General features: G+C 51.6%; 1 protein-coding gene and 1 non-coding gene across 4 annotated transcripts; one reads left to right on the forward strand and one right to left on the reverse strand.

The window, feature by feature from the left end:
- Positions 1-45,081: 45,081 nt before the first annotated feature.
- On the reverse strand, positions 45,082-112,867 carry PDE2A (phosphodiesterase 2A). Of its 3 annotated transcripts, XM_033204490.1 has the most exons (32): positions 112,661-112,856; positions 111,990-112,347; positions 101,451-101,512; positions 79,089-79,178; positions 75,522-75,610; positions 66,325-66,434; positions 65,419-65,474; positions 60,150-60,209; positions 59,279-59,432; positions 59,044-59,096; positions 58,758-58,832; positions 58,606-58,647; positions 58,031-58,096; positions 57,639-57,769; positions 54,968-55,079; positions 54,452-54,491; positions 54,269-54,332; positions 53,781-53,853; positions 53,461-53,638; positions 53,106-53,218; positions 52,338-52,415; positions 51,345-51,467; positions 50,803-50,873; positions 50,285-50,407; positions 49,814-49,901; positions 49,504-49,551; positions 48,457-48,531; positions 48,204-48,303; positions 47,834-47,946; positions 47,412-47,450; positions 47,169-47,275; positions 45,082-46,530 (listed from the first exon to the last, which is right to left on the reverse strand). In XM_033204490.1, exons 1-32 carry the CDS (start codon positions 112,781-112,783, stop codon positions 46,320-46,322), a joined length of 3,225 nt encoding a protein of 1,074 aa, XP_033060381.1. In that variant the 5' UTR covers positions 112,784-112,856; the 3' UTR covers positions 45,082-46,319. The 3 variants fall into 3 exon arrangements, with proteins under 3 accessions (XP_033060381.1, XP_033060383.1, XP_033060382.1); XM_033204492.1 differs by lacking the exon at positions 111,990-112,347 and having other exon boundaries at positions 112,661-112,861; XM_033204491.1 differs by lacking the exons at positions 101,451-101,512; positions 111,990-112,347 and having other exon boundaries at positions 112,661-112,867.
- LOC117081840 lies at positions 92,135-92,197 on the forward strand. The gene has a single exon (XR_004436316.1). It is a non-coding gene; the product is annotated as a U7 small nuclear RNA (small nuclear RNA).
- Positions 112,868-142,947: the final 30,080 nt, after the last annotated feature.

The following is a 142,947-nucleotide window of genomic DNA, read 5'->3' on the forward strand; positions in this document are numbered from 1 at the left end:
CTATAGACTGAATCCAATCCAACCACTTCTTACCATTGCACTGTTACTACCTTGGTCTAAGACCCACTGTGTCTTAGACCCACCGTGTCTCACCTGTATCATTACAGTCCCCTCTGTGATAGATATTTAGATTGTTCTTTCTCAACTTCTCTTATTGCTTTCCTCACACCTGGGGAGATTGGAGAGTTAAAAACTACACTTCCTAGACTCCATTGCAATCTGGGTCTGTTAATTAGTTCCTAATAATAATCACACACAAAAAACCTATTTTGTATTACCATCCAAGGTGGTAAGTGAAGTGGGTGCCGAAGTGGCTGCTGGCAAATAAAGGTAGACAGACATGACTATTTGGGTGATCAGATTCTGGGCTGCTTGTTGCTTCCAGGGTGTCTCCACCAGTTTCATGGGTGTGAGGGCCAGTTATGGGTGTAGCAATAATTGCATGTGCAGTACTAGCTTACTGATAACTGAGTTTCAGCTACAGTGGTGTGACCTTGAAGGGCAATACTCACGGTGAAGCCTGACTACTTCTCCTCCAGCCCTTCCAATAATCTGTAAGCCTCTACTTTTGTTTGTTGAGTCTCTTTCTACTTGAAATGCCCAGAATGGTTTCTGTTTCCTTCATAGAACCCCACATGATACAACCTCCTAATTGGTCTCTTTGCTTCTACTATTGCCCACCTGAGAGACTGTAAACTTAGGTCAAAACATAAATTCTGTGCTTGAATCCTTAAATGGCTCAAAACCAAAGTCCTTACAATGCCTGAAAAAAGGCCACATCCAATTTGGCACCCCACAAACATTCCGATCTCATCTTCCACCGCTCTCCAAGTTGCTCACTCTACTGCAGCCACACTGACCTCCTTGTGATTCTCAAAGACGCAGGCACATTTTCATCTCAGGGCTTTTTATTTGTGTTCTTGCTGCCTGGAGCTAACCTCCTCCAGATACTTGCCCAGCTTACATAACTTAAACTTCAGGTCTTTCCTCAAATGCCCCCTTCTCAGTGAGACAACATTCCATGTCCATCTACAATCTTAACTGTCTCATCCCCTTCACACTCACTCTCCCCTTCCCTGTATTATGCTTCTCCTTAGTGCTTGTCACAATCTAAAATGTTATACATTTTTGACCATGTTCAGTGGTTCATGCCTGTAATCCCAGCACTTTGGGAGGCTGAGGCAGGTGGATCACCTGAGGTCAGGAGTTTGAGAGCAGTCTGGCCAACATGGCCAAACTCTACTAAAAATACAAAAATCAGCTGGTAGTTCCAGCTACCCGGGAGGCTGAGGCAGGAGAATTGCTTGAACCCGAGAGGCGGAGGTTGCACTGAACCAAGATCACACAACTGCACTCCCTCCTGGGTGACTGAGACTCTGTCTCAAAAAAATGAATAATAATAAATAAAACTTTATATATTTTTTACCCTATTTCACATGGCAACTTGCCCCCTCCACACTCTTGATCCTCCTTGTCTTCTCCAAGCTTTCTATTCGCTTATATTCCCATCAGAAGGGTACAAAGAGCCTATTGCTTCCTTTTGTCATCAATACTTGTCTTTTCGCCATAGCACACACTTACTTTTCCATGCTATATAATTTATTATATTAACTTGTATATTGCCTGTCTCTTCTCCATCTCTAGAATTTAGGCTCCACAGGGCAGGGCTCTCTGTAAGTTTGCTTTACTGGTGCATCCTAAGCACTTAAAACAATACCTGGCAGGTATTGGGAGCTTAGGAAATCTTTATTGGATAAATGAATTGCCTTCATTCTATGAATGAAAAAACTAAGCCTTAGAAAAGGCAGCTTCCTCAAGGTACCCAGCTAAAAAGAGGTGGATATGGAGTTATCCAGAGCAATGGGTAGGTAGAAAGGGAAGCTACTTCCTTACTTCATTTTTTTCCAACATAAATAAAGTATTTATTGTAGTATAAGTACTGGAGTCAGACAGAGTTGGCTGAATCAAAACCTCTGCTTCACTGCTTATTAGCTGTGGTGTCTTGGGCAAATTACTTCACTTTTCTTATTTCGTTTTATTTTAAGCTCCGGGGTACCTGTGCAGGATGTGTAGGTTTGTTACACAGGTAAACATGTGCCATGGTGCATTCTTGTTTTAAATGTTTTATTAAAGTACAGTGTGCATACAGAAAAGTCCACAAAGTCATATATATACAGCTTGATGGCTTTTCACAAAATAATTACAGCTGTGTAACCGTACCCTGACAAAGAAACAGAACATTTTCTGCCATCCAGGAGCTCCCATGCCCTCCCTCTCAGTTATTACATGCCCAAAGGGTAAGCATTACATTAACTTCTAACCTCAGAGATCAATGTTACCTGTTTTAGAACGTTGTATAAATAGAATTCTATGGCATATATTCTTTTGCATCTGACTTCATTCACCCAAAATTACATTTGTGAGACTCATTCATGTTGTTGCATATAACTGTGTTTTACTCATTTTTATTGCCCTGTTATGTTCCATTATATAAGAATATGACAATTTATTTGACCATTCTAAATGATAGGCATTTTGTTCTTTCCAAATTTTGATGTAGGAATAATGCTGCTATGAACATTGCTATATATACTGTACACATGTGCACACATTGTTGTACACATCACTCTTTTTTTTTTTTTTTTTAAGAGAAGGGTGTCTCACTTTGTTCAAGATTGGTCTTGAACTCCTGGGCTCAAGCAATCCTCCTCCATCAGCCTCCTTAGTAGTTGGGACTATAGACACCCAGTCACATTATTCATTTATGTTGGGTATATACCCAGAAGTAGAATTGCTGGGGACACATTATTTACATATATAATGTTCAACTTTAGTAGATACTGCCAATTTTCCAAAGTGGTTCTATCAGTCTAAATTCCCATCAGAAGTTACAAAGTTCCTATTGCTCCATTTTGTCATCAGGATTTGGCTATTGCTAATTGTTTTAATGTGGCCACCCAGTGGGTATATCATTGTGATTTTCATTTGCATTTCCCTGATTCCGCTGAAGTTGATCACTTTTTCATGTCTGTCAGCAATAATTTCTCCAATGTTATCTTCTAGAAGCTTTTTGTTTTGTCACATATAGATCACCAACCCACCTGGAATTGATTTGGGGGTATGGTTGAAGGAGAAATTGAATTGTATTGTTTTTCATATAGATATCAGCTATGGTTTCAATGTGTCCTCCAGGCTTCATGTGTGGAAATGTAATCCCCAAATTTATATGTTGATTGGAAGTGAGGACTTGGGGAGGTAATTAGGATTAGATAAGCCCTCATGATAGAACTAGTGACTTTATAAGAAGAGGAAGAGAGGCCTGAGCTGACACGTACACTCTTGCTCTCTCACCATGAGATGCCCTCCACCATGTTATGATGCGTCAGGAAAGTTCTCACCAGGTGCCAGTGCCATGCTTTTGGACTTCGTGGCCTCCAGAACCGTGAGCTAAATAAACCTCTATTCTTTATAGACTGCCCAGTCTGTGGTATTCAGTTTTAGCAGCAGAAAACAGACTAAGTGTCTACTGACCAGCAGATCAGGAATAGAGAACCAGCTCACTGCCCTATAACAGTTCCAGGAGTTTCCTGGAGGGTGTCATAGCCTTGCTGGATCTCAAGAGAGAAACAAGTCATTGATTTCTGTGTTTAAGAGAAAAACAAGAAGTTGTTAAGTGGATGAGTACATTTTCCTACAGTTAGAACATGAGATGTAATACTGAAAGCCTTGGCACCTGTGTCAACTTACCTGGCCTAAGGGATGCCCAAATGGCTGATAAACATTATTTCTGAGTGTGTCTGTGAGAGTGTTTCTAGAAGAGATTAGCATTCAAATCAATAGGTTGAGTAAAGAAGATCTGCCTTCATGGGTAGCCGATGGTAGACATCTCTCTTCTTGAGCTGGGGTGTCCATCTTCTCCTGTCATTGGACATCAGAACTCCTAGTTCCCAGGTCTTCAGACTCAGGGACTTAATCCCACCTCCTTTCTCAGGCTGATAGATTCGGATTGGGTCTTACACCATTAACTCTCCTGGTCCTCAGGCCTTTAGACTCAGGCTGAAGCCACCAGCTTGTCTGTGTCTCCAGGACCAGCTTTCCTGTTTCTGGGTCTCCAACTTGCAGGTGGTGTTTGGCATGTCATGTGTGTGAGTCAATTCCCATTATAAATCTATCTATCTATCTATCTATCTATCTATCTATCTTCTCCTATTGGTTTTACTTTTCTGGAGAATCCTAACTAATACAAAGTGTCAGCCATTTCAGTACTTGGCAGGGCTTGATATGGTCGCTTCCAATAAAGTTCCAGTGATGTCTTCATTTGATAAACCTTATGTAATTTCAGCCAACCGCTTTTACCCTTATTCTGTCTATGGAGGTCACCTGGTAGGTTGCATCTAGAATAGAATGCTTTGATGCACATCATTGTTGAGATGCTTTGAAATGATGGACATAAAATCAGAGAGCCTACAAATGCTCTTCCAGGGAGTTACCATGGGGGAGTAACTAGAAATAGCACAAGTATCCCACAGATTAGAATTCTTTGCCAACAGGGATTGTATCAACAATTGCACTTGAACATGCTTTAAAAGTGCATACACTTATTAAAATATATCCATGTGGCCAAAATTTCACTCATATAAAATCAACTTAAATAATATGCATAAAATCATCGTGGGGGTTTCCCACATTGCAGTCTTGAAAAGCATTTAGTTTTTACAATACTGTTGAAAAGTTCTGAAAACTCTACACATTCCAAACATGCTAATCTTTCCTGGAAGTCCCTTTGTGTTTGTGGCTGCTGAACCATGGGTTACATATACGAAATACATTAATTCCATCCCAACAGCCCTGAAAGACTTAACTCATTTCAACATCAAATTCAAAATCTAAAGTCTCGTCTAAATATTATCTAAATTAGATATGCAAATTGTTTTCCAGCTGTAAGTCTATGGAACACATGTTATGTGTTTCCAAAATACAATAATGGGATAAGCATAGAATAGACATTCCCATTCTAACAGTGAGAAATAGGAAAAAAGAAAAGGGTAGCAGGTCTGAAGTGAATTCAAATTGCAAGGCAAACTCCATGAATGCTTATGGCTGAATCCTCTTTTGCTTAATGTTCTCTCCTGCAGGTGCACGGGGTCTAGTGGCCTGCCTTCCAGATCACAAGGGCAGTGGTTCTGCCTCTACAGTTTCAGGTGACCTTGCCTCATGGCTGCTTCAGGGCTGTTGGGATGGAATTAATGTATTTTGTATATGTAACCCATAGTTCAGCACCCACAAACACAAAGGGACTTCCAGGAAAGATTGGCATGTTTGGAATGTGTAGAGTTTTCAGAACTTTTCAAAAATCTTAGGAGATTTTGTATTTCCGGGAATTTATCAACTTCCTCTAGATTTTCTAGTTTGTATGCCTACATGTGTTTATAATAGTCTCTGAGAATAATTTGTATTTCTGTGGGATTGGTTGTAATGTCACCTTTGTCATTTCTGATTGTACTTATTTGGATCTTCTCTCTTTTTTCCTTGTTATGTAGCTGGCAGTCTGCCAATCTTGTTTATCCTTTCAAAGAATCAACTTTTGGTTTGATTGATTCTTTGTATGGATTTGGGTCTCTATTTCATTCAGTTCTACTTTGATTTTAGTTATTTCTCTTCTTCTGCTAGCTTTGGGGTTAGTTTTTCTAGTTCCTCCAGGTGTGATGTTAGATTGTTAATTTGAGATCTTTCTAACTTTTTGAGGTGGACATTTAGCACAATGAACTTTCCTCATAACACCACTTCTGCTGAATCCCAGAGATTTTGGTATGTTGTGTCTCTGTTTTCATTTAGTTCAAAGAACTTTTTGATTTCTGCCTTAATTTCATTATTTAGCCAAAAGTCTTTCAGAAGCAAGTTGTTTAATTTCTGTGTAATTGTGTGGTTTTGATAGATCTTCTTTGTATTGATGTCTGTTGGTGGTATTTCTTTTTTTTCTAATTGAGACTTGCCTTATAGCCAAGCATGTGGTTGATCTTGGAGTATGTTCTGTGTACAGGTGAGAAGAATATATATTCTATGGTTGATGGGTAAATGATCATCTATGATCAGAATCATTTACACATTAAAAAATATACTATTAACACTGATAGGCCAGGCATGGTGGCTCCCGCCTGTAATCCCAACACTTTGGGATGCCAAGGAGGGTGGATCAAGAGGTCAGGAGATCGAGACCATCCTGGCTAACATGGTGAAACCCCGTCAATACTAAAAATTCAAAAAATTAGCTGGGCGTGGTGGCAGGTGCCTGTAGTCCCAGTTACTTGGGAGACTGAGGCAGGAGAATGGCGTGAACCCCAGAGGCGGAGCTTGCACTGAGCCAAGATTGCACCACTGTACTCCAGCCTGGGTGACAGAGTGAGACTCCATCTCAAAAAAAACCCAAAAAACTGATGATAAGAATTCATAAGAGAAATATGGTAACAAAGCATTATCCACTTTAACTGGATTAACTATAAATATACACAATTTTGCAATATTATCTGAGTTCCAGTAATACAATAACAATTTATAAAATACTTGTTCTTTTAAATAATTCAACTAGTTGAATACTCATGTTTACATTTACATACTCTTAAATATTAGTGCAAGTAACGATAATCAGGAAATTTGGAAATTTTACTGCATTTGGCTTTTGTAGGGATTAAAAAACTAAATTCAAAGTCTTTCAGGAACTGAAATCCAACATTTGCATTTTTATTTCTCACTGTAGTAAAATCAGGGAGAAGATCTATAGTCATCTTTTAACTAAAATTCACAATACAACGTATTTTATCAAAGGATTTGCCTTCACAGATAATATTAAGAGCATTAGCATTTAATTTCCTTGTATTTATTTACTTTTCTACTTTGTATATTATTTGAGAGCTTTGCCTGTAAAATCCCTAACTGATAAAGGCACATTGTTGCAAGATACCTGGAGGACAAATAAGGAGAACTCCTGATAAAGGATGGACACAGGCCAGATTAGATGGCTTTTATTTCCTTGCTTTCCCTTTCCTCCCAAAGCCCACATCACAGCAAACTCCAAAACATCAGCTAATTTCAAAGCTAATTTGCTCCCCTCAGCTGTACTCTTGCCGTGAGGGCTTCTGTTATGTGTTTTAAAAATCAATTCCTCAACTGCGAAGGATCACACAAGATACACATTCATACTCGGAACACGTTCATCCTCCTGAATACAAGGATTCTCAGGGACCCATGCAAATTTAGGATTCTGGCAAGATTCTTGGTCAAACAAAACCAACATCCAGAAGTAATCTCTGAGAGTGAGGGTGAGCGTTACCTGAGCAGAATCATTAGTCAGCGACAGTGGGTCCACACCAGAGACCTGGGCTGTGAAAGTCCTTCACTCCAGGAAGGCACGCCCTTGGCCTGAGCCGCAGGGAAAGCTAAGCTAGTCAAAATACCAGATACTGACTCAGCAGAAACCAACATTTTTTCTCTTAGGATTAAAACAACTAAATTGTGCCTGGTATTTCCCTCGAAAATGATCAAATGAGAACCATCTGGGGGATACACTGACTGAGGTGGTTGTGTGCAGGAGAGGGTAGCAGGGTTCCCATCCACAGAGCAGATTTGGGTACAGGTTAGAAAATGCTCTGGTGTTCTTTTGAATCAGCATAGTGAAGGATGGATCAGCAACTGGAGTTTGCTCCATTAGCATTTAGTAGTCTGCGCAGGCAAGTGCAGCCACCAGGGGCCAGGGTGCACATTTAACCCTGGCCTTTCTGAAACCCAGAGCACCCCAAGTCTTTCCAGGTGGATCTGAAACTGTTTTCACCAAGCCAGTATATTGTTTTCCTTGACTTGTGAAAGCAGTGGGTCATCAAGATAAAGTAAAGAAAAAACACCCTTGAAGAAACTAAAATTAAGAAGTTGAAAAACAATGTCAGTAGGCTAAGCACAGTGGCTCACACTTGTAATCTCTGCACTTTGGAAGGCCATGGTGGGAGGATTGCTTGAGGCCAGGAGTTCAAGACGAGCCTGGGCAACATAGTGAGACCCCTGCCTCTACTAAAAACTAGCTGAGTGTGATGGTGTGCACCTATAGTCCTACCTAATCAGGAGGCTGAGGCGGGAGGATTGCTTAAGCCCAGGAGTTTGAGGCTGCAGTGAAGTAATGATTGTGGCATTGAACTCCAGCCTATGTAAGAGAGTAAGGTCCTGTCTCTGAAAAAAAAGAAAGGAAAGAAGAGAGGAAAGGAGAGGGAGGGGGTAAGGGAGGGGAGGGAGGAAGAGAAGGAAGGAGGGAGGAATAATGCAATAAAGGAAAGAAGGAAGGAGAAAAAGAAAGAGAATGTCTGTTATATGTGCACACACTGTCATTTACCCATCAGTCTCCAGATTACTTTAGAAAAAAGAAACGCTAGAGAAAAAAATGAGGGTATATAGGGGTTCCCAACCAGAGAATTGAAATGAAGACTATGCTGGATCTCTGTCTTCAGTCATTTATAAGCGGATGGTGCTGTCATGTCCCTGGCAGTTGCACAATCCATAGATTGCGAGGAGGCACCGGGCCAACACTGCACGCAGGCCACTTGACGAGTGGCTTTAGGGCTCCCTTGTATTTATTTTATAGAGTAATAAGACTCTGTAAGTATTGATTAGAAGTCTTAGGACTGAAGGGTTTCTTAAAGTGTTTATGACTACCAATTTTTGGCCTGATGTGAATTTGCATATTAGTGGGCCTGATCTGCATATTTATTTTGTAACTCAGTAGGAAGCTTGAAGCCACTGAACCAAAGTTAGATTTTACTGTTTTCCTATCCAAAAACATTTTGAAGAAAGAGCTTAGATTTAAAAACAAGAATAGTGTTTAACTTTGTATTAACAACCTAGTGTATTTTCCAAGGTGATTTACACATATTTTGTTTTATTCTTATAAGAGTATAAAACTTACCTCTTACATAGAGTTTTTAATACTCAATTGAGTAGTTTACTTTTTTTTTCCACTCGGAAGTCATTTTTTCTAAGTAGAATGTTAAAAGACTCATCCTTTTGAAGACTAATTTCTTTAGTCTATTTAAATGTATTGGCATAAATTACAGAGTGCAAGTTACAGCTCAAGTCTCTTTGCAAACATGGTGTTCTGTTGTTTGCAAGGTTTTCTTTTATTTTTCTGTCAGCCTGGAGGGCTTTTCATAAAGGGCTGGCACATTTAAAGTATTGGAGGTGAGGCTTAATTTCTTAATTTTTCCCCCTGGGAGGTACTGAATCCCTTTATCTTAGATTTATATGAGCTCTCAGTGGCCTATTGAAGTCAGTATGAATAGGAAATCCACTAGAGAGACATTTTAGCTGTATTTTCTATAAACCTACAGAGGAAGCCTAATTATTTAGTAATTCAACGTATCTTTGATATCAAACTCATTTCTTTGTCATCTATGGTGTGTCCAGACCAATCCTCCAGAAACAAGCAAGCTGAAAAATCTGCTGGGCTTCAGAATTCCCTCACTGAAGGAACTGGGAAGCTAGGCCTGGAGAAGGAGGGAAAGACAGTTCAAGGCGGGGCTAATGAGTTGGTTTGACCCCATCGGACACCCGAAAATTGTCTGCCAGAAGGATGGAAGTGGGGAGCGTTTATCCACTGGTTCCCATCTCCTCTTAGCAAATGTTGTCCCTTGTTAATTCCTCCCACACTCAGGGCTCATATCCATGAGTGCCTGTGAGTTCCTACAGGCATTTCCCACTGAGGCTTCAGAGAAATACCGGGCAGAAGTGAGAGAAACACACTGCAGCTGAGGCATGAGCCTGTTGGGTTATGCCTACATAAATCTGGTGGCTGCAGCAATGGCTGGATTCAAAAGTGGACTGACAGGGTGTGAGGTGGTGCACAAGAAGTGCCAATACATGAAGGTGAGTTTTGCTTCCCTCTGGTTGCCTCATACTTGAGATCAGCATGAGATCACCAAGCTCTGCTCTTAACTTCTCATTAGTTTATTAATTTAAATGAAACAAAACTCTCAAATTCTTTGTTTAAACCAGAAATCCAGCAGAGTGGTTTTATTTCACCTTGCGTATATAGAAGAAGATGCATGCCAATGGTCCCTTCTTGGCTAAAAAGAGAAAATCATAGGTATTTGTACTCCCCCCCCCCGCCCCACTGCCAAAAAAAAAAAAAAAAAAATAGATGTCAATTTAAATGTCATCAGCAGTGCAAATTGTTATTAACTGAGACAACCAATCAAGATCACGACTTTTTAGAATTTAGGGCTTACTGTCATCAGACATAGCAACAACCTCTGAAGCCCAGGTGTGTTGCAAAGCTCCTTTTTGGAAATCACATTTGCAAGGATGATTTATATGTATTTTTTATTTCCATAGTTCTTTTAAACTTTTTCTTACGGAAAATTTTAGAAATAAAAGTAGACTAGTATAATGAATACTCCTGTACAATGAACATCTATCAACTTTCAGCCATTCATTTTCCATCTCCCTTAGTAAAGAAGACATGTAGCCCCAAGAAACAGAAAATGTAATTATATGATCTGAAACAAATAAAAGCGCTATTAGTCTCAGATAATATCCCATCTAGAAATCTGCAGTTCTGGGCTGGTGTAAAATTGAATAATGCCTTAAAAAATTCAGCTCCTTCTATTATTTTGTTCCTCCATCTTTATAATGTGGTTGCAATATAGCTGCTAAGCCTCCAGAAATCACATCCTTCTTCCAGGAAGAAAGAATACAGAAGGATGAAAAGGACCAAATGATGTGCCAACTGCCTCAAGTTCCCTTTGAAACTCTTTCCCTGAAGCTCCACCCAGCAACTTTGACTTACATATTTTTGGCTAGGACAGGATCACATGTTCTCTCCTTGGTCCAATGGAGTTTGGGAGGTGAGTGATTTTAGCGGGGGACATAGCTGCCCTTAATTAAATCGGGGTCCTGTTTGTCAGGAAGAATGGGCCTCTGCTCTTTTATCCCTGCTTTCCTCTCTGCTTTGAATGCCTTCCCTTCCCTTGCCCACTCAGGTTATTCCTTTATTTAACAAATGTTTCTTAACATTCACTCCCTGCCAGTCCCAAGGCCAGGTCCTGGGGCTCTGAAGAGAGTAGGGGCTCTAAAGAAGTAGTTTTTGCTCTTGAAGAGATCCTATTGAAACCAACCCAATAATTCCATAGGATTTTTTTTTTTTATAAACATAAAAATTGACCCTCCTGGTCTTAAAGTTTGAAACATATTTGCTTCATCTGAGTTCCCTCCTCAGGGAAAGACCTTAAGGACTCTCAAAAAAAAAAAAAAAAAAAAGTATCAAAGAACTGAAACTCACTAGATTAAGCATCGGAGGCAATAAGATGCTGGACCCCTCAGATTGCTTCCCTGCCCCTTTCTAATTCCTGTTTTCTTAAGCATTGTTACTTTTCTTCCCTGATACATAACCCCTAGTTTTAGCCAGTCAGGGAGATGGATTTGAGAATGAACTCCCATCTCCTCGGCTACAGCACCCAAGTAAAGCTTTCTTCTTGGCAATACTCATTGTCTCAGTCATTGGCTTTCTGTGCAGTGATTACAAGACCTAGACAAACCCCTGGTGTTTTAGTAGCAGGAAGCCAATACCAATATCTTACTGGATACATCCAGAGTCACACAAATGCATTATTTAAAGATATAAAAGTAACCCCTCTAAGATATAAAACCAGGAATGGGTTGAAGGGGTTGGTTGTCTCTGGAGACCAGATTGGGGACAGGGAAGTGGAGAACTGGGGATTGTTGAGACCATTATACATGATAAACTCTTCTATACTGATGGTGCTTTTTTTTTTTTTTTTTTTAACCATGTGCCCATGTAATTTTGATAAAATATTTAAAAAATTTTAAAAAATAATACAGCAGGAAACATCTTTGTGCATAAAGAATTGTTGCCATTTTTTGTTACGTTCTCATGCTGTATTCTTACAATTTCTGTGTTAAACATTGCTGATACAAATTTGTTTCCAGAAAGTGCAGGTTGTTCAACAGAGTGACATGTAAACTATCAAGCACATAGCAGGTACTCAGTACATATTAGCTAGAAACAAAGAAATCACTCAGTGCTATGTCCAGATTCTAACCCCTTCCCAGTAGTTGCCACAAGGAAGTGCAGCTCTCTGGATGATATCCCTCTGGGCTTTTGCTAATACAAATACTACTGCAGTGAGCAGCCTGTGCCAATATCAATTCCAGTTTTTGGCAGTGTGTACTTGGGATAGATTCCTAGAAATGGGTAAATGCACATGTAATTTGGCTAGATAATGTCATGTTCCCCTCCACAGGGACTGTAGCATTTTCCACTTCCTCAGTAATGTGTGAGCAGGCTTTTTCCCCATATCTTCACCAAGAGAAATTATTTTCCAACTATGAAATTTATACAGTGAGAAATAATCTCTCAGTGTAGTTTGAATTTACATTTCTGTAACTGCCACTGCCCATTCCAAGCTTCCTTTGCCCTTTGCCAGCACTTCAGCTGGTCTAGCTGCTTGTTAAGTGGTGATGCAGACCTTTGTCCCTGAAAGCTCTGAGCCCTTGGTCACCTTGCCCTTGTCAAGCCATGGGTCCCTCATTGCCCATTCAGTGTTATTACAGCTGATAGATGCACCAAGATGCATCTTAGGGAATCCCCTGAGCTCCAGACTTTCTCCTTTTTATCCATGTTAAGTGTCCACAACCAGATCTTTTTGTGAAAATCAGTGTTGATTATACTCTGCCAGCATAGTAAATCCATTTTTGCTTTCTGAACCACTGATCCCAAAGTGACCAGGTAGCGGTTATATCTTCAGGTCAAGTGGAACCTTCCTGTGTCTCTTGACAGAAGAGCTCACCTCTTCTTGCAAACTAGGACTTATATCCAGCAGAGCCTAAAGCTGTAGGAGCACAAGGCAAAATGTCTGCAAGTGGGTCACTGGAAATGACGGTAAGAGGAGCCACTCCTCCTCCTGCCCTTTGGTTCCTAACCTCTGTATTCCAACAAATGAAGACAGAGCACCACATAATAGCTATTGGTTCCATGTATATTTCATACCCTCTAGGTGCCCTGACCCTACGGGATGTCATCTCCAGGCTAGTGCCTTTGCTAAGCCTTTCAGACCAGGTAATTCCTGGTCTGAATTCTACAGTGGACCAATGGATCCTGTGGGAATGTGCCCACTGTCATACTTTCTTCATCACAAAATGAGGGCCTTTAGGCTCAGGCATGCGAGGCAGGGTTCTGTCTCAGGAAATCAGAAACACTGGCAGCTCTGCATTGGTGCTGGCAGAGCTGCTGTAGGCAGGGAAGGCAAACTCACATCCAGAGATAGTTTAAGTTTATTTTTTTCTTTTACACTGGACATAGAAGTTTTTAATTAAATCATCTCTTACAGAAACCTCAATACAACTCTTAAAAAATGGAATCAAACCCAAATGGCTGCAGTAAAACTTACTTTTATAACATTAACATATGAAGGCTAGTTAACAAAATACATCCCCCAGCAAAGAACAAACTAAGTCAAATTTGCTCCACGAGTTATTTTTGGCTATTTAACAGACTTCTACATCATAATACACACATCAGGTTGTCTAGATAACAGGACAGACTACAACATTTCCACAAACAAAAAAGGGAGGGTAGGACGGGCATGGTGGCTCGTGCCTGTAATCCCAGCACTTTGCGAGGCGGAGGCGGGTGGATCACCTAAGGTCAGGAGTTTGAGACCAGCCTGGCCAACATGATGAAACCCCTTCTGTACTAAAAATACAAAAAATTAGGTGGGTGTGGTGGTGCATGCCTATAATCCCAGCCACTCGGGAGGCTGAGGCAGGAAAATCACTTGAACCCAGGAGGCGGAGGTTGTAGTGAGCCGAGATCACACCATTGCACTACAGCCTGGGCGACAGAGCGAGACTCCGTCTCAAACAAACAAACAAAGGGAGGATCATTTAAGCCTATCGCAGCAATCGTGGCTGCAGCTCAAAATGGCACAACCGGCCCGAACCCAGAGATAGTTTAAGTTTCTATAAGGAAAAAATCACTTCCCCTTCCAGGTTAGAAGGGGTCTGATATAATCAACTTATTTGATCTTCTCCAGAGATGGAGCCTTCCTGGGGACTCCTTTGTTGGCCCATTAGATAACTGGCAGAGGCAGTGGCTAGAGCAGCCTTGGTGAACAGGAGCCATGCCACTGAGCCAGTGCTTAGCCTCCATCCCCACCACTGTCACTGCTCCATTCATGGCTCCATTGCTCAAGCACAGGAGTGGTTAAGGACAGAGGCTGGCTGATATCCACCAGAGAAGTCAGCCTGTCCAGCGACTTGCTGAGTACTTCTTCTGAGGTAGAGGCTTGCAAGCAAACATTGATGTGAGACACAGACATCTTGACTCTCAGTGTCCACTTCTGCAGGTCCATCCATGTGCCTCTTCCCAGTCTTCAGATGGTGCATCTTTCAGCAGCCAGCCAGTGATTGACCACTGCTCAGGAGTAAGTGTATGTCTCTACCTTAGGCCACTTCTCACTCCACAAAATGCTTACAACCAAATGCACTGCTCTTCGCCTACTAGGAGGATTTTCCTTTGACACAGCCTTTAGTGATCACCTGCCTAGGGCTATTGTGTGGCAGCAGTTCATTTTCAGCTCACACCAGCCTACAGGTGAACCTACCCATACAGGAACCAGGCCTGGATGTTTTCTTCCTCCATCATCTGGTCATAGGGAAGCCCCATGAGGCCCTAAGTGTGAGCTGCAGGAGAGACATCAGTGCAACAGGTTACGTGACAGTGGCTCTGAGCCACCTGCTGTGTGACTTGTGCCTTCTAGAGCTCCTCAGGCCTGGATGTACCATTTCTATCAGACAGTGGATTGCTGCAATGCCTGCCTAATCTTATCATGACTTGATGAATCTAACAATACCGAGTTTATGACAGGCAGCTCCTGTCTTGAAATCACTTGGTGTCTGTTCCATGGTCAGTGACCACTAGGGCCTAGAAGTACACCAGAAGCTTCTTTTTGAATGCATAGTTCTCTGCTGTGGAAGGGATGGCCTAGCTAGAAGTCTGTATCATCATTTCCTACTGCGACCTGCCAGAGACTCCACCCAGCAACTCTATCTCCATGGATATCTCTAACACTATAGCCAAGTAGCAAACCAGTTGGCACTGCAACCTGGTCCTAATGCAGAGCCCTCTCTTCCTTGGGGCCCCACTTGAAATTGTTAAACCTCTGATTACTTGGTAAATGGATTGGGATAGTATTCTCAAAGTGGCATATGCTGCCTCCAAAATCCAAAGCACCCGTCAAACATGTGTGTCTTGCTTAGTGATAAGGAGTATAAGGTGCAATAACTTGTTCTTTATCTCAGAAGGGATGTCTCAGCATGTCTCAGAGCAGGACCCTCTACAACCTTCACCTATGTAACAGGCTCCTGAATCTTTGTAGGGTTTATCTACCATCCTCTGACACATATGTGTCTCATTAGGACATTCAGAATAATGCCATATTCCTATCTTCCAGGTCCAATTTGCATGATGTCACCAATGTAGTGGATCAGAGTGATGTTTTGCAGAAAGTCAAGATGAGCAAAGTCTTAGCAGATTACACTGTGACAGAGAGGAGAATTAACATAGGCTTAGGGCATGGCTGTGAGTGAGTATTATTACTCTTTTCATATACATGCAAACTGCTTTTGGTTTCTAATTGATTACTAAGGGGGATTGAAAAAGAACACATTAACAGAGTTAAAGCCAAGATGCCAGAGGCTGTGCTGATCTAGTCCAATAAATATATTGTATTCATCATAAAAGCAGCATTTCTGACAACCACGTGAATCCTGTGGTTACCACATCATCTGTTGGATGATCCGCATAGATTTTGCAGATATTAATACAGGTGAATTAAATGGAGAATGTCATGGGGACCATCACCCCAGGATCCTTTATGGTTTTTTTTTATGTTTTTGTTTTTGTTTTTGTTTTGAGACAGAGTCTCACTCTATCGCCCAGGCTGGAGTGCAGTGGCGCGATCTCGGCTCACTACGAGCTCCACCTCCCAGGTTCACACCATTCTCCTGCCTCAGCCTCCCGAGCAGCTGGGACTACAGGAGCCTACCACCATGCCTGGCTAATTTTTTGTATTTTTTAGTAGAGACGGGGTTTCACCGTGTTAGCCAGGATGGTCTCGATCTCCTGACCTCGTGATCCACCCTCCTCGGCCTCCCAAAGTGCTGGGATTACAGGAATAAACAACCATACCCGGCCATCCTTTGTGTTTTTAAGGGTGACATTAATTTCTGAGCCCAAACAAATTTCCAACCTGCAGATTCAGGACTAAATAAATGGTTTTAGTTTTAAGCTACTATTTGGGACATGGTGCCATGCAGCAAAAACTGCATTGGATATGCATATTGGGAATACAGAAGCAAAATCTGGACAGGGAGTATAGATTTCAGAGCCACAAGATGAAGTCAAAGAAGTGGGCGAGACCACCCTGGAAACTCATGTAAAGTAAAAACAGCTTGAGATTCCAAAACTCCACATTCCCAACTGAATTCAGTATTCCCATCTCAGAAAATGTCACCAGCATATACCCCAGCAGCCAAGTGGGAGACAGAGACTTTCGCAGCACACATCATGTCTTTGGTGGTCTGGCCCTGCCAGCTTCATCTCCCTCCTTCAGGCACCCTACTCCAGCAAACGGGACTCTCCGATGCTCCCAAAATTTACTATGCTCGCCTCCCAGCACCATGCTATTGCCCATGCACCTTCTTCTATCTGGAATGCTCTTCCCAGCTCCTTCTTCATATATTTAACTGCCATTTCCATTTCCATCTCATATGTCGCTACCTCTGGGTAGATTTCCATGACCACCTTCCACCAAGAGTTAGCTTCTCCTCCTTCCACACCCTTTTTTTTTTTTTTTTTTTTTTTTTGAGACGGAGTCTCGCTCTGTCGCCCAGGCTGGAGTGCAGTGGCCGATCTCGGCTCACTGCAAGCTCCGCCTCCCGGGTTCACGCCATTCTCCTGCCTCAGCCTCCCGAGTAGCTGGGACTACAGGCGCCCGCCACCTCGCCCGGCTAGTTTTTTTGTATTTTTTAGTAGAGACGGGGTTTCACCAGGTTACCCAGGATGGTCTTGATCTCCTGACCTCGTGATCCGCCCGTCTCGGCCTCCCAAAGTGCTGGGATTACAGGCTTGAGCCACCGCGCCCGGCCTTTTTTTTTTTTTTTTTTTTTTTTAGACACAGTCTCACTCAGTGCAGTGGTGCAATCTCAGCTCACTGCAACCTCCACCTCCTGGGTTCAAGCAATTCTCCTGCCTCAGCCTCCCAAGTAGTTGGGACTACAGGTGCCCACCACCATGCCTGGCTAATTTTTGTATTTTTAGTAGAGACGGGGTTTCACTATGTTGGTCAGGCTGGTCTTGAACTCCTGATCTTGGGATATGCCCGCCTCAGCCTCCCAAAGTGCATGAGCCTCTTTGGGAGGCCTCCTCATTCCACATCTTTCTGTGCACAGACCACCATAGCACACAATATTGAGATGATTGCTTTATCTCTGCCAGCCCTTTCCATCCTCCCCACCAGACTGAGGTGGCCTGAAAGACAAGGACTGTGCCTTTTATATCTCCAGGCATCTGTGCTTACATATAATCAAGAACTTAGAGTGTCTCCCTGGAAACAAATAAATCTAAGCTGGGTCCTACTTGAGATGGGGAGATTTCAGAATGGCCAGTCTGAGTTAATATCAAGTCTGGTTTCTTTTTCCTCTCTTCCTTCTACACAGCGTATAGTGATCACTGTTGATGGACTGATGTAACACTCATTCTTTCATTGTCAAGCCACTTTTCCTTTGTCTCCTTAACTATAGAGGCAGAAAACCTACATAGTTGATTTCCCAGGCTCTCCTGCATTTAGGTGTGGCCACATAACAACATGTGGCCGACAAGGCGAAGCAGAGGCTCCTGGGAAAGTTTTTGCTTTTCTGATCAAAAGGACATTGGGGCTGACCTTTCCCTTTTTCCCGTCTTCCTGCCAGGAATAGAAATACAAAGCCTGGAACTTCACCAGCTGTCTTGCACCTTGAGGCAACAAGCAAACACACTAAGGGTGGTCTGAGTCCCTGAGGGCTTTCAGAAGCTTTGCCCCAGCCTCAGAGGCCTATCTCCAGGCCACTCCTGATGTGAGGTATCTAAGTGCCCTGATTATTGAAGCCATTCCTAACTGAGACAGAGCACCCAGAGTCACAGGAACAAGCTGCCTGAAGACTATTCAAGTCAAGGTCATGCTGGAACAGAGTTAAAGAGAAACCTATCAATTAACAAATACATAGGGGCTTGTTTCCCTTCAGCTCTTCGTACTGTGGGGGAGACCTGGAAACAAGAGAGGTAGCCTCTGTTCTGAAAGTGTTGACAGTGGAGTGGGAAGCGGTCTGATGAAAGAACACATTCAGCAGCACACAGTTAATTGCTGGATACCATAAAGCTCGTGGGCTTTGCAAAGCGAAAGCGCCTTGATATGGAAGGCTTCCTGGAGGACGAGAGGCTGGACCAGGCCTTCAGAAGTTGAGTAGGATGTGTTGAGCTGTCATTAGTCTGTCTGTGATCTCTGCCTGGAGAGGCGGGTGAGCTGAAGGAGGCAAGCTGCTTGGCGAGCCCCCAGGGCACAATAGAGGCTCGGTGGGTGTTAACATCCTGGTGATCCTCCGCACAAGGTGATTTAGAAAAATGTTTTTCTCCTTCTCAGATTCATTCACTCAACAAATATATTTATTAGGCCTTTACTACAGATGAGGAACTGCTGTAGATGCTATAAATATACCTGTGGACAGAACACACACGGTTCCTGACCTCAAAGAGCTTCTGTTCTAATGAGGGAGACAGGTGATAAATGTTAAAAAACAAAAAACAAAAAAACCTCAAAGCTGGAGGGGGCAGGATTAACCAACTCAGGACTGGGCAGCTGTCTTTCTTTCCTCAAGGTTTCTGTCTTCCCTGATGGGTTGCACATATGTGTTATGTTGCCCAAGAAACTCATCAGACAGCCCTGCTTCCTGGAGCACACGGGAAATAGTGGCCTGGCCCTCGCCAGCTGCGGGTACCTGCGCAGCCTCCACACTGCAGGCCAGTCCTGTGTCTCTTCATCCAGAAGGGCCCTTTCCTTCTTCCTCTACATGGGGAATCCTTCCTCCTTGGCCAGAACTGAGCTGTTTGCAGTAGATCATCCCAAACTGTGAGACTCTGCAGGGTGAAAGGGGGCACTATTATAATCACACCAAACAACGGGCAAACCAAGACATGTGATCTCCTATCGAGAGCTCAGTTCTGATGTTTCATCCTGCAGATATCATTCCCTATGTTAGATTGTCATTTTCTAAACTGTGTTCTGGGGAACATCTGGGAGACCTCAATAGAAGTTTCAGAAAAACAAAAACAAACTGAAAATCCCACACTGAAATGATTTTGAGAAAGTTTCAGTTAACCTGAGGCGAACAGATTTCCTTACTGCAGGGCTCCCAAAATGAAAATGTATTGGTAAGAGGATAGCATGTCATGTTTCCCAAACTCATTTGCCCATGAAGTCCTTTGTGCAGAGATCATTTCATGGAAGTAACACACTTTGAGAAATCCTGTCCTAGACAAATAGAATTGTTCCCAGAGTTTATGCTTACCCCTGTCCTGGTGTTTAGTATGAATCTATGAATATTAGGACGAAGATGGGCTCATGTCCAACTCTGCTTCTTTCCAGCTGGTTACCCTTTTGCATCAGGATGCTTTTGGCTGCAAGTAACAGATATCAGTAGGTATTATGGTTTATCACTCTTGTCAACTAATAAGAAATAAAACCAACACTGTGAAGCGGCAAACACAAGAGAAGACTTTTTAATCAGGGTCTTAAAGGATTGCAATTTGGGAGTCACAAATTTAGCAAGCAGCTAAATCATGTTCTGTCCAGGCGAGGTTGGGCAGGAGCTTATGAAAGTTTACTGTAAGTCTACACAGGGGAAGAATTTGGCAGAGTCCACGTCGGTGTGGCTGGCTGACAGTTTAGAATGCCTCTTCGGTGACGATTAGCTGAATTTGACGCCACTGTCTCCCCAGGAAATTTACGATCAGTCCTAGTAGAAAGAGTTCAAATCAAATGCAGCTGCTTCTTAAGAATGTTGGTGACTTGGCCCAGTTGAACAGGTGAAATTCCAGCTGAGTGTGTATGTGATTGAGGCCCAACTCCTCATGCCCTCCTGGCTCCTTTTTAGAGGCCTCTGACATAACCATCTCCATTTTGGATTTCATTTTACACTCTTCCAACAAGAACTCCTGAGCATTGCACAGAATTTTCCTCAAAGGCCCAGAGGTCCATTTCTTCTGTCATCTTCAGCCTGTTGTTTGTCTCCAATCATGGTCCAGGATGGCTACATCAGATCCAAAAATAACTCACAGAAGACATCCAAAGGGGGCATTTCCTGCCACATATGTCTTTACCATTTATTCTTACCAAGAAAAGCGTTTTCCAGATGCCACCTCACACACACACACACGCACGCACACGCACACAGCCTACCCACACACCCCTATAGAAGCCTTTTCCTCAGGTCTCAGTGACCAAGCATCCCAGTTTGCCCAGGGCTGAGGGGTTTCCAGGAGGCAGTACTACTAGTACTAAACCTGGGACATTCCTAGGCAAGCTTGGACAAGTTGGTAACCGGATTGGAATGGACCATGTGACTGTCTAAACCACAGTATCACCATGATTGGTTTAGACTAATCAGGAATACACCCTAAGGCTAGAAAGGAGGCCAGCTTTCCTGAATATGGAATGATAAATGGCCCAAAAAACCTACTTTCTTACAGTGAGGAAAAGGGGTAAAGGCTATTGGGTAAGTAATCAACAGGGTTGCCTTCTCTGTAAAAATTCTCTCCTCATGCTGTTGTTATGAAGATTAGATGAAATGATATGCAATAGTTCCTCACATAGAGAAACAATGATAGAGCATCTTTTTTTTTTGAGACAGGGTTTTGCTCTGTTGCCCATGCTGGAGCGCAGTGGCATGATCATAGCTCACAATAGCATATAGTATCTTTTTATTAGGTACTTATGTATATGCACTATGCTAAAACTATCACATGCAGTAAAGGCATTGCATGTGTTAGGTCACTACATCCATACAATATCCTAAGGAACAGGGATGTGAATCCTATTTTACAGATGTTCCTGAGACATAGAGAGGTTAAGTGATTTACCCAAGGTCAAGCAGCTAGTAAGCAGTCAAGCCAGGTCTCAAACCAAAGTCTGTCTGACGCCATGATGTCCCTCTTTTTAAAATAATTAATCTTACTGTATTACATTCTAACTCTTTTTTTGTTTGTTTTTTGTTTTTTTGAGACAGAGTCTCGCTCTGTCACCCAGGCTGGAGTGCAGTGGTGCAATCTCGGCTCACTGCAAGCTCCACCTCCTGAGTTCATGCCATTCTCCTCCCTCAGCCTCCTGAGTAGCTGGGACTACAGGTGCCCACCACCACACCCGGAGAACTTTTTGTATTTTTAGTAGAGACGGGGTTTCACCATGTTAGCCAGGATTGTCTCGATCTCCTGACCTCGTGATCCGCCCACCTTGGCCACCCAAAGTGCTGCGATTACATGAGTGAGCCACTGCGCCCAGCCTACATTCTAATTCTTTTAAATATGGTTTCTCCAGCATGATGTACAAGCTGATTTCCCATTATTCTGAATATATTTTATTTCTCAACAAGGCAAATTGCCTGAAAGCAAGGAATGCTTGTTTACTTTTTTTTTTTTTTTTTGAGACAGAGTCTTGCTCTGTTGCCCAGGCTGGAGTGCAGTGGGGCAATCTCGGCTCACTGCAAGCTCCGCCTCCCAGGTTCACACCATTCTCCTGCCTCAGCCTCCTGAGTAGCTGGGACTGTAGGTGCCAGCCACCACGCCCGGCTAATTTTTTGCATTTTTTTTTTTTTTTTTTTTTTTAGTAGAGATGGGGTTTCACCGTGTTAGCCAGGATGGTCTTGATCTCCTGACCTCATGATCCGCCTGCCTCAGCCTCCCAAAGTGCTCAGATTACAGGCGTGAGCCACCGTGCCAGGTCGCTTGTTTACTTTTATAAAGACTATTACATAAAAAGAACGTTATGTGAAAAAAGATACAGATACTAATAAATCAATCAGTGTATGTCTTTGAACATTGTCAATTGTAAAACTTCCCAAGATATGATGATTCTTTAATCATAGTACCTTGAATGTGAGGATGTGGCCTTGTGCCCTGAGCCTAAGCAGGTTCCTTAAGGAAAAATTCCCCAGTTGAGTTTTCTTCCTCCAAATTACAATTGTCTTTAGTCACATGACCAAGAGGATCATGAGATGTGTCCTTGTTAATGACCAGCTTTTCGCTCCCATGTAGGGATGGTGGGCCCACTTTCCATTCCAGGTCCTTCAATATCTGAACATTCTGTGTCAACAAGTGGGGTCAGATATTTCTCAGCTTTGGTTAATCTTTGCTTCAGTTTCTCCTGCATTGACTCATAGCCAGCCAGGATTCAGGCAAAACTTGTTTTCAGGAGGTCTGCTGACCCCTCCATTCAGATGGTCCCCTCTTCAAAATCTTTAGACTCACTTCTGGCATCTGCAGTATTTATATTCACATCCATATTTAATCAAGATTTGCTTCCCTTTCTCTTCCAGCAGAGCTTTGACATTTGGGTACTCAGAGCTTCCATGAGGTCATCTTCTGAGAGATGGAACAAGTCTGTAGCTGACACTTTAAATATTTGCCATTCTTTGATTACCAGTTCTGCTGCCTTTAATGTTAATGCTGACCTCTCTGGGCATGGTGGCTCAAACCTGTAATCCCAACGGTTTGAGAGCCCAGGGTGGACAGATCATGTGAGCCCAGGAGTTCCAGACCAGCCTGGGCAACGAGATGAAACCCCATCTCCACAAAAAATACAAAACAACTAGCTGGGCGTGGTGGCATGCATCTGTCGTCCCAGCTACTCAGGAGGCTGCGGTGAAGAATTGCTTGAGCCTGGAAGGTGGAGATTGCAGTGGCCCAAGATCATGCCACTGCACTCCAGTCTGGGCAATAGAGTGAGACCCTGTCTCAAAAAAAAAAAAAAAAAAAATTGCTTACCTCATCAAAGTAGCTGCCATCACTCAGTACCACAAACTGAGTGATTCCATCATCTCTTTAGCTGCCACCATGACGAGTTTGCCTCCTTTGATTGTGTACATCTCTCATCCAATGTCCCCTTTCTTACAAATGTAATCTCCAGACTGGGCGCAGTGGCTCCATGCCTGTAATCCCAGCATTTTGGGAGGCCGAGGCAGGCGGCTCACTTGAGGCCAGGAGTTCAAGACCAGCCTGGCCATCATAGTAAAACCTCGTCTCTACAAAAAATACAAAAACAAAACAAAACAAATGCCAGGCATGGTGTCGCATGCCTGTAGTCTCAGCTACTCAGAAGACTGAGGCAGGAGAATTACTTGAACTCAGGAAGCAAAAATTGCAGTGAGCTGAGATCACACCACGGCACTCCAGCCTGGGTGACGGAGCAAGACTCCCATCTCACCAAAAAAATAAATAAATAAATAAATAAATAAAAATAAAAAAATTAAAAAGAGCCAATATTCTGGGTAATTACACTGAAGTTCATCAAAACAGGCCTTGGCGGCCGAGTGTGGTGGCTCACGCCTATAATCCCAGCACTTCGGGAGGCCGAGGCTGGCAGATCACGAGGTCAGGAGATTGAGACCATCCTGGCTAACACAGTGACACCCCGTCTCTACTAAAAAATACAAAAAATTAGCCAGGCGTGGTGGTGGGCACCTGTAGTCCTAGCTACTCTGGAGGCTGAGGCAGGAGAATGGTGTGAACTCGGGGGGCAGAGGTTGCAGCGAGCTGAGATCACGCCACTGCACTCCAGCCTGGGCAACAGAGCGAGACCCTGTCTCAAAAAAAAAAAAAAAAAAGAAAAGAAAAAAAACAGGCCATCTCAGTAACCATAACCCAGGTCTACATTTAAGAGGTTTGGTAATGCAAAACAGCCAGTTGTAATATGTGTTTCCTGAGGGGTCAATAAATGTAACTTCTTTCTTCTCCAATTTATTATAAAGGATACAACTCAGGAATAGCCAAGTGGAAGAAATGTATCATATGTAGGAAGGGGGTGGAGTTTCCATGCCCTCTCCAGGTGTTTCACCCTCCCAGCACCTTGATGTGTTCACCAGCCCAGAGCATCAACCATGGTGCCCTCTTAATCTCTCTACACTCTTCCCACAGTTGTGCATCCAACGTTAACTTCTTTCCCATTAATCTCCAGCACCTGGTACAGATAGCAAGCATTCATTAAATATTTTAAAAATGAGTACATGGTAACAGCTGACATTTCTGCAACTATTATGGTTTATAAAGATCTTTCGTGTGAACTCAGGATTTTCTCCCCCAGATCTGGTCCTCTTTCATGGCTTCTTCTCCTAGCAAATGGCACCGACATCTATGCAGTCGCACAAACCAGAAAACGGAGTCACCAGACCCTCTCTTTCTGTTCCACACATCATATCCAGCCCATGACCAAGAGCATCTCTCAAATCTGTGCATTTCTCTCTCTCCTCCATGACTTCAGGCCAAGGGATGATTATGTTCTCACCTGGGCTGTTGCAGGAGCTTCCTGCCTGGTCCTCCCATTACAGTGAACCTATTTCCAGACTCTTCTCTGTGCTGCAGACACCAGGTTCTGACCAGGTCACCTGCCTACTTAAAACCCATAATGCTCACTCCTTTTGGGATAAAGCCCAAACTCCTTAACGCAGCCTGGCCTCTGCCTGTCTCCCTTGCCTCATCTTACCAACAATCCTCTCTGCTTCATACTCTACAGCCACCCCAACCATGGAAGCTCCATTCCCCTTCCTACATACCTTGCCCTGTGCATTTCTGCCACTCGGCTACTCCTGAGTTGTATCCTTTATAATAAATTAGTAAAGCTTCTTTAAATTCTTCCTTCTTGTTGGGCTTCATCCTGCCTCCAGATCTTTGCATAAACGATTTCTTCCCCTCTTTGCCTCTTATACCTCAGGTGTTAACTCAGACGTCTCTCCCTCTACTGTGACCCCTGACCACCATCATTAGGTCAAATGCCCTCACATAGACTCTTGTGGCATCACCTACTTTTCCTTAATGGCCCAGTTGCAGTTTTATTTTTGCTTTGGTTTTATTTGATTAGTGTCTGTTTCTTGGCTAGTCTGTGGGCTTGCTGTCTGGTTTTGTTTACCTCTGCAGCCCTTCCAATCCCTGGTCAGGGACAGCGCATAACGTGTTTTCAATAAACACATGTTGAATTAATCCATTCACATTTCACTCAGGTTATTGTGAGCTCCCTCAGGGCAAGACCCCTGCCTTAATTCTGTCTCCCCTATCGCCAGGCAGTGAGCGCAGGGCTGGGGCTGGGGAGGTGTGTAATTAGCATTCTGTGAGGGATAGATGACCACATGGCTGATGGATGGGAGTGCTTATAGAAACAACCTGTCAGGGAATGAGGCAAGCAGGCCAGGAAATGTGAAAGAGCTGCAGAAAGATGTGGTCTAAGGTGGCTGCAGCCATGGCCTGATTGGGGAGGGAGGGTCTGGAGCATAAATCATAGATGGCACCGAGCAGTTGCACCCCCTTGAGTCAAGGGGGCCAGGGTCTTGTGTGTACATCCCAGATGGTCTTCGGGGATTGGGCTATCCGGCCAGCTGGACCCAAGATGCCAAGCTGGAAAATTATGGTCATCAGCTAAGTCTCCTCCTCTCTCCCATCCATCTGTGTCCTGTGACCTGAGGGGTCTCTTCCTGATCCACTCACTGTGTTGGTTTCCTAGGACTGCTGGAACTATCACAAACTGGGTGACTTCAAGTAACAGAAATGTATGGTCTCACACCATACAGAAGATGGTCTCTGCCTCCATCTTCGCATGGCCTTCTTCCTGTGTGTATCTGTGTTATTTCCCTCTTCTCACAAGTCTTCTTACACCAGATGCTGGATTACAGCCCACAACAATCCAATATGATCCATCTTAACTTGATCACACCTTCAAAAAAACATCCTCTTTCACACTCATAGATAGTAGAGGTTAGGACTCGCATAGATCTAGAGACTGGAGGACATAGTTCAACCCACAACAGCTATTAACCTGGAGTGCTACAGTTGCCTGTTTTGAACCCAAGTCTCTTCTGCTCTTCTGTGTCTGAATATATTTTATTTTCCATTGGTGATATTTTAGAATTTATTTGATGGCAACGTAGTATAAATCTGGTTCTTTTTCTCTGACCTACTTTTATATGCCCCACTCATAGTGAATGTCATTTTGCATCCTGGAACCTGCCAGTGTCCTGGAAGCCAGTTTGTTTTGATCCATGTTCAGCCGATCATGCAAGCAGGATTCCGTCGTGAACATGATTTCCGTTGATGGGAGGCCTGGCTGTTTGTCATGCAGGCATGGTTTTGCTGGGCAGACTGTTTTCTTCTGTTGAATGAGGTGACTTGCGTGGCCATGATCACCACTGAGATAGTACTGAAGCACTGCAGGCCAGCCCAGGGTTCCTGAGTAGATGAAATCGCTCAGATTGGATTTTTAATAATAAATGAGTCACATGTCATTTAAGCTTTCAGTGAATTTTTGTTGAGTCCATACTCAGTCTCAGGTTCTGTGTTGGGTTCTAAGGACATAAAAATGAACTAGATTTAGCCTCTCCCCTCAAGGAACTCAGGCTGTATTAGAGAAGACAGGCAATTACAACCAATGGGATCAGTACTTCAAGAAAGCTGCACCAGTCAGCATTCTTAGCTGTGTACAGCATACAGGTTTAAGCAGAAGGAGAAGAGAACTAGGCTTAGTGCTGCACAGCCAAAGACAACAGGGCCAGAGACAATGCAGCTAGGCAAAACGCCCAACTATGTCACAGGAATTTTTAGTGGAAACAACACTACGTGTAACTTGGCACCTATGTGAGGTTCTGGATATTAGAAACTCCCCCATGGGCAGCCCTGAAATACCCAGACACCTCTGTCACAGCTCCTTTCCAGATGATTCTATCCACCTGCATGCAGTCATCAATGCCTATCCAACTGCATGCAGTCATCAATCCACCTCCACATCTGACTGGAGAACTTTCGTGATGGAACTCAGGTCACACATGAAACCCAAGCTATAGAGGATCCTAGGAAATGCCTTTATAGTTTTCCAGCTTCTATAACAGGAAGTCTGTCTAGAAGTGATTGGGCAAGTAGGTAATTGTATCTGCTATTTGGGAAAAATATATGCACCAGTGAGTTGGGCCAGATCACGGAGAGTTTGCTTGGATACAAAGATTGGTAAGAATGGTGATTCAGACCAGGGTTCAAGGCTGCTTTCACTTTGGTTCACTGCTGAGAGAGCAAATAAACTGGTAGAGGTAGAGATACAAGTATGAAGGTAGCTGCTTGATGTCACCCTGCCTCCTCATACAGGTGCACTTGGAGCCAAACGGTCAAAGCAGAGCAACAAATCCACCAGGGCAGGGGAGCCCATGCTGCCCACTGGCAACCCTTTATTCTGCTGGGCTGAGGGGAGGGTCCGCATCAGCACTGCTGGCATGAAGTGGATTTCTTGTTTTGCCAGTGTCAACTTCTGTGCCCCCCTCTCTCTGCATCATCAAGCCTATTGTAATGTGGCCTTGACCCACCACAGCCACAGAAATATTTGAGTGATCAATATCAATATTCAATTGTGATTGTATCCCAATATTACTGGCTAAAAGTGAAGTTGGAGGAAGGATAATGTCTATGTTAAAGCTTCTGGGATTTTTTCCTTTTATATCCTTTTTTCTTATATATATATGATATAGAAATAGAAACAGAATTTACCTTTGGTAACAAGTTGATCAATTATTTGGCACAAATATTTTAAGAGACATTTTGACTACTCAGTAGTAAATCCAAAATCTTATTCTGATATGAAGGAGGTCTAAAGGTAAATTCAAAATCTTATTCTGATATGAAGGAGGTCTAAGCAATGAGATGCTAATTTGTTCTGCATTAAAATGTAAGAGTTGACTGAGAGGCATATCCTAAACTATAGAGACAGAGGGAAACTAGTTTTCCACCTCACCAGGCATCAGATAAGAAGGTGGAATGCCCTGACTCCAGGTAGGGACACATTCTTGGTGATAGATTAGAAGCTAGAGAAAAAGGTTCTACCAGGGACCCTTCTCTTCCAAGGAAGTATGTTAACTTTAAATTCCAAGGACAAGAATATAGTGGCTAACTTAAAATATTTTCCCTATCTCTGCATTATGATTTCTTTCCTGTTATCCCAGGATTTTAGTAGAATTTTGTAGAATTTTCTTACCATGATTTGGGAATTATGGGAAACGCTCTTATCTATACTTGATGAAGTTAGATTGAGGAAAGGCAAAATCATCACAGATTCAAGAAATACTACTTGAAAACCACACACAAAAAAAGACATACTATGAATCTCAAACAGGACAAATACAAAGAAAACCACATCTAAGTACATTGTGATAAAACTTCTGCAAACCAAAAATAAAGATAAACTGTTTAAAGCAGCCCGAGAAAAACATGTATTGCTTTCAAAGGAGCAATAATAAGACTGATGGCTGACTTTTTATCAGAAACAATAGAAGTCCAGGGGCCGGTAATCCCAGCACTTTGGGAGGAAAGGCGGGCAGATCACAAGGTCAGGAGATCGAGACCATCCTGGCTAACATGGTGAAACTCTGTCTCTACTAAAAATACAAAAAAAGTAGCCAGGCATGGTGGTGGGCACCTGTAGTCCCAGCTACTTGGAAGACTGAGGCAGGAGAATGGCGTGAACCCGGGAGGCGGAGCTTGCAGTGAGCTGAGATCTCAACACTGCACTCCAGCCCGGGCAACAGAGCGAGACTCCATCTCAAAAAACAAACAAACAAACAAACAAAAAACAATAGAAATGAAGAAATAAATTATAATATATTCATACAATAGTATATTCAAAACATAAATACATATACAAGAGTTTCCTAGAAACATTGTTCCTAAGAGCCAGAAGTTTCATATCCAATGTCTATTCACATTCAAACATGGAGTACTCTACAGCAATACAAATTAATGAAATAGACATGCACTCCCATCCAAAATAGGCTAATAAATACTAAATTTACCCTCCTGTCTAAAATCATAAACAAAAAAGGGGCAAAATCTATGAAATGAAGGTTTTCAAGGCATTGCATATCAGGCAATGACTGTGACTCCTAAGAAGTAGGAAACGGATGTGGTGAGCCCCACAGTACTCCACTTACTGCCTGGAGAGAGTTTCCACACCACAGGCTAGGAGAGGGAGCTCAGGGGAACCCCAGAAGTCTCCCTGAGTTGAGGCGATGGAGTTAGGATCTGAGGAGGGCTTGTAAGCTGGAATCCACAGGGCAGGGTGCCACAGAGCCAAAGTTGCCTAGAGAGAGAACTAGAGAGAGAATTTGGAGATTTTCACAGGGCCTCCTTCAGTCTTCAGCTGAGTTTGGATGACTGGGTGCATTTGAATCCTGACTCGGCCACTTTCAGTCAATGAATACACCTGTTTGGACCACATACTCTGTCCCATACTCTGAGTAGGGATGTGGGAAACCGGAGCTGAGGCAGATCGGCTCCTGCCCTTAAGGGGCTCCCAGTCTACCTGGGAAGAGAATCTACGTGCCCCTAACAGGCACACACTGCCCAGGTGGTCTAAACTGAGAGCCAGATAAATGGTTCAGAGGCAGGTGGGAAGAAAAAAGATGACTGGCTACTCCAACCTGCACCAGGTGGGTACAGGGGCACAGTGATTCATGGGAGATAAACCAGGGGCTGGTCTGTAAGGTGATCCCAGCGTGGGGCCTGAGGCTGGACCAGAAACTGGCATTCCTGTGACAGGGCAGAGAACCTGGGCCAGGAAACGAGAGCTGGTACAGCATTCATTTTATAAGAACTTCCAACAGCAAAAGGTTAGACATTAAGTACATAACTTCTTTTTCTTTCTCTTTTTTTTTTTTTTTGAGATGGAGTCTTGCTCTGTCATCCAGGCTGGAGTGCAGTGGCGTGATCTCAGCTCACTGCAAGCCCCGCCTCCCAGGTTCACGCCATTCTCCTGTCTCAGCCTCCCAAGTAGCTGGGACTACAGGTGCCCACCACCATGCCCCGGCTAATTTTTTTTGTATTTTTAGTAGAAATGGGGTTTCACCATGTTAGCCAGGATGGTCTCGATCTCCTGACCTCGTGATTTGCCCGCCTTGGCCTCCCAAAGTGCTGGGATTATAGGCGTGAGTCACCACGCCTGGCTTAAGTACATAATTTTGTTTGAGGAGAAGAGAAGAGTGGCAGGGGAGGAGAGGGATGAAAAGGAATCCATCAGTTAGCAATAAGCAGGAGCTTGGATAGACCTATGATGGTGCCACGCTGTGAACTCAGGAGTAGGATTAGCTCAGCCCTCTGCACCAGCTCTCCCTCTGATCTTTGAGTGATCTTAGAAGTTCCTACTCCTTCTAGGTCTCAGTTTCCTCATCTGACCCTGAAGATGCTCTTTAAGCTCTGTTTGTTCTGAAAGAGGTTTCACTAGTTGAGCTTGTGGGCCCCAGTTTCCCTTGCCTACAAAGGGGACAATAATTCCTGCCCGTCTTTGGGAGAGCCTTCCATTTAAGAGATTGTTCTTTTCTTCAGCCACTACTGAGAGATGAGAAAGCCCCTGGCTGCAGATGCTGCAGGTACCTTCACCTCAACATGCCCTCCCAAACTGAGGGCTGCCCTCTCCACCTGGCCTCAGGAGTTGTTACAGGGTAGCAACTGGGTTTAGACTTCAGGCCAAAGATGGACTTTGGAGTTTGGGGATGCACAGGTGGTGGTTCCTAGGAGCTCTGCACTTTGGAGTTTCAATCCAGGCTCCACCACTTCCTAGCTGGGTGGCCCTAGGCTCTTTAAGCTTCCTTTTCCACATCTGTATGAGGAGATTGCCAGTAGTAAATGAAATAAACACAGGAAAGCACCAAAAATAGGCGTAGCTGATATCCAGACTCAGCCCAGGCTGAGGCCCCCTCCCTCCCTCCTGCCCACACTTGAGGCTTCACCATCCTGACCTCGGCTCAGGACACCTGCAATGATGCCTATGTCTGCTGTGGGAGGCCTGGAAGCACTCATGCTGGGAAACTCACCAGACCTATCCCCCTCTCTGCTCTTCCCCTCCCAACCACACAACATTCCATCCCATCCACCCTGCCTCACCCCAGCTTACAAGCCCAGTCCTGGCCAACATCAACTTGTCCAACACCCTGAACTGAGAGCTGAGCCAGGCCTTGTGGACAGGCAGAGGCTCCCGGGAGCTCTACATGAGGCACTTCCCCTTCGAGGCCCTGCATTTCTACCTGACCTGAGCCCTGCCACTGCTGCAGTGCAGAGACTGCTGTGGGGACCCTGGGAGGTGGTATTCCTGGGTATGGAGAGCCTCCACTTCAAGCTTGGGAGGATAGGGGCCTCTGTCCAACAGGGCCTGTTCACCTCCAGCGGCCTCCAGGGGGTAGTCCTCAGTTTTGGGAATGCTACATTTTTCTCCCTACAGGCCTGCTTCGGAGCTTCTCTCCATGCCCTGTCAGGCTTCCCAAGAGGTGCTACTTCCCTCCGAAAGGTTTTGTGGCTGCCAGCCTCAACTGTGCCTGCCTGTCAGGTGCGTTCTCTCCAAGGTCTGCACAAGCAGCCCGGCTCCCTCATTCATTCTCCATGCGCTCACCCATCTATTCACTCATCAATGCATTGACTCACCCAATCCAGTCACTCTTCAATGTCTTGATTCATTCACTCAGTCATTCTGGCACTTACTCATTCATTCAATGGCCCATCCATTCATTCACCAATTCACTTACTAATTCAATCATTAGCTCGTTTCTACTTTAACTGTTATTCATCTGCCCATTCATCCATTCACATACTCCTTCATTCACTAAGCAAGCATTTAGAAAGGCTTTCTATGGGCCAGGAATCAGACACTCTCTGAAAGGTTCTGCTTCCGGAGACAGATGCATTCTCAAACAAGAACAATTAAGGAACTCAGAGGAGGCTGACTGGGGGCAGGTGTGCTTCTTGTTCCTATGATAGTTGTTCCCCAGACCTCAGGTGCAGAGGGCTGAGATAATTCTACTCCTGAGTTCACAGCGTGGAACCATCATTGGTCCATCCAGGGTCCTGCTCAAGGTTTTTTTTATGAGTTCCTTTTCATCCTCCTTCTCCCCTGCCATTCTTCTCTTCTCCTCAAAAGAAATTATGTACTTAATGTGTAGTATTTTGCCGATGGGAGTTCTTATAAAATGATGCTGTAATTCTGAATCCCTGTATTTTAGTTTAGGTAAATTGTAGTGTATGATAGACCTCATTCTCTTTCTCCCTTTCTTCACTCAGCTGTATGTTTTTAGGATTCATGCTGCTATAGGTATGTCTATGCATTATTTCTACCTGCTAGTAATACCCTGTGGTGTGCATACACCCCCTTTTGCCCATCAACATGCTGTACATTCCGTCGGCATCCTCATTCCTGTGCCCTTTGAGCCTGTGGGAGGATTTCCCTGGGCTATATACCCAGGAGCGGCACTGCTGGTCTAGGGAATCTGGACACTTTGAGTACTGCCATGTTGCTGTCCAGAAGCGCAGCATCAGTCTACATTCCCATGGCCCTGTGTGAAAGTGTCCATTTCCCGGATCCCTCCCCAAAATCGACATCATCTGTCTCTTTGATTTCTGCCGCTCTAACAGGTGTAAAAGATCTTCTTGTTTTCATCTCTGCTTCTCTGATAATCAACGAGTTTGAGCATCTCTTCCATAAATAGCGTATTCTGGGCTTTTCCTATTGGGGTTGCTGTCCTCTTCTTGCTGACTTGTGGGGATTTCTCATCTATTCCAGATATTAGCCTCTTGTCAATTTTGAACATTGCAAATATCATCTCTCCTTCTAGCAGCTCTCTATTAACTTTACCCTTGACATATGTCACTGAACAGAAATCCACAATTTCAATGGAATTGAATTCACAAATGGTTTTTCTTATGATTTGTCCTCCATGCACACAAAGATGTTCTGTGTTTTCTTCTGTTGACCTGGCACTCCTACCTTTCATGTTTAGTCTATAATCTGCCTGACATCCACCTGTGTATGTGATGGTAAGCAGGGATCCAGTCTTCTATTTCTGCATATTACGAGTGAGTTTTCCCAACAATCCATCCTTTCTCCTAGTAGTGGGAGTCCCATTTTTATTGGGTAGTATTGTAAAATTCCTTGTTGTACATATGCTCCCCTCTGAGCTCTCTACTCTGTCCCATTAACCCTTTCGTCTGTCTGGCACCAAAATCACGTTTTTTTCCTACTCTTGTGATGGATTACAATATCACTTTTGGCTGGGTACAGTGGCTCACACCTGTAATCCCAATACTTTGGGAGGCTGAGGTGGGAAGACTACTTGAGCCCAGGTGTTTGAGATCAGCCTAGACAACATAGTGAGACCTTGTTTCTATTTTTTAAATTATAATATCACTCAAAACTCACATTCTTCCTTACTTTCACTTTTCACATTTATCTTGCTATTCACAGATTTTTATTTTTTCATATGTATTTAATAGGAGTTTATTGTGTTGCTCAAGAAACCAGTAGGAATTTGTATAGGGATTGTATTAAATATCTAAATTACTTTTAGGAGAATTAACCTGTAATAATATCAAGTCATTTCATCCAGAGCATAGAATCCTTCTCCATTATTCAAATAATCTCCTTTTTTCTTTTTCTTTTCTTTTTTTTTTTTGAGACGGAGTCTTGCTCTGTTGCCCAGCCTGGAGTGCAGTGGCCGGATCTCAGCTCACTGCAAGCTCCGCCTCCCGGGTTTATGCCATTCTCCTGCCTCAGCCTCCCGAGTAGCTGGGACTACAGGCGCCCGCCACCTCGCCTGGCTAGTTTTTTGTATTTTTTAGTAGAGACGGGGTTTCACCGTGTTAGCCAGGATGGTCTCGATCTCCTGACCTCGTGATCCGCCCGTCTCGGCCTCCCAAAGTGCTGGGATTACAGGCTTGAGCCACCGCACCTGGCCATAATCTCCTTTTTTCCTATCAGATGTCTAGATTTTGTCCCAAAGATAGCATTTTAATTCTTAGATAAATTTCTAAGATGCTTTATCATTTTTATTGCTTTTGTGAGTGGCATACTATTTTTGAGTTATATTTTCCAGTTGGTTCTGGTTGTTGTAGAGAAATGGCATTAATTTTCATCTTATTTCCAGAAATATTGATAAACTCTCCTATTAGTTCTAATGGTTTGTCTATTGATTCTATTTGCTTCTAGATAGACAATTGTATCATCTGTGAAAAATGACACTCTAATAGGTTCCCTTCCAAAATTTACACCTATTTATTTTCCTTTCATTAAAGCATTGGCCAGGACCTCTAGTACTAGGTGCAACAGGATTGGTGATAATGGGCATCCCTGTCTTATTTCTGTTCACAGAGGAAATACATCAAAATTCCGCCATTACTAAAATCTTAACTGGAGAGTTCTGGAATATTACCTCTTCCAAGTTAATTTCCCACATAATCCCAGTTCGTTGAATTATTTTAAATCACAAATAGGTATCAATTTTATCAAATACTCTTTTCTATATCAATTGAAATAATCCTTTGGTTTTCTCCATAAGTCTATTAATATTGCAAATTATATGAATAGGTTTTCTGAGGTGAAACCATCCTTGCATCCCTTGGAAAAAAAATTTCTATCTGATTATGATGCATTTTAAAATATTCATTTGTATCTGGTTAGCTAACATTTTACATATAGGATTTTTGCATCTAAACTTCTACATGAAACGGAACTAACCTTATATTATCTTCTTTTGCGTTATCTGGTTTGAAAATCAAGAACATGTTAATGTCATAAAATGAACTGGAGAGCTTTGTTTTCTGTAATAACTTATATAAACCAGACACCATACTTTTAAAGTTTAGTGACCTTATCTATAAAGCTATCTGGAAAATGAGTTTTTTTGAGAGGCGATATTTAACTGCCATTTCATTCCTTTAATATACATTGACCTATTCAAATTCTATATCCTGTGAATTTTATATTTTTCTAGAAATGTATTCATTTCATCCAAGTTTTTAAATTATAATTTTTAATGATACTCTTTTATTATGTTTTTAACCCCTCTGGCATCTGTAAATATTGTCTGTCTTTTGTTCTATACTTAGTATGTCTACATCTTTCTTTTTTTATGATCAGTCTTATCAGAGGTCAATCTTACTAATCTTTTAAAATAATCAGCTTTTGATTTGGGGAATCTCTAATTGTTGCTGTTGATGTTCTCTGGGTTATTTATTTCTGCCCCATTTTAATTTTCCTCTTTTTGCTCTTTTGCTGTCTTTTGTCCAGCCTCTTAAGTTGAATGCTTAGTTCATTTTTAGTGTTCTGTTTCCCAATAAATGAATTTAAAGATACGTATTTCACCAGGTACTGTTTTGGCTATTCCATAAATGTTGATACTATACGTAGCAGAGATTTGTTTTTATGATCTAGTTCTAAGTATTTCATCATTTTCTTTATAGTTTTCTTTTTAACCCAAGAGTAGTTTAATAACATACTACATCACTTCCAGACATATGGACATTTTAACCATTCTTTTATTATTAATGTCTATTAATATCTATGTTTATTATATTATGGTAAGAAAACACTATGTCATGTTGATCCTTTGGAGTCTTTAGGCTTCTGTGGGGTCTCATAGATCAGTGGTCCCCAACCATTTTGGCACCAGGAATTGGTTTTGTGGAAGACAATTTTTCCACGGACCAGGAGTTGGGGATGGTTTCAGGATGATTCAAGTGCATTACATTTATTGTGCACTTTATTTCTATTATTATTACATTTAATATATAGTAAAACAATTATACAACTCAGCAGAATGTAGAATCAGTGGGAGCCCTGAGCTTGTTTTCCTGCAACTGGACAGTTCCATCTAGGGGTGATAGGAGACAGTGACAGATCATCAGGCATTAGCTTCTCATAAGGAATGTGCAACTTAGATCCCTCGCATGCCCAGTTCACAATAGGGTTTGCTTTCCTATGAGAATCTAATGCCACTGCTGATCCAACAGGAGACAGAGCTCAGGCAATAATGTGAGCAATGGGGAGAGGCTGTAAATACAGAGGAAGCTTCACTTGCTCACCTGCCACTCACCTCCTGCTGTATGGCCTGGTTCCTAACGGTATTCACTGCTGTCCATGGCCTAGGGGTTGCAGATCCCTGTAACAGATGGTCAATTTTTCAAATACTCTGTATGTGCAGAAAATTGTATATTCTCTGTTGTACGTAGGGGATGTGTATATACAGTCTTTGACTGTCCCATCATTATCCATTCCAACCAGCAGTGAATCCTGTTAGGAACTCTGATGATAACCTGGTTCACTCTCCTTTTTAGGTGACCTGCATTTTCTCTCTGGAAGTTTTTGGCATTTTCTCTTTGCATTGGTAGTGTTAAATTTACGAAATAATGCATCTGGTTGGAAGTTTGTCCTTATCTCCCATGATTGACACTCTCAGATCCCTTTAAATTTTAGGTCTTTCAGTTTTTTAATATGGTACGTTTATGTCCACTCTTTCTACAAATATTTCCTCCAATTTGTTTATCCTTTCTTCTGGGATGTCTATTGCCTGGATGTTGGCATTTCTACTTCTATCCTCCACATCTCTTACATTTTTTCTCTTACACTTTCTATTTCTTGAATCATTTCCAGCCGCCTTTGTCAAGAGTTTGTCCAGCTGATCCTCAAAGTTCACTATTTCTCTCTTCAGCTGAATCCTCCCTGCTCTTCTCATCTGTTCCCTTCTTTGTTCCAACCACAATCTTTTCATCCCTGATACTTCTACTTGGTTCTTTTTTGTTTGGCTTTTTGTTTTTGTTTTGTTTTGTTTTGTTTTGTTTTGAGATAGGATCTTGTTCTGTTGCCCAGGCTGGCATGCAGTGGCACAATCATAGCTCACTGCAGCCTTGACCTCCTGGGTTCAAGCGATCCTCCCACCTCAACCTCCCGAGGAGCTGGGACTAAAGGTGTATACTACCACAACCAGCTAATTTGGGTATCTTTTGGAGAGACATGGTCTTGCTATGTTGCCCAGGCTGGTCTTAAATAGTTCTCTTTTAACGATTTCTTGTTCTTCCTTCATGTTGCTAATATCTTCCCTTATCTCTTTAGGGAAATTTAAAACATTTAATTTAAATTCTGGGCCCATCTGTTAAAGTCTGCCTGATTTGTGTGTGTTGTTTGGTTTTTTTTTTTTTTTTAGACGGAATCTCACTGTGTCACCTAGGCTGGAGTGCAGTGGCACAATCTCGGCTCACTGCAAGCTCCGCCTCCCGGGTTCATGCCATTCTCCCGCCTCAGCCTCCTGAGTAGCTGGGACTATAGGCACCCACCACCACACCCGGCTAATATATATATTTTTTTTGTATTTTTAGTAGAGACGGGGTTTTACCATGTTAGCCACGATGGTCTCGATCTCCTGACCTCATGATCCGACCACCTCTGCCTCCCAAAGTGCTGGGATTACAGGCGTGAGCCACCGTGCCTGGCCTATTTTCTTTCTTTTAGTTATATTCTTTTGAGCTGTGGGCCAATGTTTCCCTCAGGGCATTGTGACTCAAACTGATAATATGTGCCAGGGATGACCTGAAGGCAGCATCCTAATCTGTGCTGGGTCCTGACCAAACCAAGGACCAGATGCGAGGCCCAGGCACTCCACAGTCACAGCTGGACACTCCCTTCTGCTGGAGCCTCCTTTGACTAGAATGTCTAGAAGAGAAGCAGCCCTAGGCATCTCCCTGGATTGTGAGCCACCCGTCCTAGGGACTGGGGAGAGAACATGTTAAGGTGATGCCCACGGGGATCTGGCTGCCCCTCCTCACTGAATCAACTCACATCAGGAGTTTGTGCACAGGTGAAATGGGAGGCAGTGACTGTCCAAGGCAGCAGGGGGTAAGGCAAGCACTCCTTTCCAACCCAGTTCTTGCTTTTATCTCTTCCTGCTCCCAGCACACCCCAGGCTGCTGTGGAAAAATTAAGTGAGAAACTGAGAATGACAGTGAGAGAAATCTGTCACAGCTGACTGCATCTTCCTTCTAACCTCACAAGTACATCTGCTCATTCCTGGGCACTGGCAAAGCTAACTATGCGAGGAATTTAGTTTATAGTTTAATCTTAAAACAAAAATGAGGCCGGGCATGGTGGCTCACGCCTGTAATCCCAGCACTTTGGGAAGCCAAGGAGGATGGATCATGAGGTCAGGAGATCGAGACCATCCTGGCTAACACATGGTGAAACCCCGTCTCTACTAAAAACACAAAAAATTAGCCGGCTGTGGTGCCAGGTGCCTGTAGTCCCAGCTACTCGGGAGGCTGAGGGGAGACTGGCATGAATCCAGGAGGTAGAGCTTGCAGTGAGCCAAGATCACGCCACTGCACGCCAGAGCCTGGACGACAGAGCAAGACTCTGTCTCCAAAATAAAAAAAAAAGAGGCTGGGCGCAGTGGCTCACACCTGTAATCCCAGCACTTTGGGAGGCCGAGGTAGGGGGCAGATCACGAGGTCAGAAGATTGATACCATCCTGGCTAACACGGTTAAATCCTATCTCTACTAATGGGCGTGGTGGCGGGCACCTGTAGTCCCAGCTACTTTGGAGGCTGAGGCAGGAGAATGGCGTGAACCCAGGAGGCGGAGCTTGCAGTGAGCCGAGATCGCGCCACTGCACTCCAGCCTGGGCAACAGAGCAAGACTCTGTATCAAAAAACAACAACAACAAATGATAATAGCCTCTTCCTGAAACTAACCCCCTTTTTGTGAGGGGACCAAAACTGCCTTTATAAAACTTTATAAAACTAACAAATTGTCCATAAGTTTAGGATTATGGCTTAGAAGTTATGAAGCCAAAGGTCACAAGATTTGTAACCTCCCCAATTGCTCCTATAGATAACACCACTGTTATAAAACCTAAGACTGGTATTTGAGATATTTTTCAGACCTTACATTCTGAGCAACCAGATGTTACCACCCAGACCAGTAGCCTACATCAAGAAACTGACTCAACCAGTCCTGTGACCCCCACCCAGGAACTGACTTAGGGCAAGAAGACAGCTTCAACCCCCTGTGATTTCTTCTTCAACTCAACCAATCAGCATTCCCCATTTCCTAGTCCCCTGCCTGCTAAACTATCCTTAACAAACCCTAGCCTCCAAATTCTCAGGAAGGCAGATTTGAGAAACATCTCCTGTCCTTCCACGTGGCTGGCCCTGCAATTATTAACTCTTTCTTTGCTGCAGCACCTGCTGTTCTCAGTGCATTGTCCTTTCTGGGCAGGAGGCAAGAAGAACTCATTGGGCTATAACACCATTGTCATTTCCTAGAATCCTGTGCATCCCAATCAGGTCTGTAGTTCTCCCAGGGGTGATTTAGGGATTGAGAGTGGCAGCCATCTTGGCAGGATGTTGCCACACCTCCCATTCTCACATCTGACCCACCAGTCTCCAAACTTGATGTTGTGCTTTTTTTCCTGTATGGACTCATCTTGGTATTCCCTCAGAGAACAATCTGGCTGTGCTGTCTATCAGACTTCATTCCCACACAGCTGCCCAGATGCAGGGCAGCCTCCCTCTCAGAACACCTTCTGCATCCTGAAGGCCTCCAGTGGGCTCATCCTCCCAGTTAATGGACAGGAAAACTAAGACCATGGAGGAATCCCAATGCTCATCCTGTCAGGATAGAAAGGAAAGCCCAGAGGAATTGCAGAGTGCTGAAGAGCAGGGATTTGCTGTGTGGGGACAGCTCTTGCTTTGTGTTTCAGGACAGGGAACCCAGGAGTGCAAACCTCAGTCAGGTAAGAGGCCTACCCTGACATCCTTCATCCTCCCGCACCACCCATGCTGCCTCCTCCCCCGATTTTCCATGCCCCTTCCTTCATTCCCGCCCCAACCCTGATTCTCCCTTCTCTCCCAGGTGCAGTCTGGAGCCTGTCTTGAGCACAATGGCTGCTCTGCTCTGCCCCGGACCCTCACCACCTCCAGCGGGGTTCATCATCCCAGTTTATGAACAGAAGAACTAAGACTAGATGTGGGGGCTTAGCTCCTGCTCAGAGCAGACCTTCAACTCCTTCACCTCCCTGGACCTGGCACCCTCCCAAGAGACTGCAACCAAGGTTATGAAAATAGCATCTACTCACCATCTTCCCTCAGCACACCCCCAACCAACCCACTCCCTCAGTCCCACCCCTGTCTCAAGGAGACTGAGCCCCGAGAAGCACAGCTTCCTGCACCTCCTTACCTCCCAGCCTGCTTTCCTGCTCTATCTGCAATGTCCTCAAGTCCTTTCCCGTCCTCCTCATCCAAACTCCAAGACCTGCCTACACCTCACCCTCCTCCAGGAAGCCCCCTTCATGACCTGGGTTCACTGCCTGCCATGACCGCCCTCCCTCACCAGCACAGCACCAAGCCTTGTGATGCTCTCTAGTAGTTATTTCCTGCACAGTGAAGGGGTGAGGGAAGCATCATTTCTGCCTATCCCTGTTCACATGCAAGTCTGGCTCTGCCTTCCCAGGGACCGTGCTACAGAGGGAGACCGCTCATCAGGCAGGCACCACCTCCAGGGATCTCACTAAGGTAGAACTGACGGGCCTCAGTTCTGCTCAGAGAACAGCTACACGGGCAGGAGGCCTCCAAGAAACAGTTTCCATTTTCCCTGTGGAGTCCGTATGGGTGTGTACTGTATAAGGTATGGGCTGTATGGAGTCTGCAGGTAAACGTGCCTGTGTGTCAAAGAATGAGCATGTGAGTGTGTGTGCGCATGTGTCAGTGTGAGAATGCCTCTGTGTTTGTGAGTGTGAGAGGGTCATACAGGTTCAGCATTCTGTTGATGGAAAGTCAAACTCTGTAAAAAAAAAATTTTTTTTTTTTTGAGATGGAGTCTCACTCTCTCACCCAGGCTGGAGTGTAGTGGCACAATCTTGGCTCACTGCAAGCTCTGCCTCCCAGGTTCAAGCAATTCTCCCTGCCTTGGCCTCCCGAGTAGCTGGGATTACAGGTGCCTGCCACCACGCCTGACTAATTTTTGTATTTTTTTTTTAGTAGAGATGGGTTTTTCGTCATCTTGATCAGGCTGGTCTTGAACTCCTGACCTCATGTGATCCACCCACCTTGGCCTCCCAAAGTGCTGGGATTACAGGCATGAGTGCCCAGCCTGTAAAATATTTTAAGAGATTTATTTTGAGCCAAATATGAGTGACCGTGGCCTGTGACACAGCCCTCAGGAGTTCCTGAGAACATGTGCCCAAGGTGGTCGGGGTACAGCTTGGTTTTATATATTTTAGGAAGGTATGAGACGTCAGTCAAATACATTTAAGAAATACATTGATTTGGTTCAGAAAGGCGGAACAACTCAAAGCGAGGGGGTTCCAGGCTATAGGTAAATTTAAACATTTTCTGGTTGACAATTGTTTGAGTTTGTCTAAAGACCTGGGATCGATAGAAAGGAATGTTCAGCTTAAAGATAAAAGATTATGGAGACCAAGTTTTATTGCGCAGAGGAAGCTCTCAGATAGCAGACTTCAGACAGAGCAAGTTGTAAATTGTTTCTTGTCAGACTTAAAAGGGTGCCTGGCTCTTACTTAGTTGATTATCTCCTGGATCTGGAAAGAAAGGAAGGAAAACAAAGGGGGAAGGGGAATCTCTATAGAATGTGGATTTTTCCCACAGGAGACTTTGCAGGGCAATTTCAAGGTATGGCAAGGAAATATATTTTGGGGTTAAATATTTTTTACCTCATTTCATAATGTTATGCCAGAGTTGGATTGAAAAGTAAATCACGATGTATAGGATCGAGTAAAACCCATCTGATGAGAATGTATGGTTTGTAGGGCATGACTCCCTAGACCTCTTAGGTAGGAATTTGGGTAAGACAAAAAATCGGAGCTCAGTTCTCAATTCCTAATACAAAGTTCTGAGATCCAAAACCTAAAACACTTTTTAGCACCGACATAATGCCACAAGTGGAAAATTCCACACTTGCTTCAATGTGCACAAACTTTGTTTCATGCATAAAATTATTTAAAATATTGTATAAAACTGCTTCAGGCTGTGTGTATATAAAACATAAATGAATTTCCTGTTTAGCCTGGGGTCTCATTCCCAAGATATCTCATTATGTATATGCAAATATTCCAAAATCCAAAAAAATCTTAAATCTGAGATCCTTCTGGCCCCAAGCATTTTGGATAAGGGATATTCAACCTGTAGGTGAATGGACAGGAGTGAGATTGCCAACCGCCCCCGGCCCTGCGCCCCCATACCCTTCCCTGACCTCTGGGGAGGTGAGGACAGCGAGAGCTGGACACCGCCTGGTGGCCATGAGCTGCACTACAAGCCACCACCACCCCACTCCTTTCTCCCTGCCCCCTACTCCAACTCACACACACACAGACACACACAGGCACACACACACAGTTGATCCCAGCTCTCAGCAATTTCTCTGGGGCCTCAACCCACTTTGTGCTCACCACCCCAATGCCCTACAATAGTCTTGCAAAGACTGAAGATGGAGACCCCGTCCTTCTGAGTCTCCCTCCGCTATCCCAGAGGAGGAGAAATGAATCAGACAGCCCTTGTCTGATTCATTGGAGGAGAATCAGACAGGTAGGGCTCACATCCTAACCTTGGTGCATTACTTAACCTCTCCAAATCTTAGGCAACTTGGCTGCAGAATAGACTAATAGTATCTGCTAGAATCATTGTGAGGTTTAAATAAAATGCAAAATGAAACCGTTAAGATGGGAGGGCAGAACAGCTACAGGAAGCCAATGGGGTCAAGCCTTGTGTTCTGTAACCTGGTGAGGGCTGCCCTCAGGCTCCGTGCAGAGCCTCCTCCCATCTGTCCTCCCTCCCTTCCTCCCCCCTCTCCTCCCCGGGCGTCCTCAGACAGCTGTTTTGCTCACCTTGGCAGGGAGCTCACCCCTGCCAGAGGCTCCACCCAACACCATTTGTGGGTAAGGGTGATGCTGAGCAGAGTCCCCATAGCTCTTCATGGAGTGGCATAGATCCCACCTCCCAGGGCCCCTCTAAGTCCTCCCTCTGCATCCCCCGACCCATTGGTCACCATGTTCTGCCAACCCAGCATCTCTTGAATTCCTCTCCTCACCCAGCCTGGGACACAGCACATCACCCATAGAATAATCCCTATCCACCGTCTCCCCTTGCAGTCACTTCCCTGCTCTCCAGGGGGATCTTTCTACAATGCACTTCTGAGTCACTCTCTTACTGAAAACCTTTCTCTGAGTCTCCACTGCCCACAGAATAAAGTCAAACTCCACAACCTGGCATTTAAGGCCCTTTAGGATCTGGCCTTGCCTCCTGCTCCATTCCTCAGCTCCTCCACCTGCCAGTCCCTTCCCTTCTCAGGGCCTTTGCAAAAGTGTTTTCTTCTACCAGGAGTGCCTGTCCCCTTTTGCCTGTAGGAAAACAACATCTGCTCATCTTTCAAACTTCATTGTTGTTCTCAGGGTTATGATCCTGCCTGGAGCCCCGTGGCCAGGCACCCCACAGCGTTGTCATGGCCTGCATCTGAGTTTAGATCTATCTCTCCAATCAAACTGTGAGACTTTCCAGACCAGGACAAAGACAAAGTTAGCTCTTGGCCCTAGCACAGGGTCCTGCATGATAAGGAAATATCTGTGGTTGTTCCCTCCATTTGGTGAAAAGCAGGGATGTGTCACAGCATGGGCCTCAAAGGAGGGCTGGGCTGGGCTGGGGACAGACAGCAGATGCAGGGTCAAGGTCCCCTTTGCCCGAAGGGTTGTGGAAGAGGAACATGCGCACACACTCAGGGTCAGGGGTCAGGCCTAAGAGCCGCTACATCAGCCCACAGTGACCCTGAGGTCAGCCAGGCACCATTAGAATAGCCATCTCTTCTCGGCTGTGGGTCACAAACTGACACTCCTACCCCCACCTGGGGACCCACTGGGCCAAGCCTGGGTCTTGTGCTGTGAGAGGACAGAGACAGACTTGGGGAGCCCACAGCAGGAGCTGGGAAGGGGAGGAGCCTGGAGCCCCATAACACTAAGGGAAGCTGGAAACCTGGAGACCATACAGCCAGAGGGGCAGATTCCAAACCCAGACAGGCTAGTGGGGCAGGGGGAGCTGCAGAGGAAGCAGATGGGCTCTGTGGTCCCAAAGGCAAGGCTGGCAATGGCTGATGGTCACAGGATGGCCCTGTCCATCTCCTTCCTGCTCCCACCAAGAAAGGAGACCCCAGTGCCCACCCTCTTAACACATCAACCTTTACCGACAAGGAAGAGATGAACAGGGAGAGGAGCTCAGAGGGGGGTAAGCAAGTCGGGGACAGGGCCTGGAGACTGTACCAGGCAGAGCCTCTTTGTGGCCCCAACCTGGAGGGTGCCCATCTTGGACTGGGCAGAGGCAAACACTCTCACGCAGAGGAAAGCAGGGGACTAACTCCTCAGACACAACCGGGGCTGGGGCTGGTGTGGAGTCTGACTCAGGGGTGCCCCTTCGGCAGGACTCGGAGAAACTGGGATGTGGGACTTCCTGAGACACAGCCAGGCATCACTGCAGCTAGAAACAGAGTTCAGAGGCCCAGGCCCTCACCGTATGGGCACTCATGACCAGGGCAGGCCAGCACTGGGAGGGTCTAGGATGAGCTCCAGGCTACCTCCTCCAGGCAACCTGCCTGCTTGCCTCAACCTCTCAGTTTTCCCTCTACTCCACAATCTCTGCCAGCCAACATGTCCCATCACTGCTGCATGGCCAGACCTTCTCATCTGCCACCCACCCCTTAACCTCCATGAACTGGCACAGGGCTGGCCCAAGCAGTACCCCAACAGGTCTATGACTTCCCCAGAAGAGGGCTAGGCACCAAGAGTGGGGGACTCTGGAAGTCATGGAGTTCCAAAGGGAGTTTGCCTCTCCCAGTTCTATTACCCCACTCCACCCACCCCAAGCACAAAGTCAGAAAACAGCCCCATAGGGGAGAACTGGTAGAAAGAAATAGATTTATTCTCATGTACAAAGCGGTCAGCCCACGGGACCATATACGACAGTTGCACAGAGTCCTAGAAAAACGCATCTCTCTAAAGGCAACTCAGAAAGGTAAGGCAGGTGGACCCCCTCCCCCACCCCGCAACGCACACAGAATGAAACGGAGAAAAAGAGAGAAGCCAGTGGCCAGGCTAATCCAAGAGTCCTGGCCCTATGGGGTCTCCCAAGCCCTAGGGCACAGGTGGATATGGCCTTGGAGAGAGAGCCCTGCCAGGGCTGAGGCCAGGTCTCTCCCTAGCTGCAGGAATGGGGAAGGGGCTCAGGCCAAGGGGTACACTCAGGGGGCCTCTGAGGGACTCAGGGTTGGGCTCTCTGGGCTCTAGGGTGGCAGAAACATTCCACAGCCTCTGCTGGGACTCTGCAGAGCAATAGAGCTATTTTAGACATTGATCTAAAATGGATCTTAGAGCATGGATTGTCTTACCCTCCTGTTTGGCCCAGACAGGGGGAGAGACTCGCCCAGCGTCACACAGGCAGGAGGAAGCATGGCTGGCTCATTCATACCTGGGCCTGTCTCCCAGTGCGGGGATCCCTCCTGCCCATCAAGCCCATCCTGCTTCTTCCCGAGCCCCTTCTCTGCAGAGCACTGAGCTGCCCCTCGGCAGCTTCCTCCTGGGGCCCCTGTATCCCCCAGGTCCCAATCCCACTGTCACTATAGTGGTGGTCCTCGGGGGCCTTCGTCCTGCGGTGTTTCTAGTCCTCCCACAGAACTAAGGACTGTTTCCAAGACGCCACACTCTGCTCACTCAGATGTCTCACCTTCCCCTTCCATGAGGATCCTGGAGACTCCAAGGGATGGGAGTCCTCCAAGGGAAAGGAGCAAAGATCTGGTGGGGCAGGAATGGGGCAAGGAGAAACCATCAAGCTGCTCAGACAAAGAATGGCTTGGGAAAGACTTGCCAAGGTGTGGTCAGAGGCGCAGAGCAGGGCCCACTGCTCATTGGTCACCCCTGTGCTCTCAGAGGACAAATTACAAAGTCTCCGTGAGGCTGGAAGTCTTGCTTCCATTATACAGACGAGAAAGCTGAGGCCCAGGAAGGTAGTACTTGTCCAGGGTCACACAGGAAGTCCTGGTCTAGGACACAGGACTCCTGGCTCTGTTCCCAGTGCATCTGCTCAGACCAGTGGAGGGCTGTGGGAGGTGGCCTGGGCAGGGAAGTGTCCCTGGAGGGGATCACTCAGCATCAAGGCTGCAGCAGCCATTGATGGGGGCCCCAGTGCCATCCAGATCAGGCACCTCGTACTCCTCATCCAGGAAGTCCAGTGAGTTGTTACTTGGGAGGCCGCGGATGGTGAACTTGTGGGACACCTTGGTCCAGTGCTCACGGTTGGAGGCCACGCGCTCGTACAGCTCTGCTGCTTTGGGGAACAGGTCCTGCAACAGCCTGTGGGTGCACGGGGGCAGAGGGGAGAGGCCAGAAATCAGACCATGGGCAGCAAGAAAGACTAGGGCTACACAGCAAATAGAACTTCCACAAGGGCCAGGCACGGTGGCTCATGCCTGTAATCCCAGCGCTCAGGGAGCCAAGGTGTGTGGATCACCTGAAGTCAGGAGTTCAAGACCAGCCTGACCAAAATGGTGAAACCCCATCTCTACTAAAAATACAAACTTAGCCGGGCGTGGTGGCGCGTGCCTGTAATCCCAGCTACTCAGGAGGCTGAGGCAGGAGAATCACTTGAACCCAGAAAGGGGAGGTTGCAGTGAGACAAGATCGCGCCATTGCACTCCTCCAGCCTGGGCAACAGAGTGAGACTCCGTCTCAAAAAAACAAGAACTTCCACAAGAATATGAGACAGAGGAGGACACCTAGGAAAGCATGATGGTCTCTTTCCACTGCAGACCAAGGATGAAGTGAAGGACCCACTGAGTGGCACAGCAGGAGACAGTTGTGCCCAGAGGCAAGGGGGTGAATCACTTGGAGCTGGGCCAGGCCAATCTCAGCACATGTATTTGCTGTGATGTCCCCACTCCAGCCTACCCTCTCTGTGCAGGGTGCCAGCTTGTCCCCATGAGCTCACTCACTTGTAGATGGGCATTGCAATGTGCTCCATGAAGCTGATTTGTAGCTCGGGGATATAGGCCTTCTCCCGGTCCATCATCTCCATTGGCCTGTTGCCCATGGCCTTCTCCTGCAGGCATCAAGTCATCAGGTCTGTCCCCCTCATTCCTCCATTGGGTACCAGGGTCGGGCTAGTTCAAGCCCTCCCTGCCCCAGGCCAGGAACCCTCCCCCAACCTGGACATCCTGGGGTCACTCCACACATACCAGGTCTCCCTGGGAGAAGAATTCTTTGTAGATCAGCTCCTAAAAGGCCAACACTCTCATCACATCCTGCACATAGGACACATCAATCCAAGCTCCTCTGACAGCCCGTTCCCAGGAGAGAAAACTGAGGTCCAGGGATTCAGTCTCAGCTCAGGAGCTGTCCCCATCAGCCCCAGCCTGGCATGGGGATGGCCCCGGGCAAGGAGTGGCGGGATTGGGGCCCACCTTCCACCAACCACTGACTTGCTAGGTCTGTTCCCCTTTCTGAGTCTCCATTTGTCACCCTGAGATGGTCTAGGTTTCTGTCTCCCCAGAATACAGCCCGGCTGAGCTGAGCAGAGAGATGGTGTTCAGGCGGCAGGGGGCACCTAGAGCTGGGCAGGGTGGGCAGCCTGTGCCTTCCCAGGGAGGACTGCACCTACCGCGATCTTTCTCGTGGTCTTCCAGCCCTTGGTCTGGTCAGAGAGGTCACAGGAGGTCATGAGGAGGCAGAGGAGGAGTCTGTGATGCTGCTTGTTGTTTCGGTCGTAGCCCACTGTTGGGGGGAGGATGGGGTCAAGGAGCGGGGCCCAGCCTCCTTGCCCTTCTGAGGACAAGGCTCCCAGGGTCCAACCCAGAGTGCTCCAGGGAATTGGGCACTCTTGATAGGAGCCAAGGGGCCAGTGCTGGGTCTGCCTGGTGGGGCCGTGCAGCCAGAGAAGGGTTGATGCTGCAGGCGATAGGTCTGCACCCTGGGAATGCTCCCCTGGTTGTTCCTCCCCAGCCCCAAGGCCTGGGGCTAACAGCAGTCACCCTCAGCCATCTTCTGGAGGTCCTTGAAGATGCGGAGATGGTGGGCCAGGTCCGTGGCCAAGATGATGTCCCGCATCAGATCCAGCATGCGCTGATAGTCCTGGGGCAAGGGCAGGGGTGTCATGGCCTCCTGCTGGACACCCCCACCCATTTGCCCATCCCAGTGAGCCTCCACTCTTTGGCTCCTTCTCCCACCTCCAGCCAGCTCCCAGCTCTCCCCCTTAATCCCCACCCCCAACCCCAACCCCATCACCTTCCGGGAGAAATGATCAAAGATGTTGCAGCCGTGGGTGTTGAGGATGGCGATGGCCTGAGCAAAGTGGTGCCTCTGGGGGGAGAGGAGTGATGGGGTCCCAGCTGGGGCAGAGGGGCTCCCCTCACCACTGACCCCAAAAGAGGTAGCAGGGCCTGGTCCAGCTCCAGCCCCCAGGTCAGCAGAGCAGTCAGAAAGGGGGAGTCAGGGGCCCCAGTTCCCTTTCTGAGCTCTGTTTCAACCCTCTGTGTGACCCAGGGCGAGTCCCTAGACCACTCTGAGCCTCAGACTCCTCAGCTGTCACATGCAGGGAGGGACCCAACAAGGTACTCTCTGGGGTCCCTGAAAGCTGGAACATTTTTGAAATGATCCCTTGGAGTCCTAGACACTAAATCATGCAGAATGCATTTGTTTGCTGAGAAGGAGAGGCAGTGATGAGGCAAGGGCAAGGCCCCTGTTTCCGGATGCTGAAGGGCTGTCACTCAGAAGAGGAGCAGCTTATCCCAGGGGGCAAAGGGCAGAACCAGCACTGCCACCAGGCCTCCTGGGAGAGAGACAGAGCACCCCATCTCTGGGGGTGTGCAAGCAGGGGCAGCCTCTGGAGGGGTATTGTGGGAGGCAGCATAGGGCAAGGTGACTTTGGAAATGTGTCTCCCACTCTGTGGCAAGCCCTGTGCCAAGTGCAGGAAACTCAGAAATGGCTCAGACCTTGTGCATGCGGAGGTAGGCAGACCCAAACCAAACAATCTAAGGTGATGCTAAGTGATGGGAGTGGAGCCCATCCCAAGCTTGGCAGGAGGGGGCTGAATGGGGTGTTCCCAGGCAGCCAAAGGGAAATGCACTGAACACAAATCCTTGCTATCATCCACACCTGCACCCTTCCAAGCCCACTCCAGGAAAATGAGCCAGACATGTCCTGGGTATGGCTGCAGCTCTCGCAGCCTGTCTGGAGAGCATGGTTTGGGAATAGGGGGACCTGGGTCATAACTTTGCAAGTCACTGGCCTTAGAAGGGAAAGAGGATGGGGGTGGGACAGAAGAGTGATACCTCCATGACGGAGCCCTCGGAGCTGTAGAGCGCAGCCAGCACAGATTTCTGGAAAAGCCCAGGAAAACTGCGGTCACTCCTCACATCTGGATCCAAGTGCCACTGCTTTAGGCTAAGCAGTGTCCTGCCCTTCCCAAATTTCTCCCCTCCTTCCTATCTCAAAGTCATGGGCAAACCCTGGGGGAACCTCCTCCTGTGTTTAAACCTGGCTCCTGGTCTCACTCGCTCCCACCTGCCTTCAGGCTGGGAGAGGATGAGACTCCCAGACACCCCATGGAGGGTCCCCACTGTGAGCAGGGCAGGGTCTCACCGAGGCCACCTGGAAAGAGTTGTTTGTGCCTCTGTGGTCCAGGTCGTGACACATGCAGGAAATAAACAAGGCAAAGATCTCGATGTCCCTGGTTGAGAGGCAGAAAGGAGAAAAAAAAGAGATCAGCCCACAGTCCCCTCCCCAAACCCCCAAGAGGACAGACAGGTGATGACATGCCCAGGAGCCACTGGGACAGGAGTTGGAACACCTGGGTTCCCTTCCTGGAAAGAAGCACTGGTTTGGAGCCCAGCAGACCCAGGTTTAAATCAGGCTCCGTCTTCACTGGCTGCTTGACTGTGAGCAAGCCGCTCCTGGAAGTTGGGGCCTGCAGCCTTCCCCTCGAGTCCCCTGGGGCTAAGAAGATCCCATGAGGCTGTGTGTGTAAAGTGCCTGACACACAGGGGGTGCTTCCCTGTCCCAGGGAAGGGGACCCCAGCGGCTGCCAGATGTGGGGGAGATGCAGCCACTCACTCGAGGTAGTTGGTGAGCTCCAGGTTCTTGTAGAGCAGGTAGCAGAAGTGGGAGACAGAAAAGGCGTGCATCCAGTTGTGATAGGGGGGATCTCGGTAGCCCTTCTTCACCATCAAACAGAACCTGGGGGAGGGGAGAGGGCAGCAGAGGGGCCTCAGCCTCTCCTCCTCCAACAGGGCCCCATGATGGCAGACTGCATGTCCCCTCCATCCCTGAGGGACCCTCCACAGCCTTCCTTGATGATTCTGTCTTAGCAGGAAGTTCCTATGCACATCTAACTTAAACCTCTGGTTACACACTCTCGGTCTTGCCTCCAGGCTCTGCCTTGCCCCATTTCTTGCCTTTATTGACAGTTCAGTGTCTAGGAATTGCTTCTCACTCATGGATCTTCCCCCCCCCCATAAGACTGGGTCTCCCCAGTCATCCTTAGAGAGATCCTCTCCAGAATGCCAGGGGCAATGGATGTGACAGTGGAGGAAAGAGGGAGGCGAAGACGGGCTGTCTGCATGTGGACGAACCGGGCCAGGGTCGGGCAGTCAATTTTGTAGTTGTTGATGAAATTCATGTCCTGCAGCATGCTCAGGATGGCCTGGAGAGGGCAGAGGGAGGGATCAGAGGGGCCGCCAGTATCAAGATGGGGCCCCCGCCTGGGCCCTTCTTCAAGCTCCACCCTCAAAATCTGGAGTCAGAAACTTCAATCTAAACTAGAGAACCACCAAATAATTGAAGCAACCGTTCTCGGAGCTATGCATTGATAGAGATCTAAGAACTAAGAACTCTTGAAACCAAGCCCACACAAAATGTTAGAAAAACGGGGTTGGGAGGGATGCAAATCCTGAGGTCACATGCCCTGGGCATGGTTGTTCCAAGACAGCCCTTGGCATCATCCAGTCCAGCCTCTAGCCCCTGGGCAGGCCCCATGGCCTCATGATGGCAGACTACATGCCCCTCCACCTCTGAGGAACCCTCCACAGCCTTCCTTGATGACTCTGTCTTCCCAGGAAGTTCTTGATACACATTTAACTTAAGCCTCTGGCTACACAAGTGGAGAGCAACTCACCATGGACGTGTCATCCTCAGGCAGGGAACGAGGGGTATAGGTGAAACTTGCAAAATTGGAGTCAATGGCAGCCACAGGCTGGATTCCATCATGGAGAAGTTTGGTATACTCATCATCGGAGACCTAGAGGAGACCACCCAGAGCATTAGAAGATACCCTTCACCCCATCCGGTCTCTTCACCCTCAAATTCCCATAGAAGGTGGGGGATCCATCACCCAGAATGCACCACAGTTGGACCACCACACTGTGGACTGTAACTGGGCAGGAAATCACAACCCTCCCCTCACAGCCCTGCAGCCCACCCCTGCGTGCCTCCCTGCAGGTGACCACCCTTTATCTGTAACAGCCTAATCTTGGCAAAGATTGAGAACACTCCTTCATGACACCCCCAAACCATGGCAGCATTTCACACACAGTAACTGTAGCAGTCCTCCTTTTGTGGAGACCTTTCTACTCTAACCTTAACTCTTCCTACTATAGTTTTGATCCACCTCACAAGGTCTGGGCCTCTCTGGTTTGGACACAGGTGAGAGGAAATATCCAAATGAACAGCGATTACCATATACATGGAACTAAGCCAGCTTTTCTGACCCAGGGTAAGGAATGGGATAGATTATCAGCAATTAAGACTACCCAGGACTCCACGGGCATTGTACCTAGGGAAGCCATGAGGACAGGTCCTGGGTGAGCTTCCTAACCCTCAGTAATTCCCAAGATGGGAATTATTCCCTAAACATGGGGAATATCTGGCTGAACCAAATTATTCCCTGGGCTGGGTCCTCTGGTTACTTCCAGCCTTGGGACTCAGCTCAGAAGCAGGTTGGAGGAGAGGTCTCTAAGCAGGGGTGGGAACTGCCCCTAAGGAGGGCAAGAGGCCTGCTATGGCTCTGGGCCTATCCTCTCATCCTCAGTAGAGATAGATCAGGAAGCCCTGCCTGGCCCTGGGTCCCCGGGAATCTGGGAGGAGGACCAGAGGTCTCTGCAAGCCTCACCTTCATGTGGTACATCATCATCTCATTGGCCAGGTGGCTGCGATACTGAGCCTCATTCACTTTTTTGTATAGGAGAGACTAGGGGAAAGAGTGAAAGATGGGGCTCAAGGAAGGTGGCTATTAAAACTTAGTAATGCCCCAGACTGGGACGAATAGGTCAGAAAGACACCCCACTTCCTGTCCCATTCTGGCCCCAGTCAAAACCTTCAAGCTCCAGTCCACAGTAAAGACCCCACCCCTACTTTCATCCAGACCCCCGCACCAGCTCTTCCACCTCAAGTCCTGCCAGCATTTGGTGTGGCCCTTTGCACCGCCCCCCATGCCTGATCCAGGCTTCAGTGATGGAGCCCAAGGCCCACGGCAGGGAAGGAGAAGCAAGGAGGGGATCATGTCAGGGACCTTGGGACTGGATTCCCAGGCCAGAGCGCCAGCAGGCCTGGACACCGAGACCCAGCACTTCCAAAAAAGCACCCGGCTTGAGTTGAGGCTGCTTCCAGGGAAGAGAGGAAGTTTTGACAACGGGAGTTTCTCATGGTCCCAGGAGGCAGAGTTGACAGGGCAGGAAATTGTATCCCCAGTTTTTAGATGGGAAACTGAGCCCAGAGGTGGCCAGCGTGTCCTGAAGGCTACACAGCACCCCAGTGGGGGGACTGAGTGCCAGACCAAGGGATCAACCCACAGGGAGAGCCAGTCGCAGGAGGAGAAGGGAGGGTCCCTGGTGCGCCCTGCCCCTATCACCCCACACCCCACTCCCACCCCCGCCCTCACATGGGCGATGCTGATGCCACAGTAGATGGAAAAGGCCGTCGCCAGGTCCTCGTCGAACTTGCTGAACCACGGCCCATTGATCTTGTTCACCAGCTCAGCCACACCGATGACCTCTGGGGAAGGGAGAGGGGCAAGGAACCACCGGTGGAGGGAGGGATTGGGTGGAGGGAGGGATCCGGTGGGGATCTGCCCTCCCAGTTTCCGCTGGTGACATCCCAGATAAGAAACCCGACTCCCTTCTGCTCCGGGACACCGGAGGCGGTGGGGAAGTGTTGCCCACCCCGCGCTCGGACCCGCCCCGCCCCGCGCAGGTGCCGCCCCAGCCCCGCCCCTCCGCCCGGGCAGCCACGCGCACCCTGGTTCTCGTTCTTGATGGGGAAGCAGAGGATGTTGCGTGTGCGGAAGCCGGTGCTGTCGTCCACGCCGCGGTAGAAAAGCGGATGGGCATATGCGTCCGGGATGTTCAGGATCTGGCCCGTGGTCGCCACGTGTCCCGCGATGCCCTGATCGGCCGGGATGCGGATCTCGTAGCTCTGCCGGGGAAGAGATGGAGTCGAGAGGAAGAAGTTAGTGACCCGGCCACAGAGGGGATTATTAAACGTCGGGCCGCTCCCCAGAGCCCCAGGAGGACTCCTGGACACCCTAGGGCCACATACTCCCTCCACAGTCGCTCACCTCATCATCCACCACGCCCCCATCGAACACCTTGGCCACCAGCTCATTCTGATCCAGCAGGAACACAGAGCAGCTGTGGAGGAGGGGGTTTGGTCCTCTGGGGCCTGACAACCCCCTCTGATCGCCCTCACTTTCCATAAGGAGGCAAAGGCCGGATTTCCGAGGCCTGGGAGGAGTGCTCCAAGGTAAGCCACTCTGCTCAGGGCTGGCTGGCTCCAGAAACCTGTCCATTCAAGTGTGTTTTTTGGAAGCACCTACTATGTGCCAGGCACTGTGATAGGAGCTGAGGATCCAAAGCCAGCCCTGTCCCTGCTGTCATCGGAGCTTACAGTCTAGTGAGGGAGACAGGCATGAAATAAAGGATCCCTCAAAAGGTGATGAGGTCACACAGAAGGCAGAGAAGGGGAAGTGGGTTGGGCAGGAAAGGAGATGATGGGGACTGAAGGCCGCAGCCTCTCTCGCCCTGTGCCCTGGATACAGTCACTCACATCTCTGCATTGCTGAGGTTTCTGGCCTCTGTGATGATCTCCTGGAGCAGGACAGAGACGTCATCTGGGTGAGGGAGAAGACCAGGCATGGTGAGACCAGGCTGCCAAGCCCTCCCACCTCTCCTCTGCAACTGCCAGCCCCCATACCCACACACAGCCAGGCATAGAGAACAGTGCACTCACCCAGGTGGGTGAAGAGGTTCTTTGCCACTTGGAGAAGAGCCTGGAATGAAGGAAATGGAGATCATAGGTGGTCAGGGTACAGGGATCACCCTATCTAACCCCCTGCCTCCAACAGCACCCGGGTCTTCTCCTTCCTTCCCTAGGGCTCACCGGACAAGCCAGAAACTGTCAGTGTCTAATTATATCATTTGGTTACTAAGTGAAGGAGTGGGGAAATTGCCCCAGTGCAAGTGAGGAGTCTCCTGAGTGTCTCAGCCGCCTTCACACCAGCTCTAGCTGCCTAAGTGTTGCTGTAGTGCCCAGATTGAACACTAGAGGGCGATCACATACAGAACCTGCGGGCAGTGGCACGGGTCCTGAGCAACTGCAAGCCTCCAAGTCATTAGGCTGCGGAGCCACCTGGGGAAGGGCTGCCACCAGTCCAGAAAGACATGGGCATTTCCCTTCTGAATGGGTCTCAGAGGCTGAAAACTGGGCGAGTCAGTGCCCGAGAGAGGCTCAAGGCAGGTCGCTCACCTGGCACTCACACTTGAGTTTCTGTTCCTTCTGGAAGGCCAGGGTGCTGGTGAGCACGGTGCTGGTGTAGTGGAAGCAATGCTGGATAACACGTTCGTCCTGGTCGGTGAACCTGGAGGAGGGTGTGGGCTCACTCAGGAGGGAAGGGAAGACCGGCTTCTCTCCCCACTCTCCTTACTTCTGTTCCACCAGAAGCCCACAGGGGTACCCACCTGCCAACTATATAACCACTGCACAGGCCCTTGGAACAGCTTCCCACCCCCATGCCCTGCAGACTGGGGGCTCCCTGAGGGGAGGGCTCCAGTCCGCCTTAGATGCTTGAAACTAGAGCCATACCTGCCCCCTCTGATCTGGGATTTACCCAGCCCAAAGCTGGGTCTCCTCCCTCAGACTAGAGACTGCCTGGGCTCAAGCTGGTGTTTTGCTCTTCCCCAGGCATGCCTCCAGCCTTAGGGAGGGGAAGTGGCATTGCCCTGTCTTGTGCAGCTCTTGTCACTACCCCACTCTCCCTGGACTCTGCTGGCCCTGATTTGGTGCCTCCAGAAATCCTAGAGTGGTGGTGTGGAGAGGACTGCTCATGGAGCTAGCTCTGGTGAGACAAGATCAGCCCCAAATCCTGCTTAGGTCATTCAATCTGGCCCAGCATGGGGCTGGGTGGACCAATGGTGTGGGTCATGGGAAGACCTGCATCAGCCCACATCACACTGCCCTGAGGCGTCCCTGCCTAAGCCCTTCCCCACTTTTTGGCTGACCTTGGTGCTCTGCCCTTGTGGGGCATCTCCCGCTCATGCTTGCCATCCAGTTATTCAGATCTAGATCCCATCCCCACCACCCTGGGTCTGTCTGCACACCTTCCTTACATTTGCGGTCCCTCAGCTAGCCCCACCCACCTCTCACCCCTCAACCCTGGACATCTCTCAGCTTCAGCCACACAAAGATCCTCATCATTCTGAGAAAACCTCGGGCTCTTTCACACCTTTGCGCTTTATTTTCTACACTGTTCCCTCAGCCTAGAATACCCTTCTCACTCTCTTCCCTCTACGCCCTGAAAATGAGCTTCAAGTCTTATGAGATGGGGCCATGACTATATCATCCATGCCCAGTGCAGAGCGTGGTATAGGGGAAACACTTCGGAGATCTTTGCTAATGTCGTCACTGTATCCTATCCCTGGCCTTGCCACCAGCCCCATCCCACTCACAGCTGGAGGGCTTCTGGAGCCTCTGTTCTCTGGCTACTTAGCTGTGTTTCAGGAAGCTTCTCTGCAGTCACTGCACTGAGCTGAGCCCTACCCTGGCTCATGCAGTCATTCAACACTCACTCCCTGAAATGCGTGGGACCCAGAGATGGCCCTGCCCCTGCCCTGGGCCTCAGGGCTGCCACCAAGGCCCCATCTTGTTTTCCTGCTGATACCACCTCTCCTCCAGCTCTGGGGCCATCTCAGAACCCAATCTCCCAGCCAGCAACGAGAGGTCATGGCTCCTGCTGGACCCCCATTCACTCTACCTTCCCCTCCCCAAAGGCCTTCCCAAGGCCATCTGGTCAGCACTGGGATGGCAACATTAAGTGCTCAATATTTGTTTGCTGAATGGCATAAATTCTCCCACCATTAGGATGCCTACAAGTTCCAGATGCCAGCAATCACACATTCTCCCTGCCTTAGCGGATTCTGCCTTGCCCCTATATTCGTTTCCCCAGGCCCACCCAACTGTCAACACAGTTCCATGCTGGTAGGTTCTGCAGCTCAGACCTAGGACTCCTGAATCTCCACCCTACCCCAGCAGACCTCAGGCCCGGGCTCTGACACCTACCTAGTCCCAGGCTCTCTAGTGTCCACCCCCTGCTGGAGCTCCAGGCCCTGAAACCCAGCCTGTTTGCTTAGACTCCAGAGGCCAGCATCCTATCAGCATCTCTTTGCATCAGGACTCAGCCCCTCATCTGTCTACTTCTCCCCACCTATGTGATGCAGCACAAACTTTCATCCTGCCAGCCCAAGTGTGAACCTGCACCCAGGACAGAAATGGCTCACCAGACACAGCACTGTTTCTCCCTGAACTAAGATCCATTTGCAATAAAATTCAGGCACCTACTGCCTGTTCATGAGTGGGTGTAGACATGAAATTTATTTATGACACCATTTCTAGACCCCAGGTTTGTCCTCAGTTCTCGAAATATGCTTCCCAACTAAGCCTCCAAGCCTGCTTCTCTGTCCACTGTGCCCTGCCCACCTCTCTTTTTTTGTATCATTTTTACTGCTGCCCTGTCAGGGGCTCAAAAGATCCACAGATTTTCCCAGTCCCCAAGCATATTCCCTTTAGCCACAGTCCACTGTGTTGATGATGTTCTGTGAGTCCCAGAGGGTTCACCCAACCCAGAACGCACCCACCCCTCCATCTAGCAGTTTCTAGCAGTAATGCAAAAACAGGGATGGCAAGGGAGGGAGCCCAATACCCCAAGAGCAGATAACCCAAACTTCAGGAAGTGCGGGAAGAGAAGAGGAACCAGCTTGGACCTCAACATGACTTTGATTCTGTTGCATTAACACACTGTTCAACCCACTGCTGCTGAGACAGTAGCCCCGGTTCAGTACCCTTCCCACATTGTTACCCTAGTGGAGCCCTAGCCAGCCTCTCAGCGACATCTCCTGATCTGCATCATCCCACAAAGACTCACAAGTCTCCTTCTAGCTTGTTGAAGGCGCAGGCCAAGGCCACCACCTGGTCAGTGGCCCGGCTGATGACAGGGACACAGAGCATGGCCTGCAGCTCACAGCCCAGCATGCTCTGCAGCTGTTGCACATCCTCCTGCAAAGGGGAGGCAAGTCAGGGCAGGGAATGAGCCGGGAGTATGCTTCCCTCCTCCAGCCCTCCATCACATTTTGCAATGGGCAGTTCTAAGGGATTCATGCAAGGCTGGAAGCTCCATGTCATGGAGATGGGATGGTGGAAAGTCCCCAGGTCTTATATCCCCCATTCCTAGGCTGCTCTGTAACAGAGACCCTGGCTCTGGGGGATGGACAGTGGGGTCTCCCCTTTCCCCTCTGGGTCATCCAGGCCATCACTTACAGAGGTGAGGTCCTTCAGCTGGATGGACTTCTTGTCTTCCACCACCTGGCCCAGGCATCCTGTCAACTAGGGGATGAGGAAAGACTGAGTCAGGGCCCAGTACTCCCCAGGTCAGGGGATCTCAACCTGTCCCCACCCTCAAGTCTGGAAGTTTCAAAGAACCCTCCAGTCAGTTCAAATGGTGGACAGGGTCAGCACTGATGAGCAGAGATGGAAGGGACTCTGGTAGAATCCCTATAGAAGATTCTAGGGCCTTCCCTAACTATGAGAGAGATAAGCAGACTCCAAGGATTCTCATCGACAGATTCTAGCAGATCCATATCCAGAAACACTCCAACAGAAGTGAGCAGGTCCCAGGTAAGCCTTTCTGTAGATGCTAAGAGATTCTCGCTAATAAAGCCTGATGATCACAGTTGTGATCCCTGCAGCATTTCTAAGTAGATCCCAAGATCCAGATAATTCCATCGGATTCCAAGAGTCTAGAGGATCCAAATACTCCAGACAGATCCCAGGAGTGTCTACCCGGCCTCAACCGCCCCTGCAGACTCCAGCGAGAAGACAGACGAAGGACTCACGGGAAAGCTGATCTCTTCCCCGAGCACTTTGTCTCCGATGACCTGAGGAACAGAGTGCAGGGAGCCGGTTAAAGGCAAGGGATTTCCCCCTCGGAGACCCGAGTTCCTCCGCCCAGCCCCGACCCAGCTCTACAGTGGACCTGGGCCCTCACCTTGCAAGAAAGCTGGAGACTGTCCTCCGACACCAGCAGGAGGCAGCAGCGGGATGCCCGGGTCTCCTGCTGCAGCTAAGGGAGGGACAAGGGAGGGCGAGGGGGTGACCGCGGAACCCGGCCACCCCACTCCCCACCTGCCCCCCTCTCCGGGGCTCTTCAGGGGGGTGGAGGAGAGGGGAAGGAGGGACATCGTAATCGGAACTGAGATGGAGGGCTCAAGGGGAAGTTGGTCCCCGGAGGGAGACAGGACGGGGAGGTGGCCGGGAGGGGCGCAAAGACTCACGTATTGGAGCACTTTGAGCTGCAGGGAAGAGGCATCCAGGTCGTAGAGTTCCCCTGCAAGGACCAGGCGCAGGTCAGAGAGAGGGCCCCTCCGTACCTCCGTGTCCGGGTCCCTCGGGCGCCGCTCAGCTCCGCGCCGGGCCAGCCGCCGGCTCCCGGGACCGCCTAACCCGCCCACCTCTCCTCCAAGTTCTGCCCGGCCCCGCCCTCGTGACCTGCCCACGCCGGGTCCTCACCGCACAGTTGCAGGATCTTGCGGTCGCGGTCGGTGTACGCTGCCCCGCCCTTCTGGTCTTCCACCGCCCCCTCCGGGGGGTTCTGGACGGCTCGGGGAGCCTCGCTGGGCCGGCGCTGCTGCAGGGCCTGCACCCTCTGCAGGGCCACCAAGGTCTGGGACAGGCCGAGCGGTTAGCGCGCCGCTCGCCCCACCCTCGCTGCGCTTGCTGCCGCGGGATTCCTGCCTTTGCTCCCGCCGTTCCCTCTGCCTGCCGGGCCCATGGACCCCGTCGCCGTCCCAGTCACCTCATCCCTGGACTCTACCTTCCTGAGGGCTCCCCCGGGGGCTCCCCCTGCCCCTGGAGCGTCCAGCGGTCCAGGAACAGGAGGGTACAGGGTCTATCTCCATCTCTAGCCCCTAGATTCTTCCAAGACAAGATGTCAGATTTCTGTCTCTAGCCCCCTCAGGAAGTCGTAAGTCCTTGTTAAAGTCACGAAATCATAAAGTTTCAGGCATGAAAGAGACCCAGTATCATTATGTGGAGGGTTCTTTCTAAATACAGATGCTCCTGGACTTAGGATGGGGTTGCTTCCCCATAAATCCATCGAAAAGTCAAGAAATTGTAAGTTGGCAACCGTGTGTATTTACAAGGTATTTGACCAGTTTTGTCTCACCACTGCCCTAGGTCAGTCGGTGCTATCATTATCCCCATTTTCAGGTGTGAAACTGAGGCTCAGAGAGGTTTAGTGACTTGCTCAAGGTCACACAGCTCAAAAGCATCAGAGCCAAAGCTAAAACCTAGGTCTGTCCAGCTCCCTGGCCAGAACATCTTCCCACCAGCTGTGATAAGGGTCTTCAGCCTCATTGTACATGGCCCCACTCCCACTCACATGCTTCTCCACTGTCTGCAGGCTCCACTCCTCATTGTCACTCAGCTGGCCACAGTGCACCTGGAGGGATGGGAGAAGGGAACTAGCTGTGACCTCTCCCAGTGTCTGTCTCTGCCAGAGGGCCCTCCCCATGCGCAGCACACACGGGTCCCCACCAACACATACACACTCCAGTCTGTGGGCCTCAGTGATAACCTCATCTTTCTGACACCCAGACAGCTCCAGGAAAATCCCCTCCTGTAGGAAGTCTCCTAGGACTAACCCAAAGACGTGAAACTTTTTTGTCTCTGCCTTTTCAGTCACTCATCAAGAGCACAGCTCAGGTGTATGGTTCAGGGGATGGAGAGACCTTAGACCCCTCTTCAGCTCCCAACCTATGGAGTTCTGCAGGTCCTGATTTTAGAATTGGTGGTATTAGCTTTAGCCTCCCAGCTCTATCCTTTCTGAGTTAGGGTGTGAGCTTCCCCTAAGTCTTGGATAAAGGAATGGGTTCAGTATGATGCACCTGCCATGGTGAGGATGGATGGGTGAATGAATAAATGGATAAATAGGTTGGTGAAGTGCTTTGCCTTACATGCGATTCTCACCACTGTGATACAAGCCTACACCTGGCAGGCAAGACATGGCCAGAAAACTGAAGTGACTTGCCCAAAATCACACAGCAGAAAGTGGCAGAGTGAAGACAGCACCACCCACTCCCTCCCGTTCTCTGCCCATACCTTTCCCCCTCTAGATCCACTCTCTCCACCACCCCCATCATCCTGTCCCTCTCCAAGTTCCCTGTGCCAGTCACCAGGGAACTCAGCCCATCTTTCATACTCTGTGAAGTCCCTTCCCCGACCCCTACTTGGGTGCTTGTCGAGGAAAATGAGAGACGGTGGGGAGGGAGGGTGGCAGCCTAGGGACCCACTACAGGTCCTGCCAGCAAGGCTCCCCACCTGCGTCACTAGCTTCCGGAGCCCACTCAAAGCTGCTCACCACCTGCAGAGCTCCCCACAGTGCCTGCACTGGGGGCCCCTCCTTTCTCCTCCCTCCCCAGTCAGCAGCCAATGCCTGCCTCAGCTCTGGGTCTCCTGCCAGGAGCAGATGGGGAGGAGGAGACCAGCAGGTTCTCGGGAAGCTCACAGTCTGACTGGGGCGGGATGAGTAGGGGGACATGACTGGGAGGAGGTGTGGAGCCTCATACCTGAGGAAGGAGAGAGAAAACTAGGCGGGTAGCTCAGAGGGGAGGACATTTGGAAGGCTTCCTGCATTGGCATGGGGAGGACAAGTAGACCTTGAAGAAACCAGAACACTGGCAGTAGGTGGTTTAGGGAGACGAGGATCCAGGTAGGGGTGTGGTCCATAGTACCACAGAAAGAAGGGCCTTGAGTGTCAGGCTAAGAAGTTAGACTTTAGCCTGAGAGTACTGGGGAGCCATGGCAGACTTCAGCATCTGAGGGCCACTGTCTTTGGGGTGTAGGGTGAATTTGAGGGAGGAAGATTGGAGGCAGGAAAACCTGGAAGAGACCTGGGCTGTCAAGGATGGTGTTGAAACTTAAGCTCTGGATGAGGTTCAATCTGTGACTCCTACGGGACAGCAGGGGCTGGAGGGAGGAGAAGCTGGGGCTATGGTTCATTTGCATATGGCTTATATAAATATGTTGGCATTTTACTGTTAGCACATGGAGGAGGACGTGGTTCTTGTTCCTTCCACCTGGTCCCATCTCTCAGGAATAGAGAAGTCTGGGACCCCTCTAGGGTTGTGGGGGCAACCAGTTCCTGGGCTGCCTCGGTCTGCCTGCACTCAGCATGCGCACAAACACACACATGTACACTCTCATGAAGAATGTCAGGCCCTCACACACATACATTTACATTCACTCACCCATGGAGGTGGTACACACACAAACACACACACACACACACACACACACACACATACGGAGCAGTCACAGACACAAAGACATCCACACATCCACACTTACAGTGTCCACAGCATCCCCACAGGCACATTCATGCCTGTACAAAGGAAACTTAGTTCACATACTCAAGAGCCATGCACATGCACCTGGCACCCCCATATACAAACACACACAATCGCCCCAACACACTCATGGCTTTTTGTTCACCAACAGGAACACACACTTGCACCTGCTCTTGCTAATCAAGGCAAGTGTCTGGGGCCCAGTGGGAACACTCAACAGTGTGCACTGTGGCTGTACGAGAGGGTTAAAAACCCAGCACAGCCCCCAGGTCCCTACCCTCACCAGGTTCAAAATGGCTAATGGCATGAACACCCCATCCCCGTGCAGGGAGCTGGTGTGGCTGGTGCAGCTGGGGGAAGGGTGGGCACAAATCAGGCATCAAATGCCAGAGACCAAGGGCCGCCACTCCTCAAAGAGACTTATTATCCCAGGATTAAAGAACAGAGTCAAAGACTCTTTCCACACAAAAAAATCTGCAATCAGGGCACCTTGAGTGGTGAGCTGTAAAGGCCCAGAAGTCAGCCACACAGCCCTGCACCTGGCTGGCATATTCCTCAGAGAGCCTGCGCTGACTGTGTCCTCATCGGGCCCCAGCATTCCTTTGCAGGACTCCCTCAAGGGGTTTCCTTGCTAGCCCTTGCCATCACATGTGATCCTATCCTTATTTTGCTCACTTGTTTTGCAATATTTTTGTTATTTTTATTCTTTTTAGAGATGGAGTCTCACTCTATTCTGCAGGCCAGATTCGAAGTAAACCTTCCAAGTAAATGGGGTCATGCTCACTTTAGTGCTTGTCACCAAGACAGGGCCTGTCTAATCTGTCTTGGTCACTTCTGTGTTCCCAGCACCTAGCACACCATGCCTGGCATACAGTGGGTACTCAAGAAATAGTTGTTCAACTGATGGATGAGTGGGTGGATGGGTAGGTGGATCAGTGGATGAATACTAAGAGCAGAGACTCAGAGAGGGGAATGGAGCTTGTCGAGGAAGAAGCTGGTGACTCGAGCTTCCCAAAAGATCAGCCCTGTGGCACTCCATCTACCCTCTGCACCCTCTGCCCTCAGATTCTGGCAGCAGCTGGAAAGTCTGGGGCTGCCTGTGTTGCTTCTGGGAGGCAGTGAGATCCTGTGGGCCAGGGAGCATCTGCCACACGTGTATGCCTTGGGGAGCGGCATCCTGGGGAAGTGCATTTCCACAGGAGTGGGAAGGTGCAGGCTTGGAGGAGAGGCAGATGTGAATAATCTAAACACCTTTCAAGAGCTCTTCCCTGCCCAGGGTATTTGAGGAGATGAAGGGATGGTTGTTGAAAACTCCTGGCAGCCAGAGCCCAGCTGGCTAGCATACTACTCAATAGCATGCACCCCTATTTCAGCTTCCCCAGGACCACACTCTCCCCTCAGCACACCACCCCTTCCCCCAGCCTCCTTCCTGCCTCACTCACATTCCTCCTCTGCCTAGAATCCCCTTTCCCTTCTTCCCTGCCTGTGGACCTCCTACCTGTGCCCCAAGGCCCCACACAAATGCTCTCTCCATGAGGCACCACTTGCTGCTCCAGGCTCTGCCATCAGAGCACCTGCTGGCAACAGTATTTCATCTGGCCCGTGGTGGAGAGGGTGTCCCCACCTTCCCCAAGACTGAGAGCTCCCTGAAGGCAGAGTCAGCTCCCGCACCCAGCCTGCCGCAGGATCACAGCAGAGTTCTACTGGGTGAGTTAAGTGTAAGTGGTCTGATCCCACCAGCATCCCTGAGACACACACACACACACACACATTGGCCTCTGGCCCAGCCTGAGCCAAGGTGAGCAGAAGCCATGGCAAGCATTCTGCCCACAAGGGGAGTAACCTCCAAATGTCTTCCCCTTGCTTCCCTCCTGACCCAGTCCTCACAGCCTCAACCTAAGGAAGTCCTTCTCAGGCACCTGGCACCCCAGGCCTTTTGCCCTTAGCAGAGAAGGAGGTGCTCGACCCAGCCACCACCTCCCAACCCCCACTTCTGCACATAGCCCCTCATCTCGGTGCCCCTCAAAGCTGACCAGCCCTGGGAGAGACCGAAAGCAAAGAATAGGGGGAGGCGGCCCCCTGAGAACTCCATGCAACAGCAGCTCCATTCCAGAAGCTGGGGGTGGGAGAAACAGCTTGTGGAGAAACCAAGTAGCGGCCTTGGCTCCCTCAGTCAAGCAGATGAGTGTGGAGGAGATCCAGCCAAGTACCCCTCCTCTCCTCTCCCTTCTCCTCCCCTCTCAGCCATCCCCCACTCCCACCACCCTCTCCTGCCAGCAGCTCAGAAAGGTCAGGCGCCTGGGAAGCCTTTAATTCCATTTTAATGAGCTGGAGAAGAGTCCCCGGGGAACCAACACCTGCTCATTTATCTGTCCATGCCCCCAAGCCTGCCCTTTACTGGATGGCAGCCCCCTTGACAGAAGCAGAACCCCAATAATAGCAATTTGGGAAACTCATCCTTTGGTTACTAGGATAGAACAAGAGTTTGAACCCCCACCTCTATACAGGAGAAGAAACTTAAAGAGCCACAGAATCTCACCCCCACAGGCTCTGCACTTCCACAACCCCCTCCGCGAAGCAGAAACCCTGGGAACTCTGTGAGGGGCTGCGGAGGGAGCTTTGCCTGGGTTCCGGGGCTCTGGCAGAGCATCCACCACTTCCCACTAACACTCCTTCCTCAGCCACTCCAGGAAGCCCGCCTAGTCTTCTGCCCAGCCTCAGCCCTGGGTCTGGCTGGCCTACCCATGGCCTTTCTCCCCTCAAGGGCCCCAGCTCCAGCCACTCCAAATCTCTGGCTAGTTTTCCACACTGTCTCTGTTGGTCAGGCCCTTAGGTCCATCTGTCCCTCTGCAGCCTCTCTCTTCACACCTCACTTTGGTTCATGCCCTCCTGGACACGGTCCCCACCCCATGTGGACGATCCCAAAGAGAAACCAAGGTTAGCGCTGTGTATGCCAATGGCTGGGCCTTCTAACCTCATGGGGGCCGAGAGTCCAGCAGGGGCTTGCACATCCCTCAGAAAGCTGCTGACTGGGCCAATGGCTTCATCCTACCCATTTGAGGTGGGGCAGAAGGCTGGGGTGTGGGAGATGCCCCAACTCCTCCCACCCCCACACCCCCACTTCCCCTCACTCCATCCTCACTTATGGCTCCCATCTCTCTCTCTCTCACACACACATACACACACACACATACACACACACACACACACACACACACACACACATGCCCCAGACAGGCTCTATCCACCACTCCCTCCCGTGGTCTCCTCTCCCCACATCCCACCACCTAGGCAGGCTCTTACCAAGATGACAGCTGCCACGGCCCCGGCCTCCTTGTCCACTAGCGGTATGACCAGCACTGAGGGGGAGAGGGCAATGAGGTGCTCCTGCAGGGCTGGTGAGGCTCAGAGATACCAAGCCGGGACCCAGGGCGGGGACACAAAGATGTAGACAAAGAGAGGCCAGGACAGAGACACAGAGAGACCCCCAAACCCACAGAAACATAGAGGCGGGTCCTGAGGCAGTGACAAAAACAACCTCAGCAACAGCCTCTGCACGGAAGGAAACCCCTTCACTCAACAACCTTCTCGTGATCCTCTCAGGGTTGCAGGGAGGAAGGCAGGTGAGGCTGAGCACCTCTATTTTACAGATTGGGAAACTGAGGTCTAGAAAGGGGAAGTGACTTGCCCAAGATCACACAGCAAGTCAGGTCTCCTGACTCCCAGTCTTGTGCACTTTCCACATCGAGACAGAGGACAGAGACCTAGAGAGACTGAGACACGAGGCAGAGAGAGACATGGCGGACAGGAGGCATGGAGGAAAAGAGAAAGAGAAATAGGGCCAATGACAGTGACAGAGAGAGTGTGAGAACAACTACAGCCCCATCCAGCATCAGGCACAAGCACATCACAACCACAGCCACGGGCCACTGAGCCCTCGCATGTGCCAGGCTCTTAACATGCATGATCTTACTTGCGCCTCCTTGAAACACCCCCTCAAGGTAAATACTATTGTCCCATTTTATAGTCAGGAAGTTGAGGCTCAGAGAGTTTAGTAGCACAATAGAGAGAGAATTAGATGGAGGGATTGCTAGAGACACAGAGCAAGAGAAAGAAGGAGACAGAGATGGAGAGGGGTAGAAGACAGACATGACCTGGAGTGCAGGGGCCACAGTCCCTCCCTGCCCCTGCCCAGCCCCTAGCCCTTACCTTGGGTATGAGGAGCCAGTGGAGCCACCAGCCTGGCCAAGGGCTTCCCTGGCAGGTCTGAGAGGCCCAGCCCATTGCAGCCCAGCCGCTTCTGGGAGATGATAGCCTCCCTGAAAAGAGGACATGATGCCACCTTGAGAGTTCCCAGCTCAGGGAGGAGCAAGGCCTGGCCTGGGGACACAGGAAAGTTTGGACCCTGCACATGTGCAAGGATCTGGGCAAGCTGAACTGCCTCAGGGTGGACACGATGACAGCAAAAGTGAAAAACTAGGGGACCCTGGCCCCTATGTGGAGAAACAGGCAGCCACAGTCTGGCCTCTGGTGCCCCTTGCTGGTAAAGGCTCAGGTGGGGCCCTGCACAGATCTTCCAGGCAGTGGGAGAGCACAGGAAGTAAATGCAGGGGCTCAGAGCTGGGCTGCCTGCTACAATCTGACCTTAGGCATGTGACCTGACCTCTCTGATCTTCCCAAGGAGAACTAGGGTGGGGAGAGAAGAATCCTCCCCATCACCATCCTCAGAAAACAATTGTTGATCAACTTTTAGTGCTAAGCACAGGAGGTAATCATCATAACTAAAGTTTATTGGCCATTTCCTATGTCCCGTGCACAGCCCAAGCAACTCACATAGATGAACTGAGTTCCCAGCAATTCTATGAGTTTGATATCTTCATTTTCAGATGGAGAAGCTATGGCACCAAAAGGCTAAATACTTGTCCAGGGTCACACAGTGAATAAGTGGTAGAGCCAGGATTTGAACCCAGGCAGGTGGTACCAGGGCTAGGTCTAACCACTATGCTGGAAACTTTCCAAATACCTGTGGAGGTGTGAGCTTTGAACAGAGGGCAGGTGTGAGTGTCAGGGTATGACGGTGGCAGAGGGGTGGTGGGAACCAAGGCAGGGGAGGTTGGCATGGGAAGAATGAGTTTCTCTCTGTCCCACCACACAACTCACCTCCTCTACCCCCTTGGCCTCTGGTTCAACCTGCTTAATTAAGCACCTGAGTTTGCACCAAATGTCACTCCTTGACGATTAATTGTCCTGGGTTCATTCCTCATGCTGCCTCCACTTAATTGTGCTTGTAGGAACTGCCTGGCCTGGACAGAAGAGAAACCTGGGGAACTGTGTGCATACAGTGTCACTAAGGGAAGCCCAGCAAAGGTCACATGAGGAAAAAGAGGGGGTGGCCTGCAAGTCACAAGATCACTAGATCACAGACTCTAGACAAAACAAGGACCAAAGAAGTTGAGCATCTCGTTCAAGCTCACGCAGCATTCTGAACCAGGCCCATTCCTTCCCAGCCACTTTAAGTAATCCAGGATCTACAGGAACTGGTGGTTTCTCCCACCTTCCAGCCCTTACACCCAGGATATTTAAGGTTCCTGGAGTGCTGGGCTCCAGTTCCCAGCTGTCCACATTGCCAGTCACCCCAGGAAGGAGAGGGACGTAGGGCAGCAGGAGGGCAATGGGAGCCACGTTTCCTGATGATTAAACTGATGAGATGAAGGCTGAGGCTTCATGGAGGCAGTGGGTGACCCCCGGCCAAACCCTGCCCAGCTCCTTGGCCTCGGACAATCTGGTTACCCGGAGGCCACAAGGTGGCAATGGTCCTTGCATTGCTGGTCAGTGTGCACTGCAGCCTCATCCTGCCGACCCTCAACTATTCCCCTCCCACCCTTGGACTGGAGCTGCCTTGGCCTCTCTCCCAGGACCCTGATGAAGGAATCTGTCCTCAGCCTTCCTTCTCTTTTGCACAAAACCCCTCCGTGCTCACGGCCTCATGACTCTCCAGCCCTCACTCATGAGCTCCAGACCCCAGATACTCAAAGGCCACCTGGAGCCTCCCACCCACGTCCCTGAGGTGGCCCAGGGACCCCCATCCCATCTGAATTATTATCTCCACTCCCCCCACCTCACAGCAAAGGAGCACAACCATCCACTGGGTCCTTTGCAGCTTCTCTGAAAACCTGCCTTCTTTCCTCACCTCCCCATCCGATCAGTGAGTCACCTCCCAGGTATCACCCACAACTGTCCTCTGCTCTCTATGCCCAAGTCACTGCCCTGTTCACGTGGAGACACCTTTTCCCTGAACCCTGGAGCAGCCTCTCCCCGAGTCTCTAGCTTCCTAGCTGGGTCTCTTCAATTCATCCTCCATGCCAGAGCAAGAATAAGCATTCTAGACTAAAAACATCAGGGGAGGGTTCTACTTCAAGTCTCTCATTCCACTGGGTCCTCCTGGGTCAGGTTCAGTGCTGAGGGCTGAGGGCTGAAGTGAGCAGAGGGGTCAGACACATGCCCCACCTGAGGAGGCCAGGGACATGTGGAGATCGACATACAGACCCACGCTTGAGTCGGGAGATGAGGGCTCTGCCAAAGGCGGGAAGCGCAGGCCCCAGCCCGCCCAGGTGCAGGGTATGATAGAGTCAGAGAAGGCTTCCTGTAGAGGGAGACACCTGAGTTGAGTCCTAAAGGACACGCAGGGTTATTGAGGCAGACAGGAAAGGACGTCCAGGGAACTGCATGTGCGAAGGCTTGGAGGCGAGAAGACTGTGTGCCTGCTGAAAGGTACGGCCACAAGGAGGTTGGTGTGGCTGGATAGCCGAGAGCAAGGCTAGACAGAGGCCAGGGTCCTATGGAGCTGGGCTTAAGCCTGAGGGCAGGGGGAGCCCTGGGAGGGATTTGAGCAGGGGACGGTAATGGTCAGGTGATTTCAGAACAATCTGATGGTGCTGCCTGGGTAGAACTCTCAACATAAGGAGATTGTGACACTGGAAACCTTGTCTCAGTGAGGGTCCAATCATCTTAGTGGCCCTGGACAAGAGAGAGGCTGGGCTGGGATAGACCAACCTTGACTAAGCCGAGATGCCCCCAAGCACTGGGGCTTCCAAGGACCCTCAATTCTCAGGAAGCCTTGGCACCTTCCTCTGCAGCCTGCCCTCCCCCAGCTTTGCAGGACCCCACAGCCCACGCTCACCTTAATCTATCCCTGTGGGAGCCCCTTTCCTCTGCCATAGCCCTCCCAGAACTGCTGTCCTCCTGAAGGCTCCAAAGATGCCCACAGACTGCAAGGGGGAATGTGCCGAGGCTGAGTCTCCCTCACCCACATGGGAGTGGGAGCTTCGTCCTGAAGGCTCCAAAGATGCCCACAGACTGCAAGGGGGAATGTGCCGAGGCTGAGTCTCCCTCACCCACATGGGAGTGGGAGCTTCGTCCACTGCTCAGACCCCCGATCGCTCCTCGCTCAACTTAGATCAGCTCCCTGCTCCACTCCAGTTCCTCCCTTACTACTCCGCCACCCCCACCCTGCCTTCCAGGCTCATGCTTGGGCTTGTGGGGAACTCCACCCCCCAGGGCCAGCTGCCCAGGCGAAGGCTAATGACAGCACTGGGTGCCTGGGTGGTCATGGCCTGCCCCACTGAAGATAAGGACAGATGGGCACAGAGTGAAGACAGGAATAGGCGTGGATTTTATGGCAGTTCCGTCCCTTTAACAACTATTTGTTTAATGGAAAAAGAATCGAGGGAAAGGTTCTCTGCTGGTAGGGCCAACAGCCTGGAAAAAGCTGGGTCCCCTGCACTTCTCTGAGCCCCTGTGTGTGTCTTTCTCAGGTCCTCTACTTTGGAGAAGCCCCTTCCTCCAACACCCACTAGGTCCCAGGCATCAGCGAGCAGCCAAGCCTGTTGCTGAGCCCATCTTCCCACAGAACCCCATCCCCCCAGGGAACCCCCACCTCACTGAGCCCCCCGACTCTCACTAAGTCTCCACCCCCTCACTGAGTCCCCATCCTCTCACTGAGCCCCAATCCCCTCAATAAGCCCTCACCCTCTCACTGAGCCCCATCCCCTCACTGAGCCCCCATCGTCTCACTGAGCACCATCCCCTCACTGAGCCCCCATCCCCACACTGAGCCCCCATCCTCTCACTGATCTCCCATCCTCTCACTGAGCCCCATCCCCTCACTGAGCCCCCATCGTCTCACTGAGCACCATCCCCTCACTGAGCCCCCATCATCTCACTGAGCCCCCATCCCCACACTGAGCCCCCATCCTCTCACTGATCTCCCATCCTCTCACTGAGCCCCATCCCCTCACTGAGCCCCCATCGTCTCACTGAGCCCCCATCCAATCACTGAGCCCCCATCCCCACACTGAGCCCCCATCCTCTCACTGATCTCCCATCCTCTCACTGAGCCCCATCCCCTCACTGAGCCCCCATCGTCTCACTGAGCACCATCCTCTCACTGAGCCCCTATCTCTCACTGAGCCCCCATCCAGTCACTGAGCCCCCATCCCCACACTGAGCCCCCATCCTCTCACTGATCTCCCATCCTCTCACTGAGCCCCATTCCCTCACTGAGCCCCCATCATCTCACTAAGCCCCCATCCCCTCACTTAGTCCCCATCCCCTCACTGACTCTCATCCTCTCACTGAGCCCACATCCTCTCACTGGGGCCCCCATCTTTTCACTCGGCCCTCATCCCCTCATTGAGCCCCCATCCACTCACTCAGCCCTCATCCCCTCACTCAGCCCTCACCCCCTGAGCCCCCATCCTCTCACTGAGCCCCATCCCCTCACTTGGCTTCATCCTCTCACTCAGTCCCCATCCCCTCAGCCCTCATCCCCTCATTGAGCCCCCATCCCCTCACTGAGCCCCCATCCCCTCACTGAGTCCCCATCCTCTCACTGAGCCCCTATCCCTCACTAACCCCCATACCCTCACCAAACCCTCATCCTCTCACCTAGCCCTCATCCTCTCACTGAGCCCCATCCCCTCAGCCTCCATCCCCTCACTGAGCCTCATCCTCTTAGCCCTCATCCTCTCACTGAGCCCCTATCCCTCACTGAGCCCCCACCTTCTCACTGAGCCCCCATCCCCTCACTGAGCCCCCACCTTCTCACTGAGCCCCCATCCCCTCACTGAGCCCCCACCTTCTCACTGAGCCCCCACCCCCTCATTCAGCCCCCATCATCTCACTCAGCCCCCACCCCCTCATTCAGCCCCCATCTTCTCACTCAACCACCATCCCCTCACTGAGCCCCCATCCTCTCCCTGAGCCCTCATCCTCTCACCTAGCCCTCATCCTCTCACTGAGCCCCATCCCCTCCCGCAGCCCCCATCCCCTCACTGAGCCCTCATCCTCTCACTGAGCCCCATTCCCCACTAAGCCCCCACCCTCTCAATGAGCCCCCACACTCTTACTCAGCCTCCATCCCCTCACTTAAGTCCCTATCCTCTCACTGAGCCCCTCACTCTCACTGGGCCCCAATCCCCTCACTGGGCCACCCCACTCTTACTGAGCCCTCATATCCTCACTGAGTCCCCATCCCCTCACTGGGGCTGCCCACTGTCACTGAGTCCCCATCCCCTCACTGAGCCCCCACTCTCACTGAGCCCCCAGGACCTGGACCCTCTTTTCGCCCTCCTTCCCCCAGCATGTGAGGATCCTGAGATGGGAGCAGACCGTTCCCGGTGTCCTCCGAGACAAACCCTAGGGATGGTCAGATTCTGTAATGAAAGACCTGGTCAGTTTAGGGGAAGAAACTTCTAAGGGATGGGCCCTGAGGACCCCCAAGTGGTAGCGGAGGGAGACAGCCAGTCTGGGCCAAGGTGGGCGGTGGGTGCTTCAGTTGCAGCTGAAAGGCCTAAGATTTTTGCTGCACTCAGCAGCAGGTAATCAAAGGCTTTAAGATAGCAGGAGACACAAGAAGAGGAAGGCGGCAGAACTGGGGCCTGAAACAGTCTGGGAGAGGGAGGTGGGGCACCAACAAGAGGGAAGTGAAGCCTCCTTTCAGGAAGACCCTGGCCCAGGCAGCCTTCCAGGATTCTCTCCTCTCCAGCTCTGAGGCCCTTTGCAGCCCTTACAATTCAGAGTCTCACCAGCCCTCAACATCAGAATGTTCAACCTATCATTTTACAGAAGGGGAGATGGAGGCCCAGGGAGAGGGCATCGATTGGGATTGAAGCCCTGTTGTCCTGGATCCCAGGTCTCTGACTCCCAACCCAGGGTTCTTCCTGTGAACAGACCCATCCCTAAGGGAGGCCAATATGGCCCAGACCCCTTTTCTGAAAGTTGGTTCCTTCTCAGTGTCAGGGAACTGTGGAGCAGGCTTCCCCAAGAGGGTTTCTGGTCAGGCCATGAAAGGTAAGTAAAATGGGATTGACTGAAATGAAAGTGGAACAGGAAAGGTCTTTACAAGGGAGTGAACAGCCCTTGCAAGCACCAGAAGACAGGAAAGCCAGACACACTGGGGGGATGCAGCTGGGCATCTGAGAGCCTGCAGGAGCTGGCAGGAACAGGGGCAGGTGGGGCTGGGAGCTGGGGCGGGGGGGGCCTCCTCACTCCCGCCTTGACCCTTTTTCACCCTGCCTCTCCCCACACCGCCCTGAGCCCATTCCCTGCCCGTTGCCTTGGGCCTCCTTATCTGTCTTTATGATTCAGCCTCCACGCCACACCTGCTGCTGTTTGCCAGCCGTCCAGGATTTCCTGGAGGAGCACCCTCCGCACACCCCCACCTCCTCGGGCACTGCGAGAGCCTCAGGCTCCATGGCAGCCTGCAGGTTGGTCCCTCTCCCTCCTGGGGGGACCAGAGCCACAGAGGTCACCATCTGAAGGACCCTGTACCCAACCCCACCCATTTCACAGAAAAAGAGGCCAGAAGGAAGATGTTTTCTCAAGGTCACTCAAGGCTAATCGCTGGTTGGGACTTGGGGGTGCAAGTAACAATCATTGAGCTCCTACTGTGTGCTGGCCCCTCTGCCAAGCACTTGGCACCTGTTATCCATTAAGCCAATAGACCGGGCCGCAGGTAGGAAAGCAGAGAGACAGGGAGGGGGCCGAGCTAGAATCCAGACCTGTCTGAATCCCATTCCAGTGCTCTTCCCTCTTCCATACACCTGGGTCTCAAGTCCCCATCCTGCTGGGAGCTCCTGAGAGCAGGGCCCAGCCAACCCTGGGGCCTCTCCGCCCTAACTGTGGAGGTGGGCTCACCACCAGACACCAGGCACAAAGGTGGGCAAGCAAAGCTCAGTTACCAGAGAGAGCACTGGGCCTGGGCCTTCACCCCAATCTTTTATCAGGTAGCAGCTGAGCCTGGCAAGCCACTCATTTCACAGGGGCCATGGAAAGAACTCCTGTTTGGGGATGATGACGGGTGTGTCCTGATGATGGGTATGTCCCCTGGGAGGTCCTCGCTGCCGTCACCCACTTGTCTTCTCATCCCCTGGCCCTCCTCCTGGAATCTTCAACCCCTGTCTCCCAGCAGGCACTCACCTCCCCATCTCCACTGAGCTCTGGGATAATTGGATTTGAACATTCACCTTTAATTGCTGGTTTTTTTTTTTTTTTTTTGTATTTTTTCCAAAGGCTTACTGAGTCTGAAGTGGTTGGAGGGAGGATGCTGAAAGGGCAGCTGATGCGAAGGATCTGAGCCCTCTCAAAGATTCCTGGACCACAGATACGCACCCACTCCACATGCCCAGACAGCTGAGGGGAGCATGTGTGGGTCCCAGGGAGTAAAGCAAACCTGCAGGCTGCCCCCCGCTGCCTCCTGAGCCTGTTTTCCCACATCCCTCCCAGGAAGGCCACCCAGGCTGCTTCGAGGAGCCTTCCTGGAGGAGTGGAGCTTATATGAAGCAAAGTTCTTTAGAATTAGAGGTGGGGGTTGCTGGAGGAGAGCAGTTCTTTAGAATTAGAGGAGAAAGGGGAACATGACCACATGTTTCCCGTTAAGATTCTAAAGACCTTTCAGACGATCCTCTTACAGATGGGACATGAAGGCTAGAGAGAGGTGGCAGTGGCTTTGTTCCCATGCTCTTTGACGGAGAAGTTGTTTGGGGAAGGTGAAAGGAGCTCAGTGGGAGAATAGGAGGTGGGAAGGTGACTATCAGAGCTGAACCAACTCCTTCCATGGGAAAGGGCTGGGGAGAGACCAGCATCCTAGAAACCAGGGTTTCCAGCACCAGGAGGGGCCTCAGGACCATGAGTCCAGCATCCTCAAACAGGAACTCTTTCCATGGCCCCAGTGAAAGGTGAGTGGCTTGCCAGGCTCAGCTGCTACCTGAAAAAGCCACATCCCTGGATCACTTGGCCTGCTGGAAAAGCCCTCCTCATAGGGGTAGAGAGCTGCCTTCTGGGGCACCCCCACTGGTGCCCACTCTGCCCTCAGCTCCTGCCCAGTGCCCCCTGGGCCCCACAATGGCTCTGCATTCATTCAGTGCTTAGCAGGCAATGGCCACATCCTTCAGAGCCCACCTCCTCCCAGCAGCATGCCTGCCCTCAACATTTTCTCATCTGATAAGTTCCACTTCCTCTCACTGTCCCCTAAATGGCCAGGAGTCAGAAGACCCGAGTCCTAGGCCTGGCTCTGCCTCATACCTGGCATGTGACCTTGGTCATGTCTCATGATATTCACTCATCTGGAAAATGAGGAGGCTGAATTAAATGGGCATCGAGGTATCATGGGGCCAAGTGCACTGATCCCAAGATCCTGAAGTCAGTGATTCCAGCATTCTCTCACAATAGTAATCCCCAACAATCCGCAACAGATAGTCCTCACCACGGATCAGGCCTGACTTAAATGCTTTACATGTGTGACACACATTTAATCCTCCCCACAATCCTATAAGTACCATTAGTATCACCATTTCACAAACAAAACTGATGCACAGAGAGGTTGTGTCATTTGCCCAAGGTTGCACAGCTAGTAAACAGGGAGCTAAGATTCGAACCCAGGCAGTGGGGCTCCAGAACCCTCAGCAGGACACTGCCTCTGATCTCCCTGTTCTCAGATGCAGGGAGTTGGCACCGTGAGCTCCTGCAGGCCCAGGATGCTGGGATTCCAAGTCCAGCCTCACAGTAGTTCTCACAGCATGCTAGTGTTCTAACTGATAGACCCCATAGCCCCAATGTTCTGAAACTCTGCTCTGAGGAGGCCGCAGCCATTTAGAAGCAATTAGAAGGAGAAAATTCACCATCACTTGGTACTTTCTCTGTGCCTATCCATTTCCCCAACAAAGAGAAGACATTGCTTCTGCCCTTCTATGCTGGGGTCAGCAATCTGGCCAAGGAATCCCACCTGGCAGGGAGGCAGAGATCAAGGTTGGATGGGGAGGGTCAGACCAGTTGACCTTGGATGGTGCCTCAGCCCTGAGAATCCTTGGCCATGCAAGAGGGCAATGGGGGTGCAGAGAATGGCTCACCAGACTTTCCCCTCCTGGGGCAGTTCATGTGGGGGGTCCTCACACACCAGCCGGGACTCCCCATCCAGCAGGTAGGTGTAGACAGTTTCCTAGGACAGAAGGCACTTATGAGACCCTGTGGAGAGGTCCTCTCAGCTGCCCAGTCCCAGCCTGCACGCAGGGGTCTGCGGGGCAAGGTCATAGAACCTGTGGGAGTGGAGCTCTGGCAATGATCTGTTTGGTTTTCTCTCCAGGTGATTCTAAGATGCAACTAGGGCAGCAATACACCTTGTGAACTAAGCGCCTCATCCTCTCCTCTTGGAAAGAATTCCAAGCAGGCAATTCCAAGCAGGATTCATCAACCTGCGACTTTCTTTACCACCTGAAACCCAAAGTGCCAGGCAAAGAATTTGAAGAACTGAAGGTGCAGACAAATCACCTCCCATCCGGGGATATTTCCCTGTCTGACTCCAGCCTCAGACATTCAGCAAACAATAACCGAGCATCCACTCTGAGCTGTACCAGGGATGGGGCTCGGAATGCTCCAGGAAGCATCCCTCCTTCAACTCTACAAGAAACCACTCACCCATAACCCCAGCCAAGGGAGGAGCACAGAGCAGGGCACTGCACCATCCTCCGTGGGGGCTGGAGAGGGCTTCTTGGAGGAAGTGACCTTTCAGCTGTCACTGAGTGGGAATTAGACACATTCAGGGAGTGGGCAGGGGGCAGAATGGGCTCCCAGGCCTTGTTGCAGGTACACAGGTAGGTCCAGAGGTGTATAGAGCATGGAACATTTAGGAACAGACAGTGAGGGAAGGGGCACCAGGGATGGGCCTGAGGTCAGTAGGGCTGAGTGGGATGGGCCTTACGAACAGCACTGGGGGCAGGACAGGACGTGCGCAGGGACACGTGAGCAGATTTGTATTTTGGAAAGATTGCTCCTCAGAGGGAGATCAAAGCTCTTGCTCTTTAATCCTCCCTCCCCAAGGGCCCAGAGCAGCTCTGGCCTCAGTTCCAGGCCATGTCTTGGCAGAAGTAGTTGCCCTCACTGACCTACAGGCAAAAATCTACATTCCTTCCAAGCAGAACTGGCAACCCTTAGGGATCCCTGACCAACCCCCATGCAACACAGCCTTGACCACAACTCTGCTGTTTTCTCTGCAGGAGGGTGGAAAAGGGTTTGCCTCCCAGCTGAGGGTATCCTGGAGGACTTCGGGAGGAGGTGACAGTGGAGCTACGTCTTGAAGGCCCACACTCAGTAAATGTGGAATCCTTCCCAGAAGAAGCAGTTGCCTTCCATGACTCTGAGAGTCTGCAATCCTGCCAGCCACTCTCATTGTCATCGGCTGTCCCCAGCCAGCCCCCACTCCCTCCCAATCCCCAGGAGATGCCTGGCCACTACTTCCAGAGACACTGAGCCAGGTTCAGTGGTGGGTGTGGCATGGGGTGGGAAAAAGGCCTGAAGGGAGTGAGAGGGGCAGACACCCTCTTGTTTGGCTGGAATGAAACCTAAGTGGGATGTTCAGGGATAAAGAATTCAGTGGGAAGGAGGCCGCCCACTCCTCGGCTATATCTAGCCTCCTTGTCATCCATCCCTTCAGCAGCCTGGGAGAGGTCTGAGTTATTTGGCCCAAAGAGGTTAAGAGACCAGGCAGAGTCACACAGAAAGTCCTGCCCAGGCAGAGGGAGGGGTGGGTAATCCATGGGGGCAGAGGGGGACAGATCCTTGCTTCACTTCCGGATGTCCGGATGTCTCCCACCCCCTCACTCAGTCCTCTGGGTTAAAATTAGCTGAGTCTATTGGAGAGAAGGAGGGAACCATTTCAGACACATCAGCACCATCTGCATTCGGGGCTGCCTGCCACAATGGGTGCTGATGAGGAAGCCAGGTGCCAGCAGCTCTCCTCCCTGGGCGGGGTCCCCTCCCCATCTCTGCTCCCCTCCCTGGGGGCAGCAGAGCAGACCTCAGCTCCCTTACCTCACTGGGGGCTGAGCCCCTCTGTGCAACCAAGCCAGGACTCCTGAAAGTCTGGGCTTCCCTACCTCCTATAGGTCTCTTGGTGGGGCCAGGGTTGACATTTCCCACTGTCCCAGGAACCTGGACCACAGCTGTCATCCCAGCCCCAGCTTTGGGGAGACAATTAATCTGTCACAGAGCATCTAGACTGGTACAGCCACCAGGGCACCCTGCCTGTGAAACAGAGCCAGTCACTTCCTCCTCCCACCCTAGGGCAGCCTCAGTGGCCACAGAGGCTCTCAGGGCAGCTCTGCAGAAATTGACCTGCCAGCTTCCACCACCCTCCCTTTCCAGATGTGCCTCCACCCCAGGCCAGATGTTGCCTTAGTCCCATCCTTCTCTGGGAGGATTTATTTTTGGGCTCCAACACGCCACCCACTTCCTACCAACTTCACACTCAATAAAGCTCACTCATTAGCCCTCCTCCTGGGCTCTGAACTTCTAGGAGGTTTGGGGAAGGCAGAGCTGAGGAGAGAGAATAGGGGTGCTTAGATACCAAGTCTCATTTATCCCTGTCATGCTGTGTGACCTTGGGACAAGCGCCCTCCCTCTCTGGGCCTCTGGTGGTTAATCCATCAAGCAGATTCAGGGACAATGGGCTCCGGAGGGATGGGAAGGTCACATTCTGAGTTGGCCATGTTTCCTGGAGCAGAGGCTGCCCTTGGCAGTGTTTAGAGTAGGGAAGAGGACATTTAAGGTTATCGGGACTCAGTCAGGGCATCTTCTCCTCCAGGAAGTCTTCCATGCCCTTTAGGCTAGATCAGACGCCCTTCCCCAGACTCCAAAAGTCCCCTGCTTCTCTCTATCTGGCACAACTGACAACCTGCTACTTTGGGCCTCAAGGGCCAGTTTGCCCATCCTCCTGCCTAAGGGATGAACAGTGGCCATTGAAGCCAGGTTGGGGAGTGGCCTGGAACAGATGACAAGAGGCACAATCTCCCCAGTAAGGCACTTTGGGCTCAGGTAACCATGATCACCATCCTCCATCTGCCCCAAACCTGCAACTCATCCATGGTGTTGGGATGGGACAAAGAGAAAGATGCTAAAAGGCTGCTAGAGGTCATTTTTCCAGCCTCCTGTCTCCAGGCAGGGCACTTTAACCCAATGCACGTCTATTCAACAAAGCTGAGCCCTATTCTAGTACCTCCCAGACCTGGTTTCCGGGAAGTTCTTCTATATGTCTACCCTCTACTTCTCCTGCTGCATGTATTCCAAAACCCAGCTGGCTCCACCACATCCTGTTATATCCTAGGTGAATCCCTTTCATTATCTGAGACACAGCTTTTCCACTTAACCTCTAAGGCCCCTTCTGGCTCAGCGGTTGCAGGATTCCTATGCAAGTTCATTCCTTGGTGCTTCGCTTCAGGCTTCCTCCTCCAGAAAGCCATGTCAGAACACCCACCCAGACCCTTCACTTCCCCATGAAAGTCCTCTTTCTTGGGGACTTTCTTGGGGAAGAGGAAGGGACCCTGCCTCTTCCTTCCTCCTTGGCCCTGAATGAGGTACAGTGTAGAGCTGGTCAAAGGCTTAGGGGGCGGGGTGGGAAGTGTGGGGCAAGGGCGGGCACCTACCACTCGGGGGAGCACAGCTGACAGGGCCTCCTTGACAGCACGTTGCAGGCCCGAAATGTCGATGACAGAGCCCAGACTCAGCAAAGCATCCTGGAAGAGAGGAGAGGGCAGTGAGGGGCTTTGCCGGGCAGGCCAGGGCAGACCCATCTGCCCAAACGATTGTGAGCAAAACTCCCCAGCTTAGTCCAGAGCCCAGGGCTTTCAGGCACAGGAATCCCAGGATCTTAGGATCTCAAAATCAAACAGTCTTAAGGCCACAGAAGGTTCAAGTACCCTCATCTTGCAAGTGAGGAAAATGAGGCTCAGAGAAGGGCCAGGGACTTAGTAAAGGCCACACAGTGAGTCAACAGGTCAAGCCTGGCCTAGACTCTAGGTCCCTCGTTCTCTAGTCAAGGACAATTCTGGCATAGTAGGGAAACCACAAGGCTCCAAATTAAAACAAGCAAACAACAACAAAAAAAACCACCTAAATTTGAATCCTAGCTCCACTGTGTATGAGCAGTGAGTGTCTTGGTTGAGTCACTGAGCCTCAGTCTCCTATCTGTAAGTTGGAAGCAGCTGGGGCTGTTGCCCCCTACAGGCTGACATGAAGACAATATGAAATTGAGCCCTTAAAAATGAAAATAAAAATGAATCAGAGCCCTAAAAGTGCCTCACAGAATGCCCAACACAGAGTAGATGCTCAGCTGAATATTTGCTGAAGCTGGGTCCCACTCACTTTCCCCAGAGGAAGGTGGTCTCACCTAGTCTCATTTTTCCAGCCTAATGAGGGGCTGGGTTGAGAGTATCAAGAGCCTATGGGGTGCATGACCCATAAGGTGAGAGAACAGTTGGGCCATCCCTGGCAACTATAGGAGGAGAAGGAGACATCAGCCTTGACTGCCTCACAGCCTTCCCATCCCAGGAACAGAACTCGTCCTTGCAGAGCCGGAACGGAGACAAAAGTCCCTGCTTCTCGCTCTATTAACTTGGCCAGAGCCATGGGGATCAAAGAGAAAGGTAACAGAACAAAGGAAACGAGGGCCAAGGCAAGATCATGACTCACACCATCCACCAGCCATGCCCTCCCGCAAGCCCTTGGAAGTCCTTTCAGATGTCTTCCCAGTGGAAGGCTGGGTCTGTGTTCAGAGAGCAAAGTGATTAACTGCAAGATGAAGGAGACATGGCTGGGTCCCCATTCATGTGAACATGATATGAAGTTGAGTGTCTTAAAAGACCACAGCTCAGCATGAGCCCACAGTGTAAGCATGACTGGCAGGAAATAAAAATGCTCAAACTGCAGGTCATATTAATAGAGTTATGTTAACCCCATTGGGAAAATGACAGTTCCCCCACTTTTATAGTCTAGTTAGACCATCCTCTGTCCATTGTGTCCCAGGTGCTGACAAGATGAAACTTATCCAGAGGAGGCGACCTATGAAAGGAGGGAATTGGAAACCAAGTTTTGCATGCGACTAAGACTGGATAACCCAGGGATGCCTCATCTAAAGCAGAGAAGACCCAGGGTTATCAGTCTCCAACTCCAATCTCTCAGACCCTCCTAGATGGGGGATCTGAACTCTGGCCCCATGGACAGCCTGGGGACCCATAGGATTTCACGGGAGGCTGGCCTTAGTCTAGTGGGATGAAGGACCTTCTTCCAAGCAGGGCCACACTACAAAGGCATGCTACAGGTCACCAGGAGAGAGGGAGCAAGTGAGCTGCCCATCCTCAAGGGTGCACAAGAGTGGGCTGAATGCCCATTTGCCAGAAAGCTCCATGCTGGGCTCTAAATGAAGCCTTGCATACAGGCTTCAGCTCCAAATTTCACTCCTGGGTCTTCTTGGCTGCAGTTTCCTCCCCTACTCCCATGCAATCCTGTGTTCCCAGGAGGAGGGCAGCAGTGGGCCTTCTCCCCAGATGCTTACTCAGCATCACCTTCCCCAATACCCAGGCTTCCTTGGTCCCTCCCACTGCTCAAGAATGAAGACACATATCTTGGTCATGGGAAGATGTCTGCCGTCAGACATCAGAAGCTACTGATTCCAGACAACACAGTACCCAAATTGGATCACTTGTCCTTTGACCCTTAGGCTCCTCATCACAGCACAGACACCTTCAGCACCACACAGCCACAGACTCCACATCCTTGCAGACATCCCAGCATGCCTTCAGACACCATCCACGTGCGCACATACACACACATGTTCTCACCGGTACAGTTCCTTACAGATTCACAGGGCAAGAGCTCGAGTGATGCCTGTGTACAATACACACAGGCTATTATGGCCTTCCAAGGTCAATTCTGAAGACTAAAAAGGGGAGGAAGAGCTGATGCCCCCAATACTCCCAAGATAGTCTTCCAGACACATGCTCCCCAGACCGGGGCTCTAAAGACAGCGCAGAAGGTGGTATTAGTTTATGTCTATTCCTTCCTGGAGGCAGAGGAGTCAACAAGCTGACTCATGAGAGGCCCTGCCCTTGGTGGAGTCTGACGTACGTGATGTGGACTTGGGGAAGAGAGACCCAGGTGACAAAGTGAGCCTGATACAGGGGGAGAAATTTTTCAAAGTCACAGGCTTCAGAGAGCTAAGTCTCCCCATTTGACCCATGAGGAAGCTGAGGTTCAATGAGAAGCAATGATCAACCTGTGGTGAGCCAGCCAGTCAGGACAGAGCCAGGTCCAGAACCCAAACCTCTGGATCTCAAGCCCCTGTCTGGTTCCTGCTCAGCACCTGATCCCCAGCTCCCACCCTAGGGGGCTCAGAAAGAACAGTCTGTCCTTTGTTCTGATTGGTGGACTCCTCAACCTGCCCTTTGCTTCAATTGGGGAATGCCCTCAACTGTCCTTTACTGGAATTGGTGGGTGCCTGCCTGACCTTTGCTCTGATTGTTCAGTCTTCTGTGACTTTTCAGGCCAAAGGCAGGATAATAGCAATAAGGAGATCAGGAAAAGAAAGTTGGGGAGAGTTGGGGCAGCAGCAGGGAAGGGTTTCCCATCCGTGCCAGAGTGGACTGGATGGCAATGTGACCGATGAAACCCAAGGCTCTCTGCGGGCATCCCTCTGTCAATCTACCTCCTGGTCCTGCCCAGCCTGCCCCAGGAGTGGAGGGTGTTGGGTACAGGAACTGAAGCTGGGAAGAGCCACTTCAGATCTGGCACTCAAAGGGGCCTTCAAGGCTTGCTCAAATGCCATCTCCTCCATGAATCTTCCTCAGATCTCAAAGCAACCTCACCCCATTGCATCAACTCAGGGGAGGAAACAGCTCAAATTGCAAAGCCCATGAAGTGTGGGCTCAGAAGGAAGAGTCGCTGCTTCAGTGAAGGAAGGAGAGAATCAGTGGGAAGCAGGGAGATTCCTGAATTGAAGGCACAGATGGGGAGTGAGGCTCAAGTCAGGGGGCTTCAATCTTAAAAGGAAGAGGAAAGGAAAAATACAGACACAGCTTTACCTGCTCACATGCCCATCTACACATGCCACACAAATACATATTGCCATGCACACGCACAGGCTCTCACATAAACACGCACACAGACAGATCAAAAGGCAATCATATATTCAATGCATACACAAGGCTGCACTTAGTCATGCACGCCACACACATACACACATACACACACACACACACACAGAACTCAGGCTCGGGATGGGGTGAAGGAAGTCACATTTCCTGCCTTCACAGCTTTTTGGAACAAATATCAGTATAGATATCAGCATAAAAACCAGGCAATTTCCCAGAGAGAACTTGTGGTGTGTAGGAAAGAGCCACAATTTCCAGTCCTGTCCCAGATTGACTACAGAAGTTCTGTGTGGCCTTAAGCAACAACTTTCCTCTTCCGAGCCTCAGTTTTCTCGTTACTAAAAAATGGATCTTTCTAGCTCTGCAGCATATAGTTCTATGGTTTTGTGGTTTAATTCAATGAGGCTGGACAGATGAGTGGGTGGGTGGATAGATGAATGGGTGCAGGATGGGTTGGGGGTAGATGAATGGTGGATGGATGGGTGGGTGGATAGGTAGATGGGTAGCTGGGTGGGTGGGTAGATGGATAGATGGAGCCTTTCTGCTCTCCCCAGCTCCACCTGCAGCTTTGTAGTCTGAGGTAGGGCCAGTCAGCACCACAGACAGCACCATTACCAAGGACTTATCTTTCATTCATCCCAGATATCAAGAAAGGGGAGCCTGTTCTGAGTCAGGCCTCCTCCGAAGCCAGGGCTGGGGCTCAGCCTTGGGCTGGATCTGCATTTCTGCACTTATCTGGGGAGAGGAGAGGGTCTGGACTAAATTACTTCTAACTCCTTCTTAAAGCCTAAGATTCTATGAAACCAGAGACCTTGGTCTTACCCCCTCTGGAGCCACAAGCACAAGACCAACGCCCTTCCTGACGGTTGGGGTCCTTATGGAGAGCTCTCCACGAGTCTCTGTGCCTTTCCCCATCTCCACAGGTCCTCCTGTGGCTCTCCCCGCTGCCTGGCACTGGCTCCATGCCTCCTTCTCTACAAGGAAGCCTCACAGTGCCCCTCACACTGGCCTACAGGAAGGCAATAACGTCAAACTCAAGAGTCAAGTACCTCCCAAGGTCCAGCTGTGCTCTTGGGACTGTCCGTTCACACTGACTCATGCAACTCTGCTTGTGTTAGGTCCTCTGTGAGGCCCTCCTCTCTCTGTGGGCCTTGGTATCCCCTTCTCTAAAGGGAAGGGTCCTTCTAGATCCCCCCAGGACCTCGGAGTCCACAAATTCTCTGTCCATCACCCCTTCCCTTCCTTTCAGGTGGACTTGCCTCCCTCCCTGCCTCCCTCGGCCGACGTCCACCTCTGTCCCAGGCTGCACTCCTGTTCCTCTCCAGGAGTCTTGACGTCTTTTCCCACCTCCGCGTCCTCTCTTCCTCTCATAGCTTCTCCTCCCACTCTCCATCTCTCTCTCCTGCATACTTCCTGCCCCCACCTACTCCTGTGTCTCCAGCCCACTCCTCCCACAAACCTCCAAATAGTCACCTTGAGAACATGGGGAGAAAGCACCTAACTCAAGAGAAGCACCCACAGAATGGAGAACCCAGGAAGGCAGCTAGAGGGGAAATGGGGTGCCAGGCAAGTGTCATCTATGCCTCTTTTGCTTCCTCCCTCCTGTTCCGGTGGGCAATGTACACAGTCTCTTATCTTCCCAGGGGACGGGGCCCTTCAAGGGCACAGGAGAACTTATCGACCTCTGTGCCCAGCACGGGTCTGGCACTAGCAAGCACAGCCGCCCAGTCAGGGTGACTGGCAAAACTGCCCCAAAGGAGGCCTCCTGTAGGCTCAGACCAGAGAAGTCCCCTTTTGCTGAGCCTCGGCCCCGAGCCTCAGCCCAGCACCCAAGCTGACTCTATGCCTCCTCACAGCCTCACAGCACGCCCAGCCTGCAGAGTCAGAGACAAAAAGCAGAACAAGGTGGTTCCTCCTCCTTCCTCCCCACCCACCCATGCGTGCCACCTGGCCAAGGAGCCGCCTCTCAAAGACACTGGTACCTTGGATGCTCAAAGAGGAACTGCCTATGAGTGTGAATATCTTGTAGCCCCAGATCTCTCTCAATGAGGCTGAGCTGGACCAGGATCAGGAGAATAGAGGAAAGAGGCTTGGCAACCCTTGGGAGGCTTAGTCTGAAGGAGGAGGCAGGACAGAGACCCAGAACGCAGCTGGACTAGCCCAACTGTCAGTGCCATGCTTGAGTGAGGCATCAGGCTTTGGGGAGGGGAAGGTACCTTCCCAAGCACCTCCTGTGGCTAGAGGTTTCCACCAGGCGTTCCCCAATGTTCGTGTGCACCAGAACCACCCAGAGTGCTTGTTAAAGTGCAGATTGCTGGCCCTGCCCCCAGGGTTTCTGATACAGTAGGTCTGGGATGAGGTCCAAGAACTTGCATTTCCAAACATTCCTAGATGACACTGATGCTGCTGGTCGGGGGGCCACACCTTGAGATCCACTGTCACTATCTTGGATCCTCCTACAAGCCTGAGAGGTGCCTGTTTGGGTCATCCCATTGTACAGGTGAAGAGGCTAAGGACTGAAGGGGAGGGGCATTGCTCAGGTGAGAACAGCCAATGAGGGGACGCCCCAGGGAAGGTCCCATTGGAGGGGAGAGGCTGGGGATGGAAGGAGAGAGCAAGGCTAGTGGTGGGGAGACACCGATAACAAGGTAGTATGGACAGGGCCACTCGCAGCGCAGGAGCCCAGTCCTAAAGGAGGGACCTGTCAGAGACCTTTCCTCCTCCCTGCTCTTTCTCTTCCTCCCCTCCCTCCTCTACTTACCCCCTCCCCCTCCATGCCCCCATCCCTCTATCCTCCTGCCCACCCTTCGCAGACTCCGGCTTCAGTTGTTACTCCAACAGGGCCGCGTCTCCAGCCTCCGAGCCACACTGGAGACACGTGCACTGTAGAATACACCTGAGCCAGTCCCGGCGCCTATCAAGGGTGTCCCCGTCCACAGGAGCCTGACCCCACACTGTTGGCTCCTCCCTTCCAGCGTCCACAACCAGCTCCACCTGGGCCTCTCGCTCTTCCCAAGCCAGTCCCAGCTTCTACTCCAGCTCCTGCCTCCTCCAAAATGCCCTCCTGGTTGTCCCCTGCACCCTTGGATCCATCAGGAACTAGGTTTGGGGATGGATGAAGGAAAGGGAAGAGGGAAAGAGCAGGAGAAGGAAGGCAAGAGTTGCCTGCATGATCAGTTCCCCGAGGGCCTAACTCACTGGGATCCCCTCAGTCCCTTGCCCAGAGTCTGGAGTCAGGAAAGGAGGGAACAGTCAGAGTGGGAAGAGGGAGGGAGGCAGGAGCTGAGTGTGGGGAGGGGGAGGATATCTGCCCTGCGAGGCAGATATCAGATCAAGCAGGGCAGAGCCGGCTCAGGTCTCCTCCCACTCCCTCCCACCTTCAGCTGCCTCATCTACAAGGCAGAACCGAGAGTGGCTCCCATTCCTGCTGCCCACATTCTTCTGGACGCCACAAACTTACTCCCAAACACATCACAGCATCCCCCTCTCCATGCCATCACGGTCGTCCTGGTCACCTGGCATTCTAGCTCTCCTTGTCCTCTGGCCTGGGGCCCATGAGGCAGTTCAGGGCAGTCACAAGGAGGCAGATGCGGGCACACTCCTGAGCAGGATGGAGGAGGGGGCTCCCAGTCCCCAGAGGTGTGCAAGCAAGGACCAAGGCCCTGCCACCAGGGAGCCTATGCCCTGAGAAAGGCCCCTGGTGAGGTGGCTACCCTCCAGCTCTGAGTTCGGTGACCCTGAATGTCTGTACACCCTCCTCAGCCTCACCCCCTCAGAGTGGGTTGGGAGTTGGACAAAGCAAGTCCAGGAGCCTCCAAGAGGCAGGCATCGTGGCTCAAGCAGGAGAGGAAGAGGACACTGTGTGTCCCGCTGGGCCAGTGTCAGAAGAGAGTTTACATCCCTCAGGAAATGATGGCCAAAGAAATAACTGGATGGGTGGATGGATGAATGATGGATGAATGAATGAATGAATGAATCAATCAATCAATCAATCAATCAAGTGATTTCCCTTCTCTGGATCCCCTCCAGGGAGAGTTTGTTGTTGTTCCCTCTCCAGGCAAGTCTGACACTCCCATCTGGGGGTCCCACAGGCCCCCATCCACCACCATGGCATGCACCGTGTGCATCAATGCAGTGCCACCCTTTCCCTTCTGGCTCCCACAACAGACTGGGAGCTTTTGGAGGGCAGAGATTGTGTCCTGCCCCTCCCCGGGTCTCCAGCAGTACCCAGCCCCTCATAGGTGTTGGTAAGTATTTGCTGAGCTGTAAATGACTGGGTGAACTCCTGTGTCCCCAGGACTACTAAACTGTGAGGGCTACATGCCATCAAGGAGAATAGGGGTGTGGAGCAAGGATCCAGGCAGGGGAGATAGCTGAGACCTCTCAAAGCCTCCTCAGTCTGGCACAGTGACTGTCTTAGAGGAGCCTGAGGAATGGGGTGCCTCCTACTGAGAGCCTTTGGCAACCTCTCCCAGGTACCTCCGCAGGCCAGCAGGCCCTTTGTGCTTCAGGATCATCTCCACATGTGACCTGATCAGGGCAGCAGGTCAAGAGAGAGAGGTCTTCCCCAAGAGGAGCACTGTCACCATCACCTTCTTTTATGAGTGAGGTCACCTCCTCCAGGAAGCCTTCCTGGGTGGTCACTTGTCCTCCTCCCAGGCCTTCTGAGAATTCCCACAGGACCAGGGTCTACAGGACCCTAGGCCTCATGGAGTCCAATCCCAGCTTGATGGGGTAGACTAAGGCCAGAGGAGGCAGGGAAGGACTCACCCAGGCTCTCACCTGGAGCCAGAAGACCCATGCTTCAGCCCAGCCCTTTGGGCCACACTAGGACACCTTGTCCCAGAGTCCTGCTTGTCTTTGGGGCCCCTCTAATACCTGCCTTGGCCAGAGGATGGGCTGAGCCCTCTCAGATGTCAGGTGGGGCTGAGTGTCTGCTTCCAGGCCAGAGACTGGGTCTCTTGTTTCCTCGCTGTGCCCATTGTGTGTGGGAGGTAAATGCTGAAGGAGGCGGCCTGGCATAGGGTTAGTGTGGGCCTGCAGAGGGCGGGGAGGAAGGGCCAGCCTGGGGTGGGCTGGTGGGGGTGGACGGGGGGCAAGCCCAGCCATGCTGGTCTCCGTAGGGACAAGACAGAGAGCAGGGCACAGCGGCTGGCTGCCCAGTGATGCCTGCCCTGGGACTCTCCCTGACTGTCCCAGCGCGTCTTCTCCCTGCCTCTCAGCCTCCCTGGGTGCTTGGCTGCCTCTCTCTGTGCCCAGTCACCTCTCTGTATCTGTGCTCTGCGGCATGTGTGTGTCCCACAGCCTCCCACTGCTTTGTCCTATGACTGTATTTGGCTCTCTCATCAGAGCTTGGCCCATCCCAGCTGTTCCCCAAACCCCGGGGGGAGGGGGAAAGTGGAAGTATGAGAAAGAGAGACGGGTCAGAACAAGGACTAATTCAGAAGCAGAGGGACAGACATAAGAGCTGGAAGGGAACCCCAGGGACAGGTGGGGGCTGGAGAGGCAGGGCTGGCTAGGGAAGCCCCTGAGGAGAAGCCCCTGAAGACCAAGGCAGAGTTAGGGGAAGAGAGGGGTCCACCCTCTTCCTCTGCACTGACTCCTGCCCCCCTTCCCTCTCCCTGCCCCTGCAGGAATGTATGAGCACTTTTATTGTTCCTAAAAATAGCCCTTCTATAAGGGCTAAGGGATAAGCAATCTTCTGAGTGGGGTGCATCTGGGGCACGCCTGGCCTTTGGGGTCCCTGTCACCATGCTCCCCAGGTGGTCCCTCAGCTCCTCTCTCCCAGTGCAGTGCTTTGTTAAACGTAAATGTGACCCTGTCCCTCCCTTGCACAAGACTGTCATAGCTCCTGGGAACACCCCCTCCCCTCCTCCAGAGTGACAGGCTCCAAGCAAAATGCTCAGCACACAGCCTGGAGCAGGGCTCGCAGTCATCTTACCTCATCAAGGGGCTAAGAGTGAGGGGCTGCTCACTCCCTCCATCCAGGCTCTTCCTGTTCTGGCCTCAGGCCTCTTTGCAGCGCCCCAGCCTGATTCCCTGCACCCCTCCAGCCTCCCCACTCCAAGCCTTTGCTCCTCCATTTCCTGCACCGTGGTGTCTTCTCTTCTCTCCTGTTCTCCCTGCTCTGGCGCTCCAGAAGCCCCCAGCCCTCTCCCCTGGTCTTGTCCACCTATCACTGGGACTGTCATCCCTCTCCCGTCCTCCTCATAGAGCAAGCAGCAGGTTGAGCCACAGGGCCCTGGGCACATGAGGCACCAAGGCACAGAGCCCTCCTCCAGTGAAGGAAAGAGTTGGTGGAAACATGGCAGGCTCTGGGGCCCCACGCACTCCCCTGAACCCAGACCTGCTTTGCCCCCTTCATGTGTCCTCCCCAGCTTTGGCTGTGTTTTCTGGACCCCGGCCCCGAGTCTCTGTCTCTCTAATCAGTCTCCAGGGGAAAGCCCATCCAGTCTCACCTCCTCCCCGCCTCCAGTCTTCAGATGAGAGCGCCAAGCCCCAGAGAGGGGAGGCGATGGGCCTATGAGCCCACGGAACGCTGGCCATGGGCCTTGGTCACTCTGCCTCATTACACAGGGTCCCGGTCAGCGGGGCCACAGGGGCTGAGGCAGGCTCTCACACAGCCCACCTCCCAGTATAGCCCACCTCCCAACACGGCCCACTTTTCTACCCAGCCAGCCAGGCAGGCAGGCTGGCATCCAGAGTTATTTTCCTTTGGAGGGCCCAGGAAGCCAGAGAACAAACATCCGGAGTCTCTGGAACCTCTCCTACTTTCCTTCCTCACATCCCGAAGATCTGGGAGCCAGCATGAGATGCACGCAGTGCACACACACACACAGACGCATACACTGGGCTGGGTAAATATGTCCGCCTGGGATATCTTGTGGGACTGTTGTAAATCCATGGGTCCCTTAGACCCCTAAAGCCTTGAAAAGAGGATGATGCCCTCCCACCAGACCCTTGGACCCTCTATACAATTCAAACTAAATTTTATCTTGGAAATGAAAATTAAAATAGTTTTTGTGTGGTTTTTCTGACTGCAAAATTCTGGATACACTTATCAAAACTGACCTCTTCTCTTAGGTCACCAGCAAAGCAGAACTCCCACTTTGCTGGCGACCTAAGTGTGCAGCCTGCCCATTAATGGTCCACAGTGGCGAGTCCCTACAGGCCATCACATGATCATGGCAGACTATGTTCCCTGGGTCACTGGGAGAATGTCCGTGTGAAAGTATGTAGGTCTGTGTTTCTGTGGGAATCTGTAACCCACATGAGTTGTAAGAGTGTAAACATGTGTGAGTACCCGTGTCGATGTGTGTGCACTGGCCATCTGCACATGGGAGTGACCATGTGGGCCTGCAACTATGCCTATGTGATTCGGGTCATTGGTGTCCACGTGACAGTGGTGTAGTGAGTGTGTGGCTGTCTGGGGAGCTGTGAATGCACTAGCGGGTGGTTAGTCTTGTCTCCAAATGGTGAGTGAATGTGTGGCTGAGAGTGGTGGAATCTGAGAGGGTCTAATTCTCCTCTGTGCACCCCTGTCACTTCTCCCATCGCCTCCCTCAGGTGCGGGCTCATCTGCCTGCCCTGCCACACACCATATGTACTGGACAAGTCTTTGGACCTTCCTGGGATCAGTTCCTTATCCGTAAAAATGGTCCCTTCCCCCAGAGCTGCTGAGAAGATTAAACTGAGCCGTCAAACCTTGCCTAAGCTGACTCCCAGCAGGAGGCTGGGGCCACCTGTGTGCACATTAGAAAGGAAGGACCCCAATTCTCTGGGTAGATGCGGGCCTGAGGGGAAAGGCTTGGTGAGGGAGAGCGGGCTCAGCTTGAGCGCCACCCCACCTCTGCTGGAGCTCCTGTGCAAGGTATAGCCTGCATGGTTAAGAGGCTTTGGCCTTGCAGGTGACCAAGAAAGGGCAGCTTCCTTTCTTCCTGCCCCACCTTCAGGTGTGCAGCCTGGAACTAGAGGGTCTCTGATTATAGGACTGGGGTAGACACATTCCAGATGAGACTCTGAGGATACTTACCCCTCCTCACTTCCCTGGGGCCCACTCCTCTCCACCTACCCCTCAGCGCTCCCTCCCCAAGGCCCAGGAGAAGGCCCTTCAGAAGCCACAAGGGGGACTGACCAGAGCTGGGATGCAGAGCTAGGCAAACTGGGGCCTCTGAGACACCCCCAGTTCCACCCCCATTTTTAGAAAGGGAGACTGAGGCCCAGAGAGCAGCAGGGACCGTCCCAGGGATACAAGCGAACCCAGGAAGTCCAGGCTTCTGTTTCAAGGCCTCTGTAGCTGGGTTTGAGAAGACCCAAGCTTTGGACTCTGTTGGCTCCTGAAAGTAGCCCAAGAAAGCAGGTAAAGGTCCCAAAAGACAGGCACTTCAACACCTAGCCTCAGCTGTGGGTATGAACTCCTATCCACCCCCACCCTCCCGACTGGGACCAGATCCCCCACTGGTGTGATTAACCAAATTATGGGACTTTTTCTTGAGCAAATTGCATCAGCCTAATTGAATGAGGCTGCAGGAGCCTGGGCTGGAGGCTGACAGTACAGTGGTAAGGATGGCAGGGGAGAGGAGGGGGCAGGAGTGAGTGGGCGGGAGGGGGTATCGCTGACAACACCAAGCAGGGGACAGAAGTTGGGGAGAGGGAGAGAGGAGGACTGTGGGTGCAAGAAAAGCGGACACCTCACTCAGCGCACCCTGACTGTGCTCCTGCTGGTGCTCCTGTTATTTGGGGGCCTGGGATGCAGGTGTTGAGGTTGCTGCTCCCCAAGAGGCCATAGAGCATTTACCAAGTGCCAGAGACTGCAGGCATTGGAGCAATGCTTCATGTAATCCTCCCAAGAGCCCCCATTTTATACTTGAGGAAATTGAGGCTCAAGAGATAAAATGACTTGCTGAATGTCAGAGCCTAGACAGGGCTGTCTGACACCACGGCTCTGCTCTTAATCAGCACCTACGACATCCTGCTGAAATGCCCACATCCTGCCTCTAGGAAGCCTTCCTGGTATTCAGAGAAGAGAGGAGCTCGCATCTCGGCACAGACACCATTTCTGTCCCCATTCAATGTTTCTCCTCATCTACCCTACAATGTTCATGCTCCCTCCCATGCTCAGCAACTGGGGCTGGGGCTGAGCCCACCTGAATCACATGCAGCCCTGTCACCTATAGCACAGCTTCAGTCCCTCTCACTGTCATGAAGAGTCCTGCACTATGTCACACTCATCAACCAGGACGACGCAAGGAGACATGATCCCTGTGGCCTTCACAGAGCAGGTCCCACCTGCTTGGTGAGACACAGTCATTTCAGTGTCCACAGCATCCCACTGTCCCACATCACTGGTTGTCACAGGGCCACACATACAGTGATCTCTCACTGTCACCCTCACTCGGAGTCTCCTATATTTTCAGTGCTGCACCCATGTTCCCAAAGCCACCATGTCACCCTCACACAGCACCAGACACAGTTCCACACTGGCTCTGTGTCACTGTTACATCTCAGCATCATCCAGGTCCTCCTAGCCTTAAAAAACAAAAATCCAACGTTTCATCTATTTTAGAATTTGTCTAGCAGGTTTTTCAGTCTTCACCGAAAGCTCCCCCAACCAAAAAAAAAAAAAAAAAAAAAAAGTCTACCTTTGGTGAGATGACGTCACGTCTGGGATTTGCTTTAAAATATTTCAGCAAAGCAACCCATGAAATGGGAGAAAAATATTTGCAAAGCTTTTATCTGATAAAGAGGTAATATCTGGAATATATAAAGAACTACAATTCAACAATAACAAAAAAGTAAACAACCCAATGTTTTAAGCAGGCAAAGGACTTGAATCAACATTTTTCCAAAGAAGATATACAAGTGCCAACCAACACATGAAAAGATGTTCAACTTCACTAATCATTAGGGAAATGCAAATCAAAACCACAATGAAATGTCACCTCATACCCATTAGGATGGCTACCATTAAAAAAAAAAAAAAAAAAAAACAGAAAATAACACATTTTGGCAAGGATGTGGAGAAACTGTCCGTGAGAATGTAAAAAGGTACAGAAAACAGTACAGCATTCCTCAAAAACCAAAAAATAGAATGTCTGTATGATCCAGCAAGCCTACTTCTAGGTATACATCTGAAAGAATTGGAAGCAGGATCTTGAAGAGATATCCGTACACTTATATTCATAGCAGCATTATTCACAATAGCCAAAATGTGAAAGCAACCCAAGTGTCCGGTGCTGGACAGATGTGATCTGTCCATACACTGGAATATTATGTGGCCATAAAAAGGAAGGAAATCCTGTCGCATGCTGCAACATGGGTAACACTTGAGGACGTTATGCTAAGTAAACTTAAAAGCCAGTCACAGAAAGACAAATGCCACATGATTCCAATTACCTGGAGTATCTAGAATAGTCCAAGTCATAGAGAGAGAAAGTAGAATGGTGGGTGCCAGAAGCTGGAGACAGAGGAGGATAGGGGGCTGTTGTTTAATAGGTGCAGAGTTTCAGTTTGAGAAGAAGAAAGAATTCTGAAGATTGGTTGCAAAACTGTGTGAATGTACCTACCACAACTGAACTGTACACTTAGAAATGGTTATGATGGTAAAGTTTAGGTTATGTACATTTTACCACAATTAAAAAAAAAATTAAGCTTAAGCAAAGAAAAATGAAAGAACAGGTAGTGGGGAAGAGAGGAAGAAATGAGGCCAAATCCCAGCAACTGTTGAACTGGAGTGATGAGTATATGGCAGTTTCTTATATTATTCTCTCTGGTATTGTGTCTGCTTAAAATCATCCATAATAAAAAAAATGTAATGTCCCTTTTCAGCGACCATGTCCTTCTCTGCAGCCCTCACAGCCCAACATCTCCAAAGGGCTCTGCAGGCTCACGTCTTCACCTCCCTGACTATCCCACACAGGCCAGTCTGACTTCTGGCTCCAGCACATCACTGAAATGGCTCCCATTAGCCTGACTCACCCACAGGGCCCAGCACAGCACAATCTTCTAGTTCCCATCTTGCCTGTGGGCCAGCACCAACCACACACCGTCCCTGCCTCCCACTTGAGCCTCTTTGCCGGCTTGGCTTCTGACTTCACACCCCTGGTCTCTTCTGCCTCCCTAGCCCTCCTCCTCTGTCTCATTGCTGCTCCTTCTCACCTCCCCAGCCTCTAGACAATGGAACATGCAGGGTTTAAGGCTTGGTCCTCAGTCCCCACCTTTTCTGTTGCCAAGCTCCCTTTCTCCATTATCTGAGCCAGGTCCACAACCTTAACAAACCCCCATGCCTGTCGACTCCCAGGTGTATCCCCAGCCTGGCCCCGCTGCCCACTGCACACCTTCATCTGGATGCTTCCCTTAACATGTCCAAAACAGTTCACTCAATTTCTGCCTCCTTGTCTTCCCACCCCACTAATGCTGACCCTCCCGCTTGCCTTTGCCCATCTCAGAAACATCTCCACCATCAATCGCTTGGTTCTTCAAGCCAGAACCCTGGAAATTGTTCTCTGGTTTTCCCTCTTGCTCATCTTCTCATTTATCAGCAAGTTCTGTCATTTCTACTTTCAAATATCTCCAAAGTTGCTCCATATCTCTAACTCTTCTGCCATTCCATTAGCACAGGCACCACCATCTCCTGCGTGGGCAGCTGCAGGAGCCTTCAATTGCTCTGCCCACCTCCTATCTGCCTCCCCCTAACTTATCTCCCCTCCCCTGCCACGCACCATGCACACTCGCACACATACATACTCTGCAGCCCGAGTATTCTTTTTCTTTTCTTTTCTTTTTTTTTTTTTTTTTTGAGTTGGAGTTTCACTCATCACCCAGGCTGGAGTGCAATGGCGCAATCTTGGCTCACTGCAACCTCTGCCTCCCGGGTTCAAGTGATTATCCTGTCTCAACCTCCCGAGTAGCCGGGATTACAGGCACCTGCCACCACGCCTGGCTAATTTTTGTATTTTTAGTAGAGACGGGGTTTCACCAGGCTGGTCTTGAACTCCTGACCTCAGGTGATCCAACCGGCTCAGCCTCCCAAAGTGCTGGGATTATAGGTGTGAGCCACTGCACCTGGCCAGAGCAATCTCTTAAAACCATCCTTTGGACGGTGTTACTTTCCTGCCTGAACCCATCGGTGCCTTCCCATAACAGTGTCCAACACAGTGTTGTGTGTGCACACTGCATACTGTCACAACCATTACAGAGTATCACACATTAATGTCAGGCCCAGGGTCACACAGCATCACATGCCCACTTCCACACACTTGCTATCACTCCATGTCACTCCTTTGCACACTCAGCCTCACTAGATCATATGTTTGGGACACACTCAGTGTCACAATTCAGTGTCAGACACTTGAGCCACAGACTCAGGACCATACCTCCTACTGCAGCATCATTTGCTCATGTTTCTGTATTTGATTCTCATGGAGTCACACTCTCCATGTGCTCATTGTCACTTTCAGTGTCACATAAGTGGTAGCAGGCAATGTGCAATGTCACACACTTGGTATCAGCATCACACAATCAATATCACACAGTGTCACACACTTGGTGGCACAGCCACTGTGTACACATCTGCTATCATAGAGTGCCTCACATCCAGTGTCACATACTCAGTGACTCACCCACACACCACACAGTACCCTGTGATCATGGTCACATACTAGATATTACATGTCATAAGCTCCGTGTCACACGTGCAGAATGCCCCCTGTCCCACAGTGTCTCACTGTCCCTCTTGGCATTACCCTGGGTCCCACAGGCTCGGCCCCTTGTCCCCACCCCACTGGGCAGTCGCCAGGGCTGTTGCCCCGTGTCACGGCTGTTTCCTGTTGTTGTGCTCAGATTCCTCAGCCTCTGCTTGTTCCTTCAAGGATTTCCTGTTGTCAGGGCCCCCGGCAGGCCTGGCTTGTCTGGGATACACACCCCTAAGCCCAGCGGCTGGCCAGCAGGAACCCTGGGCCCTCTGCCTCCCCACTCTAATATTCTGGCTGGATCCATGGGACTTTCCATCCTCCCCCAGTCCACCAACCTGGATACCCCATGTGTCTGCACTGGTGCTGGCTCTGCTGGGATGGACAGAGGAGATCAGCTCCGGGCCCTGACCCAGTCCCAGGGTGTCCAGGCCTGTGCTTCCCAGAACAGGGCTCCAGGGCAGCCTGCACAAAGCTGTTACAGTGGCTGAACAACTGGAGGACAGGACCAGCCCAATGCTGATCTACGGAGCTCCGCATGAAGCTGCTGGAAGCCTGAGGAGTGGGAGATGGAGGGCAGAGGACAATGGTTCGAGGGTTTAAAGTTGAGGAAGACTTCCCAGACGAAGCGGCTGAGAGCCAGGAAACAGGGAGGAGGAGGAGGAGGAAAAGGCAGCCTGAGGAGGGGACACCAGGCTGGAGCCGGAACCTGGAGGAGACAGGATGGACCAGGAAGAAGAAAGGAATGTGAGAGAGGCGGAGGACATCTGTGGGGTTTGGAGAAAACAGGCTTCTCTCTCATCTGCTCCCACCTCTCCTTCAGCCAGCACTCGAACTCAGGCTCTAGGCAGGGGCCTCTGGCATACCCTTCCCTCCTAGCCCCATGGACAGCCCCCAAAAAGGGCTCTGCCAAGCCCCCTCTCCTTCTGCCCCAGCCAGTCTGCAGGAAGGACATATGGAGGCCAGTGCACACGCTTCTCACACAGCCTAAGATAAATATTTCCCGGGAAACGGAACTTGTTCTCCCAGTGTTTACAGCCAAAGGCCAGGCGGGACTGTAGGGGGTGGAGCCAGCTGGAGGAACCTCAGCCCTGGGCCACAGCATCTGGCCTGGGCACTGCCATCGACCTGCCTGCGCCTCTGAGCTAGCTCCTGCCTTTCCCTAAGTCTCAACTCCAGGTCATTGATAGAGCTGGCCCTCCCTGGGCCTAGGCCTGCCTGTGAGCCTGGCCTGGTCTCAGTGTGTGTCTTCTCTGGGTATAAGTCCCTCGTGCTTGATGCCTCCTCCTTTGGACTAGGTTTCTCTGATGGCAGGACCTGAGATGCCCATCTCTGTCTTTGTTTAGTCAGCCAGGGGTGTGGACAGTGGATGGGCAGGCAGAGAGACAGGCTGGAGTGGTAGCTGAGACTGCCTCCCCGGCCCCAGGTCCCTGCACGCCCCGGGCCCGTGTAGCCAGACAGGTGGGCACAGACAAGTGGCAGGTCCTCAGCACCCCCATGGATGCCAGATGCTATGGCCAACTTGTTGGCATCCACTCCCTTGGGGCCATGGGGCATTGTAGAGGCCACTGGCTCCTGATGTGCAGAATCCAGGAGGAGGCAGCCCATCTGGCAGTTAGGAGCACTCACTCAAGAATGTTAGGTAAGCTGAAAAGTGCTGCCTCCACTGCGGCCCCTCCAGCCTCACCCCAGGGCTCCTTGCTGGTAAGCTGTTCTCCTGTATTCAGAGCCTTCTCCCCTCCCACTCCTGCCCACACTCTCGCACAAGCTGCTCCTTCCCCAGTGAAGCCCTAATGCACCCGCAGCAGCAATGGCAATACCCCCTCCAGCCTTGCTCCTGCCCCTGCCTAGTGCTACTCCCGCAGCTGGGCCCACATATTCACTGGTGGCCTCAGCCTCACCTTGACTGTGGCACCAAGCCTTCCTCAGCCCAGGACTCACAGGCAGAGCATTTTGGAGCTGGGTTCTGAGCATGAGCCAGTCTCCTGCAGACCCCTCTGGGGCTGAGTCCTTGCTCCAGGCTCCTCTATCTGCTTGTTCCCAGTCCTGTTCTCGTCCTGGTTGTCCTTAGCTGCTGGTGTCAGAAGCTGACTTCACGGACCTCTCTGACTGCCTAGCTGCTCTCTGGCTTCTTTGGTCAGTGCCCTTCACCCTCTCCATCCTTCAAAGTTCCAAGGTTGCCTCCTCCAAGTCTCCAAGACCACCCAACTCAACTGCGCCCCTTCTTGGAACTACTCCAGCCCTACTCACGGCCACTCTTGTTCATTCAAGAAGTATTTATTGACCTTCTACTGTATACCAGGCCTTTACCAGGCACCATATGGGCCCAAGAGAGACAAAGAAGACTCAGCCTCAGTCTCTGTTTCCTGGGTGTTTACAATCCCATGGGGAAGGACACATTACCCATAGCACCATGTGGGGTAACAGGTTTCCCAACTGTGGGCTCAGGGAAATGGGGACTGTGAGTGCCCAGGGAAGGGAGGAGACTGGCTCGGCCTGAGGTGGAGGGACTAGTCTGAGAGAACGTCACAAAGGAGGTGACATTTCTTCTGGGCCTTGAAAAGAGAGTAGGTGGAGAAAGAAAGGAAAGATGTTCCAGACAGGTGGTCAGTGTGAGCAAAGGCAGGGAGGCAGGAGGAGCTGCTGTGTGCTGGGAGTGAACACAACAATGTGGCTGGAGCGCTGGATGTCTCAGGGCATGAGGGGACATGAGGGGACCCAGCAGGCAAGGCCAGCAGTGCCCTGCCAAGGGGTGTGGTCTTTGTCCCAAGGGCAGCAATAGAGGAGCCGGTGTTGGGCGGTGCATTTCGGTACTTATTGTGGACGACAGTGCCCTCATTCACGTCTGCCTCTCCCCATGCCCCCACCCCAGCTAGGGCTCCCAAGCCCCCACCTGGGCCCTGAGAGCCATCACAAAGAGGGCATTGACTCACCAACTTGAGTCAGTTCACCAACTTGAACGGCCCCAGCCCCAACTTTCAGAGAGGCAGTAATGACGCGGAGGCCTGGCCTTGAAGGAGGATGCCAGGCTGAGCTGGAAGAGCCCCTCCTCCAAGCCAGCTGCTGGCACAGGGGCTAGGGAACCATCCCAGGAGGGTGTGCTGAACACATGCTTGCTTGGTGGGGTTGGGTGCTGGCAGCTCTGCTCTCTTGGCTGCTACCCAGCCAGTGCCAGGAGAGTGTGCCATGCCCATAGAACTTCTATAAGCCTCAGCCCAGCTCTGCAGAGCACCCTGTCTCACAGGGGTACAGCCTAGTCCTGGCTCTAAGGATGGCACCCTTGAGGGAACAGGGAGGAGGCTAACTCTACCCAAGGACCTGCCATGTGCCAGGCCTGCACCAGGCACCCCACACATACAGGTTTTGTGACTTCTCCCAACAGCTCTGTTGTGGTAATGTCGAATAACAGTGATTACGTCCAATAATGATAGAGGTTCTTTTTTTTTTTTTTTCTTTGAGACAGAGTCTCGCTCTGTTGCCCAGGCTGGAGTGCAGTGGCGCGATCTCGGCTCACTGCAAGCTCCGCCTCCCGGGTTCATGCCATTCTCCTGCCTCAGCTTCCCGAGTAGCTGGGACCACAGGCACCCGCCACCACACCCAGATAATTTTTTGTATTTTTAGTAGAGACAGGGTCTCACCATGTTAGCCAGGATGGTCTTGATCTCCTGACCTTGTGATCCGCCCGCCTCAGTCTCCCAAAGTGCTGGGATTACAGGCATGAGCCATTGTGCCCGGCCATGATAGAGGTTCTTATCCCTGCCTGGCAGGTGAGGAGACTGGCGCACAGGCTGGTTAAGTGGCAGGCACAAGGCCACACACCTAGGAAGCAAGGGAGTTGGGACTTGAACCTGTGCTCATCTGACCCCGTGACTTGTCCACTATATGCGGCCATCTTGGCTTCCCAGCTCCACCCTGACAATAGGGCCCCTCAGGTTCCCCAGTCCCTTTTCTCTCCAGCTGTCCCTATGGTCTGAGCAATGCCCTCAGGTCCCCACTCTCTCCAGTCTTGCCCTCTCAATGTTGGGAGCATCCCCTCAGGCAGCCCTTCTCTTCCCAGCAGGGTTGAGTATAGACCTGGACACTCGGGTGGGGTGCTGGCAGAACCCCGAAATCCAGCAGGCCCTGCCAAGAGCCCAGGCAGACACTAACTGTTTTTGGGATACGTGTGGGGATGGGGTCAGGACAGAGCTGAGGGCTGAGGAGCTCATGGCTCTGGATCCTCGGTCAGAGGGAGGAGGCAGCAGGACCCAGCTCAAGGAAAGGCAGAGAGAATACAGGGGTAGGAACAGGTGGGGCCGACCCAGGGAAGCTTCATGGGAAGGATGAGGCCGGTGGAGCTGAACAAGGAGCAGAACTTGAACCTGCAGAGGGCAGACCTATGGCCTAGGCAGCAGGGGCTGCCCCAGAGGCAGAGCAGGGAGCCTGGAGCCACACTCCTTCCCTCGGGGCACAGCCCTGGTTGCCCAGGAGGGTCTCAGCTTCGCCAAAGCCCCTCCTCTCATGGCTCCCTGGGTGGATGACAAATCTAGTCTTTCCTGGCATGTGGCTGAGGCTGCTGAGACACTGCAGGCTCCCAGGAACACCATCTGTCCCAGCTCTGGGGGGAGCCCCGCCCCATGGGGAATGCCATGGCAGTAAATAAATTAATAATGGCTTTCCAGGCCCTCCCCTCCCATCTCCCTTTGCCAGCTCCCAGCAGCAGGGCCCAGTCCCAATTGGAGGCACATTCTCAGGTCTTGGCCCTGTGTCCCAGCTGGGAACCTGTGCTGAGCCCCTCCTGTGCACCAGGCCCTGTGTGGGCACCATCTTACTCAGCCGGGAAAGAGTGAGCCTCGAGCCTGAGACACCTCTAGGCTCCACTCCTAGCTCTGTTCCAATTCACTCACTGCATGACCCCTCTGGGCCTCAGCTTCCCCAAATGTGAAACAGGAATAATGGCAGCCCCTACCTCATAGGGATGTTGTAAGAATTAAACAAGGGGGGTGTCAAAGGCTGCTGGCACACACTGATATAAGCAGCATCTTCCTCTCCCTCTCAGCCGGGCCTGGGCAGACTCTTGCTGTTCTGGCTGTGGGTCCAGTTCACACACACACACACACACACACACACACCCTCCTCTGTGCCGATCTTCAACATCAGCAGCCCACCTTGTTTGCTCGTCAAGGCCCCTTTGAGCACTGAAGATTCCTATGAGGCACCCCTCACAGGGAAGGAAGGCATGGTTGGGGGGTGGGGATGGCACCCCTCATAGGGCAGGAAATGCACGGGCTAAGCGCTGCACCGGTACCCATCCAAGAGTGGTAGAAGGTTCAGGAATGAAGAAAGCATAGTCCCCAGGCTCAGGGAGCTCACAGTGCAGAGAAGGCAAGGCAGACACACATACAGAGTCACGTGATGGAGAAAACAGGGTGCTCGTGGCACAGCACAGTGGGCGACAGACAGCAGAGCACCCCAGCATCTGACTGCCAGGGCAGGAGAGCTCAGAGGAGGGAGCATGAACGAGCTTGGTCCCATGGTCAAGGGGTAGAGAGGACTTCCCAGAGGAGAGGAGGCTAGAGCTGATCCCCGAAGGATTTAGGAAGCTGAGGGGGGAAGAGGCCAGCGGGAGTAGTTTGGGGGAGGCAGCAATGGATGAAGGGGGACAATGGCCAGGCTGGGGTTGCAGAGGGGGACATGGGAATGGGGAGTATGGAGGATTCTGGGGCAAGAGAGTGACAAGTTCAGGTCTGTGCATTAGAAAGATCCTCCTGGTGGCCACGTGGAGGATGGGGGAAACTGAAAGCAAGCAGCCAGTGAGTGACCCAGGGGAGAGTTGAGGGGGCCTGGACCCAAACAGGTGGTGGAATGGAGAGGAGAGGAACTCGGGAAATACTCAGGGCAGAGAATCAACAGGGAATTGTTGGGTGAGGGTGGGGAGGACAAGGGAGTAGTCTGGAGTGACTCCCAGGTGAGTTGGGAGGAGGAATCCTCATGGGAGGACTTCCAGGCTGGGGATATATGGGGTGAGGGGAGATGGCCTTGATATGGGGGTGGTCCTAGTCTGGAGGGCTGGGGCTGGGATGTGACTCCAGCCTCCCCGTCCTCCCAAGGGGGAGGGCACCACTCAGACTGATCTTCAGTCTGCGCCCCACCCCCTCAAGCCCACCCACTTCTCCCTCCACTGAGCTCTCACCTCCAGTCGGTCGTCTCTATTCCCTGGGGGTCCTGGCTCCTTTGCAAGGGGGTCCAGGCTGGCTGCAGAGACAAGAAGGTCAGGGGCTGAGGCCGGCCAGGCCTTCTCCCCTTCTCCCTAGCCTGCCCTCCCATTAGCCCCCAGCAGGCCCATGGATGGCCCCCTCCTCCAGGAAGCCTTGCCCGCTTGCACCTTGCTCTCTCCCCAGACTCCCTCCTTATTCTCTGCTTCCCATAGGCACCTCTGGCTCTGCCATGTTCTCTGTTCCTTGACTCTGAGGACAGAGCCATATTCCTTCTTTCCACTTAGGGCTCCTAAGGAGTGGAAATGACCACCTCTTGACTCTTTCTGAGGCCTCCTCCACTTCTGCTTCTCTCCAGGGAGCTCCACTAGCCCTCTCTAAGCCTCAGTTTCCCTATCTGTAAAATGGGATCCATAATGTCCACCTCACATAGTCACTGGGCCTCCACAGTGATTTGGGCCTTTACTCACAGACAACCAAGGGGCTTCCAGCCCAGGTGTTGTGAGTCTCAAATGAATGTGAGCACATGTGGAAGGCCCTGCCCCAGCCTGGCACCCAATCATCTGGACTGGGATCAGACCCCCCAGCCAGTATCCCACCGGCACCGCTTCCACAGCTCCCGGAATGCTGGCAGTGGAGACATTGCCACAGCAGCCTGGAGACACAACAGGGACCTGCTCACTCGTTCTCCAGAAGCCCACCCTCCCGCGGCATTCCAAACCCCCAGCCTCTCTGAGGGGCACTGCCTAGGGCCTGGCTGCCAGGCTGCTGCCCCTCCCCACCCCCACCCAACAAGCCTAGCCAGGCATCGGACAGGCGGCGGGATATTCTGAGCCTGGCTTCGTTCCCGTCAGCTGCTGGCCGCCATGCCAGCCTGGCGCGGGTGCAGGGGCTGATTTGATTTGGCAGCTTCAGCATCGTGTGGTGGGGACTGGGAGGAGGAGGGGGATGAGACACCCATCCCTGCTAGTCCCTGCTAGGAAATAAACAGCCTGAGGCGCTCCTTCTGTGAGCTGGGGGGAGGGCACAGTCTGGTATGGAGGAGGTTCTGGGTTCCCTGCTGGTGTCCCCCTCTTCTTGCCTGGGCACTGGATGCCTGCCCACGACTGCTGGCATCTCTGGCTCTCCTTGGGTTGACCGTAGGGGTGACAGGAGCTGCACCTGGCGTGCAGAGGCTTGTGGTGTGGCCGAGGCAGGGCGCCTGGTTGTCCCACATGTCCCTTTTTCCTGCAGGGTCTTCCCTCTTAGCTGCGCCTGCAGCTGGGCCTGAGTGTCACCTGGGGAGACTTGGTCTGTGTGTGGTGTGATGGTCTAGGTGTGGCCATCTCCTGCAGTGACTGTGGTGTGTGGCTGGGCCTCTATGAGGTACTGACTGCAGCCCAGGGTGTGGTGAGGTCACCCATGTGCCTGACTCTCCTGTAGGGCCTGGTATGTATTGGTCCTGGCCTGTTCCTTCCCTCTGTGCAATGACCCCACTCACCCAGCTGTGTCCGGCAGAGGAAATGACGAGGGTTGAGATAAGTGCCTGACCCCAGGGCCATCCCTTGTATCCACAAAGCCTGAGTCCTCTTTTCCACCCACAGCCAGATGGGCCACCTGCTGAGCAGCCAGGGACAGCCCCTCCCCTCCCCTGACAGGAGGGAGTGCCAGTTTCACGCAGAATCCAGCTCCCCTCTCAGGCCTCCCACCACTCCCAGGACAGGTTCCTGCCCCCCAGCAGAGGCACTGCCCCGAGGTGGAGGCAGGCTGCTGGCTCCTGTCCCTCCCCAACCCCACCCAATTTCTGGTTCCCCCTCCAGCCAATTTCAAGTGTGGAGAAAGTGGCTACGATGAGGGGAGTCTCAGCTAGCTCCCCATAATCCCACCCAGCCTGTGTTTACCACTCTCCTATCTCTTATATACAGGCCCCCCAGGCCACAGAAGTTCAGCTCACCCCTCCTGGACACTGGAATCTGCACCAACCCGCCAATAACCTACCAGTGCCCTGGAGGCCTGGACTCCCTAGCCTCCAGTTAGAGAACTGCTGCTGGAGAACCAGGGCTTCTGATTCCCAGACCTCCGCACTGTGGGGTCAGACCAGGACCCTAGTCCTAAGGGGCCAACAGGCCAGGGCTGTGTCCAAGCCACCAGCCAGGGAGGTCAGGGGAGGGTAGAGTCTGCTTTAGGGAAGAGTTAGCCTCTCATCTGTCACCTCCTCCCCATTGTCCCACGTCCTGTGGGGACCTCAGGGCTCTCCCCACCCAGCAACAGGAAGCTGAACCCCTCCTGGAGACACTGAAGGAGTGGCCCCAGGACTGAAGGGGGGACTCAGCCTTGCCCTTTGAGTCACAGGAGGAACCTAGGCTCACAGAGTTCAGTTGTCACAAAGGGGCTAGTTGGATGAAGATAGTCTTCAGGGGTCCTAAGGGGCTTCCTAGAGGAGGTGTGTGAGGCCTGACAGGAAGAGGAGGACACTGGGTTCCAGGGTGGCCTCCTGATGGTCTGACCAGTTTTCAGCTGGGATTTATAGACCCCGTGATACGCTTGCATATGTCTGCGGGTCTGTGTCTGAGCGCATGGGTGTGCATCCCAGTCATGGAGGCCTGAGCTCTAGTCTGTGTCCCAAGGACAGTGTCTGCCAGAGGCAGGAGTCAGCAGACAGCAAGGGTAGTGAAGGAGAGAGGAGCTGGGCAAAGAAGGGGAAGGGAGGGCAGCTCAGGGCTGTGAAGAAGGGCTGAGGAGAGAAGCCCCCCACCACGTTTCTGCAGGTGCCTGTGTGCTTAGCGCTGATCATCACAGTCAGTCCTCAAACCCTGGACGCCTGATGCCAAGGGCAGGGTGCACCCATGACCCAGCGCTGAAGGGAGCACGGCACTGGGCTGTGCCCCAGCCTACTGTGCAGCTTTGGACAGGACCTTCCTTTCTCTGAGCTGGCCTCCTCATCGGAAGAATAAAAGGGTTGGACTTGGTGATCCCCCAGGGCCCTTCCAAATCTAACTTTCACTGGAGAGAGGCTTAAACCCAGAGAGAGCCACAGATGGAGACCTCACAGGGATGGGGAGGGCCCGAGGGCAAGTGCAGATGAGACCAGGGAAGGAGCAGCAGGAGGAAGCGGGTGGTCACGACAGGAGGGCCCAGGGAGGCACATTTCGGGCCTGCAGCTGGGGAGGGACTCCCTGCCGGGGACAACGGAGCCTTGTGGAGGACTGGAGGCAGCTGTCACCACCACACCTGCTTCTGGCCTGTGGGAGGAGGAAGACGGAGGGGTGATGGACAGAGGCTCTGCCCCCTAATCTGAGTCCCGCCTCCACTCCTGCCCCTCAGGTGTCCCAGTGGAAGTGGGGGAGGTTGTGGGCAACAACGAACACCCAGGACTGGGAATCAGGAAGCCTGATTTCAGGCCCCGTTTTGCTGTGTGATCAGGGCCAGCTTTGGTCTGTGAACCTACCAGGCAGGGGAAGCCCTTGGACCTGTGCAGTGGTACTGGGCTTCTAAGGATCTATCGAGGTGGGCACTCTGGAAGGAAACCCTCCCCTGCAGCCTGGACCCCTCCCCAACTCTGGCCTGGGTGCTGAGGCATAGAAAGGACCCAGGAGGCAGTGAAACACTGGACAGCTGGGCTGGCCTTCTGCGAGGCTGGACTGTGGCCTCACACACAGGGGAGGACCTGTCAGCACTTTCGATGCCTGACCTGGGACTCCCTTCCTTGACCCCTTCTCACTGCCACCCTTGGGGCAAAAACAGGGTCTTCCCTCCTCAGCCTGTACTGAGAGGGTGCTGACAGGACCCCACTGGCTGTCCTGGCCTCTGCCCTTGTTTGAGCCCTATGGACGCGGGGCCCTCGCAGGCAGGGTTTCATGCATTTCCATGTCTGTGTCCAGGAAGTATTCATGTCCTGTTTTCCCCCCTCAGGCTGTCAGGGAAGGGGCAGGGGTAAGCAGGCCTCTCCTTCCTCCACTGCTGCCATTTCTGCCCAGAAACTTTGGAAAGGGTAGCAACCCCTCTCTCCGCCCAGTCTGAAATGGTTAAGGAATAGAGGCCAGTGTTGAAGGAAATGAGCCCCTTACTCTGCAAGCTTTGAGAGTGGCAGGTCTCTCGAATGTACACACACCAGTTCTGTTGTGACAGGAGAAACAGCCTGTGTGACCCAGGTTGTAAAGGTCTCTATTCTCCTCTAAGGCCAGCCCAACTTCTCCTGTCCTCCCTCACTGGGAGTGGAGGGAGCGCCCACCATTCTGAGCTATCTGTCTCCATTGCTTCTTGTTATGTTTTTAATAACTGAACATTGACATTAACAAGGCAGGTGGTTGCAGCTCTTCCCAGCAGCCCCATTTAGAACCATTGAATCATCAAACCATCAAATCCTAGAATCCTAGATTCACAGAATGTCCGTATCTCTAGCTCCTAGAGCCTCAGCATGTTAAAGTCTCAGAATGTCGGAATCACACAACCACGCATCCACACAGCCCTGGCTGGGAGCTGAGAGTCAAGGAATGCTAGAATTGTCCCAGTTAGAACCCCACAGACTGACAATTCCAGATTCTCAAAATCCTACACTTCTAGAGCTAGAGCTCATATATCGCTGGGAGATATTGACCCTCAACTTCCTCCTCTTACAAGTGAGAAAATGCAGCCCAGAAAAATGGTCTCATGCAAAAATACTGGAGAGTGGGGGCCAAGCAATGCCCAGCTCAGAGACTGCAAGACTGGACTTCAACATTATGATGTTTCTGGAAATGGCACAGCTTTTTCTATTCTGAAATACCAGTAATGATGTTGGGGTGATACCGCTCTTCAGCTCTGCCTGTCTCCCTTTGCTCTCACTTCCCGCCCTCTCCATTCTTCTGGCCACCCTACCTTCCCGCTCCCCCTCCATACCACGAGCTCTCGACCCCTCTTACCCTGAGCTCCTGCAACTCCCATGCCCTTCCTGTCTCCCAGTGGCAGCCCCCAGTAGAGGCAACCATGGATGGGAGGCATGCAAGGCCAACTCCCTTAGGGTGGGGGACAGGAAAGGCAGAATGCCTGCCCCCTGAAGCCACCAGCCGGAGTACAGGCTCTGCAGAGGAGGGGCCCTGCTGGCTCCTCTCAAGGGAGCTGAACAGGAAGGTCCTGAAGCCGCAGGGGGGAGCCACATCGAGGCAGCAGCTTCAAGGGAGCCTGATCCAAAGTTTTGGGAAGCAGCTGAGGCTTACAATTTACATTAGAACAATCACGTATGTTTAGCATTTTCATAAATTTACATTTTTACTCATTTTGGAATGTACTCACACATTTTTGGATTTGAATTTTATTAAGTATTATATTCCACAGATTGTTTTGATTATTGAATTCTGAACACTCTTTGCCCAGGGCAGATCCCGAGTTCCCCATGTTACAGGTGAGGCTATAGCAGCCCTGCCTGAGTGGGCTTCAGGTCTCTCTTTAACCTCAAAGCTCATGACCTCCTGGGAGGCTTTTCCAAGACCTTTTGGTCTTTAAAGGGCCCTGACACAGGCCCAGGCATCTGCCACTAACCCCTGTCTTCCCTCCTATACCTCTCAGAGACTGCACAAAACCCACCCAGACACCTGGGTGGGGCAGCATTCTCCTCCCTTGACCTTCATGTCTACAGCTGGCCGGCTCCCTCCACCAGCCCTCCCCTGCATTCTTTAGCCATTTCCCTGTCCAGGCCTCATCACCCCCTTTACCTGGGCCACACCAACCTCCCCCTCAGTCTCCACACCATGGTCCAGGGAGCTCCCGAACATGCAGATCTGATCTGTCATATCTCTTCCCTCAACTCTTCCCAAGGGTCAATTTCCCTCCAGAACAAGTCCGCGGTCCTTAACATGGCTTACAAGTCCTGCACCATCTTGCTGGGCCAGCTTCACCACTCCCATACCCCGGACCCAGACGCCTGGCACCCAGGGGCCTGCTCCATGGAGTGGTGCTGCCACAGGCTCTCCTCCCTGTCTGCCACGAACAAACCTTCACAATAACCAGAAGGTTTGTTGTCCCCTCTGTCCAGAACTTTCTCCTGGCTTGACCCTTAGCTCTCAGTCTAGATTTGTTTCCTCCTGGAAGCTCCCCAACGTGCCCCTCCCTCCCACTCTGGGCTGAAATAGGGGTCTCTGCTTTATATTACCATGGCCCCTGAGTTTATCTCCTTCGTTGCCCTCTCCACACACTGTACCAACATCACTCCCTGCTTCCCCACCTCCCCGCCCCCAGCCCTAGTACCCAGGTCTGTGCCACCTGCCATGGGGCTGATGCAACATTGCTCAGGCTTGGGGGAATGTGTGGGGATTTTAAGGCCTGCATCCTGCTCATCTCTTCCCACCCTCTCTGCTGGGCACATAGCAGGTGTTCACCAATGTCCACCTAGGAAGTCCTGGAAGTACACATGTGTAACTCAGACAGGAAGGGCAGAGTGCTCAAAGGAGGTAAGAATCCCTGGGCTGGGTGAAACTGGAGACTTCCTGGAGGTGGGATCTGGGAGGACCCTCCACATGTCAGTCCTAAGGCAGCAGTTAGCGACAGGCTTCAGGAAGTTCCCAGGCCAGCCCTAAGACCATCAGAGCAAATCATCAGTGGAGGACTAGAGTCTGCAATGAGGGGGACTCAGTGCCTCGGGCCCAGGGTAGTGGCCACTGGAGGAGCTGGCTGTGCATTCAGAGAAGCCTTCCTGGAGGAAGAGCTACTTCTGGCTGGCGTGGGGAAAGGAAGAAGGTAGAGATGAGTCAGGTTGGAGAAAGTGGTGAGGGACAGGGATATGGAAAAGAAAGCTCTGTACCTTCTCATCATTTACCCTTAGGGTGTCATCATTTACCCTTAGGATGTCAAGATCAGGAAGGTGGGGGGATGGGCAGAAGGAGCAAAGAAGACTGAGGCAGAACGAAGATAACATCAGCACTGATGCCATGGTCAGGGCGGGTATGGATAGCTGGGGCTGGCAGGGAGCAGGTCCCCAGCTGTGGCTGGGAAACATTTCCTGTCTCCTTGCCAGGGGGGTCATTAATAATCGTTTACCCGCCGCAGGCAGCACGGAGGCCAGCCAGAGAGCAGCATGGTGCTGGGGCCAGAGCCCAACCTGGCAGCAAGAAGTGCTGTCTTCTGACACCAGCCCTGCCACCCTGCTGTGAGACCTGCATCAGTCACCTGACCCCTCTTGGTCTCTGGAGCTACTGGTAAAAGAAGGGCCTGATGAGATGCTGCCTTGAGTCCCCTCTTCCGCTGGACCCTAGTTTCCCTAGACGGAGCTGGGCTGCCAACCCTACAGGGTAGTTCCGGTCATCTGATGATAAGTGTGAGCATCTGGACTCTGCCAGACCCAGCTCAGGACACACATGGTGGGTAGAGGAGAGACTCAGGCCCAGCCTCTGTAGAGCTCACATTCTGGTAGGAGCCAGACCCCAGCACCAGAGGGTGTACATGCGGAGCCCCACAGAACCAGGCGCCCCAGACTGGGGGAAATACAAAAGGGTGGGCGACTGACAGCATGTCTGGACACAGAAGGTAAGAGCTCCATGAGGCCAGTTTGGTCACCACCATGACCCTGGCACTTAAAACTGTGCCTGTCTGGTACATAGCAGGTGTTCCATAAAGACTTTTAGACAATTGCATGAGTTAACCTGCTAAATGAGACATTTGTGAAAGGACCTTGGAATTTGGAAAGAACTGCATAAAAGATGATGAAGATGACAGTGTCAGTGATGATGAAGATAATTCCAGCCAAAGGCAATGGGATAAAAAAGGTACCATGAAAGCTTGAGAAGGCTGGAGGCCCAGGGATGGCTACCCAAAGCCAGACAGTGTTACCTGGGGAATGGTCAGCAAGATCCCTTTTGCCAGTCAGGCTACAACCTTCCTTAGCCCCAGGCTGCATTTCTCTGCCCATCCCAACACCCGCTTCAAGGTCCAGCTCAAGCCTATTCATTTCAGAGAACCTTCTGGAGTGTGACACTGTGGCATCGACCCCCGCCCCTTCCCTGACTGACTCAGACTTCTCTGAGCCTTCCAATCTCGAGGAATCTTGGATGTTTCTTCTCTCAAGCACTTGCTGGGAGGTGGCCCAGTAGGGTTTTCCCACAGCTCTCTCTGGAAGGTATGACCTCGATCCCCCTACAGACTGCATCCCCTACAGAATGCGTCAGAGTAGAGGGTCCCCAAAGGTGTGACTAGCTCTCTCCTTTCAGATAAGTATCTCTGTGAGGACGGGGACTATTTCTCCTCCATCTGACCTGGAGTGAACACAAATAGAGCTAAATCGAGGTCTTCCTGGTTGTCTCCAGGGGCTGCAGCCACACAGAGAAGGGGCGAGAGGAGGTGAACCTGGAGAAGCGGGTGCTTGGCTGCTCGGCTGCTCAGCCCGCTGACATATGCCAGGAAGGGCGCTGGGCCACCATGGACTAAGACTGCAGAGCTGGCAAACTCCAACCCCAGCCCAAGCTCTTCTTATACCAAGAGGCGCCACCAAAGACACCACCCAGGCCTCACCGCCTGCGCTGTACGCCTCCCTTCTGCGGAGCACGAAGAGGTGTAGTAAACACAGTGACCTTGCTGCCTCGTGCATCCTCTCCACACCCTCCTCCAAACAGGGGCCCCAAACACCAGTCAAACTAAGAGGAAAAGAACAAAGGTTCCCAGACCGTGACATCGCCTGCCGCCCGCCTGTCCAGCGCCTGCTCCACCGGAAACCCAAAACAAAGGACTTGGTCAAGGCAAGGAGGATGAAGGGCAAAGGGTAGGGGCAGCTGGGGTTGGGGGGGCATGGAGAACATTCCAGGGCATCTCTAGGGACCTGATCAGGAGGGGAGCAAGGACAGGATGGCAGCCAAGCCCTCCTGCACACATGCGTCACTATACAGACATTTATGGGGACACCCGCTACATTCCACACGCCTCAAATGTTACAGACTTCATTCCTCACACACACCTCATGCACACACTCCCACCGCAGCACATTCTACAGTCCTCAACACCCCCAACACACACACCGCCAGCTCACTGTCCATCCCCCACTCACTCCTCACCACACACACACAGCTCACGGGGAGAAAAGATCACATAATCCACACGTCACACCAAAAAGTCACACAGCTCACACACCCTCACTTCACACCACACTCACACCGTCTCCCACTACGCACCTCACACACCTCTCACCTCCCCAACCACAGGCATATGCATCCAATTAAATTCAACATGCACACCACCTAGACACAGAGACACATGCAGACACAGCCTGCATAGATAATGTGCACACCTAATGTCACACGTTTGTGGGCACACACAGCCCCTTAGCATAGACAGCCCTGCTGGCCCACTGCCTCCTCCCACCTCACCCCACTCCCATATGCACATGTACATGCATGCACACACACACACTCACACACTTGTCAACTGGCTCCTCACCTCAGACCCCTCAGCCCTGCCTGCAACCCTTTCCTGTCCAGAATCACAGGAGCAGCCACCACACAGACACATGACACTCAAACACCAGCACTAAGGTCCTAATAGATATATTCCCCAAGCAATCCCAAGATGTGCCATAGTGACTCTAAGCCAGCCACCTAGGCTGCAAACATATTGGCACACACAGCAACCCCTTGTCCCAACTCCTCTCTGAAAAGAGACCCACTGGAAACCATCAGGCCCCTGCAGTGACCCTTCCTGGCCACACACAACAGCCAGTAACATACACAACTACATATAGAGCCCTGTATGCAAGCTGCCCCTACAACAACTCCACTGTACAATGACAGACATACAGCCACGTACACACAAGTTCTCTACACACACAACAGCCACACACCCAGTTACCACTCCACAGCCACAACACTGCCTCCCCAGCCACACATAGCACACAATGCCATAGACCCACAATTCCGACACTTCCCATAATCTCCCCACAAATAATCCCACTCTCGATGACACATTCATACACGGTACAACACACAAGATTACACACAAGACACACACAACACATGCAACCCAGCCCGTGCTGCACACACAGAGGAACACTCACACAAACACATACACTCTAGACCCACCCAGCCTGGACACATCCCACCGCAGGTGACTGACACCAGATTGCAGTCTACTCTTCCCTATCTCAAGCCCTAGCCGCCCCCATCAAGACCAAGGCAGCTGGGATGAGGGGCTTTATAAGTTACAAAAGCCAGTGCCCGCTGCATCATCCCCCCACCACCTCAGACCCCTGGGCACCGCCTGAGGGCAGCACACTCCACGTTCAGGCCCTTCCACGTGAGCCCACACCATGCCATGCCTGAGAACATGGGATGCGGGGGGTACCAGGGACACTAGCCCTGCTCTCTGAGCCTGCCCCTCCTCACCGCAAAGCAGAGGTAGATACAAGAGGAAGGGATGGCTGCAGAAAGAAACCCCAAAACAAAGATAGAGACCTAGAGAAATGAGAGAGAGACCAAGATAGACCAAGAGAGGTGGGCACATGGGGCAATAGACCAAATTAGAGAGCCCAGAAACACTTGAAGAGAAACCAGAGAAGCCCAGAGAATAAAGTGGGACCACTGTACCTGGAGAGGAACAAAAGGAGGGGCCCCCCACGAGGAAAGGCTTGGAGATCTCCAACACAGGAGGGAGGGAAGGGATAGAGGAGTGGGTCCCACAGAGGAGGCCAGTGAAGCCCTGATGGAAGGACAGATTTGCACTCTGGGGTAGGGTCCAGGCTGAGCACTGAAGTCCAGATGTTTGGGTGGGAATCTGAGCGGTGGTGTCCAGTTGAGGCTGTGGAATGGAGGTTTGGGGCTTGGGGTGAGGCCGGCTCTGAGGTGGGGTCCTGGAGGACAGCTGGGGGTTCAGGTGGTCCAGGTGTGCCAGGAGTCCCACATATATGGTGAAGGTTCCGAGGCGTGGGCAGGGGTCCCCACTAATCTAAGGAAAAGAAATTTGAGGCTTGGGCAGAGCTCTCAGTGTGCACTGCAGTTCCACCGTGGACTGGAAGCTCAGTGCTTGGGGTGGAGCCCCGGATCCGAAAGGAGTTCAGAGTCTGGGGTGACGTTTGGACTGAGAGCCAGGGCTTCAAGGGCTCTTGGTCTGCGCTGCCGTCCCAGCACAGGAGTAGAATTCAGAACTAGAGGAGGGGTCTCCTCCCTGAGAAGGGTTCGGGGGCTTAGGGGCGGGCGGACCCGGCCCGGCGCTCGCCGGACACCCCGTTCTCCTGGTGCCCAGCGCGGGGCCCCCCTACCTGCAGGCTGTCGGCGCATGGCTGCGGCGGCGGCGGCGGCTCGTCCGGCTTGAGGAAGACCTGCTGGCCCCGCCTGAGGAATTGGACAACAGCGATGAGGATGTGGTGCAGCACCAGGACCATGCTCGCAGCCGCCCGCCCGCCCGCCGGCCCGGCCGCTGCGCTCGGTCAGCGCGTCCGCGACAGCTTCGCCGGGTCCGCCCGAGTGTCCGCCCCGGCCCCGCCCCGGCCCGCCCCCCGCCCGCCCCCGGCCCTCCCCGGCCCCGCCTATGTCCCCGCCACCGCGGACCGCACCTCTCTGCCCGTCGGATCCTCCGACCCCACCGGACCCCCGGCCTCTGTCACCGCGCTTCTCTCTCGCCCTGGGTTCCCTCGGCCCTTCCAGCTGGCCTGCTGTCAGCCTGCGCTCGCTGCCCCTCGCCCGGTCGCCACTTCTCTCGCATCTCGCAGGGGCCGCTCTCAGAGCCTCCACCCTGTCTGATCGCACCGTTTCCCCGCCACTACTTTGGGGCCCGGGGCCCGGCCAGAGCCCCAGGCAGAGACGGACGCAGTGAGGTGGTAGGTAGGCAGGGAAGGAGAAGGGAAAGGGCGGCAGGGGCCGCGGACACCGCAGGAGCCTCGGGCTTACTCCTCTCCCTCAATCTAGGAGGCAGGGGGAAGTCGGGAGAATGTTGGAGGCCGCTCCGAGACGGACAGGCCCTGGAGCAGTCGCCCATCTGCGAGGGATACACGTGCGCACAGACACCGAGCGCACACACTGCGGCCGCTACTGACTGGGCCCTCAGGCCTGAGCCGGCAGGTCTGTTTTGCCGTCCCCGGAGCCGGAGAGGGTGCAGGCCCCAGGGCCACACGGTCCGCAGTTCAGCGGTGGGACCTGCGCGCCGGGAGCGCGTTTCTCCGCAGAGCGGCTTCTGGGTTCAGGCGCCTGCGGCAGCCGCGACGCTCCTGCGCCCCCTGCCGTCCCATCGCGGCGGCGCAGCCCGGCCTCAGTTGCCGACTGCCCGGAGGGGCCGCGTCCGGGGGTTCAGTGGGTCACTGGGCTCATCTCCCTGACCGGACCGACCCGGTTCTTAGGCCTCTGCTTGGCATGAAAGCGGCTGGGGCGTCGGGAAGGGTCTGGACTGTAGGGTGCGCTTGGGTCTCGCTAGGCCTTTGCCAACGACTTGCTGCATGACCTTGGTCGGATCCCCTCCCCCCACTTCCTGGGCCTCAGTTTTCTCATCTCCCTCACAGGACAGCCAGGATGATCAAACCCGGGAATGCTGGGAAGGCAGAGTCCCCCGACAGCCCTCACTGTGGTCTAATCTGAATCTCCGCCCCCAACTGCACTGCCGGCATCTCTCTCTGCAGCTCCCCTCCTCACCAACTCTTGGAGGGTGACTCAGTGAGCCCCCAGCCTCCTGGCCTCCCAGCCTCCCCACCTCAGTTGGGTGATTCATCGGGGCCCTTTCTCCCTGGGGAGTGATTTTCTCAATGTTGAGTCACTGTGCCCATTCTTGGACACAGTCCAGGCAGCTGGCACATAGCCTTGGCAGAGCCCAGCCACCCCACCAACTCAGGGGGCGGCCCTCCATGCCAGCATTTCTCCCACCTTTCTGAGGCATGCTCTGACATGCTCTCCCCTATTCACCCTCAGTGGCTCCCTACCACCAGCACAATAAAGCCTGGGCCCTCAGCCTGGCAGGCCAGACCCTCTACAGCTGAACCCTCACTTGTTCATCCAGCTCTGACTCCCCTCCCCACCATTCCTTACCTTTCTACTTCTTGCTCTTCTCACATCAATGACTGACTCTCACCTCCAGGCCTTTGCCCATGCCATCCCACCCCCAATACCCTCCCAGATCCTTCCCTCCTGCCTGTCATTTAGGGGCCATTTGAAGGCCCACCTCCTCTGGGAGGGCTTCTGTGGATACTACCTTATCCCTCTGGGTAGCCCTTTTTTGTGTCTTTCCTGGGAGTCACATCTGGGGACTTAGGAGAGGTATAGAGTAAGCGATCTGGGCCAAGTCAATGTATTTTATTGAATCTTCGAAACAGGTGCAATTTATCCTACTTATTAACAGTGTAGAAAAGATTACCTGGGCTAAGGTGTGTAAAGGTTCTGGCTCCCACGGGGCCTCCCTTCTTGTTTTTGGCCTCAGTTTTCTCTTATGTAAAAGGGGATGGCCCATGTAAGGGCTGCTGGAAGGACTAGGTCTGAGTCTGAGCTCAGTGCACAATTCTTTCGGTAAATTCTGAGCATGTGTCACTGGCTCAGTCCTGGGCTCTGGACAAGCCTGGGTGAGACACAGGTGCTCAGGAGGTATCTGTTACAGCCACTGGCCAGAGTTACTTGTTCTTCAGGGGAGGCCACCTCAGACCATGGTCAACAGCCGACCCTGGCCTGGCACTGCCACCATCTCTTGGGCTCCCAACTCCAGGCACCACCTCCATGGCACTCACCTCTTGAGAAGTTATTTTATTTTATTTTTATTTGTTTGAGACGGAGTCTCTCTCTGTCACCAGGCTGGGGTGCAGTGGCTTGATCTCAGCTCGCTGCAACCTCCGCCTCCCGGGTTCAAGCGATTCTTCCGCCTCAGCCTCCTGAGTAGATGGGACTACAGGCGTGCGCCATCATGCCCAGCTAATTTTTATTTATTTATTTATTTTTATTATTTATATATATATTTTTTAGACGGAGTCTTGCTCTGTCGCCCAGGCTGGAGTGCAGTGGCACGATCTTGGCTCACTGCAAGCTCCGCCTCCCGGGTTCACACCATTCTCCTGCCTCAACCTCCTGAGTAGCTGGGACTACAGGCGCATGCTGCCACGCCTGGCTAATTTTTTGTATTTTTTAGTAGAGACGGGGTTTCACCGTGTTAACTAGGATGGTCTCAATCTCCTGACCTCATGATCGGCCTGCCTCGGCCTCTCAAAGTGCTGGGATTACAGGCGTGAGCCACTGCGCCCGGCTGCCCAGCTAATTTTTATATTTTTGGTAGAGACGGGATTTTGCCATGTTGGCCAGGATGGTCACGATCTCTTGACTTCATGATCCGCCCGCCTCAGCCTCCCAAAGTGCTGGGATTACAGGCATGAGCCACTGCGCCTAGCCAAGAAGTTATTTCTTAAGTCTTACTTGAATCTCTCAAACTACAGCCCAATGACTGGGGTCCCTGGTGTGTGCTCTATCTGTCCCTCAGCTCAAAGAGTCTTTCTGTGTCAACCTTTCAGATTCAAGCATTCCTCAGAGGGTTTGAGTCCTAACTGTGCCATAGACTTGCTGTGGGATTCTGAGCAGGCCACAGCACCTCTCTAGGCCTCGGTTTCCCCATCTGTGAAATGTTATTACACTAGATTCAACAAACAAGTGCACTGCTTTCTTTCAGTGCTTGGTAGAGTGCAGAGCCCTTTCAGAAAAACCTTCTCACACAATCCCTGAAATTCCCCAACCAGCGCCCTCCCTAAGGGGCAACCAAGGCTTCTTGAAGTTGGCACATTTAAAGGCCTTGCCGAGCTCTTATAGCTAGGAGTGACCCCGTTCCAAGGACTCCTCCACTCACACAGAGATCCCTACCTCACTCCAACTCCACAATCTGTGATCCTGTGCTGGGTTCTCACCCTGACTCATGTTAGAATTGCCTGGGAACATTTTAAATGCTGACATCTGGAACCCCCATCCCAGATGTCTGCAAATGTACCCAGGTGATTCTAATTTGCTGCCAGGTTAGCGCACCCTGGAGTAGATGCATCTCCTCCCAGGGTGACCTCTGTCCCATGGAGCTGAGGGCCAGAGCTGGCCCCTACAGGCCGGTGTGTGCATCTGGGGCTGGGAGGCTTTCACATGCATTGAGCACATACCGTGTGCCTCATGTGTCATCTTCTCAACAATGATATAAGGTGGGATCTATTATTAGTCACATTTCACAGGTAAGGAAAACTGAGGCACAAAGTAACTTGCCCACAGTCACATAGCTAGTAAGTAGTCAAAATTCAAACCCAGGCCATCTCACTCCAGTCTGTACCTTAAATACGTTCCTTGCTTCTTGAGCAAAAGCAGGTAAGGAAATCAGATTTCCCAGCTCCTCTTTTGTCTCCAAGAATGCAGTGGCTGAGGGTCCTACTATCCCGGTGTCTGTACCCTCTGCCCATCTCAGACACCAGGAAGCTCAGCCTCAGCCCCAGTTTTCCTACCAGCTTCAGCTCAGGAATGCCTAGCCCAGCCCCTCTAGCCAACTCTTTTGTCTCCCCACCTTAGAGGCCACTTGGCCTGGAAAAGGTGACTCAGCTGTCAGCCTGGGTCCTGGGCCCACTCAACCTCAGGCCCTGTCCAGGAACCAGCCCTGCCTTGTTCCTAATAAAAATTACACCTTTCATTGGTAGGGACTTGTGCTGGCAAAGCATTTCCTCACCCAGGCCCCATCCAACAGCCTCAGGAGGCACAGCATTAGCCCCATTTTACAAACAAGGAAACTGAGGCTCAGATAAATGTAGATGCTTACCTGAGATGGCAGAGCTGGTTACTATAGGAATGTGAACCCGGGCCTATAGATTCCAAACCCAGTGCTCTTTGCACCAAAGATGAGCAGCTATTATGTAGCCTAGCATGCCCCCCACCTCTCAAACCAGGGCAGGTTCACTCTGACCATGTTCAGCCTCTGCTCATAATCTTCACTGGGCTCCAAGGCAACATCCAAACTCAGTATAACATGCAAGGCTCATCCTCATGTGACATTTTTCCTGCTGCTTCTCCTACCACTTCCTGTCCAGCCATGCCTGACTCAGCTGTACCCTGAACCACCCTGAACCTCTGACTTTTCTTCCACCTCCCTGCCTTTGCCCAACCTGTTGCCCTCCCATTTTGAATACCCTTCCAAAGGCATATCTGCCTGCCAATATCATACTTTCATTCATTCATTCATTCATGCCATAAATATTTACTGAGAATGTACTCCATGCCAAGTTTTGAGGGGAAAGAAATTTGAAAGTTAGATTCAAGATGCAGGAAGAAAACTGCCATCCAACGAGAAGTAGCCCCCATCATCTCCCCAGTCTATAATGCCCTCTTCCTCCTTCACCTATCCCCCAGCCGTCCCTCAAGAGCAGTGCATGTCTGATTCTTCCCTGAGTCCCCATGTTCCAGCCAAGCTGGGAGCCCCGTGATGCCCAGTGAGCTCTGGTGAAGAAGCACCGTCTCTCCATCTCCCACACGTGGTCCTGGCAGACTCTCCACATACGGTGAGTCTTTTCCTATCCCCCACAATGACATGCCTGCTTCCAAGGGCCTGTCTGCTGCCTGACATGCATCTATCCTGTTGCCATAGACCATGGTTACACCTCCCCACTGGAAGCCCAGGTTCAAACCCGAGCCCTTCCCTGACATGCTGGGTGACCTCAGGCAAGGCTTTGGCCCTCTCTGACCTCAGACTTCTCACAGCAGCTGCGAAGCTTGGCCTGCTTCTCTTTTGGTGCTCAGGAAGCTGAGGTGGAGGAGGCAGTATCCAGGCAGGCCTCCCTGGGCAGAAGGTACCTCTCCTGAGCAGACAGACCTACCCAGGCACCAGGCCCAAATATATGGGCAAGGACTAGATCCTGGTATTGGAGGACCCTCAGGAGAGGCTGCGTGTGACTTGCTCTCTCTGTGACCTGGGCTATAGCCCATGGACTAAAAGAGGTCCCCACTTCCAAGGGCTCTGTGAAGGGACAATCCAAGATGCTTCCTGAAACAAACTAACATCTCTGCGGGTTCTGCCTCCATCCAGACAAACCCTTTCCTCAACACTCCCGCCCTGGAGAGGGCACGGGTGTTCACCTGGGCAGGAGTGAGCCACCCTTAGGCCGCTCTGTGCATGTATGCGTGTGTGTAAGACTGCACACAGGCTTGTAAACATGATGTGTGTGAGGGTGGAAGAGGGTGTGAGCACAGGTTTGTGTCTTTGTGAGGGTGTGTGACACTGCAGTGGTATAGCTGAACTTGTATGTGTGTACACAGATATGTCTGTATATCTACAGGGGTTGGCATGTGTGTATGTATGCAGATAGGCATGTGTCTGTGTGCAGAAGTGAGTGTATATGCACACATGCAGGTATATGTGTGTAGTGGTGTGTACACACAAGTGTCCAGGAATAGCATGTGCATGCTTTCACGTGGGAATGTGTGTGCAAGTATGCGACACATGTGTATACTCAAATTCACACCTGCCAGAGGTGCTGCCCATGGCCACCAGTCCAGGTCCAGCTCTGTGTCCGCTGGCTATAGCTCCAGATGTGGGGGTAGCCCTCACAGAGAGAGGATGTGGCCACGGGCAGGTGCTGGGGACAATGTGGATTTCAGCTCCTGGTGGGCAAGGCCTGTTCCCAGAGCCCTGGCAGCAGCTCTGGGTCAGGAAGGGCACAGGCTGAGTGAACTCAGGCCCAGGAGATGGGGACTGTGGGGTGGGTCAGCCACAGGCCTCATTCATTTTCATGTGATTTGCATGCATGTTTGTCTTGTCTTCAGCAGATGGCTAGCTCCATGACCCTCTGGGGGAAGGGAACCCATAGGATTCTAGTCCAGGACTAGTCTAAGACCTGCCAGTTCACAGGGCCTAAAGTCCAGGGCGCTCGAGCCCCAGCATACCTTAGGCCTTAGTCTCTGCTCCTTATCACCCACAGACCCCAAGATCCTTCCTTTTCACAGGCTGCCCTGGGCCACAGAATCATACACACATACACCCCTATACACAATTGGAGTCTTTCCATAGATACACATCTGTGTTCCTATCACACCTACACCCCAGTGTTCTACACAGACACACATCCTCAAGCACATGCTCACACAGCTCCTACACAGAGGCACAGGTGGCCACGCCTGCTTCTGTGCCTCCTCTTTGATGCCCACACTGGCTAGAGTCATCTTTTCCACACCCAAGTCTGACTCTGCCTCACCCCCACCCATATGTCTTTCTATTGCCAGCAGGACAACTGGAGCCCTGGTCCTGGCCTTCAAGGCCTTCCAGGTCCTTAAATCTGGGCAAAGCCTCTTCTCATGCTGTGCCCACACTCTGCCTTCTTGCCACACTCCCCATCACTCACCAACACTTCTCATCACGGTCTGGAAGAGCTCAGCCTTCCCACCATGCTGTCAGCTCTATTTTGCTCATTGCTGTTTTACCCCAGCAAATAGAACAAGTCTTGACCCAGAAGAATTGCTCAAAAAGACATCTACAGACTACAGGAATCAGTGGTGGAACTGCCTCCCAGCCAGGTGTGCCTCCTTTTGTAGGACTTACCCAGCTATATTTGTGTCCCTGTGTGCCTCCCCCATCAGACTGGGGCTCCTCTAGGCAGAGACTGAGTCTGATTCAGCTCCACATATCCGTGTCCAGTATAGGCCAGGAACAGAGCACAGGAGTTGGGGGTGGATCAGAGGCAGTGCCTAGGGTGCAGCGACCCCCTCTATGAGGTCCAAGGATGTCTGGAAGGTGGGGCTGGCGGGGCCACGTGAGCCAGTCACACAAAACACGATTGTCTCAGGCAAGTGGCCTCCAGACTACTTCCTCTGCCCCATCTGAACCACTTTCTGGAGTCACTCTAGCCATTCAGCCCCTACCGTGCTTGCATACTCCCAGGGACAAGGAACTCACTTTCTTACCAGTTGGTTCCTTCCCATGTGGGATGGCTCTGCCTGACATCGACTCCTCCCACAGCGCTATCCTGTCAACCCCTGATCATCCTGAGCCACAGATTCCCATGGAAACCAGAAAGAAAGATGAGCAAAAGGAGAGGCAGATGCCAGCTTTCTCAGCAGCTCTAACAACCTTTCCAGCTTTGGGCAGAGTTGGGAAAAGAAGCTCTTGCTTCTCAGCCTACCCCAGGGACAGAGGGCTCCCCCAGCCCCAACCGCCATCCTCAGGAACCTGGAGCAGCACAGAGACAGCCCCAAGAAACTTTTTTTTTTTTTTAAGATGGAGTCTCACTCTGTCGCCCAGGCTGGAGTGCAGTGGTGCAATCTCGACTCACTGCAACCTCCACCTCTCAGGTTCAAGCAATTCTCTCGCCTCAGCCTCTCGAGTAGCTGAGATTACAGGCGCCTGCCATTACGCCCAGCTAATATTTGTATTTTTTGGTAGAGACAGGGTTTCACCATGTTGGCCAGGCTGATCTCGAACTCCTAACCTAAACTGATCTGCCCTTCTTGGCCTCCCAAAGTGCTAGGATTACAGGCATGAGCGACCGCACTAGGCAACCCCAAGAAACTCTTCAGCAACCTCCACTGAGCCACATCCCCTCGCTGAGCCCCCATCCTTCTCTCTGAGTCTCCACCCTCTCAAAAGGTTTCCCATCCACAGAGCCCTTGCTTCCATCCTAAGCCCCAGCCCATCACTAAATCCCCAGCCCCTTCACTGATCCCACACCCCTTACTGACCTCCACTCCATCTCTCATCCCCCGTGCCCCACCTCACCGCAGATAAAGGTCCCAGTACTTCCCCAATCTCCTCCCCTTGGTGGCACCTCCTGCCATCCAGTCTGAAGAATTTGAAGGGGCTGCTCTGACTCTAGCCCTAGGAGTGCCATGGATATGCCTCCTCCTGATTCTGGTAGCAGGCTGGGTAGTGGACGAAGGAGGCAGGCTGGTCCTCTGCCAAAGGCAGCCACCCAGACCCCTTCCTGCACCACCAGACAGCTGCAGCCCTGAGGCTGCTCGGCTTTCCTCCACCTGCTATTCTGGGCTGGTCCCACTCCAGGGGTGCCTCAGGCTAGAGTCAGTCCCTGACCCCAGTCCCCGCTACACACACACACACACACACACACGCACACACACACACCCAAAGGCTGCTAAGAGTTGAGCCCAGCAGAAATACCAAGACAAGAAAGCCTAAGCAACAGGGACCAAGGCCCCATGCTCTGAACACTCCCTGCTAACTCAGAAACCATCAAACAGGGAGGCCCCAGTCTATGGCTTCAAGGCTCCAAGAACTCCCAGAGCTTCATGTTGTTAGAAAATCAAAGCCTCTATTATAACACCCCATCATTCAGAGAGTCTGTGCTTCTTAGATTGTATGAATGCAAGAACCTGGGGTCTAGAGAATGTAGAAGCCCAAGATTCTAACATTCTGTTGTCCTGACTGCCTGAGATGCCTGATTGCAGGACTCCAAGACTCCAGCACCTGGTTTCTATGCCCCTGAGAACCTAATGGTCAGTGGGCTTGAGTCTCTGTGACGCCAGGTTAAGGGGAGGGCAGCAGCAAGCACCTGTGTCAGCCTGCAGTTGGAGATACCAAGGACTGGGATTGGGAGAGCCCAAGGAAATGAACACCCACTCCTAGTGGGTGTCAAGGGAGTGATGGGTGTCCTGGAGGGGGGACGCAGGGAGGGGCCAGGGTCTGGGTGGGTGACTCAGTCTAACCCCCCTGCCAAACTCTCCAGCTGTGTAACCTTAGACAAGTGCCTCCTGGAGCCCCCGTTTTCTCACTTCTAAACTGGGGATCAACTGGCCTTCCTTGGAAGGTGGCTATGAATACATGAGAAGAGGCTCAAAAGTACTTAACAGAGAGCTTGGTGCTCCCGACAGCTCAGAAAAGGATGTTGCTTGTTGTCCTCATGCCCTAGCAGGCCTCAGCATCCTCTGGCAGTGCCAGTGCCCATGGCTTGGGATAAGGGATGTTTAACCCTTTCCTGGTTGCCCAAGTGACATGAGACTCTATCCTCAGGCCCCCACCCAAGTCTACCTCATCTCATCTCCTCCCTCCCCACCTTCCCTGGTGGCCTGAAGTCCTTAGTGCAGAAGATAGGCCTGAAAAGAGGGAAGAGCTGGGCCCTAGCACCAGGAAGCTCTCCTACTTCTGAGCCTCGGTTTCCTCATCTCTACAATGACAGAGTGGGGCTTTCCATGGATACTTGCTGGCCCCAGGATTCAGGCTGTGTGGCCATGGTGGCCTTGGTGGGCAGGCCTGGCAGGGAAGAGAAACCAGTGGGAGCCCCTCTCCTGGGACCAAGTGACAGGGTGGAAGTAGGGAGCAGCACGAGAATAAGCAAGGGGACCCCAATGAGCTCCCTACCCAGCAGCCCCAAATGTTAGAAGAGAAATTGATTAAGCCCATCCCTTTGTACCTGGCAAGAATATACCTCCCAGGAGACGGAGTCCCTTCTCCATGGGCCCCTCAGCCTGCCTGTTTTGTTTTGTTTTGTTTTTTTGAGACAGGGTCTCACTATGTTGCCCAGGCTGATCTGGAACTCCAGGGCTCAAGTGATCCTCCTGCCTCAGCCTCCCTAGTAGCTGGAATTACAGGTGCAGGCCATGGCACCCACCTTGACCTGGCTGCTTCTGGCAGAACCATATCCAGATATGGCCCCTGGTCCTCCCTAAATACTCCAGCATATGTGAGGTGCGTGCAAGCCTCCAACCCCTTGCTTATACCATTCCACAGGGCTGAAGAACCCTCCTCCTCCTCTCCTTCAATTAAATTTTAAACAACTTTAAAGGGGAAGGGAGGGGAATGGCCATTGATGACCACCTTCTAAGTGCCAGATCTATTCTCTCATTTAATCTTCATGATATTATTAGCCCAATTTTACAGTTGATGAAACTGAGGCCTTGGGACCTGAGGTCACTTGTCTAAAGTCGTGCAGCTAGAAATGGTGGAACAGCAATTTCAACACAGCCCCTTCCAGCTCCCAAGCTTGCGCTTCTTGCAGCAGGCTGACTCAGGGAAAAGAGCCCAGGGCCTCCCCCAGCTCCTTCCTTGGCTTCAGGGCCACACTTGAGCAACTCCTCCCAGCCCAACAGTACCCCCAGCTCCAGAAGGTAGAGACCATGGTCCCCTCCTCTCTTGCCTCCTCAAGTTGGAGGCAGCCTAGAGCCCGGCCACGCTTCCTGATTGATCGAAAGGCACTGTCTCGATTGGCAAAGACTCCCGTGGTGGGACTGGGAGATGTGGCATTCTGTTTCTAAGCACCCGTCGCTATGGAAGCCAGGTGCTGCCAGCCCAAGGCCTAGCAACAAGGCACGGTGCAGGGCGGAAGCCATTGTTGGGGGCTTCTGAGGCAGCCAGCAAGAGAGAGGGAGGGTGGACTCCATCTGTTCCCCGGGCTGGAGGGCTGGACCTGCTGCCTGGCTGGGCTCTCGAGGGGATGGAGGCAGAGAGGTCAAGACCAGTCAGGCCCTGAGAGACAGAGGCCCAGAGATAAGAGCAGAGAGAAGCATATTAGAGAAAAACAAAGGGAGTTCAGAGACATGAAAGTCAGAGACACCATCAGACAGTGAGAGAGATTTGGGAAGGCGGAAGAAGATAGGAGCTGGCCAGAGTCGCAGAGACTGCTTAGACAGAGACCAGAGGCAGGGAGGTCCTGATTCCCAGTGGGGCTCCACTCCTGACTCCCAGGGAGGGAGAGAGTGTGCCAGGGAGTGGGGGAGAGTCGCAGGGGAGCGACAGAGATGGATAGAGGCATGACAGGAGGAGATAAGCCCGAGGCAGGAGGCAATATAGAGACAGTAATAAAAGAGAGGAGAGAACTGGAGAGGGCCAGGCGGGCGACTCGGACGCGGAGACAGAGCAGACCGCAGTGGGGCAAAACGGCAGCAACACCAGGTCAAGGGCGCTGAGGCTACCAGAGTCCTGAGCTGGCCCCAGTCCTGGGCCCCTCCTCCTTAGTCTGTCCATCAGTGGCATGGGTGTTACCCCCCAGCCTCGCCTGTGCCCTAGAACACAGAATCATCTGGGCACTGAAGAGAGACTCTGGAGGTCAGAGGTCACATGTTTCTCTTACCCCCAAGGGGACAGGTCTTGCCCAAGATGGAACAATGAGGCAGTGTCGGAAATAACAGGAAGTCAGGGCTTGGGAATCCCAGTCCAGAGGTCCTTGCGTACCCCCACCCCAAGTGACACCACTCCTAGTTGCCTATGGGAGCTCAGTTAGTGCAGAGAGGCACATTTGTCCCTGTATCAGGGTGAATAAGGAGATGACAGAGCCTAAGATGGGACACCTCCACAGGGGGCAGAGCTCCAGCCCTGGGATGTTTACTTCCCTCTTTCTCAATAGCAGGCCCTGTGTCGGGGCCCTGGGGACCCGCCAGTGACTGGTAGAACACAGCAGCCCACCCAGCGCTGGGACCAGGGGAGGCAGGTGCTGGAGAACCCAGAACAGCCTAGCTGCTCGGTGTCACGGAAGTGGCAGGCACTTGACAGGCAACATCTCATTTAACCCTCACCAGAGCCTGTCACAGATGAGAGGGCTGAGGAAAGTGATTTGCCCTGACCTCCACCCTCCAGCAGGTGCCTGAACTGAGGCTCAATCCCAGCTCTCTTGAGGCCAGTGCAGGTGGGAGAGCCTGGGGGAGGCTCCTCCACTGGGAAAGAAGCAGCCAAAAAGCAAGGTGACCAGGCCTGCTCAGGACCCCCGCCCAGAGGGAGAGTGTGGGGTGGCCTGGGGAGGGTCCCCAGCCCTCCTCCAGCCACCACTGCTCCTAGCACCAGACATCTCCTCTCCCCTCATCAGGATGAATGACAGCATGCTCTCCTCTGCCCCAAGCTACTTGTCCCTAGGATTGCTAACACTGTTAGCTGCACCTGCCAGCCAGCCCTGGGAGCTCCTGTGCCCTCAGAGGCACCTGGCTGCTCCTGGTTTCTCCAGACTTACTGGAGGAACGAGACAAGATGAATTCAGTACCCACTATGTGCCCTTTTACATTTCTTATCTCATCATATTGTCTATCGAGGTCTCCAAAGGCTCTGAGGTGGGCTTGCTTCACCTCCCCGCAGCTCCAGCTGCTGGTCCCCCTACCCACCCACCCCTGACCACCATAGTGTGACTCTTGCAGCACCCACCGAGATCTGCCTCTAGGGCAGGGCGGGAGGGTAGCAGTAGGCACACAGGTGCCTGGGAACGGTGAGTTTCATTCTCAGCCTCCGTAGTGCCCAGGTTGGGGACAGTGGGGGAATCAGGGGAAGGTGTGGGGCTGGCAGGTGAATGGCAGGAGGAAGGCAGGAGCAGGGTAAGGGAGCCAGGGGAAGGCGGGCAGCTGCACACCAGCCTCGCCCCACACATACTCCGTACGCACTCAGAGACTGTGCTGCTGCCCAGAACATCAACCCACGGCGCCACACTCCCCTGGGCCCCAGTTTCTGGAAGGAGGCACTGCAGGGATGATCGATCGACTGTCTCCCAGCCTCCCCTTTCCACTGCCTGGAGGCTGCCGCCTCCATGCAGCTCCCCAGCCAGCCAGTGCCACAGCCAGGGTGAGATGGCCTGGGGACAATGAGCTTGGGGCAACCTGGGGACAATGAGCCCTCTGCAACCCAGCATTCTCCTCACTCCTTAAGAACCTGGCCCAGGTAGATGGATGGTACAAGAGCCAAAATGGTGGCTCCTGTTCATGCATGCGCGTGAGTACTTGTGCATGTGTGTGTGTGGGTGTGCACAGGTGAGTCAGTAGAGCAGGAGTTGTGAATGCAAGATGTGAGCCATAAGGACCTGGGTTCAAATCCCAGCTCTTCCATTTCCTGGATATGGAGCCTATGCAAGTCACTTAACCTCTCTGAGCCTGAGTTTCTGTATCGGTACAGTGGAGTGATGAATGGGATGACACATAGGGCTCTGCAACAATACTTGCCATACAATATTCTTTTGATACACAAGAGCTTTTATTAGTGTTACTGTGAGTGTGTGTGCCTGTGTGTGCACGTGCAGGTGCCCTAGGGAGATCCAGGAGGGATTTCTGATATTCCAGCAAGGGAGTGCAAGATATTCCCCCACCCTCGGGCCCCCCAGAGTGGGGGCTGCAGCCAAACTCTCAGCTCAGCCTCAGAGGAAGACCTGCTGTGCCCCCCTTCTCCCCATTTCTCCCCAGACAAAACCACCTGTGCTGGGCAAGGCTGCGTGGGGAGATGGATGGCTTGGCGGCCACCAGGCAGGACTGGTGATTAGGAGGCTAACGGCCTAGCATCCGGAGAGGAATGGGAGGGAGGTTGAGCTGCGGAGCCATCCATCAAGGCTGGCAGGCCCAACCATGCTGCACAGCGGGGTGGGAGAGGTGAGGGGAGAGCCGCGAGGTGGGGCCATGTAGACAAGCCGAGGGCCAGACAGCCAGGCCCAGCCCAGCCACTGACCTGTTGTAACCCTGAATGAGTCACTGTTACCTCAGGACCTCAGTTTCTTCATCAGGACAATGGGGCTAAAGGTTTCTTCTGCCTGGATAAGTTCCAGCACAGCAGGCCCAATATCAGGCCCCAGGGCCAGAAGGAGCCCTGAGGAGAATGTGAGGGGCTCAGGGGGGCCCATGCCTCCTATAGGTGCCTAACTCAGCCAAAGGCTCCTGAGAGAGGGAGGAAGAGGATGGAGCACAGAGTCTGGGCTGCGTCTCCAAAATCCCAAGTTTGAATCCACCTCTGACCTTAATGCCTTGCTGGCCCTGGCCAAGCCCCTGACTTTCCAGATCCTTCCCTGGATGCTCACCTCCACCCCACCCCCGCCCCCAAACTGGCCAGTCTGCCAGACATGGGCAGAAAGGATTATCGGCACAGCCTTTGCTGATGCAAATTTCATTCAAACTGAGGGCAAAGTCACCCATGGGCTCTCCTTACCTTTCTCAGAGGTAGTGACTACTTGGGAAAATCCTGGTCAGCAAGTCTGGGGCAAGAGGTCCCAGCTAGAGTCCAGCAGGACCCAGGCAGAGCCTGTAGTCTCAGTCTGTCTCTAGTGACTTAAGCTTGAGCAAGTCACTTTCCCACCCTGGGCCTGTTTCCCCATCTCTAAAATGAACCTTCCCATTTAAAAATCAAAGAAGCAACAACAAAAATCTTCAGGGCTCCTCTTCCCCCAGGGACAAACTGCAAACTCCTCACTGCATCCACTCCCTCTCAGTCCTTCTCGTGCCTCGATTCCTCCCACGTTCTCCACTCCCCATCTCACACTTAGGCCACTCTGAACATCTGTCGCTCCCCCATCCCACGCTGCTTCATCTCTGACCTTGCCTCTCCACTGAAAACCTCCTCCCCACTCATCAGGGTCAGCAGCCACTTGCACAGCCCCCCGGCCCAGCTGTGGCAGGCCCTCTCGCCAAGCCATCAGTGGTCCCCACATAGCTTCCCTGAGGCCTAGACTAGAAGGTGGCTGTCCCCCACCTCACTCAGCTCCCTGGGGTGAGGGCTGAGCCTGGCTTTATTCCCAGAGGAGGGGAAAAGGGTTGGCAGCCTAGGGCCTCAAACAGGAACAGGGCTCAGAGGAAGTGGGAGGAGGGGAAAAGAGGAGGGATGGAGGAATGAAAAGAAGGGGAGAAGGAAGGAAACAACTGTCCCCAAGGTCCCTCTGGATGGAACAATCTGAATGAACTCCAGTCCATGCCAGATGCAGCCCCATGCCCTGGCCCCTGCCCCTCCCACTCCCCCATCTCCCTCAGGCCCCAGCCCCGCTCACACACGCCAGTACAAAGGCCCAGAGCCAAAGGGGTCTCTGGCCTCTGCGGCTGAGCCCTGACTGGAGGCTAAGAGTGCCACGTGGTCGCCATAGCGATGTTGGATGCTGTCAGGAGATCGAGACCTTCCTGGCTAACATGGTGAAACCCCGTCTCTACTAAAAATACAAAAACTAGCCGGGCGAGATGGCGGGCGCCTGTAGTCCCAGCTACTCGGGAGGCTGAGGCAGGAGAATGGCGTAAACCCAGGAGGCGGAGCTTGCAGTGAGCTTAGATCTGGCCACTGCACTCCAGTCCGGGCAACAGAGCGAGACTCCGCCTCAAAAAAAAAAAAAAAAAGATACTGTCATCACTAATTCATCACCTGAACCCTGGGAGGCCTATGAGGTGTGAGGAGAGCTGGTCAGAGCCGATCAGAGCAGTCACTGGGCGCAGGCGTCTTGGGGTCTCGGATCTGGGGGAGGAGTAGGGATCTGCTCCATCACCCCAATCCAGCTGTACCCGTCCCTCAGCCTCCCAACGCCCTGGTAAAAGAAGCACAGACCTGCCTCCGTCTGTTGTGTGCACCTACTGTGTGTCCAGGTCGGTCCAACTGCAGAGGCGGCCTCAGTGAAGGCCATGATGGGAGCCTCCCACCCAGCCTCTGTGAGCAGCGCAGGGCATGTCCCTCCTGATGTCACAGGAGCTGAGGAGGGGTGGAGGGAAGAAGGAGGGAGTTCATATATTGTGCCTCCTCCTGGCAGGCATGTACCAGGCATCTTTAAAATGTAATTAATTTAATTCTCCCAGAAAACCTGCAGGGTCAGAATCATTACTCCATTTTATGGATGCCGGCTGTCCTCTCCGCCTCAATCCTCCCAGCCAATCCTCTGGGAAGCCTTTCAGGATGCCCCACCCTGACTTATCACTACCTTCTCTGAACTGCCAGAAATGGTGGATGAGGGTTCTGGTCTCCCCCATCAGATTGGGCTGGGGGCTTCTCCTCCTCCCGCCCCAGGTTATAGAGGAACCAAGGGCAGATCTTCCCACATAGCTACCCTCCTGGCAACCAGAAGACCACCCTCATCCAAGCAGGCTGGAGTTGTGGTTCTGATCCCTCCCAGGACATTCCCTGGAAGTCACCTCCTCCTCAGCCTGGAGGATAAATGCCAGACTCTTACCTGTGAGGCACACCTGCAACCTTCCCACCCGCCCCCACACAGACCCTACTTTTTTCTCCGTTTTAAATGTTTTTAAGTAGAGATTGAGTATTGCTAAGTTACCCAGGCCGGTCTTGAACTCCTGGCCTCAGGTGATCCTCCCCTCTCAGCTTCCCAAAGTGCTGGGGATTACAGGCATGAGACACCACACCCAGCCCACACTGCCTATTTTCTTCACTCACAACCTCAGGAAAATGAACTTTTTTTGGAGCAGGAGAATGGGAACAAAATTAACACGCAGTCACACAACAAAGCATTTACTGGACACCTACTTTGTGCAGTCCTATGAATGAAGCTTGGGATACAACAGTGAACAACACAAACCAAACTTAATCCCTGCTTTATGAGGCTTTGGTCTAGTAGAGTCAGCACTGAGTCTTCTAATTTTTTCCTTTTTTTTTTTTTTTTTTAGAGAGAGAGATTGAGAGACAGGGTCTCCCTATGTTGCCCAGGCTGGCCTCAAAACTACTGGGCTGAAGCGCTCTGTCTCAGCTTCCCAAAGTACTGGAATTACAGGTGTGAGCCACTGTGCCCAGCTGAGCACTAACTCTTGCTTTGCACATTTTAGCCCACTCAACTCTTACAATATGCATGCAGGTGGATGCTATTGTGCCCACTTTGTAGTGGAGGAGACGGCAAAACTTGGGGTGATAAAGGAACCTGCCCAAGCCCACATGCTGGCAACCTGCAAAGGCAGGAGTCACACTCAGTTGTGTCTGACTCCCAAGTCTCATTCTTGGTCTGCTGCTGGGTGAGGAGGCGGTCACAGAGCTAATCCCTGCCCTCACAGAGTTTACAATCTAGTGTTGCCATCCCAGTTCTCCAATAAGCATCACTGGGAAGTGTTCTTGAGTCTGATCCAAATCCCTCCTGCTGCAGCTCTGACTCGGCCTTTCTTCCTTAGGACCTCAGTGGGGTGGAGGATCAGCTTTCATCTCCTTGCAGACACCTGGGGTGCTCCCATGAGTTCCCAGTCTTTTTTCCACCCCCACCTTGCACAGAGGCCTCCCCCACAGGAGAGAGTGAGGTGTGTGCTCTAAAAATACCTTAATCCCTCCCTGCTCGCGCTCTAATTAAGCTGAGTGAGTCACTACTTTAAGTAATTTATTGCTAGTTACATAATTGCTTTAATATTCGGTTCTAGAACTGGGGAACAAAAGTGACCCCCTTCTTTTCAGGGAATTGTTAATCCACAGAGTGGGTTTATGGCCCCTGGTCGGGGGGAGGATGGGGAAAGGAGTGGACCATCTTGGCCAGCCCTTGCTACAGTCTGGACAATATATGGCCATTTCCACCAGGACCACAGTGCATACCTGGTCAAAGGAGGGGCAGGTTTAGTGGAAACACCAACTCCCTACCCCGTCACCCACTCTATGGGTTTCTGAAGCCGCCACTTCCAGCCGATCCAGCCCTCACATCCAAGACTTGCCCTCAGGAGACCAAGGCCTGAGCATCCCTTCCCCTGCCTGGCTGCACTGCCTCTGCCAGGAACCAAGGCCCAGAGAGGGTCAGCAGTTCCCTGGCAACTTCCAGCATGTCGGAGGCACCCCCACTCCATGTGCCCAGGTTTTCAGTCCAAGGAAAACCCAGTACCTCTCACACTCCTATAAGAAGTCCCCCCTCAAAGGGACTGACTACAAAGGGCACAAGGGAAGTTTGCTGGGATAAAAATATTATTTTCTGAATTGTCATGGTGGTTATGACTGTATATATTTATCAAAACTCATTATACACTTTAAATTGGTGATTTTATTGTATGTAAATTATGCCTCCATAAAACAGATGTAAAAAATTAAAAATAAATTTTGAAAAAAGTAGTCACACCCCCACCTTCTGAGCCCCTGCAGCAGTAACAGCTGTGTAGAACTGGCAGCCGTGCAGAAACTAAGGAGGGGCGGGGCAGAGAGCCCACTGTGGAGGCACATAGTAGGTGCTCACACAAGAGGTGTTTGTTTCACTAAGTGCCAATCAGCAAGGACCCACTAGGCACCTCCTGAGTGCATTTGCACATCCTTGATCTCATTAGCTCTCTCCCTGCTCTCACACAACCTGGAGAGGGAGCCAGGTACATTACATACTGTGTCTCATTTAATCTTCATGGCAGCCTTAATGAGGTGGGCTCTATTATCCTCTCCTTTCTACAGATGAGGGAACAAAGGTGGCAGAACTTGCACAATCCTGCAGCTAAGAAGTAAAGGAGCAGAGATCTGAACCAAGAGACAGTCCTCAAGGCTTGTGCTCCTAAGCACATCCCTCCACTACCTCCCTTCACAATACTCAGTGGCATGGGTTAGGACCCCAGGCATGGATGACACGCCCACTGATCCCAGGCCTTGAATAACGAGGATTTCACTGGACTTATAATGAGGATTTCACTCAGAAGTAGGGGTAGGGCACAGCCAAGCAGAGAAGGAGAGTGAGTATGTGTGAGCTCCAAGAGGTGGCGAAGGGCAAGGTCAGCTCTGGGAAGGAGGGAACTGGGTCAGGCAGCAAGCCTGGAAGAAACATAAGAGAAATCAGGCAGGGTCTGAGAAAATGAGGCAGAGGGCATTTGGCTGTGTCCTCTCTGTGGGTTTAAATGTCTTCTGAGGTTGGGCACAGTGGCTCATGCCTGTAATCCCAGCACTTTGGAAGGCCAAGGCAGGAGGATCACCTGAGCTCAGGAGTTCAAGACCAGCCTGGCCAACATGGTGAAACCCCGTCTCTGGTAAAAATACAAAAATTAGCCAGGCATGGTGGTGAGCACCTGTAATCCCAGCTACTCAGGAGGCTCAGGCAGGAGAACTACCTGAACCTGGGAGGTGGAGGTTGCAGTGGGCCAGTATAGTGCCACTGTCCTCCAGCCTGGGTGAGAGAGCGAGACTCTGTCTCAAAAAATAATACATAAATACAGAAATAAATATCTTCTGAGGCCCTGAGTAGCTGGGGCTCCTCACAGCTATTCCTAACTCACTTCCCCCCAAATTTGCCTCTGTCCAGTTTTTTGTTTTGTTTTTGTTTTTGTTTTTGGCCCTAATCACCCACTCACACCCACAGTCACCACCTCACTGAGCAGAGGCAAAATCCTTCATCCCAAAACTTGACAGAAACTCACTGGAAAACAGTCAGTGATGCCAGTGGCAGGAAGCACTCGAAGGCTGGGGAGTATGGAAAGGCCGCTATCAAGGAGACAGAAGTCTTCCTGGAAGACCTGAAGAATGACAGGAATTAACCAGGTAAAAAGAGGAGGGCACTGGGGAAGGGCATTCCAGGCAAAGGGAACAGCATGTGCGGGTCTCTCAACCCAGAGGTGAGAGACGCTGCACAGACGGGGAAGCACAGGCGGCTCGCTCTGGCTATTCTGGCATCTGTGTATATGCCAAGTGTGAGTGCTTCCCTGGGATGTGCCACCCATGTGCTGAATCATACCTGTGTAGCATCTCCAGATGTGTATACCTGTGTCATGTGCATTGGTGTTCCCATTTGTTCTGTTTCATTTCTGGGTCACTTTTTGGAATGATCCTGTGTCTGCTTTTCAGCATCTGTTGGTGTCTGTGTTGTGTGTGTACTGTGGGTCTCTCTCTGTGCTATGGTCTGCTTCTTGGTGTGGGGAGTTCTGTGTTATTGAGTTTTTCCTGTGTATTTATATTGGTGTTTAAGTCCCTATGCCTAGATTGTGTCTGGGTTTTGGTGTGTTGTTTGTTTGTGGCCAGGTCCCTTATCTCAGGCAGCTGGGGTCTGGAGGAGAAGCTGAGCAGGCAGGTGCTGGAGCTGGGATCTAGTGGCACACAATAGCACCTAATGATTGTCAAGCACTTAGAGTGGGGCAGAAAGCTGCAGGGGAGATGCTAATTAGCACTGAAAATGAGTCGGCTGCCCAGGCCCAGAGAGGCTGACACAACACGGATGAGTTGGCTGGGCCAAGGTCCCTCAACTCCCAGCACCACAAGGGGCTGCCCTCACTGACTCGCCTCCCAGGGAGGCTCAAGGCCCAGGCTCTGGACAGCAAGAAGGACTGAGATCCGACTCTAGGAGGAAGGTCTTCAAAGGGAGGTCTTTTATCAGATTTGGCAGTGGAGGGGTCATAGTGTTATCAAGAGATAGGCAGCGGTGACACAGGTTTGCTTTAGGGGCCATTGTCTGAGGGGGTGGCCTATGGGTGCCATGGATGAATGCTCCAGAGAATGAAAGCCACAGGCAGCATGAGGCAGGGAGGGATGTCCCTAGAGGAGGGTCTGGAGCTGCCACACACCTGCACTGGTGGGCAGACACTGAGGAACTAGGGCCTTAGCTCAGGCAGGTGAGCCGGGAGGTAGCGGCTGTCACTCCTCCTCTGGCCCATTAATGCAACTCACATGTCCCCAGCCAACCCCAATACTGCCTCTCACCTGGGTCTAGCCCCCCTACTTCACCCATCATTTGGAGCTTCCTAACCCCAAAGCAAACCATGGCCTGACCCTGCTTAAACTTTCCTTTGCTTCACTTTGTGAGCTGGGCCTTCACTCCCTTGCTCTCCACCGCCAGGCCCTTCCTCCAGCCCAGGAGCCCTGAACCTGCCATCCTTGACTTCTTGCTGCTCACACCTTTGCTCTTGCAGGGCTCTTTGCCTGGAATACCCTTCCTCTTCTCCTCCACCTGGAAAACTCTCATTTGTTCTTTAAGGCTAAGACCCAACATCGCCTCCTCAGGAAGGGTCCTCATCAGCGGTCCCAGCACTCACCCCACAAAATTGATTGCATCTGTGTGTGCCTGTCTCTAACGAAGCTGACAGCAAGGGCTGTCAGGTCTATCTCCATGGCCAGGGTGACAAGCACAGGCAGAGCACACCAGGGAACCCTCAAGGCCAGCTGGGATGAATGAGCAGGTGGCTTGGCGGGGGGTCGGGGGGGCTCCAGGGCACACTGTGTTTTGAGAATGACATTCTTCAGCAGCCCCCGCGCTGCCCAGATATGGAGCATGGCGGTCAAGGTAGGAAGCAGCTCTCAGCTGGAGAGTGGATAACGCGCATATGAGTCCACTCAGGAGACCTCAGTGAATGTGACAGAGTGAGTGTTCGGGCCAGGCGTGGTGGCTCACACATGTAATCCCAGCACTTTGGGAGGCCGAGACAGACAGATCACCTGAGAACAGGAGTTCGAGACCAGCCTGGCCAATATGGTGAAACCCCATCTCTACCAAAAGTACAAAAATTAGCCGGGCATGCTGGCAGGTGCCTGTAATTCCAGCTACTTGGGAGGCTGAGGCAGGAGAATCACTTGAACCCAGGAGATAGAGGTTGCAGTGAGCCGAGATCACACCACTGCACTCCAGCCTGGGCAACAGAGCAAGACTGTCTCAAAAAACAAACAAACAAACAAACAAAAAAGTGAGTGTTCAGATCAGAGGCAGGGCCTGGCTTCTGACTCCAATTCTGATACCAACAGGCTGTGTGACCTTGGGCAAGTCCACACCCTCTCTGTTCTTCAGTTTCCCATCATCTATTTGTTCTTCCACCTCCAATCTCTAACCGTTGCTGCCGGGCTGTGTGCCCTGGAGGCCAACTTCTAAGTGGCAGCTTCATCCAGGGCTCCCTTGCCCCCTGGCATCCAGATGAATTCTGCCAATGAGGGTCAGGGTGCTGGCAGGAGAGCAAAGGGTGAGAAGCATGCAGGCTCACTGTGGGTATTCACCCCCTCACTCACCTGCCTCCTTTGACAAGCAGTGGCTGCAGCCACAGCTCCTGCAGGGCAGCCCCATCTCCAGGGCTCTGGCTTATGGAGCTGGGCACTCTCCTTGCCCCCCCTCCACCAACACCCCTGGCCCCTTGAATGCCAGTCCTTAGTACCTTGACATGTCCTGCTGGTTCCCTTAAGCCTTCCCCATCTCCAAAATAGTTGCTTCACTAACTGTCTTCAGTTAAACCATTTAAGTGTGTCATCTGTTTCCCCTCTACAAAATAGGGTTAGCCCCTTGAAGGATTATTTAAGGAGGCGATTAAACAAGGTCATTTTTAAAACATAAAGGTCACTCTGTAAAGCTTAGTTCTCTCCATCTGGATCCCAGATCCCACCCCACTGAGAGGTTTTGTTTGCTTGTTTGTTTGAGACAGAGTTTTGCTCTTGTTGCCTAGTCTGGAGTGCAAAGGCATGATCTAGGCTCACTGCAACCTCTGCCTCCTGGGTTCAAGCGATTCTCCTGCCTCAGCCCCCCAAGTAGCTGGGATTACAGGCATCAACCACCATGCCCAGCTAATTCTGCATTTTTAGTAAAGACAGAGTTTCTCGATGTTGGCCAGGCTGGTCTCGAACGCCCTACCTCAGGTGATCCGCCCCCCTCAGCCTCCCAAAGTACTGGGATTACAGGCGTGAGCCACTACACCTGGCCCACTGAGAGTTTTAAGATAACTCTGAATTACCTGACCTGGGAAGGAGGTGGTACCCAACTGCTGCTTCTCTCCTCTCCTACCCCAATTCCTGCTCAGACCCCAACCCCAGGAAGCCTCTCCTCTGCCCCAACCAGAGCCCATGTTTGAGCCCCACAACCATGGACCTCCCACCCTAGAGCCCCGCATGATTCAGGATCTGCCTCCCTGCTCCTTCCTGCGAGTGCTCAACAGCAAAGCCGCCTTGGACTTGCCCAGTCCTCCCCATCCCACCCCTACTCCACCCCGGAGGATCCTCCCATCCAGCTCCTGCCTCCAGCCCCAAATCTCCAAGAAGACAAATTTCCCTCCAGTTCTCCAGGGAATGGGATCTCCCTGCTTCCAGGTGCGCAGTCTAACCTTGCACCTTCCACTGCCCAGGACACCGGGAGCACTCTGTGAACTCAATCCTCCCAGGCCCAAGAGAGCTGGGGCACGTTCTTCTCTGGCCCCCTGTGGCAGTTACAGTTTGAAGGGACTCAAGATCATCTGCAACTTCCTCGCTAGAGTAGGCACCTCGTTTACAACCTTGCTAACCAGGCTGTCCAGCCCCTGCTCATGCCTCCCCACTATGGGCAGGAAACTCATCCCTCTCTCCCAAGCACCCTCACACTGAACCCAGCTGGGCCTCCAGGACTGCCCCAAACCCCAGCACTGTCTCCGTAATAAGAGCTCAAAGAGAGATAATAGGGAAAGCCTTGAATGTTACAATGGTAGAAACCTAAAAAACAAACAGAAATGAAACAAAACCAACTACTGCAAAGAAGAAATTGAGGCTTCCAGAGGAGCCCCCTCCACTGGCCTCACTTCACCACTGGGCTCCTCGCCATGGAGTCTCCATGCTCCATGGAACAGTCGACTTCACACGTCCCTAGGAGGAATCTCACAGCATGCAGAAGCTCTGGTAAAAACTTCAAAGGCAGCCTCTGAGGCCCAGGACGCATGGAAATGGCCAGGTGCAGGAGGTGGCTTCACACCACAGACTTGGCTCTCCTCTGAGCTCCTTGCCTGCTCTAGGGGGTGGAGGGAGGGCAGCCTTCCAGGTCAGACACTCACTCCCCTCTCTGCTCCAAGCCCTATCATCTCATCCCGGGTCCTGCTGGGTGACCTTGGGTTAATCACTGCACCTCTCTGGACTTCAGTAGTTGCATCAGTACAAGAGGACCATGCTGGGAGTCCCTGAAACTCTCTAAGTGTGACCATTAAGAGTTCCTGGGGAGAACGGAACCTAGACACTTCCCAGCCATGTCCAGCTGCTCAATCTGATAGACTAGGACCCTGGCTGGTCCAACCTGAGACTGAACACAAAGGCTGACTCTGGCCCAGAGTCCTCTGAAGAAAGCCCAGCCCTTCAAGGATCTCTACCTACAGGAAGGTGGGACCCAGGAGAAAAAGTGTTGAGTAGCCAGACATTAGGCATGGCCTTAACGTTTAGCACAGAAAGTGTCTGGGCCTTCACACACACACATTCTCTCATCCCTGTGCTCACATTCAGACACGGGCATGTGTATATACAGGGAACACACATACAGTTTCACTGGAACATATGTATATGGCACTCTACACACATGTACACACATAAGCCACAATCACATGCATATAACTATTTACCAAAATCAGACATAAAAATGCACAGTCATGGCCGGATGCAGTGGCTCATGCCTGTAATCCCAGTACTTTGGGAGGCCGAGGTGGGTGGATCATTTGAGGTCAGGAGTTCGAGACCAGCCTGGCCAACATGGTGAAACTCCATCTCTACTAAAAATACAAAAATTATGCAGGTGTGGTGGTGCATGCCTGTAGTCCCAGCTACTCGGGAGGCTGAGGCAGGAGAATCGCTTGAACCTAGGAGGCGGAGGTTGCGGTGAGCCGAGATTGTGCCACTGCACTCCAGTCTGGGTGAGAGTGTGAGACCCTGTCTCAAAACTAAACTAAAGAAGGACACTCACATGCTCACACATATGAGTATGTTCACACTTTTATACGAACACTGACCCACACATTCTCACCCTCTCAGACCAGCATACACACATGTACAACTGGAAGCTCACATTCAGGTACACATACACACACTGAGACACAGACATGAATAAACCAAACAATATCCCCAACGCCTCAGTATCAAGCAAGTCATGACCCAAAAGAAACCCTGACCCCAAATGCAATGTCATTCTAGATGCATTTCCAAATCTTAGCCTGTCACAGAACCATGAGGAGAAAATTTCCTCTGGCTTAACTCAGTATGTCTGTCCCTTCTGATTGGGGTCCAACCTTTCCTCAGCCTTCATTCCTCCCAATGCCATTTCAGCAGGGCCCTCTCATCCTAGGCTCAATGGAGGTGAAGAACAATGGGCTATCCTTCTCTCCGTCCTTCATCTCTGCCACTTGTCCAACACTTCTACTGGCCCTTCAAACATAAGGAAGATTCAGGCTGGAATGGACTGTATGTGATAGCACCCCCTTCTGAGACATGTGATATTACAGCACAGCTTTATGGTATAAAAGTTATCACTCCTCAGCCTGAGGCAGAGAGGAGTAGGAGAGAGAGAGGAAGATGGGCTGGGTGCAGTGGCTCACACCTGTAATCCTAGCACTTTGGGAGGCCCAGGCGGGAAGATAACTTCAGCCCAGGAATTCGAGGCTGCAGCGAGCTATTATGGCACCACTGTACTCCAGCCAGCAAGACACTGTCTCTACTAAAAAAAAAAAAAAAGAAAGAAAGAAAGAAAAAAGAAAAAAAAAGGCTGGGGGAAGAAGATGAAGGAGAGGAGGAGGAAGAAACTGAGAAGAAGCATGGAGGAGGGAGAGGAGCAAAGTGCTGGGTGCACCAAGGATGGAATTTAGAAGCCTCAGTCTGACTTTGGTTTCTCCAGTTCAATCCATTCAGCCCAGGCTGCAAGATCAATTCTCTCAAAGCTCAGCTCTAATCAGAGAACCCCTGGGTGGATCCTGGTGGGCCACAACACAAAGTCCAAACTCTCAGCCTGGAATCAGCAGCTCTCTGCTCAGCTGTTCCTCTGCTGAGATGTCTCACATCCAACTTTAATTGTCCACATCTTGCCTGTCTGCCATCTGGAACAGTAATGTATGGAAAGAGCAGGAGCTCTGGAAGCAGACAGACTTGTGCCCCAGGTCTGGTTCCACTGTCACTGGCTGAATACCTGTGGGCAAGCGATTTTCCCTCCTGGATCCTCCGTTTCTTCATCCAGAAAACAGCAGTCTCTTGGGTTTGTGGTGAGGATTAAATGAGATCATAGATGTGGAAACAGTGCTCAGGAAGCTGTAAACTTCTGTGTGAACATGTGAGGAGTCGTAATTATGGCTTAATCCTTGTATCCCTGCTCCTACCTGCACCCCCCAAACACATAGCAAGCCAGGGGTTCCCTGAGGGAAGAGGTCGATGCTGCTTCACCTTTGGGCCCCACACAGCCCAGCACCCACCAGAGCCAGCCCTCAGCCAGCCCTGGCAGCGGGGTGTGGATTTGGATCAAAAGAGGCAATACAAACTATGCTTACTGCAATTTAACAACAGACTACAGCTCCCAGAATGGCTCACAGACTGCATGGGCGTGGCCACAGACTTAACCCCTTCTTCACCAAGCCCTTTCTTCCATTTGTATTATCTGGGGATTGGTCTCAGACAACCTAATGAGGTAGCCACACTTCTCTGAGATACCTTGGTCCCTCCCACAGAGCTTTGTGCTTCTCACCATAGCCACAACCACAGCTCTGTTTAAGGCCTCCTGGTCCCTCCCACACGATGACAGCCCTGGGCTCCTAGCTCTGGTCTCTCCCCCTTCAGGCCCCACTAAATCTCTCTGAAAGTGCGGCTGGGCTGATCGTGGGTGGTTCATAATGACAGTAGCTAACCTTTGTGAGCACCTGCTGCATGCCAGGGACTAAGCTCTGCACTTCCGGATTCTTCACAATCATCCTGCCGAAAAAGGATAATTATCTCCAACCCACTATTCATACAAGGTTCAGAGTAGTTAAGTAACTTGCCCAGGACCACACAGCTACAGAGTAACAGTACATCTTTCAGTATGCTGAAATTTGAGCATAAGCCTGTCTGCCACCTTCTCTGCTCTATCTTCAAAGCCTCCTCTGTGCCCAAGGCAACCATCCAAAGAATGAAAGCCCAGAAATCCGGGGTCCACACATCTCAGCAACTACACTGTTGGGAAGTCCTCCTAGATATTTGACTCAAATCTCTTCTGCTGCACCAAGCCCCAGTTGCCTCCTGTTTTTCAGCGGGGGTTGGGGGGCAGTGAGAAGGGTGACTTCAGGGACTTCAAGAAGTGGGTCACGTCACTGAGGACCTGGCCTTTCCCAGGGAGCAAGCAGCTGAACAATAGGAGATAAATGTGTGAAAACATTCCTGTTACTAAATATATCGACTTCTCGGGAGGATGAGGGTGCTGACAGGGAGCCCATGGCCCCCACTCTGGAGGCTACAATCTTGTGGCTCAGAAAAGCCGGGGCGTTTCAAGGAGCAGACAAGGCTGTTCCAGCTGTCCTGGAGGCTGGGGCCGAGGGGGTGCGAGGCCAGCATAAGAAGGGGTGATGGCTCATTTCTTCCAACCAAAGCTGCCAAGCCCTAGCCAGCTGATTTGCATATTACTTTGCATTTGTTTGCATGCCACTTTCTGGAAAGGGCCCACATTCTTCAGCCACTGCTTCTCTCTCATTTCCAGGGTCTCTTTTGTTCGCTGAACACCCCTTTCTCAAGCAAGGCTGGGCCCTTCAGCAGGCCCTGGTCAGGAGAGACCAAGAAGTTGAAAACTTACAATAATACCTACACATCAAGCCTGTTGGAGACATCTTCATGGAAAAAAGTGCTTCCTATAGTCTAGCCTCAATTCCCTACTCCTCTTCTGCTCCCCCACTGCCCAGAGCTTCCCCGCAGCCTGGCACTTCTTGCCTAGGCCACTCTGAACTCCTATAGTGCTGAGTAAACAAAATCGTGCTCGCCGCACCTTGAGGCCTTTGCACATGGTGTTCCTTCCTGGTGCTGTCCTTCAATTCAGCCTGAAGTGCCTCTTCCTTGTAAGGCCAGCCCCAGTGGCCCCTCCTCCTAAATATCTTCCTGTGACACTGGCACAGGTAGGAAAGTCTCGGAGCTTCCATCCACGTGGTCACTGGCTCTGTCCATCTGCACCCAGGGGTGTCATGTTTGGTAGGGCCAGTGAACGGCTGCTGAATGAATGAATGATGAGGCCCGATCCCCCTCCCCTGTCTCTCTCAGCTCCCCATCCCCAGTTCCCTCTCCCTGGATGACTTTACTCAGTCACCTATGGGAGAGTCAGAGGCTGACAGTGCCTCTGCCTCCAATTCCTTCTTGTCCTCTGAGACCTTCCCTTTCACACGCACAGCCCACTCTAATGAAGCCAAGAGACTCACAGCCCTTCTGCATTGGTAGGAAGTTCTTCCTGCTGTCTGTCCTCACTCCCTTATTTGGCCATGCCTGCTTCTTTATCATTATTTTTGGAGAGGAGTCAGGGCCTGCACCCATCTCAGTTTTTTGTTAATAAAGGCTGCCCATTTCTCCCACTCTCTGCCTAGATGTGTTCTTGCCAGTCCTGGATCATTGTGCCCCAGCCTGGCCCTACTTCAGGGGACAGTAACACAGGATGGAGAAAGGACATAAGGCCAGGCTGGGTAGCCTGGAGTTGCTGGGCCCTGCAGAGAAGACCCAGGGCAGATATAACTACCATAAGGGAAGGGCTGCCCAGGAAGGAAGAGATGAACATTCCATGTCTAGGGGTATGAAAAACAGCCGGCTGGATAGATCTGCAGGGCAAGCTGTAGAAAGTAGTAAAACAACTGCTAGAAAATGACCCAAATGCCCTTACTGTCTCCTCCCACCTGGAGGGTGCATTGAGTCAGGTGCCTAGCCCTGTGCCCTTCCTACCCACCTTCACAAACTGTTCCCTCTGCTCTTCCCTGCCTGTGCAATTCCTACCCATCCATCAAGGTCTGGCTCAAATGTCTCTTCCTCTGAAGCCCGGGCTTGCTGTGGGCCCCCCACCTCCTACACAGCACTGCTCACCCTGTGGGGTTGCAGATTTCCACTTCTTTCTCCTTCATCAGACTGGGCACTCCCTGAGAACAGGGACTCAGTCAGTGTTTGCTCCGTGTCCCCAGTGACAAGTGGGCACCAAGCAGCTACTGAGGAGTTCCTGTTGAGTGGTTGAATGAATGAATGCAGGAATGGAATCATGCTGAGTCGGGAGATTTCACAGGCCCAAGCAGCAGAAGCTCGGGGAGCGCAGGCCTGGCCTGACAGCAGCATGACGGAGGGTGAGACTCCCAGTCCATTTACGATCTAGGGGTAGAGGACTGCTGGGAGCTTTTCCCACCTCCCACCCCCACCCCCCACCATTTGGCTAGATCCCAGCCAAGCCATCAACAGTCCCTGGGGACAGGAGGCTGGAGTGGGAAGCAGGAAGAGTGGCAGGAGCTGCTTGGTGGGCAAGGGGAATGACTGCGGGGGGGTTGGTGGTGCAGGGAGCATAAAGACAATTAACCCTCACTAAGCTGACCAAGCTCAGCAACCAAGAGGTTCTGGGCAGGGCGTGAAGGAGAATGATACTGAGGGTCAGGTCTGATGAAGAGATTGAGCCCCAGCCTTGCAGCCAGAGGACGGTGACGAAGCCATAGTTTCAGTTTCCCTGTCTGGCAAGAGATGGCTCCATGATCTCCAAACCCTCTGTATCCTAGCTAGAAACCCTATAAAGATCTCTCACACTACCTCAGCCCACCCACGCCCAGCTTTCCTGAGCCTTCCAAGAGCCTTTTCCCTCATGAGATCCTGACTTACTGAAGTATCTGCACCCCTCACCCCAGTCCAAGCCTGAGCCACCTAGACACTCCCTTCCCTATCCTCACCTATCCAGCCTTTCCCAAGTTCTCAAAAAGCCCCAGAACTCACTGACCCCTGTATTGGGTTGGCCTCCACTCTAGCCTCCTGGCCCCACCTCTTTCTCAACCAGACAATGCCACCGAGGCAGGTCTCTTTCTTTTCTTTTTTTTTTTTTCTTTTTTTGAGACAGAGTCTCACTCTGTCACCCCCAGGATAAAGTGCAGTAAGGCAATCTCAGCTCACTGCAACCTCCACCTCCCAAGTTCAAGCGATTCTCGTGCCTCAGCCTTCTAAGTAGCTGGGACTACAGGTGCCCACCACCACACCCAGCTAATTTTATTGTATTTCTAGTAGAGACGGGGTTTCACCATGTTGGCCAGGCTCGTCTTGAACTCCTGGCCTCAAGTGATCCACCTGCCTCTGCCTCCCAAAGTGATGGGATTACAGGCATGAGCCATTATGGCAGGTTTCTAGAAC

This window comes from Trachypithecus francoisi, unplaced genomic scaffold (assembly GCF_009764315.1).
Source record: "Trachypithecus francoisi isolate TF-2019V2 unplaced genomic scaffold, Tfra_2.0 Lachesis_group8, whole genome shotgun sequence".
Lineage (NCBI taxonomy): Eukaryota > Metazoa > Chordata > Mammalia > Primates > Cercopithecidae > Trachypithecus > Trachypithecus francoisi.

Excerpts from the sequence above, each read along its gene's own strand:
- PDE2A (XM_033204490.1), bottom strand. The coding sequence starts at position 112,783 with ATGGTCCTGGTGCTGCACCACATCCTCATCGCTGTTGTCCAATTCCTC. Across the intron at positions 101,513-111,989 it reads CTCCTTTTGTTCCTCTCCAG|CCAGCCTGGACCCCCTTGCA; the intron begins GTACAGTGGTCC and ends TTGTCTCTGCAG. Across the intron at positions 47,947-48,203 it reads CCTCCAGAAGATGGCTGAGG|TGGGCTACGACCGAAACAAC; the intron begins GTGACTGCTGTT and ends TCCCCCCAACAG.